The 144,179-nt window shown below is 38.5% G+C and overlaps 3 protein-coding genes across 6 annotated transcripts in view; 2 read left to right on the top strand and 1 right to left on the bottom strand.

Annotated features, from left to right (window-relative positions):
- Positions 1–21,014, top strand: part of ZNF518A (zinc finger protein 518A) — a 22,553-nt gene extending 1,539 nt beyond the window's left edge. For 3 of the 4 annotated variants that reach the window (XM_039871649.1, XM_039871648.1, XM_039871650.1), the window contains exons 2-6: positions 1,425–1,510; positions 11,097–11,245; positions 13,607–13,657; positions 14,187–14,310; positions 14,486–21,014. In XM_039871649.1, the coding sequence (XP_039727583.1) occupies positions 14,617–19,077 (4,461 nt within the window). In that variant the 5' untranslated portion in view covers positions 1,425–1,510; positions 11,097–11,245; positions 13,607–13,657; positions 14,187–14,310; positions 14,486–14,616 and the 3' untranslated portion in view covers positions 19,078–21,014. The remainder of the gene's footprint in view (positions 1–1,424; positions 1,511–11,096; positions 11,246–13,606; positions 13,658–14,186; positions 14,311–14,485) is intronic. The other variant, XM_039871651.1, reaches the window with a different exon arrangement.
- Positions 21,015–33,036: 12,022 nt separating this feature from the next.
- BLNK (B cell linker) lies at positions 33,037–106,552 on the bottom strand. The gene is made up of 17 exons (XM_039871647.1): positions 106,285–106,552; positions 83,436–83,501; positions 79,426–79,475; positions 68,508–68,548; positions 63,907–64,063; positions 61,054–61,214; positions 59,813–59,894; positions 58,505–58,576; positions 51,270–51,339; positions 49,484–49,511; positions 48,676–48,718; positions 46,298–46,382; positions 45,808–45,839; positions 42,763–42,839; positions 41,900–41,983; positions 39,745–39,900; positions 33,037–35,362 (listed from the first exon to the last, which is right to left on the bottom strand). Exons 1-17 carry the CDS (start codon positions 106,329–106,331, stop codon positions 35,243–35,245), a joined length of 1,371 nt encoding a protein of 456 aa, XP_039727581.1. The 5' UTR covers positions 106,332–106,552; the 3' UTR covers positions 33,037–35,242.
- Positions 106,553–139,299: 32,747 nt separating this feature from the next.
- The window catches only part of DNTT (DNA nucleotidylexotransferase), a 24,497-nt gene continuing 19,617 nt past the window's right edge, over positions 139,300–144,179 (top strand). Inside the window, exon 1 of the mRNA XM_039872431.1 lies at positions 139,300–139,570. Within this exon, the coding sequence (XP_039728365.1) occupies positions 139,368–139,570 (203 nt within the window). The 5' untranslated portion in view covers positions 139,300–139,367. The remainder of the gene's footprint in view (positions 139,571–144,179) is intronic.

Below are 144,179 nucleotides of genomic sequence, written 5' to 3'. Positions count from 1 at the left end.
AGGAATGTCATTAACTCGAGCAGCTGTGTTAGGCCCAGTTTACTGTTACTGTTAGATTATTTTTTATGCAGCAAGGGATCTGATTTGAGTGTACTCTGAAGTTAATATCCTCGGATTGAATAGGTAGAAACCATTTAAATTGATTCAGTGAAATAACCTAACATTTTTCAGAGTTTATTGCTAATTAGTAGAAATGGATTCGTTATCTTTCATCAAAACTATTCTTCTGAAATTCATAAAGACATTGCATTGCGTTAACATTTTTAGGATGTTAGCATTCCATAGGGGGGTAAGCATAGTAGACCATGTTAAGTTTTGTTAAAATTCTCATAAATAATATGAAACCTTTATCTAGAAAATTGTTAACCAAAGGAGAGGGAGAGATAAAGTATAAGTATCTAACGACCTGTTTTGCACGTTCAGATTTTTCCTTATTGTTTCCATGAAAGTATAAATGTAAATTCAAAGCATTTATATCTGGTTTTATGGAAGGATAAAAGGACAGTAACCACAATGAATGCCTACTGTGCATATTGATAAGGTGTGAGCTTTTAAATGCTAGCGATTTTTATCATCATCACACTTCAAATCCTATCCTATTCTCCCTGGTAATAGTATACTGTGATCGCAGAAGTTTTTATGTCTTGAAACATTCTAGAGGGGATATATTTTAGCATAAATGTACAGTTTGACTTTAAAATATACTTTAAACATGCCCTTCTAATGTACTTTTATTTACTTTTCTGTTTGGAATTGTCTTTATTGAAGCATTGTGTTCTTTAGATTACTTAATACAACTTTTTTTTTTAATTTTTTTTTTTTTTAATGATGAAAGACTTGAATTTTTCCAGTTTCCTTCAGGTACTCCACTAAAAGGTGTTTTTTTGTTGTTGTTGTTTTTGTTTTTTGGGGTTTTTTTTTGCCAAAACACTATAAATAGAAGAAAAAAGTTTTAATAAAGTTGAAATTTCTATTAATCTATCTGATCCCAGGTATGAAGACTATGAATATTTCAGTTCTGTATGGGGTATTGGCTTCACACAGTGAGCAGTTTTCATGGGATGTTAGCTATCAGAAATGAGTATTCAGAGGTAGCATTGTGGTGGTAGGATAGCTGGATTGGAATCAGATCCAGATATAGTTCTAGCTTTGTGATTTTGGTCAAGACTCATTTTCCCTATCACAAGATACTAAATTAAATTGCTTCTAAGCTCCCTTCTAAGCTTTGAGTTTTGTGACTTTTGTAAATTTATGACATTATTATTGGGTATCAATGATAAAGTATTTACTAGAGTGCATTGAGATTTATCTTCTAAATTTATACATATAAGTTGAATATGAAGCATAATTGAATTGAGAGTATAAAAGCATTCTACTAATAGTTTTTGCAGTCAGAGTTTTAAACTCTTGGTCTTTATTTCCAGATATCATCTCTTCTTTTGATCACTGTTCCTGATTGTGGCTTTGTCCAAACATTAAATTGTGTGCCTTTTGTTCCTTGAAGAAAGAGGTATGGTAAAGATCAAAGTACTGCATTATATATAGTCTATTAAGTAATAAGTTAATATGTTTTAATCTTGGACAAAATATTTATGTATATGTGAGTTTTCATAAGTTATAATTTTATTTTTGACCTAAATAAAATACTTACACATAGATTTTCATTTTAATATAAGCAGAAAAAAGTTTGGTTTCATTGTTTATTATTTAACATTTTGTTAGAGACCTAAAGATGATTTTAACTATATTATCTTTCTGAGTATAAAATGGCATTAAGGGCTTTAGGGTAATAAACAATAGAGATAAATATGGTAGCAAGATGTTTTGAATCTATCCAGTTGGCCGGAAGAATGTGTTTTACTCTAGTAAATACAAAGTAATGCACCAAAAGAAAAATTGTCTAGCATATATTTATATTATGATTAATAGCACCTACATTATAAGTCAGAAAAGGGACTTGGGAATTACTATAGAGTTCTGACTGATTTCTTGGAGATAATCATCTAAATATCCTGGTGTAGACAAAAAGAAGGAAAAAAAATCTGCAAACAAATCCCAATATTTTAAGGAAAGCTTTGCAAACTCAGTGGGAAATATTGTACTCTTATTTAAAACAAAACAAAACAGAACAAAATTTGAAACACTGTCTCGAAACACAAGAGTCTTTTGCTGTTTGTGCTGGATAGGTTCTAGGATACTACATATAATTCCCTTCAACAAATGGAATAAGTAGATCTAAAAGTATAACCCTAAATTAGGAATAAGAATATGTATGTAACTACTAAAATAGATGATACTGACTAAATTATTACTTTAGTTCTATGAACTTTACTAGCAGATGGCTTTCTTTTCAGAGCCATTTTACACAAAGGCATGAATTTTTATTAGAAATTGACGTCTAACTACCATGAGTAAAGAGCAACAAAGCTGAGTTGAGATACCAACTTGTCATTTATGTTCATTTACCTGCGTAATTTTTTTCTTTATAACGTTTATTTGACCTTTTACCACATGAGATTCACATGGGTACTGTGTTGTTCTGGAATAGAGAAAGTAAATGCTGAGCGCTAAGAATTTTTACTGTTTTTGATCCAAACTACTCAGAAAAAATATGATAAAGAATGAAAGATTCAAATATGATGAAGTAAACAGGAGGCTGCTATATGATAATCAAAATGATTTGGATTATTTCATCTTGAAAAACTGTGAGCAAATTCTGATTAAAAACTTTAAATTGTAATTGGTATGACTACATGAAACAAGTGTCAGAATATTGGAATAAAGGTGTGTGACTTGAAGCTTAAGAAAATTAAGGGGCTTCACATTGGTCAAGAAATGGTAATAGCAATAGCTGAAAACAAATATTGACTTTATAGAAAGTCAAATGATTTCAAAATGTAGTAAAATCAATTAAAACTGGGTTGTTGGAGGTTGTGGTTGATAGAAGATACCTATATATAGTTTTTGTCAACTCAGTATCTCTTCATTCGGGGAACTATCCCGTCCATATTGTGAGTGATTGATGGGCTATCAGTCTTCTAACCCAAGCCTAGTCATTCCTATTACAACAGTAATGGTTGCCTTTTACTCAGACAAACTCAGTCAGAATCCGTGGGAATTGATGTGTGAATGCTAGGAGAAAGATGTTCTCTTTTCTCTAAAGTTGTTAATTTGTGGGGGGAGGTGCGCTAGTGACATTCTTTCCCATATGTATGAGAACTTCATCTGTAGTAGGAGAAAGTGAAGCCATACAGAAATGGGAGATGGATGGAAATGGAGCACCAGTTTCAGTCAGGGACTCTGGTATGAGATATCAGTGTTTTTCTTTTGATTCTGCAGCTACCCTGGTGTCCTTCCCAGTCCTTTGAGCTAAAATTCTCTATATAAATTAGTTTGAATTGGATTGCAGAAGAATGAATTTAAAATCTATAACTTCAAGTTGATCATTACATTCATCTACGATTTGCCCTTTTCTTATACTTTATAATAGATGCCCTTTATTCATTCATCACTCATTCATACATGCATGCAGTCCTTCATTCATCCTAACATTTATCAAGTTTCTACTATGTACAAGTGTGTGCAGCTGCCTGGATAGTCAAGGATTATGCATACTAGGCTGAGTGGATGGTGGACTTTCTCTAATATAGCACAGTTTTGTATACTTAGGTTACACAGATCAACTAGCATGTGTAGAGAATAATTAGTGCTGTGCTTAGCATTTTAGTAAGGTGTAAGAATAAGAGGAGTTCTTTATCTTCAAAGTGCTTATAATTTAGTTAAGGTATCCAGATTAATATATGTGAAACACAACATGAACAGCTAAAACAGATAAACGAATGCACAGTTGTATAGTGTGGATTTTAAGTCTGAGTTCTGATAGGAAGAAAGTGAGGGCTAGCCCAGTCTAGGACGGTTTCTTGAAGGAAGTGTAACTTCAAATGGGTTTTGACTTATGAGTCGGGTTTTGATAGGCACAGAGAATAATTAAAGAAAAGATAGAGTTGAAAATGATTAAGTGCAGTGGTCAGTTCTCAGTCCTCATCTTACTTGACAGAGTCGATCAATCCCTGATCTTGGAAACACTTTCTTCACTTTGCATTTAGTATACCGCTCTCCCTGATTTACCTTTAGTCTTACTGGTCATCCCTTTCAGTCTCACTAGCTGGTTCTTTCTCACCTTTTTCTTCTAAATGTTATAGTATCTTGGAGCTCAAGCCTTGGACTTCTCTGTGTACTTACCCCTTGGTGATTTCATTCAGTTCTATATGCATAAATATGAACACACAAAAATGTACACATAACCAATGATTCCCAAAATTTTATCTTATACCTAGATCTCTGTATTCTTTATTCAGCTACACATTCCACATTTCTACTTGGATGTCAACTGGATATCTCAAATTCTACATGGCTAAACTCAACCCTTGATATATTTGCCAAACCTATTATTCCCATACAGGCTTTTCTACCTTAATAGTAAATAGCACTTCATTTCTTCTGTTGCTGAGATTAGAACTTTTAGAGTTATCCTTGACATGTTTCTTTTTCTCATAGACCAAATTTAGTCTGTCAGAAAATCTCATAGCCTCTCTCCAAAATGTGTACGGACCTTGACCATACCTCATTGTCTCCACTAAGACACCACCATCTCTTACCTGAGTAATTGTACTGTAATAATCATCATATTCCCTTCCAAATACTCTGTTCTTAATATAGCAGCCAAAGTAATTTCTTTAAAAAAAAAAAAATCAGCTCATGTTACTTCTTTACCCAAAATGCTCCAGTAGCTTTTCATCTCCTTCATAGTAAAACCAAAGTCCTTACAGTGTCCATCAAGCCTTATTTTAGCCACCTTGTTATTTCCTTGACCTCATCTCCTACCCTTCCCTCTGGTGCTTTCTGTTCCAGTCATGCTGACCTTCTTCCTAGTCTCCAAACATTTTAGGCACACACCATACTCAGTGTTAGCACTTAACTATTTCTTTTCTTGGAATAATGTCTGTTTCAGTTCCTTACGATCTTGGTTCAAATAAGACTTTTTCAAGTGAGGTCTCCCTGATTTTGTATTCAAAATGGCAATTTTTTGGTTCTGCCTATTCTTCCTTGTTTTTTTTTTTCCATAGCACTTGTCACCTTTGAATGTATTATATAATTTACTTAATTTGCTTATTATCTCAGTATCAATAAAATGTTAGCTTGATGAGGGGAGGGATTTTTGTTATGTTCACCGCTATATTTCTAATTCTTAGATCAAAGACTGGCACAATTTGGTGCCAGCTAAAAGCCCAGCATTATGACAGGTGCTGATGATATAGCAAAGAACATAGCAGATGTGGTTCTTATGCTTATACAGCTTTTATTTCAGTAGTAGAGACAGAATATAAATTGGCAAATAAAATATTGCCAGAGGAAAAAAAGTATTACAAAAAGGAGATACAAGGAGCTAAAATAGAGAACAATTTTTTCTTTTGAGGAGGGGATAGTTTATAGTTTGGAGAAGGCCTTTCTGAGGTGGTGACATTTGAGCTGAAATCTAAGAAATGAGAAAGATCTAGCCTTACAAAGAATGGGAGAAAGAATATTTCAAGCAGGGACCAGCAGGTGTAAAGACCTGAGTATAGGAAAGGTGTATTTGAGGAATTAAGAGATCATCTGTGGTAGCTTGCTGAAAGACATTTGCAGGTGGGGAGAATGGTGTGAGATGAGTTTGAAAACCAGTTGAGGACCAGTTGGCATTGTTCCTTGTAGGCCTTGACAAAGAGATTAAATTTTCAGTGCTTTGGGAAGCCATTAAAGAGTCTTAATCAGGGGAAATTGCGACCTATTTTTATTAAGATCACTTTTGCTCCTGTGTAGAGAATGGATTCGGAGGAGGGTGGTGGGCAAGAGGAAAGCATGGAATGCCAGTTAGCAAGAAGCAAGACAATTATTTTAATCCAAGTTAGAGATGACAGTGGGCTAAGATGATAATGGAGATGGAGAGAATTCAAGATGTATTTCAAGATAGACAGGACTTGCTTATGGATTAATGTGGGTAGTAAGGGAAAGAGAAATCAAGAATTATTGCTTAATTTCTGGGTTTAGTAATTAGATGGAATGTGGTGCCATATTTTAAGATAGGGAAGCCTGGGGAGTGGAATTTGTTTTCTGTCCATAGAGAGTAGTGTTTTATATAGCCAGAGAAAAATTGAACAGTTATATTATTTTGGAAAGCTGAGAGGAGATGTATTACATGTTGATATATGTTCTCCCAGTCAAATGGCAGTAAATCTTTTGATTTTCCCTCTCCCCGATGTGTTCCAGAATCTTAAGTAAAATCTGCCTATTCCCCTAAATCACTGCCATAGCAAAATGACAACAAAAGAAAGGAACAAGAGTAAAGAAAATCTTTCTACATCCCATGCTGAATTCAGTGGTCTTTATTTCAGTTTAGACAGATTACTTATGATTTCTCTCCTAATTCCTACGTGTTAAAAATATAATTTCTGACTCTTTGTGTGTGTGTATGTGTGTGTGTGTGTTTTAAATATAATTTCATTACAGCAAGAAAAGTTTACGTGACCTATAGCATTTGCTGTAAAGTGTTTTAATCTGAGGTCACAGGAAGTCAGATATTTAGTTGAAAATAAAAGAGTAAATGAATTAAGAATGTCTTAGGTCCCTGTGTATCCAATCTTCTTGGTTTTTGTGAAGGATAAATGAGAACTATGTCTTTAAGAAGCTTATAAATTATCTTGGAAGGTAAAACAAAAAAGTGAAATGTTGTAACTATAAAACAGTTTGTAATAAAGTGGTGAGCAATGGCTATCCTTTAAATGGATATTCAGAGTGTGTGTTATTACAGAAGGTTTCATATCCCCATAGGAGGTAGAGTTAGAAAGGAAGTTTGACCAGTACTGAATCAAGATAGAAGGTGATGACAAATCTGATGGAAGAAAACAGTATGAACAAAGCTAAATACATGTGTATGAGTTGGGGGGAGCAGAAAGCACCTTATATATTGGGCATAATAGATAGATACAGATATATAGTGAGCAGTCAGAGTTGGGGAGAGTAATGACAAGATTAACTTGAACCAAGAATTGCTTCTGAATTTTAATTTTCCTTCATAATTCATACTTTTTCATAGTTCAACTCCTTCATAATTTTATACCAATGTCACCTGCCTACCTAAATGGTATGTGGCTCACATGTACCCTAGAATTTTGAACATTTCTAGATCTATACTTAATTATATTTGCATACTTAACTCTTCCTTTCTTTTTTCTGTGTTTAAGTTGCTCATTAGGCCACAGTGATATGGAGGGAGCTGGCTTTCATTATATAATGAAATGTATATAAATTCTACAAAATTTATACTTTCACTTGTTTTTAAATATGATAGGTAATAGCCTCTCAGGTAAACTTTTTAAAAACTTAAACAGCTACACACACACATGTACACATCCTAAAAGGTTGTTCCAAGTCATGAATAGATAATAGTTTAAGGGCACTAAAATAGCTTCTGCTTTGAAAATAAGAGTTTTAGGGTTTTTTTGTTGTTGTTGTTTTTTGTTTTTTTTGGTATGTGTGTGTGCGTTCTAGATTCCTTTTAGGCAGAACCTTATGTTTTTCAGTAAGCTCTTCCTGCTGCATGCTGCTTTTGTTCTATATCCATTTATATATTCATTTGACCATTTTACAAATAAATACCTGCAGAAAAAATTAGATGACTCAAGGAATGCAATAGTTATAAAAATAATGACTATATTAGTTTTCCTATCTGGGTATTGTGATTAGTTAAGTTACAGAGCTACATACTGAGTCACAAATAGGGCTAAGCTAAAATCAGAGTTTTTTAGTTCTTTGTTTAATGTTTAAACAACTAGAATGTAGTGAGTAGCACATAGCTTCTTTTTATATCATTTTGCTAAAACTAAAGAGAATAGAACATCTTCGCTTTTTAATCTGTTGTAGATAGCAAACAAAACTCTAAGATATATTTGATATATTCTATACAAGTCTTCCTCATCCTTAGCATTTTACTTTAGAAATTCTTTTTAAAATTTCTCCGTACCTGCCGTGTGATTCCTAACCCTTGCTAACACTGCCAGTTCTCTGTATCCTCACTTTTTATTTTGATTGTCACTTAGTCCTCTGATTCTCTCACTGCTATTTTTACTCTTTTTCTCCACTATATCTTACTGTCTAGTGCCATTCTAGTAATATTTCTAAAATATTATTCTAAAATAGTGCTTTAATAACTTCTCTCTGGTCGTGAACTAACAATGGTTTCTGGTTACCTTTCATTTCAAGTTCAGATCAGTCCTCTGTAGGCCGTTCTCACTCAACCTCTCCATTATACATTCTCTCTTTGATCTAGAGATCGTGCAGTGCTGTAAGAGGAGTCTTCCGTCATTTTTTTAATCTGTTTTTCTGGTCTAGATAGCCTTTGCTCATTCTTGAATGTTTAAATCGCACTACTCTTTAAAGCATCGTGTACTTTTCTATGAAGTAAACACAGTCAACATTGGTCTGTCAACTTAATGTCTTAAACAGGAGCCTTTGGTTACAAGTAATAGAACTAGCTTAAGCTCGTTTAAGCTAGTGTAAATTGAAATGTGGGAATTATTTTAAGGATACAGGATTTCTTAGAATTCAGGGTCAGGAATATGCAGGCAGGCCTCAGTAAAGACTTTGGTAGTGGCATTGCCCTGTTGGTTTCAATCAGGGTATCTGGAAGAGCTGATGATTTTCTCCTTGTTTAGTTTTTTTTTTTTAAATTTTTGTTTGTTTGTTTTGCTATGCCATGGTATCATTCCTTTCAAAAAAATGAACCTGTTTTCAATAGTGGTTTGGAGGATAGCTTTTATAGAGCTGTCGGTGTTTATATAAACATATAGGACCTTTACTCCTGATATAAAAATAAGGATCTTTCCTCTTAATTTAAAAATGTATTGTCTTAATCTGCAATTTCCTTTTTTAAAAACTAAAATCAATAAATATCTTTCTAAGTCAATTCAATAGATATCTCTTTATAATGTTTTCATGTGGATGTTTTATAATTTACTTAATCATTTTCCTGTTCATAGATGTTTAAATGGTATATATCTATATGTTGTGCTTTTATTTTTATGATAGATTGTAAAAAGAGATTAAGAATATACTTAGAAAATGTGAAAGAAATTGTTTATTTTCAAGGAAAATATAAAATGCCAAAAGTGACTCAGGCAAACCTAAAGAGCCCAGAAACCAGGCTCCCTGTGGTGTTGGTGCAGTTTATGAAATTTTAAAAAGTGGGTAATTCTCATGGTTAGTGAACTATTGTTAGGTTTAGTCGACATAAGCTTAACTCTATAAAATTGCTGTAATAGTTTCTAAATGCTTACTCTCAGTTTCTATACATATCTAGTCATGGATTGGTGACAAACAGTTCATGGACCATCAGTAGTCCATACTTTTAGTAGCATAATTTTAGCCTACGAGCCAACCTAGAAGGAGAATTAGGGGATGTGGGGTAAGGTTTGTGTCTCGTATATATATGGTCATTTAATACTCTTGCTTTTGGTGTGGTACCTACTCTCTCAACTGGGTCTGGTATCCCCTATTTCAGAGATCCTGTTTTACTTTCCACAAAGAATAAACCTCCAGACTTCTACTGCAGTGGTGGAACAGTAGTTACCTAGTATTATGGAATAGGGAAGGGAATCAAAACCAAAACTCAAGCACCTTTCTCCAAGTTTTTCTTTATCTTAGTTTCCTCCTCCCCTCCCATTTCAGTTACTTGGTGCTGTCAGTTGCTAATCCTTTTTGAAGATTCAGAGTATAAAATGAGTTAGTTCTTAGCTTTACCCACTGCCTGGGATTGTTTTCTTGGATCTTCAAGGTTATTTATTACTTATATATCTGCTTTCCAGCATCTAGAATTTTGTTACTATTGTCACTTCTCCTGTTTCACATTGTTAATTTTTCTTTAAGTGTTTCTTATATATTTGTCATTTTGCAAATGTTACCCTTTCCAATCTTTTCTGCTTTCTTAACTATATTAACAAAATATTTACATTTATTTCTATTTTGTAGGTTTTATTGCTGATAGATATTTCTTCTATCTCACTTTTTTTGGGGGGGGGTTCTTTTTTTTCCTGATTGAAATTTGATTTTGTTGAAGTATTTACTTAAAATTTTTTTCCAGAAAAAGTATATATGTAATCTATTCTCTGACTCTTTACATATCTAAAATTGCATTTTCCTCTCACATATATGAGTTTTTCTGTGTATAGAGTTAATTCTTGGGTTAATTCTTTTCCTTTACAACTCTATAAATGTTATTTTATTGTCTCTAGCATAGAATTATGAGTAAAATGTCTGATTAGTATTGCTGTCTGATTAAAATTGGTGTTGCTGATGAAAATTTGAATACCTTTTTAGGTAACACTTGTCCATCTTTTTCTTTTTTGGTAGCATTTCATTTTTATCTTTTAAACTAAAAAATTTTACAGATAAGTTACAGATACTGTGTTTTATATCCCCCCACTAATAATCTTGCCAGGCATTTGGGAAGCCTTTAATTTTGAAAAGCCAAGGGTCAACAAAACAAAACCTCAGTGTAATTTTTTTTCTCGTTTTCAAAATCATTATTTCTCCCCCATCTACTTTCTTTTCTCTTTCACGGTAGTTCTTTTTTTTTTCTTTCTCAGTGTATTATCTCAAGTCTTAATGAGATTGCCAATTACTACTCGATTTTTTTTTTTTAAAGCTTTCACCTTTTTCATTGTTACTTTTTTTTTTACTGCTGGCTAGCAGAATAAAAGCAAGATTTCTCTGAGTGTTCAGATTATTTACCTTTTTTTGAGTAACTGCATTCAGTGATGTTTCTGCCTACTTACCTTTTTTGATGGCATTGGTAGTTGAGATGAATTCTTAAAAAATAAACCAAGATTTTGTTTTTTTAGTTAGATGGAAGGGGATAGGAAGTTAATGTAATGATTTTCTGACAGCTAGGAGATAATTCTGTGGAGAAAGGATAGAACTCTTAAACAGAAGAAGGTAGCCAGGGATAAAGGAAGATTTTTCTTTGCTCAAAAATAATTTCTTCTTCACATCTCTCCTGACAGCTGGTGCTAGCAACTCCCAGTTTTCTTTAGCCCGTGGACCCACATCAAAGCTTCGGATTCATCCTCCTCCCCATACCTCAGTTGCACCCTTCTGTCACCCAGAGGGCTCCACACAGTCTTCCTCTCAAGCCCACACTTTCTCTCTCAAGGTATGTTTACAGGAGGGAGTGGGTGGAATTATGTTACCCATTCCTTACTCGGGGCAAAATTGATAGATACTCATTGAATGTTGATTGAATAATAGTTGTCCTCTTTTAAAGTGGTGCTTGACAGTCAGTCAATATTTATTTTCACTCCTCTCTCTGGACTGTTTCCTACCAGATACCTTACAGTATGTGTATGGAATGTTTTTATAGTTTCTAGACATTTTGTAGGATTTTCTTGTGTTTTTTTGGTTTGTGTTTCACTGAGCAGTTGGGAGAGGAAGAAATCAAATGGCTTAAGTTCCCATCTTGATGCAGGAAACTCTCCAGGTTTCTTTAAAGGGCAAGTCATACTTTATACAAATAATATTGTTTCAAGGCTTAATGAGATGTTGGTCAAGTTTTATGAGGAAATAATACATATATAGTAGGCAGTAGTTTAAATAGGTTTAAAATCAGTAATCCTTATTGGCAGGGTAGAAATAAGACTTTAGTGAAAAGATTAGCTAATGGGTTGGAAGATTAAAACTATAATAAAATTTCTCTGTTTTTTTAATGTTATCTGAGATGTTCACAACATGCAATAAAGTTTTCCCCAAAGACCCTAATATAATTTGCTACCAGGTATCATCTTTGATCGCTTCCACATACTACAGGTTGAACATAGTTGAAGACAAAACAGATTCTCCAGATATATAATTTGAGTGCTATAAACCCCAAACTACCTAAATATACAACTCCCCTCATACTGTATTGTATATGCCATACATTAAATATATAAAAAATGTTGACATTTAACATTAATTAGTAGTCATTAACCTTAAGTAAAAGCTAAGTGGATTTCTTAATAAGTTGATTTATTTTATCAGCTTTGTTTTGCCTGTGAGGAGAGAGCATACATTTTAACGGGTAAACTTCGTGGCATCTGGTTTGGCTGCCATGCATCCTACTTAGTTATTTTATATTCTTTATGTACTGGAAGGGTGAGGTCCCTGGAAGGTCAACTCTGAATAAGCAACATGTTAATATATATATGTCTTTCTTCCTCCTTACAATCTAAAATTGTAAGCTGTAGTAGGGGTAGGACCATGTTTTTGAATCTCTCCATGGTACCCATTATAATGCCTCATGTTCATAACACATTTGTTAGTGTCAGTTTATTGAGTTATTTAAAACTGTATTTTTATATTGATTGTCAGACTTTGGGATATGTGCTTTCTTATATGAAAATATTTAAATTGTGTATTTTGAAATGGAATTAATGGTATTTAGAAATACTACCAAATCTGTAATTTTTTAGCATTACACACATGTTTTTGGACACATATAATATTACTGTAAGAAGCAATTTACCTTTTGAAACCCACGATATAGTCTCCTCTTAATTATATGCAATAATAAAAAGCTTGGTGTGTATAATCCAGAATGACCACAACATGGTATTCTGGCAAATGGAGAAAAACCATTACTGTGTGTGCTTAAAAAGTTTCACGTTTGAACCCCACTCTCAGATTTTGGTTATGGTAAAAACTCCATATGTGATTATGATAGTTGTCACTGTTGAGAATGTGACAATCTTTAGGGAATCTTCTTGGTTGATGTGTAGTGCCCACCAGGTATCATTGAATTTTTTTCTCATTATTATTTTTCTTACTTTTGAAGGAAAAGTTTTTACATTTAGTTTTAAATAATATAGTAAAAAAGTTACAGTAAAAACAATATTTTAGTGTATTAGGTATAGTATGTAAAAAAATTCAGAAAACTGATATCTTTCTAATGAATTTTACTGTCAGTTTAGCATATATATATATTTGAAGAATATTGAAGAAAGTGTTCTTTTCGACCCTACCAAAAGTATTAAGCTTGAGAAATACTAAAATGTCCTTTTAATATATAAAGCAATGTGACATTTAATTATATTCTCTCAATAAAGGATTTCTAAAACAGTGAAATTCCTAGTTATTTAGATTAATTGAAATTTAAACCTAAGACCTTAGGGTAGACATAGATGAAGCTTAATGTGATTTGCATTTTATTTCCTTTAGCTTATCTAATTTTATCTTTTTCATATACATATTTGAAACCATGAAAGTGAGAAAATATAATTCTTCTAATATACAATTTGATATTTTTACTATTGTCTCAGCAGTATATTGTCACATCTTATTACTTTACAGTTTTTGATTTCTCTGCAGTTTGAATTGTATTGCCTCATACATGGTAATCACATGTAGTAATGATGGTAGCTGCGATTTATTTAGCAATTTATGTGATATTGTTACATATATTTTTTAATTTAACCTTCACAGCAATCCCATGAGAAAGGTAGGGGAAGTACTAATTTTTTTTTTTTTTTTCATTTTATAGATGAAGAAACTAAGACACAGAGAATGACACTTGTCTAGATAACATAAATCAGTAAGTGTTTGAATTAATGGAGGCAGATAGTATTGGGTACATTCTAATCTGCCAAGGACTTCCATTGCTGCCATCTGCCTGAGTTCTAGGGACAAAAAGCCAAGTAGCCAAAATGGTAGGGAACCAGAAAGGTAGACTTGAGTACCCCAGGAAAATATGCTCTTCCTTTTAATTTCTTCTTTTTTGTTCCCTTTTTTTTTTTCCAGTTAGTAATGAAAAGTTAAGAGAACAGATAATGTCTTTGTCATGTTGTTAAATGAATGAAACTTTTATTTTAAATATAAATTATCCCTGAGACACTAGCAAAGTAGAAAACCTAAAGAGAAGTTTGTTGAAATTTTTACAAGGTAATAGCTATAGGGTCAACTAAGGAAGTGAGAAAGTTAATGGTACATGTGTGTAATTGGAATTTAAGTGTTTAAGGCTGTCTTGTTAAGATTTGAAAAATCCTGTTAAACAACTATAGCATCAACTTAATATAAAAAACCTTAGAGCTTAAGGGTGCTTATCCAGTTGTGATTTTCTTTAGATGAAGAAACTGAGGTGCAGAGCAGTCAAAGCTTGCCCAGTGCCACCAAGCAGAGCTGGAAGTAAAGCTTATATCCTCTGACTTCCAGATTAGGGTTATTTCTTCTTCAAACTATTGCTCCTTGGTAAGCTGTTCTTACAGTACTTAACAAATATTTTATTGTGTCTTTTATTTCTGTACAAATATTTTATTGTGTCTTTTATTTTGAGCAACATTCCTACATTTTGTTAAAATAACTTTAAAAAGTGAAATTTGTGATACTTTTGTGATGAAAATTTCAATTCTTTGTTTGGTTTTAGGTGAGTTAATGTGGGAAAAATCCTGGTATTTTGAAGATGTCTCAGCGCAGTATTGTTTCCTGTTTAAATTACAAGTAATTTCAAGAGTTTTGAGAAAAAAAGGAAATTGGGATTTTTTTTGTTGTTAAATCATGCCATCTGATCAGAAACAGTTATTTTTTCATGAAAAACAAGCTACTTTAAAAAAAGATTATGATATCAAAAATGAGATAGTTGATACTATCAAATCAGTACTTAAACCAAAAATTTCAGAAAGTACTTTTCATTATAAACTGAAAAATGTGAAAATTGATTTGCCGAGGATAAATATTCCAAATGAAGTCCTATCGAAACATGAAGTTGACAAATATAGAAAATTATTTCAGCATAAACCACAGACTGCAAGAAAATCTATCAATATTAAGACTGTAAGCTGCATAGAGAAGTTTACGTTGCTCCATAAGTCTGAGAAAGTTGAAGAAGAGAGTATAAAAATGTCTGCAAAAATACTCAATTTCAACTGTTTAAAATGCCGAGATAGCACTCTGTATAGCCCAAATGATTTGCAGAAACACTTTCAGATGTGGCACCATGGTGAATTACCTTCATATCCTTGTGAAATGTGCAGTTTTTCAGCAAATGATTTCCAGGTATTTAAACAACACAGACGAACCCATAGAAGCACTTTAGTAAAATGTGACATTTGTAACAATGAGAGTGTATATACTTTACTAGACTTGACAAAACATTTTGTATCCACACATTGTGTAAATGGTAGTTTTCAATGTGAAAAGTGCAAATTCTCCACCCTGGATGTTGGCACATTTGTTCAGCACATTCATAGACACAATGAAATCCATTATAAGTGTGGTAAATGCCATCATATATGTTTTACCAAAGGAGAGCTTCAGAAGCACCTTCATGTTCATTCTGGTACATTTCCCTTCACTTGTCAGTATTGTAGCTATGGTGCCACACGGCGAGAGCACCTTGTACGACATGTTATAACTTTACACAAAGAACATTTATATGCAAAAGAGAAACTAGAAAAAGACAAATATGAAAAAAGGATGGCAAAGACTTCAGTAGGACTTAAGCTAATACTGAAAAGATACAAAATGGGTGCATCTAGGAAGACATTCTGGAAACGTAAGAAAATCAACAATGGAAGTGACCGAAGTCTAGAAAAAAACACTGAAGTGCTTAAAAATGTGAACAAAACACAGACAAAATCTGAAGACCAGAGCCATCTCATTCAGGAACATTCAAATGAAGAAAAGGATGAACAGCTACACTGTGAGAATAATGATAAACCTGCTGAGTCAGAGTCAGAAAAGCCAACTCTCCTCTCCACTGGGCAGTGTAGTAGAGCTGAAGAGGGATCACATTCTCCTGCAGCTTTCTTGAAGACTGCTGTACAAGGACCTACAGTGTTAATGGTGAAAAATAATAAAATAACAATTCCAGCTAACTACAGTGCTAAGTTTATGGGCTTCAAGATGATGGATGGAAAACAACATATTGTAATAAAACTGTTGCCTACCAATAAACAGAATTTATATTCACCAGGCTCACAGTCAGATGCTGCAAAGGACAGTACTGGTAATTCGCAGTCCCAGACTTTGGACACGACTGGATTCTTAACAAGAGTAACAACTGTGTTAAGTGACACAGTTTACATGAAAGCAACTACTCCATTTTTATGTTCATCTCCTGTACTTACAGGGAAAGTAACTTCAGAAAAAGAAATGGCTTTGCTATCTCAAACAAGTAATACTCTTCAAACAGTGAATGATGAAAAAAGTGTACCTTCTTTGCCAGCATCATCAGAATTAGTTACAGGATCAGTGAATTTGACCACGAAAGTCGAAACAAGAGATAATGTTGACTTATGGGGAAGTCATATTACTCACAGTCACCCTGAGGTATCAGGTACAGCCATTAAAAGTCCAGATAAAGTCAACTATGCTACCAAACCAAATGCATTCAACAGTGGAGATATGCATAACTATTGCATTAATTATGTGAACTCTGAGTTACCTGTTGAATCTTCCAACCAAGGATCATTACCTTTTCATAATTACTCAAAAGTGAATAATTCTAATAAACGTCGTAGGTTTTCAGGAACAGCAATGTGTGAAAGCCCTCAAAGAGAATCTTCATCAGGTAAGACAGCTATTCAACAACCAATAAGTGAATCAGTTTTATCACTAGTGAGGAAGGAGAGCTCAAACCCAGATAGCCTGTTAGCATCTATTAGCCTTTTAAATACTAAGGATGGAACTTTAAAAACTCAGACTGAAATTGAAGACCAGTGTGTTTCAGAAAAGGGACAAAACATTGATGGACAGAACCTATACACGAATGAAGATCAAAATTTAGAGAGCATGACTGAAAATTCTAAATGGGATGGCATTTCCAATGTTGAGTCACCTCTGATGCCTAGAATCACATCTGTGTTCTCTCTCCAGAGTGAACAGGCATCAGAATTTTTGCCACCTGAAGTAAACCAGTTACTTCAAGATGGATTAAAAGCAAAATCTGATGTGAAACAAGACTCTAGTAACACTCCAGATAAAGGCCTGCCACTTCATTGTGACCAGTCATTTCAGAAACATGAGGGAGAAGACAAAATTGTTGACTCTTCAAAAGACTTCAAAGTACAAGGCATCTTCCCAATTCCGTCTGGTAGTATGGGGATTAACGTGCCTGCAAATGATCTGAATTTAAAATATAGTGGGAAAGAAACACAAATGCCGTCAGTGTCACAGGATATGAGAGATTCAGAGAAGACACCTAGAATTTCAGGGATTGGCACACTACTTAAGACTCAGTCAGATGCGATAATAACACAACAGCTTGTGAAAGACAAACTACGAGCCACTACACAAAATTTAGGTTCTTTATGTATGCAGAGTCCACTTGTAAATTCAGAACCCAAAAAAGCTATATTTGTTCAGACTCCAAAAGGCTTTTTTGTACCATTCCACATTGCTAACAATCCTGGATTACATGTCGTTTCAAGAAGACCATTGGTTAATACTCAAGGTGGACCTGCTTGTCTTCTTTTAAACAAGAAACCTGGGATGATTTTAACATTTAATAATGGGAAATCTGAAAGTGTTAACACTGTCAAAACTGAGAGTGCTCAGGCTTGTGGAACTACAATTAAAGAGCCTTCAAGAACATCTCTTTTAAAGGTAGAGCAAAGCAATAATTGTCTGACACCTGCACTTTGTTCCAGTATTGGCAGTTGTTTGAGCATGAAAAGTAGCTCAGAAAGTACTTTGCCATTAAAAAGCCCTTATATTATTAAAACGTCAGCAAGTTCTTCAGTGAAAGCTGTGCCTACTCCTAATGTATCTGAGCATCAGGGCACTAAGTTAAATACCTTGGATTCAGTAAAACAGCAGAATGAGATTTTTCCAAAACCACCTCTTTATACCCTGTTGCCTGATGGCAAACAAGCTGTTTTTTTAAAGTGTGTGATGCCAAATAAGACTGAGCTGCTTAAGCCTAAATTAGTGCAAAATAGTACTTATTATCAAAATATACAGCCAAAGAAACCTGAAGGAACACCACAAAAAATATTGCTGAAAATTTTTAACCCTGTTTTAAACGTGACTGCTGCTAACATGTCAGTAAGCAACTTTGCAGCCTCATTGCAGAAAAACAATGTACCATCTAATCAGACTGCAGGAGGAGAGCAGAAAGAGCCAGGATCTTCTAGAGATGCCTTACCCTTCTTACTAGATGATATGATGCCAGCAAATGAAATTGTGATAACTTCTTCTGCAACATGCCCAGAATCTTCTGTGGAACCAATACATATCACTGACCGTTCAGAGGCCAGGGTATTGAGATGTAAGACAAATTGTAGAATTGAGAGAAACTTTAATAGAAAAAAGACTTCCAAAAGAAACTTGTCAAGAATAAAAACTCAAGTAAGAAGTAAAGATTCTGAAGCTGCCTTTGTACCTAGAAACAGAAACTGTAAACGAAAGTGTGGGGATAGTTACCAAGAACCTCCAAGAAAAAAAGCAACATTACATAGAAAGTGCAAAGAAAAGGCTAAACCTGAAGATGTCCATGAATCACTTGGATTTAGCAGACCTAGGCTTTCAAAAGATTCTGTCAGAACTTTGCGACTTTTCCCCTTTAGTTCCAAACAGCTTGTGAAATGTCCCAGGAGAAACCAACCAGTTGTAGTGTTGAATCATCCTGATGCAGATGCACCCGAAGTAATAAATGTAATGAAAACTATTTCTAAATTTAATGGACGTGTACTTAAGGTTTCCTTGTCAAAAAGAACTATCAGTGCTTTACTGAAACCAGTTTGTTGTACCCCTTCTAAAACAAATTGTGACTTTTCCAGGAGGCACAAAACATTTAAACCTGTTAGTTCTGTGAAAGAAAGATTTGTGCTAAAATTAACACTCAAAAAGACAAGCAAAAACAATTATCAGATTGTGAAAACTACCTCTGAAAATGTTCTAAAGGCTAAATTTAACTGTTGGTTTTGTGGTAGAGTGTTTGACAATCAGGACGCTTGGGCTGGTCATGGGCAGAGACATTTAATGGAAGCTACTCGTGATTGGAATATGTTAGAATAATTTACTGTAATTACCAAGGAAAAGACAAGTAAAATATTAGAAGAAAACATTGAATTACCTTAATGCAGACATTTTCTACTTCAATATGTTACCTAAAATTAAACATTTAAAAGTTGGCTATATTTCCATAAGAGAAAAAGTTTTGTGTGATATTTGAAAATGCTGTCATTGTACATATAAGTTCTGAAAGAAATTTATCACAGCACAGATAGACCTTGATTTTTTCAAAATGTGTTCTTGGGAAGTTAGGGCAAAAGAAAATTTTGAAAAAAGTTTTCCCGATTTAGTGACTCAGAGGGTAATGGCTGACAGCCCCATTCCTTCTCTTCTTCCACCAGCCTTATGAATCATAAGTATAGCTCCTCTGAAGATGGAGAGCTCTTTCATCATGGAACTGAAGGAGTTTCTCATCATTTATGAAGATATACTAAGCTTAGGTAAAAAACTTATTCTACATTTGCTAAATATAGTTCTTTTGAAGGATATAGGTTCCTTTGAGAGTACATTTAATTCACTACAGCTACACCTCAGATGCTTGAAAAAAGTTTTTGAAAAGTAAATTTTTTTTCCTCATAAGCTATGTCCCACATCAGAGATTGGAACACCCTCCCAAGGTGATTTTGGTTTTCTAAATGGCTATGCCAAGGATTGCAAGAGATGGGCAGCCACAACAGAAGCACTAAACTCTTCATCTAAGTTGAAGTCCAGTTAACCTGACATTTTTGAATTTGGTGACTCTCCAGGGATGCCCTTGCGTAGAACTATGCTTGTTTGGTTTAAATTGTTTGTTCTTCATAAACCAAATAGCCAATTTTTCTTGGTTGCCACCCTTTAAAAAGAGTGGAATGTAGAAGCACTTCCAGGGGAATGGCTTTTCTCAAAAACTAAAAATTATGGAAGCAAGATGAGCAAAGCAAATCATATTTTTGTCTGTGTTTAATTACTGTTAGTGTCTGAACATGTCTACATTGGGATAAAACATTTTTGTTAGCAACTTTACAGTATGACTGACAACCCAAAGTAGATTATTTACTGTTTGTTGGCAGTTGAAAGTAAAGAAACATTAATAGTAGACTCAGTGGCAGCGCATGAAACTTCAGGACAGATTCCTAAGGGACGTTCTCAACAGAGGAATAGTTTTAAAATGGATGTTTTCATGATGACGACAAAATCATTAATGTAAATTTTTCACCTTGTGAGTTTGGATCAAATTTCGTTGGATCATTGGATAATGGATTTCTTATATTGCAAAATTGCATACTATATTTTTTGTCACGTTACTACAAGTGTTAAGATATTTTCATTGAAAACTTCAGGGCTTCTTTTCTGTATATAACAAAGAATTTAAAGCTGTACATATTTTTGTACCTTTTCAGTTATGTAAATTTTGCACAGAAAGTTTTTGACATAAAAAGTTTATTTTTTTTTCAGTTCTGTGCATGCACTAATAAAACTGGTTGTTTAATTTAAAAGGAATATGTACGACTTTACCCACGTTATTTTCCTGGTTTTTATTTCAGATGTAGAATTTTTTTGGAGGGGGTAAATTCATTTTTCAGGGATTGAACACTATTGTTAGCAAAGTGCCTAAAAGATGTGAAACAGTTTACATATGTCAACTGTAACAGTAGGTCCCAAATGGGCCCATTCCCCCAATAGTTTTATTTTAAAGAAAGCCATACATAGATGCTTCAAGCTATCTTGCTATGCACATTATACATGTACTGTTTTTGTGCAGTTTGTCTACTTTCTTAGTGAAGTATTTTTTTGTATAAAACCTTTTAAAATTGTGTTTAAATTGAGCCTAAGAATGGAGTTGATTGGAAATATACAGTATATATTAATAATGTATATTGGTGTTTAAAGAATGGTAAGCATTGTTAATTTCTGTAATGAACATTTTCAATTAAATTTATCTTGTTTGTGTTTACACATAATTTTTTTTTACTGTGGTAAAATCGAATGGGAATTTTATTCTAATGAGAAATATTTAGATTCCAAAGTTCTTTTCTTCTAGTGAACTATGCAAAATAAAGTGTGGGAATTTTTTGCCCCCAAAATCACAGGTGAAATTTTGAAATTTTGTTTGAGAAGAGTAACATTTACTACAATTTTACTATGGTTGTGCTGATAAGGAAACCCATAGAGAGGCTTTTGCTCTTCAGTATCCTAACAACAATAAAATTGAAATGCTCTGTTATGGATAGATCTATTACAGTGCATCACCTTCTATAAATAGAGAAGAGAGAAAGAACCATCTTGCCAGAGTTTGCAGCACTATACAAATACATTTCAAAACAGCAGTACCAGTAAAAAAATATTTTCTGATACATGCCTTTTGTCTTAAAGTTTTAAAAGGCATTTCAATACATCATGCCTCAGATACTCTAGTTAGTACATTTTCTGACTTTGTTAGGTTAACAAAGGAGGCAAACCTGCTTGGAGCTGCTTTATGGCCAGAGCAGAAAATCTGAAAACAAAACCCTTTATCCTTTTTTTTTCTCTCTCAGCTGAAAGTGAGCTAAAGGTTGCTTTCCAAAGTATAGTCAGTAGTTTGAGGCACTTTTTACAACTGGAAGAGTTTTATTTGTACAATTCAACTTCCGGGTCAAGAATTGGTTTCATTTTTCCATTGTCCATCTCCGTTAACATGGGCCTCATTATTTGGTATTCACTTAAAAATTAGTTTAATTGTTAAAGCATTTACCTTTCTATTTTAATAAGCAATAGTACAGGTTGAAATTAAATAGTTTTTATGAAAAGTTTTGTTAAGGGGTCATTGAAGTTTTTAGTAAAGTGTCAGTAAATAACTTAGGCTTTGTAGGCCACTTAAGTCTATCATAACTACTCAACTGTCGTAATGCAGAAATAGCCATAGACAATACACTAATGAATGAGTGGCTGTGTTTTTGAAAAAAACCTTCATTTTTAAAAATAGGCATTGGGCCAAATTTAGCCCACCAAATAGTTGTATCAACCTTTGCTATCAAAATTCTGCTTTTAAAGTGGGAGTTTTATTAACAAGTTTGATAGTTTCTTATGATGTACACCAGCTGTATAAAGTCACAAAGTGTACTTTATAACTAAAATGTATGTATGTAAAGTTACCAAAGTAGTGTTTATTTAAAAGTGAAGAGCATGTAAATTGTAGTGAAAATGATGACTGAGTAAAGTAGATAGGTCATTTGTGTGCCAAGGGTAATGCAGCTTATAGAGGACATTGCTGTGAGAATTTATGTTCAGGTTAGATGAGAAATAGATACTAGTTCTTTTAGTGACTCGAAATAGCTGTTAAGAAAATATAATAGAAATTCTTGGGATGGGAGAGAATGGAGGTGAGCTGAAAACATTCTATTAATTCTATACAACTAATTTTTTTTTTTTTTTAAATAAGCAATTCCTTTTCACCACTGACACCTGCTTACCTGTTAACTTGGGATATGCCCCATTTGTGTTGGGGTATTGGCTTTGTATTTTGCCTTAGCCATTTGTTAGGGTCCTTGTTTTCACAAAGTTCTTGACTGTTGAGGATCTCATCTGGTGAGACATTATTTGTTGCTAGTTAGGAGGGTGGCATTAGCAGAAAACTTTACCTATAATGGAGAGTTGAAATAGGATCAGCTTAGTTGATTTTGGTGTTCATCTATTCAAGTATCCTTCCCTTAATAACTGGACAATTGAGAAGTAGTATCTTGGAAGAGATGTTAGACAGTCTTTGAATTATTTTTTGACTAATTCTGTCTAAAAGTGCTTTTGTTAATAAATACCCCCACTTTAAGAATATTTAAAAAATACATGCCATTATTATGACAGTGTAAACTTGAGTTAATAGTGTAGTGTAGGAAGAATGTAATGTAAATCAATTTAAAAAATCATGATTTTAGTCAATACCAAGAATATACTTAGAGAAAAATACTCATTCTTAGTAAAGACAGTTATAATATGTTAAAAGAAGAATTCTTTTTTAATACTTTTTAGAGTCAACCAAAGTTGAGGTTATGTTCAGGTTGCAACTCGAATTGTTTCTTTCAATTAAGGAGTGAAACATAGATACCTGTTATCAATTATTTCATGATAATATAAAAGGATAGGAAAGCAAAATGAAAAACTTGGAGAGAACAAAATACCATTTGCAAATGACTTGATTTCAATGTTGTAAAAATCTGAAGTGATACACTGAAAATTAGCTTGTCCTGAACACGTAACAGTAATTATTTAGGAAACAAAAAGACCCATTTATAATAAGAGTCAGAATAATAAAAGTTTGAAGATGCCCAAAGCAACCCACAAAACTTAACTGGGAAGTATACAGTATTTCTGGGTGTAAGGTTAAATAAACCCGTTTGGTAGATCTCATTTTCCACACCTGTGTCCCACAGAAGGCATATCAAGTGGGTGGTGGAAGCTGGTTAGTAGTGATCATTCCCTCACTCCCAGCTCCTGCAATATGAAGAGAATCAGGGCAGGGCAGCTACTGAATGGTACAGGCCCCCTTTCCCACACACCTCTGTTGTAAGAGATCTGCCCTGGTGGGTGTGGCAGCAAAGTAGCAGCTTGCATTTCTCCCAGCTTTCTGGGGGCAGAAGTGGTATTCTGTGTGTATTTAGCAGCTGGTGAAACTGGTATATCCATCCTCCCTGGTTCTGGGATATAGATCCATACTGGAAGGTGGCAGGAGATTCTCCCTCGTGCCTACCCCCAACCTCCAACACAGCTGTTCTGCAGGGAGGATCCCAGGATACATTCAGTGAAGTGCTAGTGTCCCAACACCCCACGCTCAACGTACTCCATAGCACAAAGGCATAGCGGTTCTGTTCAGGGGATGGTTGGAGTGAGCTTCAAAGACTTGAAAACACACTGCCTATTACAAGAGGACTGACTATATGGTACAGACTGGAGCAGTTTATATCCCAGGGTATTTTGAAAACAATAGAGCAATCAGCTAAGAATTAGTGGAGGCTAACAGTTGTTGTTGATACCGATACCAGCCACAGAAATCCCTTGAGGTCAGAAAGAATGTGTGCATACTCAAGGCTGCAACCACATAGGAGCAATGAGAGGGGGAACTTCTGAGCTACAAGTCCCTGGCTGAATGTAGGGCAAAACTTGTAAACTGTAGATAGTGAAAACAGTCTCCAAGCCACACATAGATCCAGTGGTAAACGGTATAAATCTCTGATTCAGAGTGCTTAAAGACACCTATGGTGCTGATCACCAAATGGTGCTGACTCAGAAACAACCCCTAGGAAGTCAGATTTAATAATAAAAAAACAATAGGGAAACAAGTTGAACAGTAATATCAGAGGTTGCGCACTGTGAGGGTAGACTTGAAGGATAAGTCCAACCAAGTCACTAAATAAAAAGTCCAGAGTTAGGGAGGAGGGCCAGTATGCAGAGATCCTACAAAATGTTACCTAAAGTGGCCAATTTTCATCACAAAATTATGAGACATTCAAAAAAAAAAGTAAAGTGTGACACTTTACTTTTGCAGGTAATAGGAACTTCCTTTGAGGAGTACTAGATGTAGGCTAAATGTTAAGCAGCTATTATAAATCTGTTTGTTGAAAGACCTAAAGGAAAGTATACTGACGATGTCTCATCATATAGGAAATATAAATTTAAAAAAATTATCAAGAAAGAACTAAAGAAAATTCTGGAGGTGAAATGTACAATAACTGAAGTAAAAATTTACTATAGTGGCTCAACAGTAGATTTAAACTAGTAGAGGAATCAGCAAACCTAAGGATAAGTTGGTAGAGAATATGAAATCTGAAGCACAGACAGACAAAAGAATGAAGAAAAACAGTCTTTCCTTACACTATATACATAAAAAGTTGACTTAAAATGGATCATAAAAAAGTTAGCAAAAACTATGAAATTTGTAGAAGAAACGTGGAAGTAATTAGTTGTGACCTTTCTTTAGGGAAAACCTTAGATATGACACCAAAATTACAAATGAAAAAATTAAAAATAGACAAGAAAGGATACTTAGAATTTTTAGTAGAACAAATTGTAGAGCTAATCTATTTCATCTAGTTTGGATCAATATCAATTTAAATAATAAACAAAAACTTTGCCTTATATAGCTTCATTCCCTCCCCTCCGCTGTTATTGTCATAAATTATATCTTTAAAAATTGTGTGCCCATCAACATAGATTTATAATTATTGCTTTATGTATTTGTTTTTTAAATTATGAGGCGGAAGTTACAGATAAAGAATTCATTTTACTTTGTCTTTTATATTTACCTTTGCTGGAGTTTATATTTACCTTTATTAGTTCTATATTGCTTTGTGTGGATTTTAGTTACTGTCTAGTGTCCTTTGATCCCGAAGCACTCCCTGTAGCTTTTTTTTTTTTTTTTTGGGGTAGGTAGGACAGGTCTGCTAGCGATGAGAATTATCCAGGAATGTCTTCGTCATTTTCCCTTCCTTTTTGAAGGGTAGTTTTCCTGAATATAGAATTCTTGATTGGCTTCTTTTTTTTTTTTTTACCCATTCAGCACTTTGACTGTATCATCTGGCGTCCATGGTTTCTGATGAGAAATCAGCTAGCTGTTAATATTATTGAGGTCCCCTGATATGTAGTGAGTCACTCTCTCGCTACTTTCAGGATTCTCTCTTTGTCTTTCAACTATTTGATTATGATATGTCAGGTGTGCTTATCTTTGATTTTTTCCTACTTGGTAGATACTTCCTAGAGCTTTGTGAGTTGGTAGATAAATGTTTTTCACCAAATTTGGGGAGTTTTTGGTTATTATTTCTTCAAATATTCTTTCCGATGCCTTTTTTTCTTCTCTCCTTCTGGCATTCACATTATGTTTATGCTGTAATGCTTGTCCCACAGGTCTCTGAGTCTCTGTTCATTTCTCTTCATTTTTGTTTTGTTCTGTTTTTCTTTCTTTTTCTCAAACTGGACAATGTCAATTAACCTATCTTTAAGTTTATGGGTTTTTTCTCTTGATTAAATCTGTCGCTGAGCCCCTCTGGGGAATTTTTCACTTCAGTTATTGTACTTTTTAACTGTGTAATAGAAAGTTCTAGAATTAATAGTTCTGTTCACAACTTATATTTATGTACCTTCTGTATTTTGCTGAGACATCATTCTCTTACTTTCCTACCATTTTTTGTTTCGTTTCCTTTAGCTCTTTGACCATATTTAAAATACTAAATTAAAGTCTTTGTTTAGAAAATGTAAAGCTTAGGCTTTCTCAGGATTTCTATTGATTGCTCCCCTTCTGTATATAAGCAATACTTTCCTTTTTCTTTACATGCTTTGTATTTTGTTGTTGTTGTTGTTGTTGTGGAAAAGAGGACATTTAAAATATTATACGATGGCATCTCTGAAAATTAGATTCTCAACCTCTGCCCCACTTCCTCCCCCAGGGTTTGTTGTTGCTCCTTGTTGTACTTGTTTGTTAGTAACCTTTCTGAGTTAATTTTAAGTCTGCATTCTTTGTCAGGTATGACCACCAAAGTCTCTGTTATTTTGGCTTAATGGTTAGCTAATAACTGGACAAAGATTTCCTTAAATACTGCAAATGAAAAAAACTTTAAGTGTTTTCCAAGGGACTCTGTTTGTTTTTGTAGTGTACATTCAACACTCAGCCAGGCAGTTTACAACTCTTCCTTAGCCTTCACATTCTACTTTTGCAGAGCCTCCAGGTCAGAGTAGATGACAGCTTAGAGCCTTCTCATGTCTTTCCACACCGTCCTGGCATGCTTGTAGCTTCTAGATTCCCAGAAATATGTTGGAGCTTTACAAAGCGCCTTTGGGCATCTCATTCCCCAGCCTTTCCTCCATAGCTTTTTGGCTGGTATATGGCTTGCCTCAAATGTTATCTATCACCTCAGGCAGCAGTGACTAAAACATTTGCCTGTTAATGTTTTCAACATTGCCCCTAGGTAGCAGCTTTAGCTCTGGCCCAGCTTCAATTCATAACAAAGCCAGTCTACTAGGAAGTTATCAGACCTGTCAAAACAAATAATTGCAATTCTTTGTGAATAAGTTGTATTCTGTACCCTCTGTTACCAGGAATGGGAGCTTTAATTTTCAGGACTATGGCTAACAACAAACTTAAACGTGAAAAATAGAACTTTTCCTTTAAGATCAGGAACAAGAAAAGATGTCCACTTTTACTGCTTCTATTAAATATTGTACTGGTGATTCTAGTCAGGGCAGTTAGGCAAATTAAAAAGAGGCATTTCGATGAGAAAGAAAGAATTAAAAATATCTCTATTTTTAGATGATATGATCTTATATATAGAAAATTCTAAAGAACCTATGAAAAATACTCAACTAATAAATGAAATCAGCAAGGGTGCAGAATACAAGGTCAATAGAAAAAGTTAATTCTACTGTAATACATTAGCAATGAACAATTCTAAAATGAAGTTAAAAAAATTCTATCTTCAATGGCTTTAAAGGAATAAAGTACTTAGGAATAAATTTAACAAAAGAAATGCAAGAGTTTTACACAGAAACTACGAATCATTGTTGAAAGAAATTAAAGAAGAGACATCCCATGTTCATAGATCAGAAGACTTAATATTGCCAAGGTGGCAATACTCCCCAAATTGAACCACAGATTCAATGCAATTCCTGTCAAAGTCCAGCTACCTTTTTTTTTTTTTGCAGAAACTGACAAGCTGATTCGAAAATTCATATGGAGAGACAAGGGATCCAGAATAGCCAAAACAATTTAGAAAAGAAAGAAGTTGGAAAACTCATACTTCCTCCTTTTAAACATACCACAAATCTACTTCAATCAAGACAGTGTAGTACTGACATAAAAATAGGCATATTGAACAATGGAATAGAATTGAGAATCTAGAAATAAACCAATTGATTTTTGATCAGAATGCCAAGTCAGTTCAGAGTGCAAAGTATACTCTTTTAACAAATGCTGCTGGGACAACTGGATATCCATGTGCAAAAGAATACATTTAGACACATACCTCATGCCATGCATAAAAGTTAATTCAAAATGGATCAAAGACCTAAATGTTAGAGACAAAACTATAAAAATATTAGAAAGAAACATAGGTGTAAATCTTTGTGACCTTGAATTAGAGAACTATTTATTAAGACACCAAGAGCACAAACAATTAAAAAAATACATACACTGGAATTTATTAAAATGAAAAACTTTTGTGTTTTAAAGAACTCAAGAAAGTGAAAAAGACAACCTACAGAATGTGAGAAAATATTTTTAAATCATTTATCTGATATAGGAATTGTACCCAGAATATATAAAAATGATCACAACTCAAAAGTAAAAATACAACTCAATTAAAAATGGTGAAAAGATTTGACTACACATTTCGTCCAAGAAGATATACAAATAGCTAATAACCACATGAAAAGATACTTAATATCTTTAGTTGTTAGGGAAATGCAAAAGAAACCACAATGAGATACCACTTCATATCTTTTAGGATGAGTATAATCAAAAAGACAGAAAATTACGAATGCTGGTGAGTATGTAGAGAAACTAGAACTCTTAAACATTGTAGGTCAGAATGTAAAATGGTTCAGTCACTTTAGGTAACAGTTGGGCATTCCTCAAACTGTTAAACATTGCTACCATATGACAATAATTCCACTTCTAGATATGTACCCAAAAGAAATGAAAAACATGTATCCACTCAAAAACTTGTGCACAAATGTTTATAGCAGTATTATTCATAGTAGCCACATAGTGGAAATAACTCAAATACCCATCAACTGATGAATGGATAAACAAAATATGGAATGTCTATATAATGTATTATTTAGCAATAAGGAGAAATGGAGTACTGATACATGTTATACTATGGGTGAACCTTGAAAATATTAAGCTAAGTGAAAGAAGTCAGTCACAAAGGACCACATATTGTATAATTCCATTCATATGAAGTGTCAAGAGGATGCCAGTCTATAGAGACAAAATAGGTTAGTTGTTGACTATGATGGAAGTTGGTATGGAATGGAGAGTGTCTGGTTATGGGTATGGAGTTACTTCTTGAGGTGAGAATGTTACAAACAGATTGTGGTGATGGTTGCACAATTCTGAATATAGCAAAACTCACCGAATTATATTGTCAAGTGGGGGAATTTTACAGTATGTGAATTACATCAATAATGCCATTAAAATTATCAACTAGTAAAAGTTGGTTAACTATCAGAAGGGGGAAATTAGATGCTAAGGAATACAGGAATAGCAAATGTAGTAATCAGCTACTATTTTAGGATTGAGAGAAACTAAACAAGGAAGAAACTAAGCACTTAGAATAGGACTCCCTAACCCCTAGTCTGAGATTCAGGCCTTATCGAAGAGGTTGTAGCTGCCACAGGTACATTCAAGCTGATGATAGTGAAGAATTTTGCCAGAGGGTGCAGACCTGAGCTAGTCGTTAGGAGTAGTCAATCCAGTGTCTGTAAAACTCATTGGAGGGTGCTGGTTAGCTAGAGCTGGTCTGCTGTATACAAGAAACTCACTGGAAGCTGTGGGCAGCCTTGAACTGGTCCACAAGAAGTTGCACCACTGAGTACCAGAGAAACTCACTGGAAGATGTGGCCAAGCTGGAGCCTACAGGGTGATTTAGATAAATTCACTGGTGAGCACTGGCCTGGAGGGTGGCAGAAAAGCTCAGTGGAGGGTGCTACAGGCCAGAACTGGTCGGCAAAGTGTCTGAGAAACTCACTGGATAGTGATTGTTACTGGGCTTCCCTAATCCACTGATGGGAAAAAAATTTCACTGGAATCAGGAAGGGATATATATATATATATATATATATGTTTAATATATATATATATATATATATTAAACAGCACTCATTGGCTGCCCACATTCTGCCTCAGTGGTTGCCATGTTCTGTTAACCTTATTCAAGGGTGAGTCAAGCACCCTTGACTGTACCCAGATGTTCCAATTGTTATAATTGAGACGCCTGGCTTCTTAAGTGCTGCTATCAATGTGTGAGGGTTTATGAACGTTAGCCCTAGCTACCATTAGACCTGGCTGGCAGAGCAGGGCACTAGTGAACTTCTTAGTTCTCCTCTTACTGGTGTATTTCTGATGGTCTTGGTGAACACACTTGTCCTCTGGAACATACTTGGTGAACACACTTGTCCTCTGGAACACACTTGCCCTTCGGAACTTGTTCTCTGATGAGTCTTCTGCCTATACATAATATATCCATTCCAGCATGCTCACTTCCCGAGGTTTTAAATTTTTTCCTCCACCATAGCAATTCAGGCATCTCAGCCTCAGTCAGTGAAGGTCATCACTTTCTCTAGTCTTCAAGGAGCCTCTCAATGAGTTTGCACCATCTCCTAGGGTCTTTGCTAGGGGTCTTTAATCCTGTATCCTGAGAAGTGCCCTTAAGTTAATAAATTCTTCCTTATTCAGTCTTATATCCTGGTTCCTTTGCTCAAACATTCTCAAAATCCAGTCTGATACTTTCTTAGCTCCTGCCAGTACATGGTACCTAATTCTTCAATCTCCCTCAGGATTTATTTTTTTCCCCTTGGCAGGCCTACCACATGCATAGCTGGTTCATGCTGCAATTTAACTTAGTTGTTGGCCTGACAGCCAGGACAGGCAGTGGGAGCATATCCTAAGAGGGATTTCTGTTGCCTTTCAGGAGAGAGGCCTCTGCAGTATCTTTCCATAAAGGCAGAGTGCTAGTTCTTAATGAGAGGAGGCATCTCTGCAGACTCCGGGGGTTCAGAGGAGTCTCTGAAGCCAAATAGTTGGTGGCTTCCACCACCAATTATAAATGCTGGAATCCACCACCAATGATGGATTCACCACCATTCATTACCAGATATGCTCATCACATCTGTCAGGGCCCCAGGATTTCTGAACTAGGACTCTGATCTTGGCATAACAGATCTGTCTTGGTTTAGCATTAAATTATCTTTGCAGCTCAACAACTGTATTAAATCCTGAGTTTAGTCTTTATCTTTTCCTTCTCTTCCATTGCATGAGATTAGCAATTGAGTTACCACTTTGCACCAAGGATGGCTCATGCCTCAAAGATCCCCAGGATTGGGTCTTCATTGCCAGCTGGGTGGTGAGTAATCTGGTCCAAAGACCCAATCTCACTGCCTACTGTCTTGGACAACTCCTGGCACTAACTTTATCAGTTGGGTTTTCTGGGGAGAAGATGCTGAGATGGAGTTTGGAGTGCAAGAGATTTATTAGGCAGTAAAGTCTTGGAAAGATTAAAGGGGAGGAAGCAAGACTGAATAAGAAAAATCTTCAGATCATCATGCAGATCTGATAATGGTGAAAGAAAAGGATTGATGAGTGGAAGCAGATTTGGGTATAGAGAGCCTCAGACTGCCATGCATCACTGATAAAGTCAGCCAACCCAATGGGTGCTTCAAATCAAAACTGTCCATTAAAGGAGTTCTATGTTGGACAGAAATGACCAGACTGAGGGCTGCTTAGGAAGAGAATAAAGTTGGCTCAGACCTCAGTGTAGATTCTGAAGGCACTAACAGCTAAAAGCTATCTGCTAATTGCCCAACTCAAAGGTGAATGCTAAGATTTTTCTTGATGGGAGATCCAAGCAGTACACCTCCACGACTGCCACAATGTGGGGCAATATCAAGTATTAGGACATTCATGTGACTGGAGTCCCAGAAGGGGAGGAGAAGGATAGAAAATATATTTGAAGGGATAATGATTCAAAATTTTTTTTTAAATGAATGAAAAATATAAGTCCAAAGATTCGAGAAGCAACATGAAACTCTTCCAGTTACCTAGGCTTGAAACAGTGGAGTCAGTATGAACTTACATTTCTCCTCTATCCCCAATATGCAGTCAGTTAATTTTCTGTGTTAATCCTTAGACATTTCCCTGATATCTGTTTCTTTGTAGAGCCCGGTCACTACCATAGTTTAGGCCCGTGTCTTCTCACAACAGATTTATGACAATAATCTTCAAATTGTGTCCTTTGCCTCTAGACTTACAAGTGGGATATTTGAAGCTTCAGCTATGGTGTTTGCCATTTGTTGAGACCTATTATGTCCTAGGTATTTGTATATATTATTCTCATAAAAGCTCTGCAAAGTAAATGAGAAAACAAATTCATTGAGTACTTTGTCCAAGACTATACAGCTAGTAAGGGACAGAGAAAGCATGATTAATATCTAGGCCTAACTGGCCCATTTATAGGTAAGAAAAGGATAAAAGGTAAGACAAAAAAGTTCTATATTTTACTTGAGACAACAGGTAAATGCTTTTGAGTAGGAAATTTTATTCTATATACATTTTATTTTTCTTCAATGGTTATTCTAATGTATGTCATTATTTCCAGTACAATAGTCATCCTGGATAAAAGTTCTGTTTGATATTTTTATAAAATGATAACTCTGATTTAAAAATATATTTGATGAGCTATTTAGATACCTTCAAAGACTTGAGATTATTTAAGCATTTTGTCTGCCTGATGTACAAATTGATAGACATATGACAATATTGGCTGGTTGAATGAAAGAATAATAACACTTTAAATTTTATGATATTTAATGTACTCATTGTACAACCCTGTAAGGTAGGTTGCATTATCATTCTCCATCTTATAAATGAGAAAACCAAGACAAATAACTTGTCCAAGTTCATACAACCTGTTATTAGTGGACTTTGGATTAGAAGCAGAGATTGAGGCAATTCACTCTCAAGCCCTTGCACTAAACCACAGTAGTATCCTGCTTCTCAGCTAATGAAGTTACTTTTAGGGTCATCCTGCTTCTCAGCCAATGAAGTTACTTTAGTAGAATAGTATGTCCATATTGATGCTTTGAAATTTAAGAAGATGTAAGACAAGTGTCCTTAGTCTTGGCCATGGATAGGCCCTAGAGGCCCAGATATCTCATGAAGCTGGATGAGATTTTGTGTGTATGCATAAATGCTTTTGTGTGTATGCATAAATGCATAAATGCTTGGGGCAAAGGCCCATAGCTCTCATCAGATTCTCAGAGAATTTTGTGATGACTAAAAGATTAATAACCATGAATGTAGAGAAATATTTGGGAGTTTCCTGAGATTCAATTAAAATTATTAAATGTTCAAAAATACTTATAGGTGGGCTTATTTGAAGAATCATTCACAGACTACTTATAGTATGAGGTGGTGGGGAAAGACTGCTATCTTGGATTGAGTGTTTCTCCCAGTTTTGGGAAGGAGTGGATCCCTTGGCAGAGACTGACTTAATCACCTAGAAATTCTCCTAACCTCTGTTTCAAGAAATCCAGCCCAGCAGTGCTCAATATCAACTAATTATGGATTAGTATAATCTCATGGCTATGTTCTTTCACCCAGCTGGAGCAGGCCACTTGTGGGAGGAGAGTGGGGATGGGGTGCAAGAGTTTGTTATGGAGCCAGGATCACTGTAGCAAAAAGAATTAGTGAAGATTTACTTAAGTTGAAAATAATTTCATATAACACTGAGGAAAACTGATGAACTAGAAAATTCACATTTCACACTACAAATGAATGTTTTGCTTTATAAAAGATGGACTCATTTTCTTTAAATTGTAAGTTATCTCTTCTAGTACATTATAAATGGTTCTATGGTTTTCCTAGAAGGAAAAAAAAAAAAGATTTCCAAATAAAATTTTCAAAACTCATTTCAATCTGATTTTATTGTCAAAAATGTATGTGGATTATATTAGTTTCCTAGTGCTAACATAATTAAGTACTACTAATGGGATGACTTAAAAACAGAAATTTATGGTCTCCCAGTTCTGGAGACTACAGATCTGAAATCATGGTGTCCACAGGACCATGTTCCCTCTGAAACCTGTAGGGCAGCCCTTCCTTGCCTCTTCCTAGCTTCTGGTGGTTTACTGGCAATCTTAAGCACTCCTAGGCTTATAAATGCATCACTCCAATCCTCTGTCTTTACATAGAATTCTCCCCAGGTACCTCTTCATTTAGTCTTCCCTTTGTTTGTGTCCAAATTCCCTCCTTTTATAAGGACACCAGTCATATTGGATTAGGATCCATCATATAACTTCATCTTAATTTAACTACATCTGTAAATACCCCATAAGGTCACATTCTGATGTACTGTGTGGGTCAAGACTTCAACATGTCTTTTTTGGGGAATACAATTCGGTACAATTTGTATCATAAATAGTAATCATGACAGTATACGACATTTAAAAATACAGTTATCCTTATAAGTGAGTCTGTGAGTTACTCTAAAATCATTACCTTCTAGCTTTTCAAAATTTTTTCAGAGATTGCTGTCTTATTCAGTGATCAAGTACATTCCTCACTTAATTATTAGATTTAATTAGCTGCTTTACCATTTCAATGCTGTCTAAAGTACAAGTAGAATAAAAAGCTTTGATGTAACAATGTATAATATATTCTGGGATGATCTAAGAACTTGGATATGGCTGCTCACATGGTATCTCTTTTATTCCTTAGTGTTTATCAATGTTTGCTTTCCTGCCTTTGTTCTATGGGATGCTGCCCTAGTCTTTTAGTCTCGTTTTGCTGTCATACTACTTTGAACCTCATATCAAGTTTAGGTCCATTGAATAGACATGCAGATCAAAGAGAGCAATTATTTTTAATAAGCAAAGCTAACAACATAATCATGGACAAGAACATCTACAAAGGTCATATCTATATACATCTCCCATCATTGGAAGCACTCATAAGAAGGAACCATACATCCTCCTTATCTGCATTTATAACTATCATACATTATCTATATTTTAATTTCTACAAATAAAAATTTAACCAAGACATAATTGTCAAGCATTGACAGTAGATATCCTAGTTACATTAGTGCACCAGTAACTATTGTGGTGGCCTATACTTCCAGCAGCTTTGTTTTATCTAAGATTATTACTTTCTTATTTTGAAAACAGAGAGTTATTTTCTCACATGACTAAAAATACTTTACACTCATTTCTTTTAAATAAAGACATTTATTTGGAGAATGTTAATAGCATGATAATTCAACCTCACCAGATATTAACAGTTCATCGGTTCATGTGAGCTTCTGATAAATGGATGACCACCTCAATAGCTGCCTCCATCTTCTCTTGTATTACTAGATGATTCATAATCCAAAATATGAAGCTTGGGACTTTTTCTTAAAAGTAGAAATAGGGAAATGTCTGAAGCAATGATGTTGACCTCCTTTTAAAAAAATTATAAAACTTTGACTGCATATTTTAATCTTGTGGAATCTTTTGTGTTATTCTGATTGTCGATAAGAACCAGGGGACTATGTTGATGATTCTTGATAATTTCAGCAACACTTCCAAAGTACTAGAGCAAGAAAACATAGATAAATTATACATTGGCATTTGTGTTAACTTTGAGCTCCACTCCTCCCATCTTCTCTCACTTTCTTAAGTTAGTCAACTCAAACATTCTACCAAATGACATTCTACCGAAAAAATGTCTAATTTAACAAAGACTATAACTTTCGAGGTGGCAGATTTTGGCATTTCAGATATTCAGTAAGACTAAAAAGACAACTGACAGCTTCAATTATTGTAACTATTTAGAGAAATTACTTCATTGAGTATGGTATAATATTTTAATATTTTCTTTTTTATTTAGTGTCAAGTGTAAAACTGTCAAACATCAAATTTCTCTTTATTATTTACTGTTAGGTTGCATAGTATTAGATACAAATACTGATATAATAAATTAACCTTAGAATTTAGTGTTAGGAAAGAGTTGTTTCCAAGATTAATTCATGTTTTTGTTTTTGTTTTCATTTTTGAATAAATAATAACAAATTTATAAACCCTCATATTTCAATTTTTGCTTTGGTACCCAGTAAGTTTAGAGCTAAATGAATGCCTAAATTAATAATGGTATTGCATACTAGGCTCTTGCCATACATATTTATTTTCCATATGTTAATTAATATTCTCTGTAGATTTTAATTTAAGGTTATCATATTTTTTCTGAAAAATGATCAATGTTTTAAATGAAAGATAAAATAAATGTAACAGACCATGAAATCAAATGCATTGATTATGCAAAAGCAATACAAGCTCTCAGTCATCAAATAAATACATTTAGAGACATTTTTTAAAAAGTAGGAATTGTTTTGTAATGGTTCCACAAATTTAGCAATTATCACCAATTTATTTTATTGTCTTTTAATTTTTTAAGTAAAGACAAACATCTGGAATAAAAAAATTTTAAATACCTTTGTTAATTATTTGAATAGCTTCTAAATATCTATATTTCAAATATAGCAAAGTATTCAGAATACTGGTCAACTTTTTCAAATGAAATACCAGTTGTCTTTTAGATAATTGGTTACTGGAATATTAGTCAGGGAGGAGAGGTGAGAGACAGGGACCTTTGAATATCTTTAGTCTTTATTTCTCTTCAATCAGTCAGCTCTTTTGTGATTGCCAATGAAATTCTTTTATGATATTCATAAAGACATTCATTCTGTTTGTTTGGCATAGCATGTTGTTAAACTGATGCAGCTAGAAGTTAATTTATGGACTAAAGAACCAGGAAATGAAATAGCACAACCTTTTTGAAGTGGATTCCAATGGGAAAAGTGTGTTATGAACACAGGAAACATAAGTGAAGGTTGCTATATTAATACAAACAACCATCTCATTCTATCCTTCTAGTCCCTAAATATTTTTGATTATTGCTTTATTATAGTGTTCAGGGTTTAATGTTTGAAGAAGGGAGTTGAAATGTTTGAAGTAGGGGGTGGTGTTGAAGCAAATTTTTTATTTAATTGCATGAAGAATTGAGCATAACTTAGTTTGATTTCCCTTCAGTGCTCTTTTATTCTATCTAGACTAAGATAGTGTATTTGAGATATTCATACATGGACGGAAAAACAACTTGTTTAATAACTCAAAATCTTATGGTCAATAAAATAAAGCAAACAGCTATCAAAACTGTTGAATTACTCAATACTGTATCTATACAATGCCAAAGCAGTTGCATAAAAAAGTTAAACAGTTAATCAACTGGTTACTTTTTCTACCCATATGCACCCAAGCACAAATACAGACTAACAAATTTTTCAAAATATCCGCATAGTTGACATTATATAACTAAAGTTTTCATTTTCCATTTAGATGCTCAGTATATGAGATAAATAATCTTTTTATTATAGACAATTGAAGTAAGAATTTTAATGGACTCTGACAGTACTTCCAGATGCAATTATAATATACTATTTATTTTGATATACATAGGCTGGATATGTGGGGAGTGAGCTAAAGCTCTATCTATTCATTTGGAGGTAAGGATGAAGATTCTTTAGGCCAAGAAGAATCTCTGTTTATGAGTTTCCTAGCAAGACAAGCAAGTTTAGAGGCCTTCTTAGAGCTTGGTATTTATGTGAGAGAATTTCAGGACCTCTAAACAGGACAGCTCCCTCACCCACCCTTAAGCCTCATAGAAGTACTGTACCCCTGGGGAGGCTTTACATTGAAACCATCCATCCAAAGTCACTCTGTCCTACTAGGATCACCACCATCTCCTACCACTGATTATTACTATTAGGAACATTTATTTTAAAAGATTTGTCAGATAAAGGTTTCAGTGAGAATGAAGTTTTTTTTGAGTAGAGAAAAGCAGACAGTTCAGTTAAAGTTTAACTGATGTTAACTGATAATACAATCTATATTTTAAAACTCAAGTTTGATCTTGATCAGGGTTTGTGTTTTCAGATTCAAGAGTTTTGCATTTTCTAACAATCCGAATCTGATAAGGGGTTAATATTCCAGAATAATAAAGAACTCCTACAACTCAACAACAAAAGATCAAATAACCAAATTTAAAAATGCACAAAGGACTTGAATAGACATTTCTTCAAAGGTAATATGCAAATGGCCACCAAACATATGAAAAAATGCTCAACATTACTAACCATCAGATAAATGCAAATCAAAACCATGAGATATCCTCTTGCACCCACTAGGATAGCTAGTGTTGGCAGGTACATGGAAAAGTTGGATCCCTTGTGCATTGCTGGTAAGATTGTAAAATGACATAATTACTATGGAAAACAACATGGTGGTTCCTCAGAAAATTAAAAATAGAACTACCATATAATCCAGCAATTCAACTTCTGGATATATATCCAGAAGAGTTGAAAGCAGTCTCAAAGAGTTATCTACACACCCATGTTCATAGCAGCAGCATTTACAATAGCCAAGAGGTAGAAGCAACCCAAATGTCCATTGGCAGGTGAATTGATAAACAGAATGTGGTATATAATACTATAGCTTCAAAAAAGCAAGAAATCCTGTCACATCTACAACATGGATGAACCTTCAGGATATTATGCTATGTGAAAAAAGCCAGTCACAAAAAGACAAACATTGTATGATTCCACTTCTATGAGGCATCTATAATAGTCAAATTCATAGAAATAGAAAATAAAATGGTGGTGGCCAAGGACTACAGGGAATTGGGAAAAGGAGAGTTGTTGTTCAATGAGTATAGAGTTTAAGATATGCAAGATAGAAAGTTCTGGAGATCTGTTTCACAACATTGTAAATATACTTAACACTACTAAGCTGTACACTTAAAATGCTTAATATGGTAATTTTTATGATTTTTTTACCACAAATTTTTAAAAAGCAAAATAAGAGCACACTCATTGACACAAGACATTATCAGTTTGTTTTACAAATGCTACTCTCCTGCCTGTACTCAATCAACAAATCAATTCATTCATTTAATAAGTACTTATCAAGCATCCACTGAAGCCAGCCATTGTGCTATGGTTCTGGAAATACAGAAATGAACAAGACATAGTCTAGTCCCTGGCTTCATCTACTGGGGAAGACAGCACTTCAGCAACTGACACTTTCTAACAAATCACTTTCCAACAAGTGCTGGGTTTAGAATGGGTATAGTTCTTTCTGAAGGAGTACTGAAAATAAATATTTCTTAACTTGAACTTTTAAAATGCTATTTTCTTTGTTTAGATTGTTTTTTCCACTTTTCTCCTTCTCATCCCCTCCAACTTTCATTCTACCTATTCAAGTTCAAGACCAGAACAAGTATCACTTCCTTATTGAGCATTCATAGATTACTCAAGCCCTTATTTCAGGTATCACTTACAGAAACAAGCTGGCTAAACAAAGATGTGGTAAGCATTGAGTTTGGTCCAGATTAAAGAGGAGTTGAAGTTCATGTTTGATTAGTATTTAAAGCCCACTGTAATGCTTTCTTCTTGTTGCAGGCCTGGAAGCTCATTCTGATCCAAGGGTATAGTCTAACTCAGATTTCTGCATCTCTTCTGATAACTTCCCTGGTCATGTACCTTGGTATTTGAGTTGAGATCCTAGTTTTTGACCTAGATTTTCTGGTCACTGACCTTGATTTTCACAATAGTAATTCTACTTGACATTTCGGTCTTCATTTTTTATGTCTACCTGGACTAAAACATTGAATCTGACTGACTAAGTAATAGAGTAAAAAGACTAAGATGTAGCTTTTACATCAGACCAGTCTTTCCTCTTTTCTGTTCCCTCATAGGATATACTACCCAAACATAGTTCTTTATCTACTTATGACATGTGTGCAAAACTTGGACTACGTACTTTTACATACTTTCTCCTCATCTCTAGCATCTAACAGCGTATGATATCATTGTGTTCAATACATAGTTATAGAGTTGAATTAAAAAAGAAATTACTGACCTCTTCACCATTTTTCTTTCTGCCCAAAGCATACTGTTTTGTTGCTTCAATAAACCGCACGGGGATATTATATACTCGCTTATTAAAAAATACAACTAATGTATATGGCTGTTTGGAATCATGGCCAGAGCTTTTCCGAATAAGGAATGATCCATCCTGTTTATTAAAAGAAAAGAATAATTATGGTTAATATCTTTTATATTTCTACAGGTTAGAAATGAGTTTATGAAAAATATGTATATTATAAAATATACATGAAATATAAAATATATAGCTAAATATACTTATTTATTTATGTTTCTTATTATTGATAAGTTTGCTTTATTATTTTCAAAGAAAATACTTCAGTAAACTATATACTTATGGAAAATATAAACTTATATTTTCATACATTTGTATGTACTTATTTATATAAGTATAAAATGTATACTTATAGAAAATCTTAAATGAGATCAATGTACTTTTTGATGCACTAAATAAGATATGTTCATAGGATTTAAAATGTGTGAAGGACACATTAAGATCAAACCTAGAGGACACTCTTGAACTAGGAATCATGTCCACAAGTTGCCTATGAATAAAAGAAATATCAAACAAGTCCATTCAAAAGTACTATAAGAAGAAAGTAGAAATTGGGAATCAAAATTTGTCAGCTGATGAAAAGTCTCTCCCCAAAAACTTATATTGAAACAGATAATAAACTGTAATACAACATTCCAAATTTAGTTAAATATTTTATAAAATATTCTGGAATCATAACTTTGAAAATTATGAAGAAAAAAAATCAGGAAGAAGAAGCGCAATAACAGTTGATCAAACTCAGGAACGAAAATGAAAAGAAAGACAAACCTGCCTCAGAAATGAAGAAGAAATTATAAGATGACAAAGGGACAGTAGCCTCAAATGAAGATTTAATAAATATCTGAAGGAAGGCACAGAAATAACTAAGATGGACGGTGGGAGGCGGGGAAGAGAGAGAGAGAGAGAGAGAGAGAGAGAGAGTTAGTTTAAAAAAAAGAAGTACAATAGGATCAGAAAGATTGGAATGAAAGAAAGACAAAAAGGTCCAAAATGTATGTAATTTGAGGCCTTGAAGAAGAAAAATAAAACAATGAAACAGAACTACTCTTTAAGACTATAGTTTTAAAAAAATTGGAAATAATAGAAAACTTAAATCTACATGTTGGAAGGGCTTCTATCTACCTGAAAAAGTTGAGCTGGAAATCAACTCAGAGACATATTCTGGTAAAACTATTAGACTTTAAACACAAAAAGTCTGCAAAGCCTTCAGACTAAAATATCAAATTACATATAAGGGCAAGAAAATAACATTGGCATCAGATAGAACAAAGCAATCCAGTGGAGCAACACTTTAAAAAAAAATCAAGCCAAGGATTTTATATCTAGCCAAGATTTCCTCTGGGTATCAGGCTATGAAAAACAGTTTGAATGTGCAAGAACTCTGGGAATAATGTAAACACAGTTCTCCCTGAAAATTTACTATAAGGTGAGCTTCATCAAACAAAAAGAGATAACTGGGGAAGCTAGCAAATGGACTGGTGGAAATCATTTAACATATTTAATTGTAGAGCTAAGACTAAAACAAAAGTGGAAAAAAACTATGTAAATGTTATATATTCTGACAAAGTAGGGTACAAGTGAAAAAAATGGGAGGAGAAAAAAGAAAGAAAGGGGAAAGTGGCACTTTAATCTTGGATTGGCCAAACTGTCCTAGTGTTCTTAATGTGATTGGGCTTGGACTCTCCAAAAATCTCTTTCGAGGTACTTTTTGCCATCATGACCTCAATATTTTATCCCATACTTTTCACTATTGGATGGATCTCATGTAGCATCAGCCTTTCAGAAATCTCCCTCTGGAGCCTTCTTCTCTCCCACTGTTTGGAGAGTAGTGGAGCCTGTGGATCCTCGTGAAGATGAAAGGACAAGTAGAAATGAAATGGAGGAACAAAGAGGGAGACACTTGAAAGAGAGGAGGGGGTGGCAATTCCTTTTAAGTAAAGTAAAAAGATCTCTGCATTTATAATTGTTGCAGTTATTTCATTAGCACATTTTCAGGATGACAACTGTACCTATTATAGGCTGAGGAACAGAATACAGGTTAAAGGCAGAATATGAGATTTAAAAATGGTCAGACCTTGTTTGATCTATGTAATGCCTCTTCGGCTGACTTTCGATCGCAGGCACCAGCGTACCATGGCTTACAGTGAACGTCAGCTTCCTGAGAAATAGAGGGCACTGGTAAGCATGAGATAGTCTTTCAATGACACTGTACCTTCTATGCATTAAAAACAGAGTCCCATTTTGCATTACCAAGATAAGCCTAACTACATGCGGACCAGTAATTTGAAAATGAGTTTTATGCTTCCTTTGATCAATCACAGGATTATATAATTGACTTTTTTCCCCATTTAGCCTTGGCTGCTAACCTTAATAACTGAACATAAGAACTAAATCCTGCTAGATTCTAGAACCATTTCTTCTCTTCCTCTAAATAAGTTATAATCTCCCTTTTCATTGTAATATTGTTGTTGCTTTGTGGAGTGCTTTATAATTTCCAAACTGGTTTTACAAATGTTATCTTATTTGATTCTTGTAACTATTTTGAAGCCAAGAAGGATAAGTGCTATCATCCCAATTTTATATTTGAGAAAGCTTAGAGACTTGCCCAAAGGCACACAGAGTCCTTTCTTTTTTTGAAAACTGTGCTTTAATATATGCCTCCATAGATCGACTCTGAGAAGATTATGTAGTCTTAATAGAATCTATGTGAGAGAAAGAACGATACATTTCTTTGCTAGTTTTGAAGATATTTAGGGCACTTAGAATACAAATTGGAGTAAATGGAGCAAGGTCTTAATAATTGAAAAAAAATGTATTCTGTATCAGTGAATAACAACTCACAAGCTGGCTTAAAATATAGTCTGCTTCACTCTAAACTCTCTCTCATAGAAGACATACCCTTTCCTGCAGGTAATAAACAATAAGTTCATTCCATACCTGTTCTGACAAATTGGAATTAGATGGAAAGCTGGGTAGTGGTCCATTCACAGTTGGGCTTCCCCCTTCTGGAAACCCTGAAAGGGATTTGAAAAATCAATGGATTGTTATTTTATCTTGCGTAGTTATTATGCCTATACCTCAACAATGTGCTAGGGGACACACACACTGAAAAATCACACCCATAGCAAAAAGTCCTTAATTGCAGTGGTTTTCAAATCATGGTCTGAGGATGTCAGGAGTCCCTAAGATCCTTTCAGGGGGTTTGCGAGCTCTTTTCCAAATACATTATCTCTGTGAAGCCCAATTCTCTTCATATGCTTCAACTAGAAAAACGTATTGCAACAGATTAAATGTAGAAGCAGATACAAGAATCTAGTTGTCTTCGTTATACCAGGCATTAAAGAAATTAAAAAATATAAATTAATTTGACTCTTCCCACTAACTGTTTTTGTTTGGAAAATAGTTATTTTTCACAAAAATATGTTATTTATGTTAACATGTAATGAGTTTACTATTTTAAAAATGGATTAATAAGTATGTTTTAAATGTTTTTTTAAAATTAACACATTAAATATCAATAGAAAGAAACATATAAACCAAAGTTCTTTGGGTCTACAATGATTTTGAGTGTTAAAATGGTCCAAAGACCAAAATTCTCAAGAATTGCTACTGTAAGGCATAAACTCAGTCTGAGTGTGAAGACAGATGAAACAGAAAATACTTAGCTTCATTCATTCATTCATTCATTCATTCATTCACTCATTGTGTGCCTGCCATGAATCAAGGCATTGGAGATATACTGCAGTTGACAAAACAGCAAAATGCTCGGCCCTCCTGAAGCTTAAATTTTAATGGAATGAGATAAGCAATAATGACATAAGTAAAGTCATCAGTGCTATGGATTAAAATAAGCAGGGAAGGGGGTTGGGGATAGCCTCGGACAAGAAGTATGTTTAAATAGGCTGGTCAGGGAAAGTCTCATTGAGATAAGATCTTACTTGGGTAAAATCTGCAAGTGGACGGGAAGGAAGCATGTGGATATCTCAGGAAAGAATGTTCTAGGTAAAGGGAATAGTGAATGCAAGGCCCGGCATATTTGAGGAATAGAGAGGGGGCCACTGTGCCTGGAGTGCAGAAAGGAATAGGGATGAAGTCAGACAGGATTTGTAGGACCTGGTGGACCCCTCGACATGACTTGACCTTTAACAAGCAGGCTATGGGAAGCTTTTGGAGGTTTTTGAACAGAGTAGTAATGTGTTCTGCCTGTCTTTTTACAAGGTCACTCTAGCTGCAGGGCTGGAAATAGATAGAAGTGGGCAAGAGCAAAGGGAAGAGGCCATCAGTGATCTTGCATGCCTGGGCAGGAGACGATGGTGGCTTGGAACAAATGGCGTCAATGGAAGTGGTGAGAGTTGCTGGATTCCAGATATATTTTGAAGAAATAGCTGGATGATGTTTGAAGAAAGCAAGTGAGAAATTAAGGGTGACTCTAAGGTTTTGCCAGAGCAACCAGAGTTGTCCTTTATTAAAAGGGGAAGTCTGTAGGAAAAACGGGTGTAGATGAACTAAATGCTCTAGATGAAAGTCTCCTGAATGTTCACAGGAGACAGCAGGATGTTCAGAGTAACAGGAGGGAGCACTGAGAGCTTGGCAGGCTCAGCAAAGTTGGGTCTGAAGCAAGGGCGTGTTCTAAGGGTAGGGGGTGGTACTCCCAGGTGGGAGCATCAGAAGAAGGTATGTGGTCTCTCCCAAGGCACATAGTACAAGGTGGTTGGTGGTTTCTACAGTTTGGGCAGTTGGGGGATTTCAAGGCTGACACTTTCTAAACTATTAATATGTGCCAGTCCTGTTCTGTTTTCCACATGTGAACTCATATTGTCCTCCCATCTGCCCTTTGTGGGAGGAGCTATTAGACACCATTTACAGATGAGCCCTTCCCTGACCTCCCTATCTAACACAGTAGCCCTTACTGCCTCCAGTCACTCTCTGCGACCCCACCTTCTGCCACCTTGCTTTGTTTTCCTTTATAGCACTTTTAGAATTTACTTGATTCATCTGGTTGTTTATTTTCCCTGCCTGCCTGTTGCAGTAGAAGAGAAGCTTCGTAAGGACAGGGACTCTGTTTTATTCGCTGCTGTTATTCCCCATGTCCAGAACGGCACCTGGCACATGGCAGATGGTCAATAGATATTTATCAGTTGGAAGAATGACTTGGGTTGAAAATCAATAAAAGGTTTAATAAAGCTTTACATAGTGAAAAACAGAATTTATATAGACAAGCCACTTTCACTGTGCTGAGAATTTTTAAAAAAATGGATTTAGTGTAAGTTTCATTTATTTAAGATGAATGAAAAATCTAATTAAAACCTAAAAAACTGATTTATGTTTAGAATAAATGCAAATAATTTTTTTTCTGTATAACAATTATTCTCTGTATTTAAATTTATCAAACCTTGATTATTTTGGAATATTTTCCAAATTACCCATGTAAGGTAGGGTTTATTTTGTTTCATTTTTTCCCTACATTAAGTGGCTAGCAAATCAAGGTTTGGGGAGTTATGTTCTGTGAGCCTGAACTATCACTTTTAGGCTGATGTAGTGTCAACCTTTTGTAGATCTAATTTATGGTCGTCAACATGTATTTTAGATTTAATTTAAATAGCTATCATTTATTGAGGAACTTCTATGTACCAAGCACTATACCATGTAATTCCTATATGTTGTTTTAATGAATCTTTTTATTTTGAAAACAGTTGTATTGTTTTTTTTTAATATAATAAAATATAAGATAACCAGTATGACCGATAAACTAATCAATCAATATTAAAAAGAAGTAAAAATTATTTCAAATCTATCTACTTTTCAAAGCAATTCTATGAAAAATATTCTTGGCCCCATTTTACAAATGAAACAAGGTAGAGAAGATACTGAGATCCCCCAGCTGGAAGTGGTAACGTTGCATTAGAACCCAGGTGCCTCAGAAATGAAGATCCAGCCTTAACTACTACCTGGTATTACTCTTCATGACTTCATTTTACTTACTTGGCAGAGGGATGGGTTTTTGATGGACTTTTCTGAAAGGAAGAATTTCAGATTAATTAAAGGGTGAAGAAGCACAAGGTGAATAAGTTTGACTTTTTGTTTACACTGAAGATGCTCTGAACACACACATCACAAAAGAATCAACACAAATAGCCAACAAAACCTATCTAAAGATAGGAGAGGCACCAAAGCCTTCAAGATAAGAAAGATAGTCCCCTTTACTTTTGAAAAGAGAGGAGCCTTGGCTAAGTTGTTACATTTTAGTTAAGTCCAATAGTTAGCCTAAATATTAAGTCTCTAACATTCTAAGCAGTTCTTTTTAAAGTTGTCACCTCTTAAAATTTTAACACCTTTTAAAATTTAAGTACAAAGCAATAACATATCAGATCTTTACCAAGCACCACAAGCCATGTCACTGTGCAGCGTAACAATGCACATGTTAATCGCAACAATAAGAGGAAACTTATTTTTAAAGGAAAAGGATTCTCACTTCTGGGCAGGAGGAAACACTGGTGATTGCACAGCTTCTTGTCTGTGACTAGACCCTCGGTGACGTTCAGCAGGTATAGGTTTTTCTGCATTAAGAAAATTCTTATATCAGGATTAGAGTGAAAATGTCTGTCCCCAGGCCAAAACCTAGCAACATAAATTGAGAAGCACTGGATTTCGTCAGGTGTCTTCCATGAACGTATCTTCACCAGGATGTCACCCGTTTGTATGCCTGTCGGTCTGGTGATGTGTTTGTGCTATTAGGACCAGGACTTTCCAGCCCCCAGTGTTACAGGCACACACTACCACCACTGCCTTCATCCCTTGACAATGTACATGGGGACCAAACCTGTGGGATCTGGCCCTTTAATTGTACGAGTGCAGGTATGAGCCAGAAGATGAGTAAGTTTTAGCATCCCCTGCTTTCTATGTGGCCTCCACATGGGTGTAATCACACCCTGAGTGTGTTCATTAGTCATAAGACATGATATAAGTAATTTCTTACTGATAAGTGGTAAAATATGAGATTTTGTGAATGATCTACTCTTTTTGAAAAATTAATTGAGCATATTCAAGGTTATCTTTATAATAATGTTCATCTCACTTTATTTCACTGTGTTTTCCTGAGGGGGGGGAGGAAAAGCAGAGTTATAACCAGTACATAGGGAAATGGGCATAACTTGAAATGTAAGGAATTTATGTTGAAGCGCATAGTGAACTTTACTGCTGAATCATTAATAGATGCGATTATAAATTATCGTAATACTTTATTTTCCTTCAAATTTGGTCTAGGGTGCATTCAAATCTCAGTATATCCATAGTGTGTCTCCTGCATGGAAGACAGGTTGAGAATTCTTGATATCCTGTCATAGGAACCCAAAAGGAATAAATGTAGTAAGAACACAAAGACTTAAGTAAATAGTAAGATAGACTTCAGGGATTTTTGTGGTGCACCAAAATTCGGAAGCCTTGAACCTCTGGTGATTGTGTTTCAAGTTCATGGCAAGTTACTTTGAGCTGCCATGTCGATTTTTGTTCACAAGTTTACAACTTGGTAGTTTCAGAAGAGAAACAATGAACACATTAGGTCCCCACAGCCACCGAGCCTTGACCACACCTGCTTGGCCCTGCCATCCTGGAGGCTTCCTTCCTAGACAGGAAAAGGCCGCTCCCCACTTTGGGTTTGGATGGCCATTGCCTCTACTCTTGAAGTAAGTCACAAAGGAGATGGCATGCCAAGCTCCTTCACTTAGAAGCCCTTTGGGAATGAGGACACCTGAGTCACATGAGACATGCCATGAGTCCCTTCTCTGCTGGTTTTTGGAGGCTCCTGGAGCCATGAAATTTGCACAGAGTTGCACTTACTTCCTGCAGGGGCCTACCCTATGAATCCACTATCACTCCGAGCTCCCTGCTCAACGGGCATGTTGGGCTATAAAGAATGGAAGGACAGCAAGGCAAAAGTATCGAAGGAAAGGCAGAAGAAAGCAAGACAGGAGAAATGGAGTGATACTCTGAAACAGCCCAGGGTTGGGGAAGATATGAAAATTGGTGTAAAACCTATTGAAGCAATGAATCATTAGAGCAATTAAAGCAGAAAGGTGAGTTATAATGGACTTTCAGGAAATGTCCACCATCCATCATCAGAGAAACCAGAACACCTCATGTAGATCTGCCCATATTAACTCAGGAAATGGTGAGGAAAGTACTCACTAAGCTTTCAATATCAAGTTAAAAATGTGGAATCAGATGGATGCAGAAATTTAACTTTTATGTCTTCTATGTAGTATTTTAAGTGTCAAAATTATGAATGATTCTTACTTCTTTCTGTTATTTTCCCACAGTATTTTTTAAATACAAATATTTTTTAAAATGGGTAAGTTCTAATGAAATATATCTGTAAATGTTTAGCATTATGATAAAACAAAGGAAGGAAAATATTTGCAGATGTACTAAGATAGACATTTTGAAAACTTAGAAAAAGAACTGGTTCAATTAAACAGATTTTTAAAAGTTTCATCACCTTAATTAAACCATTAGAACTAATCTAAGATACATGAATAGCTCTAAATTAGTCTCACACCAATGTAAGGCCATCACACTGTGTCTGGTAAGGCATACATGTCTGCAAACAGATAAGTTTTGGGCATGTAGACTGTAACCTACCCCAAAGATGCTGCCCACGCAAGCTCAGATCTTAACCAGCTTTGCTACTCACTAGTCGTCGTAAAAGAAATGCTGTTTTGTTTAGAAAACTGAGTTTCATACTTACAATTACCTTATAATAATGGGAGAATTTAGAAAGACATTTATATATACATCCTTAATTAAAATAACTTTCAGAGGACATGCTCATCACTTAAAATAATATATATTTACCTTCACAAACGCTTGAGGCATTTTGTAGAGAGGCAAGTGGAGTCTATTTAAAAAAAGAAAAAGATATTCAATACAAAGCAATATTATTAAAATAAATATTTGGGGGAGAACATTTCTTTAAAGCCTAGTTATTTTTTCAATCACAAGAACAAAAATTAAAAACATGCAGTCCCCAGTTCAAACCTTTGCATTAAGTGACAACTGACTGGAATTGTCTCATGAAGGAACAGTGTCTTTTTGGTGTTGGGACCTCCCTGCTCTGTCGGTAGCACTTGTGCAGTGGGAACCCGGCATCTGGCTTTGGTCTCAGGGCCCCACCATCTCAGCGTTTGCTGGGTGATTGTAAATGTCAGGCTACAGAGTAGGTACCAGCTCAGGTGGGCTTCCTTGAACAGTAGGCTGGTTCAGGTTCTCTTCCTGGTCAGAATTTGAGTTGAGTCAGGTCTATGTGTCCCTGATACACAACTGTCAGCCATTAGTTCCCCAGCCAGAGGGTTGGGAAGTGGACTCAAGGGCTCCTCGTGGGGAAGACAGATGTCATAGGAGGCAGAGAGCCTGGCCACTGCCTCTGATCTGCTGCTGAAACTCAGCGAAGCCGCCATGGTCCAATGAGGATGAACTCCTCCCAGGCCTCGTCTTCCCAGGCTAACTGAGGAGTCCAAGTTTCTCTTGGACTGTCTAGGCAGCAACTTCAGTTGCTAAGATTGCTGTGTTCACCTTAGCTCGAGGCATTGTCAACTTTAAATAAATGGATAAAAATAAACATTTTGGGAAATATGAAGCATGTTTAAATGCAAAATTAACTTACTATCTTCAGTGGGGTAGCTGGCTTTTTCCTGGGGGATAAAAAAAGATTGGCTTTTGTTAAAACACAACAAAGATAAAGTGGAGCCGTCTACTTATCATTTTACTTTCAAATTTAAACTAGAATAATGAAAGTGATACGAGTGTGTAGGAAGACTATCCTTGAAGGGCAGAAAGAGATAGAAGCAGGATTTAGCTGTGATCCCCCTACCTCAGATAGGGTTCACTGACAGTTGGCAAAGGGGTTAGTCTCGGGTAAGATGGGGCACCAGGTGCCAGGGAATTGGCATAACTGAGCTCTTGTTCCAGTTCTGCTACTAATTACTCTGTGACTCAAGCCTCTTTTGGCTGTGAGGCTAGTCAGGACTTTAGTTTCTTCATCTGTAAAATGAGGACCAGAATTAGTGTTTTCAAAGTGTGTGTACAGACCCCTCCCTTCCTCCAGCAGCAGCCCCGAGCTACTGCCTGGAGATGGAGAGTGGAGATATGAGGGTGGTCATACAGGTGAGGTTGCAGCTGGCACCTCCTCATGCCAACTTCTGGCCTACTTCTAGGTGACTATTCTCTACTAGACATCTGCCTAGGATTTCATTCCGAACAGAGAACTCTAAAACCAGCCCAAGTTTGAAAACCACTGTGATCTGTGGTCCTGAACGTACTTGCCTAAGTTAACATTCTGGTTTTATTTCTAGTAGAGATTGGAATCTATTACTGCTAAGATTTAATGCTTCTCTTCTATATTTATTTTATATACTGCCTGCCTGTCTGTCTGTCTCTTTCTCATTTTGTTTTTGTCTGAGAGTTGGAAGTATGGGGGAAGAATACTAACAATTCTCAAGTGCCTCTAAGATGACTGGCACTGGGTTAGGCTCTTTGCATGTTATTAAACTTCACAGTAACCTTTTAAACTGGATATAATTATCACATTTTAGAGATTAGTATGCCGAGGCTCAAAAAGACTCAGTAACTTGCCCAAAGTGATAAAACTGAGCCAAGACAGAAGTGTGCAGTGTTTTGGTTAATAAGCCTCTGAAATTAAGAATTTCTTTGCTTTACACAGAGGCAGAATTAAGATTATAACCATGCAGAGCAGCCGAGTAATATTTAAATGTGATTTTACAATAACCTATTGAGCCAATATAAAATTATGGGGTCACTATAATATCAGCACATCACAATCTTCATCAGACAGTTTACAAAAAGCCCTTTGAAGTGCAAGAAGAATGATTGTTTTCGTCTCACTTTTGAGAGGAGCCTTGGCAGTGCTGCTTTGATTGAACACTCCGGTGTATGCTGCGTGGAGTATACGTTTGTTGAGAGATCAGTAACTAATTGAAAGAGAAGACAAGGAGTAGAAAGTAAAGATGAAACCTGCTAGTGGGCCTCAAAATTATTCAGGTGCTGGAACTTCTGTCCTGTGGAACATTGCAGGTCAATGCACTCAGAATTTAAGTAAAAGTGTAGGGGAGGAAAGACGACTCGTCTTCAGTTTCAGCAGAGGCTTGGCTGAAACTTGCCATGGGGTGGAGAAAAGAACAGGGCAGTAGGGTTTCATTTCCACACTCTTCAAGGACACACCTAGTGTAATGTGAAGTGTACCTGTATCTGAGCTGGAGCGGGTGTGCTCTTCTGGATGAAAACAGTAGAAAAGCAACCTCCCACACACACCCCACCCAGCCAGATTCTCAGGCAGAACTCCTTTGTGGATTCCACGTGGGCCCTGCTCACAGCAGAGGTGGAGACCATCTACTCAAATCTCACAGAGCTGCTTCTTGGCATCAGGTACTCACCCGGCCCTAGGCAGTGGGGATGGCAGAGCAGGTAAAGATGATTTAGAGTCCCAGACCCCGCTGTTTCGACCTGCACAAACATACACACTGGTCAGTGTCTAAGTCCTGAATCTGGGGCTGATGGTCATTGTGAGGCTGGCCTTTTGGGGAGGCTCAGAAACACATGCACATTTTTTGTTACTTTCAGTTAAGCATGTATAAGTAGTTACACTGAAGCTGTGGGGGAGGACCTGTAGACAAAGGTGACGAAACATTTAAAAAAATGTCCATTTATCAGCTCAGAACTAGGATGTGAATTAGGGACTCCATCTTAACATTTCTAAGTGACCTTTTCCTTTCCCCCAAGGGACAAGCCCAGAGCCCCTGATTCTATTAGCTCAGTGAGAGTCCCACAAGGGTTCCTATGGGAGGGAGCCAAGAACTCACACTTGCACATATGTGCACACCAGAGGTGCCTAGAGATGGAGGCACACACTCACCACTCCTGATACATGCCTATAGATATTGCTTGTTCAAAACCATACTTAAACACTGTACCTACACTTCATTTCACATTCGGAGGATACTTATTCATTCATTTCTGAGTTCTCAGGGCCTTTGCCCAATGCACAAACAGACAAATTGTGGTGAGTGGCAAGCTATTGGCCAGATCTCATCTTCTGAAGTCACAGAAGGGACCCAGAGGACTTTGTCCACTGCACCTAATTCCCTCTCCCCACACCTGAAGATAGAAGCCAGATAATCATTATGAAGGAGGAAGATGACAGACAGGCAGAGCTTTACCAGTGAGATAGAGAGCAAGCCTGGGGGGAAAGGCCAGATGCTAAGCAAGCTTCTCTCAGTATTACATCCTGGCTGCCTCTTCTTAGTCTGATCCTCACCCACCTGGATGTGAGCATCATCAGTCTAAGAGAAGGCAAACAGGATATAACACGGGGGATTGCTCAGTGAGACAAAGCCTATTATTGAATTAAATAAAATGTAATAAATATTTTATTAAGAAGCTACTACATTTATAAGTCCACAATTTCTAATAGACCTAAAGGGGATACTCTGTCAATATAGGTTGGAACTGTCCTCAGTATATATCATTTTAGTTTGTGAGATAAAGCACACATAAGTAAACATTGAAGTAATCATCAATTACCAGTAATTATGGAGAATCTGGTATGTGTGAAGCTAGTGAAAGCACTATGTTTGGGGTTGTGGAAGAGATAAAGAAGTAGAGATAGGCCTCTGCCCTCTCAGAATTTATAACAGGAGAAGACAAGTGTACCCCATGCCACCTCATCTGACAGGACAACCTATTCCAAACAGAAAAGAAGGCCTCGAAAGTATGAAAAATACTTTTTAAAATTTTTATTATTATTATTTAAGCCTAAGGCACCTAGTCTTCCTAGGTGGTCTCCCATCCAACTACTAACCAGGCCTGACCCTGCTTAGCTTCCGAGATCAGACACGGGGCTTGTTCAGGGTAGCATGGCTGTAGACCATGGACTATGGCTCCACTTGGGATGCAAACCCAGGACCTTCTGCGTGTAAAGCTGACATGCTAACTGCTACACTACAGAACCACGTCCTGAAAAATAGACATCTTAAGGTTTATTCTTATGTACTTTAGTTGAGAGAGGCTTTCAGGCTTTCTCTCAGAGCCCATTTGCTCTTTTTCTACAAATGATTCTCATGCAGGGCTAGTTTCCATAAACACTCATGAGTAGAGCAGGAGCAAGGAGAGGGTGGTATTGAGTCCATGAGCAGCCTTCCCCACGCCTGTAAAGGAATGCCCCCTCTGATGTGTCACCTGACCTAGATGCGATTTAAAAAAAGCGTTCTGAAAAAGACACTACATTTGGAATTTGTAACATTTCATGTGTCAAAAAATTGAAATGTCATTTGAATATGTAGTATGAGTCCCATTGTTTTCTTAGCTACTGTACCAAATTGATATTGTTCTTCAGATTCTTAATACCTAAGATTGACCCTTAAAATATACTTGGCTACTCATGAATTTTGATGGAAGATTTCAGGGAAGGGGGCAGGGGGAAACTTGTCTGAAAAATAAGGAAGTAGAAAGGAGGTCTAAATCAGAATTTCCTCCCCGGAGTTTTCCCTTTTCTTAAATGCGAAGGGCTCGATTGGCCCGCATTCATTATCGTCGTCACATCTACTGCCTGGCCTTGTGCAAAGCTTCCCTTTCCTTCATATCTCCAAACAGTCTGCCAGCGTCTTCCTTCCCCTTTCCTCCTTAAAAATAACTTCTGCCACCAGATCAGAAGGCATGCCTGTTCCTTGGTGCGGGGGAAGTACAAGCGCTGGGACAACCTATGGTCTTGCATAAGAAGGACAGGGTTCTAGTTATTTCTCTGCCAAAACACTGGCTGGGTGACCTCTTACAAACCATTGTGCCTCAGGTTCCCCCTCTGTGAAACAGGGACACCAGTACCTACCTTACCTAACTCAGAGTTATTGCAGTAAGATAATAGGGCAACTTAAAAAATGTAAAGAATTAGACACATTAAAGTAATATCGCTGGAAAGGGATTAAAAGTATTTGAAGTTCAGTGAAAGGAGCCAGATGGAAAAGACTGCGTATTGTATGACTCTATTTATATGAAATGTCCAGAAAAGGCAAATCTATAGCAACAGAAAGCAGGCTGGTGGTTGCCTGGGGCTGGGTATGAGAATAGCATTGACCACAAATGGATATAAGGGATCTTTTGGAGTTGGGGTGGGCATGAAAATTTTCTAAAACTAGATTGCAGTGATGGTTACAAAACTCTGTAAATGTAGTGATTTATAAAAATCATTAAATTGTACATGAGAAATGAGTGAAAAATTATAGGTCATAAAAGATCTCAGTAAATACGATTATTGCTGTTTTTGCTTTATCATCTTGTTATCAACCACCACAGTTATTTAGGTGCCAAGCACTTTGCCAGATACTTTAAATGTGCCATATCTAAACCTCACATCAAGTGGACCAAATGGAGGCTCAGAGGGGTTAAGTGGAAGGGCTGGGGTTGAAACCAAGGCCATTTGAGTTTAAAGCCCAGACAGCCCTTTCCTTCTCCAGTCAATACCTCATGACGTTACCATGGGGCACGATTTGGCGTGTCAGATTCACTTGCTGCTGCTTCTTCATGTGGGGAAAGATTAGTGAAACAGAGAGATGCAGGATGGAGGATGACTTCTATTTCATGGGCCACGGGCCCTCTATGCTGCTCTGGGCCTGAAGTCAGACCCAGGACCGTGGCTGAGCAGGACAACCTCGCACCCTCCTCACTACCAAGATCCATGCTTTCTGCCAAAGCTGAGTTCTTGGGTGGAATACTCCAAGGGAGAAACTGGGAATGGGACAGAGGGAGATATGTCCAAAAGTATAATAATAAAAGAGAAAAATCAGCTTTTAAAAATTGTATTAAGAGATGAAATACTGTCATCTGCAACAACATAGATGGACCTCGAGATAATCATGCTAAGCGAAATAAGCCAGACAGAAAAAGTTAAAAATCACATGATATCACTTATATATGGGATATAAACCTAAAAGCAACAAATGAACAAGACAAACAAACAGAGAGACTCATGGACATGGACAATGGACTAGTGGTTACCAGAAGGGAGCGGGGAGGGGGAGGTAGATGGGGTAAAGGGGGTCAAATATGTGGTGACAGAAAGAAACCTAACTATGGAAGGTGAACACACAGTGTAAATATATTTATGCCTTACTGTTAAAGTGTACAGCTGAAATTTATTGGATTTTGTTAATCAATGTCACCATAAAAAATAAATGAAATAAATTAAAATAAAATAAAATTGTATTGAAAAAAATTACATTAATGTTTGATTTAGCAATGTAGGCCTTGCACAAGCTGGTAGCTACCGAAGTCTCTCGACTAGGAAAGCAGTTTGTCCTCAGGTTTGCCTTCTACCACATACATTTTCTGTATCACCTTCTTTTCAGTTTTACATACAATGTTGGTAAGTTTCCATCTTATTCTTTTTTTTTAGTTCAAACTTTTTTTCTAAATATTTATTCTCACTTAGAGTTCTTTAACCAAATATCTTAAAAATTATTATTATTAAAAATTATTGGGGTGACATCCTTATTCTTAATGACTCCAGTGTGGACATTCAAAGCATATATATATTTACACTGTGTGTTCCCCTTCCATAGTTAACTCTCTTTTAGCTGCCATAGGAACCCTATTATCTATCATTAGTGGGGCTTGCACACTAGCTGAGCAGTCCTTACTTTCAGGCTCTGCATGAATTCTTACAAAATAAAGGGATCTAATTTAACAACTTCAGAACATTTGGGGCTATAGGTAAAATTCACGTTGTATATTGGCAGAGAATTGTAAATTTCCAAACTCCTCCTGAATTTTAGGAAATAAGGAGATAGTATGCTTTTTAAATGCTAGTTGCTTAGAGGAAGTTCAGAAATACATGCCCTGTCTACCCTCTCTGACAAAAGCTGCAAATCAGCCAGATGTTGCACCACCTTCTTCTGGATGCTCATTCAGAGGTAAATCACAATGAGCTTGAGTTTTTCAGTTTGTTTAGACTAATAGTTCTTAACTGAGAGTGATTTTGCCCCTCGGGGACATTTGCAGAGTCTGAAGATATGAGCTTATCAGTATGGGGGAAGGGGTGCTAACGGCATTTAGTGGGCACTAGGCCTTTCTGCACACTAAGTGCCAGGGGGGTGCTACTAAACATCCTATGATGCACAGGACACCCCTACAAAAAAGAATTATCTAGCCTAAAATCCCAATAGTACTGAGATTGAGAAATCCTGATTTAGAGTAAGACTTTATATGAAAAGGAAGAAACACAATTGTTTCCTGAGATGTATATAGGATGCTCTGCCAGACTTGAATCTAGGCAGGTTAAACTAGGTATTCTGAAAATAACAATAATAAATAACAAAGAGTTATCATTTTATGAGTGTGATTCATATGTATTTACTCATTTAATTCTCATAATACCCTAGGTGTAGGTGCCACTTTTCCCTCCATTTTTCAGAGGAAGAAACTAAGAAAGGGAGAGATTACTTAGCTTGTTAGAAATCCAGCACCTAGCAAGTGTCAGAGCCAGGACTTGAACCCTCTGGTTTTGAAGTCTGTCCTAAGTCCTGCTACAGGGGTTCTCAATCTGGAACGGGAAGGAGGAGAGAGCCTGCCATGGCACCTAAGTCATTACATAATCCTCGGCAAGCATCTTATTAGCCATCAAAGAACCAAAAGCAACATTAACCAGAGGCAAGCGACATGGTGTGATATTTTGACAGAAACATCAACCTGCAATGTAGTTAGAGAGATCAGACTGAGGCACACAGTAATGAGGGAACAGGTATGGGCTACATGTAAGTGGGATGAGATTTATGGCAAAAGAAAGCTCCAAGGCTACAAAAACTATAGGAGACTTCCTGGAGGGGGAGACCTCAAGCTGGGCCTTGAAGAATGGGTAAGATTGGATGTCAAAAAGTGAGAACACAAAGACCAAAGGGCAGGAAATATAGAATGATTGAAGTATTGGGTGTGTTTTAGGAAGAAGTCCTTGTTAGGTAAGAAGTCCTTGTTAGGTAAGAAGAGCATTTTAAGATGCAAACACCAGAGATCATTAAACTATTCTTCTAAAGGAGGGTTTTTAGGCCTTCGTTTATGTGTTTCAATGAAAGATTTTTCTGTTCCAGTAATAAGAGCCCTTTTCCTGAGTTATGAGTCAGGAGTCTCCATTTCAGCTGAGACCAAAGCAACCATGACGTATCGAGTTGGTATGTTGACATTTGTTCTCAGAAGTTAAGATGAGCTGGATAAGATGGCTCTGACTGCTATTCCCCAAATATAAAGAGTCTGTGGGTTCCAAGGGAGAGAATAAATAAGATAAGAACTTGTAAAGCGAGTGAACAATTGCACAAGAAATGAGGCTAGGATAAGATGAAAAAAAAAATACTCCTTTTTTCATATTCTCTCAAGGATCACGTGCCTGGAAGCAGAGCTCAAGTCTCTTGTGTTCAGCCTTCAGCTCTGGGAGAGGGAGATTGACTGAGCGCGAAGGACGGAGGGAAGAGAGAAAAGTTGCTGAGGCTGGAGAGGAGGCTCCTGCACATCTCTGTGCTATAATAGGGTGGGAATGTGGGCGCCATTTGGCATTGTGGGCCTCATTTTTGAGGTTGCCAAACCCTACAGGAGACAATTAGGAACCACTGGGAGTTCATGGTGACATAGTAAAAACTAGCTTTGTAATGGGATGAAAATGGCAACATTTGGAGGCCTTCAGAAGCTCAGTCTGGTGACTGAAGAGAGAGCCTAGAGGCAGGGATGTGGAAAGGTAAGGTAATACAATAAAGAAAGCCTGGACTAGGGTGGTGACAACTAAAATAGAAAGGCAAATTCACAAAAAAGAAATAGCAGCCTTTGGAAAGAACACAGGCACTTTGAGATACGGAGCTTAGGGGCAGATATGCAAAGAGGAATAGGGGTTCCCAAAGGGAACAGTGGGGATGGGTGCATTGAGTTTGAAGCAGTGTTTATGTCAAGGGGGTGAGAAGGGAAGTCAGGTCAGCGTTGGACACGCCAGAGAGCTATCAGCTTAGACAAGAGAAGTGAAGCCAGAAGAATGGATGAACCCCAAAGAAGCAAAAAATAATACTCTTTACCAAGCACCTACTGGATGCCAGACACTACATTAAGAGTTTCCCATTCATATTTCAGTATTCTCCTGTCCATGGTGCATTATCTCCATTTACGGATGAGAAAATATGATGCTTGGAGAGGTGAAGTACAGGGCCAAAGTGGTACAGCTGGTAACTGGGAGCACTGGGATTCCAACCCAGGTTTTCTGGCTCAAAACCCCAACTCTTAATCACTACAGTATTCTGAAAGAAGAGCAAAGGGCTGAAGGCTGAAGGATACAGACATCCTCAGTCAGGAAGAAGAGAAGGAGGAGAAGCCAGCAAAGTGTCCAGCCAGGTAGGATAAAAAGTAGGTCTAGAGGTCCAGGGGCATGGTGAGGGAGGGTCCTATCAACACTGGTGCCACCAGACAGTAGATGAGGATGAGGATAAGACCTTCTATCACCATTTAGTAAAAAATTTGAAAATACAGGTGATTATTTCCTAATATTCGATCTTAGTTATTTATCTTATTTGGAATAGATTAAAAACCAAACCCCCAAATGTAATCATTTCATCATTTAAAAGAACCCCACCAGATTATGCATATATGTTACCTGAAGCTGTCACTGGAGGAGGGGCTGGCTTGGAGGAGTTATTTGGCTTCGTTGATCTATTTACCATGGGAGCTTAAAGACACAAATATATATATATAATGATTATTGATATGATCTACTGAAGGAGATTCACACTATGAGAAAATACATCATGGAAATGACAGGTCAGGCCAGAGAATTTGCAAAGTATGGGAAACATACTTATTAAACACATAAGCCATTAAAAGAAGCCTTCTCAAAAGAAACAGTTTTAGAATGAATATATTAATGATTAAAGGAATAATCAAATTATTTTATGATTTCATTAAAGTGAATACTGGCTTAGAATTTCCTTTGCCAAACCGGAGGTCTAGGAGATGAAAGAGGTTTGTTTGTTTGTCTGTTTGGTTATTTATTCATTTATTTAATCAGGAGACGTTTATTGAACCTAATAGTGGTTCAATATTAACAGCCACGTTAACAGCCCCACCTCCCTGGCTTCATGCAACACCTACCATTTCTTTCGGATTTCACGGGGGTTTGTTTGGGAGAAGGTGTTTATTATGTATTTATTGTTTCATGGTGATGGGTGGCTCAGGGATTCGGGTGGGTCTTGACGTTTTTGGTGATATTCAGGGAATGCAAGAGACAGTTGCGACATAATAGCAGAGTAAAAACTCAATACTGCTACTCTAGAGTGGAATTTATTAGAGGAGTAATGTTACCTGAAGAGGCATTGCTTACACAGGATTTCATTCTTCACAGGGACTATATCCAGAGTAAACAGGCACTGTTCCAATGAAGGTATGTGGCACTGGCTTTTTAAGATAAATTTGTTTGTCATTTGTTATTCTGTGAAGGATTTAAAAACAAAATATTTCTCATGGGCCTGAACTAGCACTGAATTTAAAGAATCAGGACACAGAGCATATTTCACTCTTTCATTTTTTCAGTCCTCTGCAGAAATTGTTCCTGGTGCAATATTTGCATGGCCAACATGGTGGCTTGTGACTTTATGACTATTAGGTGTTATGAAAAAGCCGTTCTAAATAAGGATAGCTAATGATGAGCACCTACTTGCTTTCATAATTCGAAAGGGGAGTATTAATCATGGAAAAGGATGAAAGAAGAAGGCGAAGGCTATGAAACACAGAGATGGGTCACTCGCTGACGCCTCTGCTCAGCTTGCCAAAGAAGGCCAATGCTGTGGCCACAGAGGAGGTCTGGGCACCATCATTTCTAAGTTCCTTGGTGCTTGCTACCAAATAGTCTCGTATGATTCCATCAACTGCTAGAAGTTTACAGGTGCTTAAAACTACAAACTCTTGCCTTTTTCAGATGGAAGTGAACTGTTTTCTGTGGGATGAATGTAGTTTTCATCTTCATCTTCCACAGGGACCACATAATCAGCCTAAAAGAAATGCAGAAATGAATAAAAAGGATGCCGTACATGCATAGTTTACTGTATGAGGAGTGATTTTTAAAACTATTTATTGAGATATAATTCACATAGCATTAAATTCTCCTATTCAAAGTGTATAGTTTGGTGGTTTTTAGTATAATCACGGAGTGCGTAACCATTATCAAAATCTAATTTTAGAACATTTTCATCACCCTGTACCCATTAGTTACTCCCCACCTTCCCCTTCCCCTCACCTAGTCAACCACTAATCTATTTTCTGTCTTTAATATTTGGCCATTCTGGACATTGCGTATAAATGGAATCGTACAATATGTAGTCTTTTGTGACTTCTTTCACTTAGCATGATAATTTCAAGGTTCAACGATGTCATAGCACTGAATTGTCTTGGCACCTTCGTCAATAATATAGGGAGGGACTGATTTTATAATGATATGAGGCGAATGAAGTAGTCAGATCTCAAGTAGTTTTACAACCTGCCTTGGTGGGTAGCCAAGATGGGTACTGGGAGAACCAAAAAGCAAACATTTATTGAGCACTTACCGCCAAGTGTTCATCTGAGTACTTTATATGTGTTATCTCACTTAATCCTTATAACAACTCAATAAGGTAGATACTACTATCGACTCTCCCTCCAGACTAAGTGCCTCCTTTATAAGTCCCATCACATCCCTCTGCATCTTAGAGGAGGACCATGGAGGAGCAGAGAAAAAAAGAAGGCGGAGGAAAGAAAGCCGGGTGGGACAGGGCAGGGAAGCAAAGGAAAATAAAGATAGGGGACTATCTCATGGAAGAAAGAGAAGGGAAGAGAAAACCAAGGGAAGAGAAAAGAAACCAAGGGAAAGAGAAAGAGGAGGTAATATGAGGGGCACAAACCCAGTTCTGATATTATATCACAGACCTCTAGTAAACGAAAGCTTACAATAAGGTCATATATATGCCATTTTTAGAGAAAAAAACACCTTTTCAGCATAATTCTGGAGAGTTAGAGGCAGGCAATGAAGAGGCAAGGTGGTTAGTGCTGGCTGGAGAGCAAGGATCGGGGAAGGAAGACATGCCTGAGTCCAGACGGTCCTGGCGCCTTCCTCCCACCCCCACCCTGCATCCTCTCACGTGGTTTAGGAAGCCTTCGGGGACAGGTTTACTTTACCTCATCCTCAAGATCTTTGGGTTTGGGCGGGACTTGAGGTTTCGGCAGAGAAGTTGAGGTCGGCATTGTGGAGGCCAGCCTAGCCTTAGCCGAAGGCCAGCTGGGCTTACAGGGGAGGGTCTTGCTGAAGGGCGGAGACTGCCTCTGGCTTGATCTATTGTCTTGAAAAGAACAAGACAACAAAGTATAAGATGAAAGGGCTCTGGATCATTCATTCCCTAGAGGAAAATAATTGAGATCTAGAAAGTATGAAACCTCCTGCATTTCTGTAGCCACAAATGATTAATGGGGCATTCCTTAAAAGTAAAATAACTTGTTAGGCAAAAAATTTCAACTGCCCGTTGATTTACATTATAAAAACAAGAAGACCGTCCTCAACGAAAACATCTTCTCAGAGTGAGATGGAAACCCACAGACTCAGGAGAGCTGACAGCCCAGCACTCTGCAAAACAGCATGGGGGTCTCAGAGGAGGTACTCCTTCATGGTTCACTTGCTCTGTGAACCCTTAAGAGCAGCGATTCTCAGTCCTGCTTACATATAAGAACTACCTGAGACCTTTAAAAAACACCGAGGCCTAGACACCCCCAACCCAGATATAATTGGTTCGAACTTCTGGGGAGGGACCTGGGATAATAGATTTTAAAAGTTCCCCAGGTTATTCTTAGGTGTATTCAGGGTCATGACTACTCATCTGAATGAACCTACATGTTCTTCCCTCAATGATTTTCCTCAAATGGAGAGAGAATTCATGGAGGACCCGTGAGTTCTTCCCATCCAAGACTGTCCTCAGAAGCTATCAGGCTCTGAAGCCAAATGGCCCTGAGCTCGGTCCCCTGCTCTGCCACCCACCAGCTGTGCTTCTTTGGATTAGTTATTCATTATTCAACCTCTCTGGGACTCATATTCCTTATTTTATTTATTTATTAATTATTATTATTATTATTATTATTATTAATGCTTACAGCACTTGGTCTTCCTAGAAGGTCTCCCATCCAAGTACTAACCAGGCCTGACCCTGCTTAGCTTCCGAGATCAGACATCAGGCTTGTTCAGGGTGGCATAGCTGTAGACCATGGACCATGTCTTTGCTGGGGCGTCACATTCCTTATTTTTAAAATGAAGATCATCATATCCACTGCAGAGAGTTGTTATAAGGATCAGGAAGGAAGCAGTGACAGCAGTGTGTCTGGCAGGGTCGACACCTAACTAATAGAACTAATATTACCCAGTTAATGTGGTGGAGGACTTAGGCAACATGGCATCTACCCAGTTCATTCTGTGAGCACAGACTTGGACTGATTCACTGTAGGAAAATCTTAGCATAGGAATAACCTGGTGTGCTCCTATCCTGGGAACAGCACAGGCACTTACAGTGGCTTCCTGCTGCTTCCTCCTGCCACAGCCCACCCCCAGCTTGATGCATTCACCTCCTTTGCCTGTCATGTCAGCTCTGCTCTCGTGGCGCCTGCTCCTGCCCTCAGCCTACGCGTCGTCTGCCTCGTTGAAGGTATGTGGTTAACTGCATATTTTGATGCCTCCTCAGAAGCCTCTTTCTAGGTGGTATATCCGTGCTCAGGCACGAGGGCATCCACTTTGCTATGCCTAGAACTCTGTCAGTTTTATTTGCAGCTCTTGGAGTGTACTTAGTTTTCTTCATGTAAGATTTAAGCTCATCAGAAGTAGTAAAACACAAGAGAGGCTTTGAAGAATGTGCCCTTGAATGAGACACTTAACCATCCTGAATTGTGGTTTCCTGGTCTGTAAATGGGCCTAGCACAGACCCTTCTCTCCCAGGGTTGTTGAGATGATTGAACAAGGTCACTTAAAAATTTGGTGGGTGGTGTGTAGAGCAGAATGATGAAGAGAGTGGATTTGGAGGCTGGGCTGACTGGCTCGCATCCCAGCTCCACCACTTATAAAACTCTGGATCGTTAGTTCACTCCTCTGAGCCTCACTGTCTTTCTTTGTAGGGTAGGGCTGAATACTTCTCTCATAAGATTATTGAGAGGGTGCACTAGGCCATGACCGGAAAGCACCAAATTGTAAACTATCAAAAGTCTGAGAGTATGTCCGTTTTGCTTACTGGTGAATGCTCGGTGCTTAGCATAGCTCTGGCACATAGTAGGTGCTCAATAGATTAATCGTGGCATGAAGCACCAGTGCCCGGTGGCTTTAAGGAGGCAGCTAATGACAGTGATAATGGACACAGAGCCCTTTACAGGTAGGGGCACTCTGTACATATGTAAGCATCACTGTGGTTATCACCGACACATCCCCTCCAAAGACTGGAACACAGACTTCTTGTGGGACATTAAAAGCCACTCGCAGGCCTAGAGACCAGACTTGAGCTGTGTCCACTTAACCTATGAGGCTAATTCCAGGCTTAGAGTTGCTCACCGCTACCCTCGCCCCCAGTTAAAAGTCCACAGTCTAGATTCAGTGTGTGGCAGCCGGCCAATGTGGGGCAACCGTGGAGGAAGGAGGGGTATTAGCAGACACTGGGGCCCTTGACGGTCATCCTTGCCCTGTACAGATGTCTCAGGAGAAATTCCAGAACCTTGAGCTTTGGAAGCCGAAAGAGAAGTAGGGACTAATTTCAGGGTTGATTTGTCAAGGGACTGTCCGGAGTTGGGAGCAACCATCCAGCTGTGCTCATTTATCTTTCACCTGTTTTCAATGTTCCCAATTTAGGAAGGATACCTTTCCTCAAATGGGCAAGCTTGCCAGCTGGGGCTCCATTACCTGTGAGTGACCAGATGACCCACTTGGAGGAGGTGAGTGGGAGGTGCCCACCAACCTCGGCCTGCCCCCGCCTCCCCGCTGCCCAGAGGGCTGAGCACCCAGGGCCTCACCTACGTACTCGCCCCTGGCGAAGGGCAGGGCTGGGTGAACTGTCCTTGTCTCCTGCTCAACAGGTGGTGGCTCGTAACTGTCATCCCCTGTCTCCTCGGCGGGCAGCACATACATCTCCGAGTCAGAGTGCTCGTCTGGGTTTTCATAATCGCTGTCCTGCAATTACAGACACCTTGCTCAGTGCCCCTCTGTGCTTAGTTGTCAGGATGGCTCCTGCCTTAGGGGACCAGAGCTACTCCCCCAAAGTCAGGAGGGGGAAGCAGGGCTTGGAGAGGCTGGCTCACCCAGGTTAGGCAGCCAGTAGAGGCAAAGCCCACACACAGAGTTGCAGCACCCCTGCTGGTTAAATGGTCCACCTGTCGCAGAGTTTATCACCTCAACCACTATCTTGCAGGGGGGAGGGGGGGCCGACAGGTGGACCATTTAACCGGCAGGGTGGCTGCAACTCTGTGTGTGGGCAAAGAAGAACAGTCGGAGAGAAAATATATTTTAAGAAGACAGAAAAAGGGCCTAATAAAATAGAATAAGCAACAGGTTTTATTTATTATAAAAGCAGACAGTTGAGGAAAAAGTAAGTTTAATAAGGAGAGGATAAGGAGATACACAGAAATACATAGATACCTCTGAGGAGATGAGGTTTAAAAAAAAGTTTTGTTTTTTTAAACAGAGCTGGGAAGCCGTAGGGACTAGGATTCAAACTGACTCAGAGTCTACTCTCTTCCTTTTTTCTTTTAAATATAAAAGAAATTTTATTTAAGTTAATATGAAAAATACATTGATATGGTCTAAAGTTCAAACAGTTCAGAAGGATATAGTGACGTCTTCTTCCCAGCCGCTCAGTTCCTCTCCCCAGAGGCAGAGTTACTAGCTTCTTGTGCATTTTGTTCAGAGATAGTTTATGTATATGGCATGCATATGTATATTGTATATTCATGTGGAAGAAATATTTGGTTCGGGACTTAAGAGGTCCTCTGACCTCTGTGTCCACTGCCCCCACGGACTGCCTGACACAATGCATGATCCTTACATGATTTTCCAATGAATGGAAGATATACCTGCCCTTCGGCTTGTCTCCTTTACTTGCCACTGTATGACACTGATGCAGGTATACGTGCTGCGAGTGTGGCGCTTCCTTCCCTGCTGTAGCCTCAGGACCTGTGACAGGGCCGGCACGTGATAGGAGCTCGGTATGTTTGGAATGAATGAATGAATGAATGAATGAATGAATACACGAGTGAGGACTGTGCTTTCCTCCTCAGTCTGTAGGGAGACGAGGAGAGAAGAATAAGGTGAAGAGCGAGATAGGAATGAGAAAGGAAGCTGAAAAGAGAGTGTTCCCTGAGGTGTTTGGAGGAGTGCTGGGAAAGGGAATAAAAGGATGATAATAATAATAATAAATATTTATTATTATTATTATTATTATAGCAACATTTCTCCATACTGCATACTTCATTTACTCCTCACCACAATCACATGAGATTGTTTTTTAGAACCCTCATTTTATAGTCGAGGAAACTGAGGCACAGAGGAGTTGAGTAATGTGAGTCTGCCATCTGGGTTCTGGAGAAGACGATGACTATTTTCAGGCAGAAGGCTGAGGAGCTAGAGTGGGAGTGAAGGGTGGTCCAGCGGGAGGCTTGACAGGGCCGGGGCCTGGCTTCCCAAGGCTAATCTCGTCTGGCATGAGGTGGTGGAAGGCCTCCTCATCCAGGCCATGGACCTGATCGCTGCTGTGGCGGCCTCCTAGGCAGTCATCAGTACAAGTGCTGAGGAGCAGTGTTTTAATAAACATCTGGAAAGTGAAGGAATCAGCGGGTACCCAGACACACGTGCCAGAGTGGGAGACCATTTGGGGGCCCCACTTTGTGTCAGTTTTCATGGATGAGGAAAGGAGCTTCTGAGACTTAATTACCTGGCAGCTGAGGCACAGTGTGGACACGGGGGAGGACACTGGAGTCCTTGAAGCTCCTCAGGCAGAGCAGCCTGACTGAGAGGATCTCAGTGGCAGAGGTGGCAGAGGGGTTGAAGAAGAGAGACTCCACGTCAGCTGTTCCTGGCACCTGTTCCTCTGACACTGGGCTGCCTACCGATGGTAACCCCCATGAGGACACAGCATAGGACCTCCTCCAGGGTTGGTGCCTACTAAACAGCTGTGGAGTGAATGAATGAACTGAGCTCCTGTCTTGAGCTCTGAAGGGACTGAGGAGGAGGAAATAGGTGCTCAAGAGAAGTGCTGGGCTGGCCCTTCATTTGGATAATCTTTTCTATGGGAGATGTACCGTGAGCACCTCCTCCTTCAAACACAGTGGAATGTGTTGAATGCCTTTTTTTATCAGGAGAATAAAAAAGGAATCTGTTCAAACTTCTGAGACAGTTAAAGAAAAGTCCCCTTTTCCTCCAATTATTCTCAATTCTGGAAACAAAATTCATGTATTCATTCAATACTTGAACAAGTGCAATACATTAGATGATCTGATGGAAACTTTGAAGAAGCGAATGTGTAATCAGACACAATTGTCCATTCATTCATTTAATTTATTAATATTTGTTGAGTAACTACTATGTGCTAAGCATCGTGCTTGACTCTGAGCATAGTCCCTGACCTCATAGAACTTATATTCTAGCAGGGAAGACCAATGACAAACAAATAGTGAGTAGTAAATAATTAAATCATCAAACAGATAAGAAGTTATCACTAGTGACAGATGCACTTAAGGGTGCTGAACAGGGTCCTGAGGCAGACAGCAGCGGGAGGAGTGATTCTATCTTGGATGGGGATACCCGAAAGCCTTCCTGAGAAGGAGACATTTAAACCAAGCCTGAAGGACAAGAAGGAGCCAACCAAGTAAGGAAGAATGGGGACTCTCTTTGCTTTCTTCTCTTTGCTCCTTCTTCCTTCTCCTGTTCAAGGACCATGAGTCCGAAATGGCTGAGGAAGACAGGACCGCTCTCTGTTGTAGGAACTGAGGGCAGACCTGTGTATCTGGGATGATGAACAAGGTCTTGCTGAGGGGGCTCAAGGAAGGCTGGACAGGTCCACAGGGGCCAGATTTCATCAGGCCTGGAGGTGTTAGCAACAAGCTTGGGTTTCATTCTATGTGTAATGGGAATCCAATAACATAAAAGTAATCGTGAGTGAATGTTTACTCAGTCCTCATTATAGCTGGTACCTTGATTTTGGTGGTCAGACTTTGAGAGTCATTCCCTCCTCTTCAGGCTGATTTTATTTTGTGCTTTCTAAGTCCCCACTGTGTGCTCTTTTTATCCAGACAGTAAGCTGTTTTCTGGGCTTAGCTCAAGGTGAAGACCAGCTTCTTAACTTTGATTCAGATATAGCTTCATGCGTGCTGCCAGCAGGGGGCGCAGTTGCCGTGCTCTGGAGGGATCAGGGACTGCTGGGCTCTGGAAAATAACTCCATGCCCAAGTGACCCTTAGAGAGGCCATCTTGTCCCCTCTTAAAAAATCTTTTTTTTCTGCAGGAAGGAACTCCTGTCTCTTGTTTCTCTGAATAAACTCCAGATGGTGTACACAACATGGAACTGGGCTCAGGCTCATTTCTGGGTACTGGACAGGGGTCCTGGGTTCTCATTCTGGGCCACTGAGTGAGTGACGATGGGCAAGTCATTTTTATTCTCTTGGCCTCAGTTTCCTTATATGGTGTGTTGTTGAGTGGAGACCCTCTCAGATCCCTTCCAGATATATAATTTACAGATTGGAGCAGGCTGATATTCTGTATGAATTTGATATGTAAGGAATAATTGTTGTAAAGAAAAGTTTTCAGGATGTCTTATGCCTATAAGACTCAGTCTAAGACAAAAGTGGCTGCTGGGGCCCCGTGGGTTGCAGAGGCACCTTAAAGAGGATTATAGTTAATTCTGATATACCACCCTCATATCCAGGTCCCCTCTCTCACTTTGTGGTCCCCGATGCTCTGCTAATGTCTACTTGGTCACAGCAAACAACTTGGAGTTTAATAGCCTGGGTCTATGAGATCTGAGGGCCTGGGTGTGAATTTTGGAAATGCAAGTTACTTAAAGTCTCCATGCCTTGATGCCTTGGTTTCTTCACCTGTAAAATGGCAGGGCTGATATTCAAAATGTTTAACAACTAATACAGCCCAGGTTCTGACCATGGCCCTACAGAGTGTCCTAGAGGTCCCTTGATGTGCCAGACGTTGACTCTTTAGTTATTGATTTGTTTGGGGTTCCTGGACAGGGGCCAGGAGGTGATGGGTACTGGGAAATTCAGGACAGAGGCATTTGCCAAATGATATGGACATTTTTAAACATTTTAACATCTCTTTTGGCCATGCTAGTGAATAAGCTGAATACCAGCAGAAAATGGGGATAAGAATGCCTACTCAGAGGGCTGTGGTGAAGATTAGATGAGGCTTGGCCTGGCACATAGTGGTGCTAGCTCAAGTCAGCCTTTATGAGGTTATTGCTGTCTTGTCTGTAGGTGGCCCTTCCAGCTCAGCCATCTCCTTTCTGTGATGTGCAGCTGACTACCAGCGTGTAACTTGGAAGCAAGCTCTTACAAAGGCCTCCCACGGACCCTGGTGGAAATGGTACCCTCCTATTCCCAGGAGCAAATACTTACGAAGTCATCTGACCACTGCTCCTCTTCATCAGCAGGGCTCTCTGAAATGGCATGGGGGAAGCAGAATGCACAAGCGTAAATCTCAGTTGGCCAGTTCCATCCTGTCTACAAGCACCCCAGACCTGCCTTCCCTGCCTTGGGCTTCCTAGTCCCCTTTACTTGGCCTTGAGTGATTATTACAGTCATGCTCATTCACTTTTGAATCCTTTTTTTTTTTTTTTTTTTTTTTAAGTCAAAGCATTAAGAGAAGTCTTACTGGGAAAGAGAAGTGGTACATCTGACCCATGTCTATCTTTGTCAAGGGACATTATGAGGACCTTAGAGTAACCCAGTAGGAAACTGCAATCCATATTGTGTTGCTTCCAAGGATTTTTTTGAATCAATATGTGGATGGTATAGTAGGAACATTGGCCAGGAAGTCAAATAGACCTAAATTCTCATCCAGGCTCTGTTCCTAACTAGTTGGAGAGTGGGCAAGAACAACTAACATCTCTGGGCCTCAGTTTCTAGATCTATAAAATGAGGGGATAACTTCAAAGATTCTCTCTGGCTATAACTTTGACCTTTTTATTAAGAAATTTTTCATCCAGTGCTTTATTACATGCCAGGTAATATTATCAGAGCTAGCCCTCAAAAACCTTATGAGGAAACTGGGACCTAGAGAAAATAAGTCATTTTCTCAAGGTCAGATAATAAATGGTTGAGCCAAAGCCATCCTGATAAAAAAGAATGAGGCTGGAGGCATCACTCTGCCCGACTTCAAATTATATTACAAAGTGACAGTAATCAAAACAGCATAGTATTGGCAGCAAAACAGATGCACGGACCAGTGGAACAGAATCGAGAGTCCAGAAGTAAACCCATATTTGTAGGGGCAAATAATTTTCGAAAAAAAAGCCAAAAACATACAGTGGAGAAAGGAAAGCCTCTTTGATATATAGTGCTGGGAAAACTGGAAAGCCACCTGCAAAAGAATGAAACTAGACTGTTGTCTATCACCACATACCAAAAATAACTCAAAATGGATTAAGGACCTGAATATAAGACCTGAAACAATAAAATGCATAGAAGAACACAGGAACTAAACTCAAGGACCTTTGACTTAAAAGAGGATTTTTATGAATTTGACCTCAAAGGCAAGCAAGGGAAGTAAAAGCAAAAATAAATGAATGGGACTACATCAAACTTAAAAGCTTTTGCTCAGCAAAAGAAACCGTCAACAAGGGTAAAGAGACAACCATCTGAATGGGAAAATATATTTGCAAGCAACGCCTCCAATAAGGGCCTCAAATCCAAAATTTACAAAGAACTCATACAACTCAATAATAACAGAAAAACAAACAATCAAATAAAAAAATGGGCAGAGGACCTGAACAGACACTTCTCCCTAGAGGACATACAAATGGCCAACAAATATTTGAAAAGATGCTCTACATCGCTAGCTATTAGGGAAATGTAAATCAAAACCACAATGAGATACCATCTCACACCTTTTAGAATAGCTATAATCAACAGGACAAGTAATAACAGATGTTGGAGAAGATATGGAGAAATAGGAACCTTCATATACTGCTGGTGGGACTGCAAATTGGTACAGCCACTATAGAAAACAGTATGGAGTTTCCTCAAAAAACTGAGAATTGATCTACCGTATGATCCAGCAATCCCTCTACTGGTCATTTACCCCAAAGACTTGAAAACTCCAATCCGAAAAGATAATGGCACATCGATGCTCATAGCAGCATTATTCACGGTGGCCAGGACATGGAAGCAAATGAAATGTCCTACAATAGGTGATTGGCTAAAGAAGCTGTGGTACATATATACAATGGAATATTACTCAGTCATAAGAGATGAAATACTGCCCTTTGCAACAACATGGATGGACCTCGAAATAATCATACTAAGTGAAATAAGCCAGACAGAAAAGGTTGAAAATCACATGATATCACTTATATGAGGGATATAAACTTAAAAGCAACAAATGAACAGGACAAACAGAGACTCATAGACATGGACAATAGACTAGTGGTTACTAGAGGGGAGGAGGGAGAGGGAAAATAAATAAAATGTTATAAATAAATAAATAAATAAATAAATAAATAAATAAATAAATAAATAAAAGAATATAAAATAAAATAAAAATAAATAAATGGTTGAGCCAGGAGGTGAACCTTGCAGGCTGACTTCCAAATGCATGCTCCGAACCCCAATGCCATGATGCCTCCTGTCTTTGAGCTCCAGGGTGCAGGCACCATTCTAGGCTCTGCAAGGTGTAGTATAAAATGGATATGACAGGTCTTACGTAGTTTATGATCTTGAAGAATAAAATAGGTCTGAATTATGACAGCCAAGGAGAATATGTTACCCCTTTTTCTCCAAAACACATTTAGAGTCTGAGAAGCTTAGCATCTATCTCATCACATAAATTGACCTTTGAGATTAAATACAATTCACTCTGCTCTGTAGGAGATCAACCAGACACAGTCCAGATGGCAGAGTGGCTCCAATGACTGTACCGCAGGGTCCCAGCTCCCCTTCCACTTCACTGAGAAGACACTACTAGAGGGCCCAGAGGATAGCCCCTCAATCAACCAGAACCTCAACAGAACCTTTTGGGGTGGTTCTATCCCCTGCCACAGTAAACCACTGACTCCAGCTCTAGTTGGCTACCACTGAGGCACAGGGAAAGGAATTGAGGAAATGAAATGGGAGCAGGAAGGAGGTTTTGGATCAGAGTGGCCAGATTTTAAGCAATGGCATCCCTTGGGATAAACACGATAGGCGCTAAGAAGGAGCTTCGTTCTACAAGCCAAATAATGGGTCTGACTTTGACATTAACAGAAAAATAATTCTTATTAAATTATTTTTTGAGTTGACTTATACAAAATTATGGTATACTGCAACAATTTGGGTGTACCAAGAAACTGTAGAAGAATAGGCAAATAAGTCCTCTTCCCAATATACCAATAGCTGGCACAGAGGGGGAATACATTTTTAGTACCTTAAGTTTAGGGATAATTGAAAATCAACACTTAAGGTGACAAGATCTTTTTGTTTCAACCTTTAAAATAGAAACCTTTGTAAAATGGCTTTATGAAACACACTGCCCTGCCTTAGCCAACTCTAGCTGCTGAACCTTCTCAGTGAGTCGGGGTCCACTTTATGATCAGTTACAGCAGCCATCTAACTAGTTTTCCTGTCTCCGCTCTTTCCTCTCCAATCGTCCTTCCTCCTGTTTCTAGTTATTTTCTTAATGGTTGGATCATGATGTTTCTTTCCTCAAGAATCGTCAGTGGTTCCCTATGGAATAGAGTCAAGGCTCTGTGTTAACACATTCATATGCCTTTACCTCCTGTCCCTCCGTTGAATTCTCTTGCTGTAGTTTCCCGTGTTCACTTTCCTGAAGGCTTGTTCTCCCATCCTGCACATTTGATAGTTCTCTGCTCTGCTCATGCTGTTCCCCTAGCCCGTGTTCCTCCTTTTATGGAAATCCCTGTTATACTTCCTCCGTAAAGTCTTCCCCTGTCCCTCTGGTCTTAACCCATTACTCCTTCCTCTGGGCCCCCTTAGATGCTGCCGGCACCTTGATGTCAGATGTGCTTCATTCTGCCCTGTGCTCCAGTTAATTTGTTTGTGTTACTCTGTATTGAAAAGCAAGGCCTATTTAATCGACCTTTGTATCTGGATGGCATTCTGCATTTGTAATTCCTGCACTAATAAAGGGACGAACCAATAAATGAGTCGAATGAATAAAAATTAAGATAATAAAAATAGGTGCTATTTATTGAACACTTCCTATATGCTGGGTACTAGCTTAAGTGTTATAAATGTATTTCTTCATCTATCTTCAAAATAGTACTACGCAGTAGGTGCCATTATCATTTCTATTTTACGGTCAAGGAAACTGGGGCTAAGAGAAGTTGCAAAATCTGTCTGAGGCCACTTGGTTAGCTAGTATGAGGGCTGGATTGGAGGTCTGGCTATCTGTTGGCTCCTGCAGCTGAAATTTATGAACCACCTGGCCCTCCACTGAGCATTCGGATAAAACTTTAGAGAAACAAGAATGACCCAATTCAGGTGTTGTGGCACATTGAGGAGGTAAAGAGACAAAAATATCGTGTGATAAAGATTATTTGATGGTGCCCCATCCTCCTCCAGCTACCCATCTTCTAGTCCCACAGACAACTCACAACATCATATTTATAAAGTCACAACCTTGCAGGCCATTGTCCAGACTGAAAAGCACAATATCCACAGTAGTGGGTGGTTTTCCAGCATCTCAGGGAGATAGTGTGCGATAGTGGTTTTAGAGCCAAGTTTCCAGGTTCAAATTCTGACTCTGCTCTTTACTACCTGCTTGGCAATAAACCAGAACTTTAACTGTTTAAAGCTTAATTTGTAAAACAAGGATACAAATAGTGCCTGCCTCATGTTTTTATGAGAATCAAGCAATATAATAAAACATGTGAAGTACTTTGCAAAGCCTGGCATGCAGTAAATGCTGTATGAATGTTACTTATTTTTATCTTGGGCATTAACAATTCTTAATAAATTCTCAAAATAAAATCAATTCTATTTTACTCTAATGGCTACCATGTAGTATGGCTACCACAAACACATGAATCCAAGAAAGCCTCTAGTGTAGTGGGTACAATTTTCGAGAGGGTAAGTTCAAGGTTAATAAGGGCTGGGTAGTTTAATTTTGGGTGTGGGATTGCACACTCCTGCCAGGAAGCTGAGATGCTGGTTGGACCTCCTTGTCAGGGAAAACTTTTCCTATTGTGTCATGTACCTGGTTTGGGGCTAATGCTCCACTGACTGTGTCATAATCGCACGCCACACAATAGAGGTACTCCTCCTTTTGCCTGGCCCTGGTTTTATGATTCATGTGGCCCTCCCAGGCCTGTGGGCACAGCGCCTGGTAGTTTGAGACATGTGAGAATGGCCACGATGGCTCCATCTCAGTGTCTGCTCTAGGCCGAGAGATACAGGGTTTTGAGCTTGGGACCCGGGGTCAGACTTCCTTATTTAAAATCCCAGTTCTGCCACTTGCTAGCAGTGTGACTTTAGGAAAATTGCTTAACCTCTTGTTCTCAACTTTCTCATCACTAAAATGGATGTTAGTAGTAGTACCTATATCATAGGGTTTTGAGAAAATGAAAATAAAATAACATATGGAAAATGTTTAGAGGAGTACCTGACATATAGTAAAGACTCAGCAAACAATAGTTATTACTTTTCATTTACTTTCTCTTTAATTCTCATAATAACCTGAAAGATAGGGTAATCTAATCTCCAGATCAGGAATCTGCGGCTTTAGGAAGTTACAAAACTTTTCTAGGTTTACACAGTGCTTAAAAGAGGTAAAGCTGGAAAGGGATGCACCCCAGGCCAAAAGGACCCCAAAGTCCAAGGTCTTCTCTCCAATCCACTTGTACAACAGTAGTAAAAGACCTAGAGTCTAGAACAGTCATATTTCAGACTGAAGACACACCAGGGCAATGTAAAATTTCCTGATAAGTGTCCCAGCACCTGGAATCATGGCCAGGTACTGGGAAGGTTCGAGAAGGATGCGTTCAGTGACAGCTGAGAGGTTACATGAGGCTGTGTGTCAGAAGTGGGATTAATTGGGCCTTGACGGATAAGCAGGACTTGGGTGAGAGGATGATGATGAAGGAGGGTGTCTTCCTTCCATCTGCTGAGAAAGGGGCTTGTGTGTCAGTCCCAGAAGCAGGGCTTAGCTGAGGGATGGAAGGGGGCATCCTTCAGGCACAGATGGTGAGCAGAATGAATGAGCTGTACTGGAGAGTCATAGGAGAATATGCTGAGAGGGAAAACAAAGCTAGATTCATGGCCAGCCATGTGGTACCACTGACAAGATAAAGATGAGGAGACTGGCAAGGATGGTGTTCGAGTAACTTAGCCATGAAGAGATAAAGGCTGAACCAGATTGGGGGTCTTGGGAAGGGGAGGGTATGGCTGGAAGGACAGTGTAAGGCTCTGTGGCAAGAGTTTGAGTGAAGAGGTGAAGGTGAGGGTGTGAATTTAGCCTCTTAGTTCTGGGTCATCTGGAGCACCAGAGACTGTGGGTCAGTGCTGGCGGCATTCCAGCCATGGGCTTTGAGGGGTGTACTCCACAGCAGCATGTCTGACATACAGCCTCGATTGCGGCCCTGATTCTGCTCTGGCTGTGCTCTGGGCCACTGGGTCATCGCATTTCTCCTCTTCCAGGGCTGGTGGTGGGATGCAGGGAATGATGGGACTTCAGTGGGTGCAGGGAGGAAAGCAGGAAGGAAGGTGGGCTTGCTGCAATGGTGGAGACAGACGCGGGGAAAGAACAGACAGCAGAACTACAGAGGCTGCAGGGGAGGTGGTAAGTGGACAGGCCCACTGGGTATGCCCTGAGAGGAGAAAAGGATGTGACTTAGTGTGGGGAGCTGAGGCCAAGGCACGAGCCAGGCTGGCTGGGAGAGGTGGTTTGAGTCTAAATACTTCTTAGAATTCCCTTTGTCGATAGGTTTATTTATCCCTACCCAGAGCCCTGTGAACAAGGGGGCCCTCCTATTCAGGAGGGCAGGAATGGGCAACATAGTCCTGGCTTAGTCATCACCTACCTAACTGGGTGACGTTGGGCAGTCACTTTACCTCTCTGGTCTCCTATTATTCCTAACATGAAAAGCTTGGATGGGGTGATCTTTTGGGACTTTTTAGGCTTTAAAATACCTTTGAGTCCAAGTTTCATTCCTCTAGTCTTAGTTCCATGAAGTAGGACTGATGTGGAATCAGCTCTCCCCATGTCAGCTTTGCTGGTCCCACCAGTTAAGCGTATAGACGAGGAGACAGAAAACCAAGTGAACGCTGGCTTCACTAAAGACACCAGGGCAGGGGGCAAAAGCAGTGTTACGTTTCACTCCTTTCGAGGACAAAGGGGTGTTGTACGTATCCTATAATTCTGTGGTGTTTACCGAAGAATCCCTGTGCAAGTATCATCCTCTCCCCACCCCGTTCCATTGCTCCGTTCTCCTCCCTGCATGACATCAGTGGTGGGAGAAGGTGGACCTCCTGGGGACATCACAACAGCCCTTGGATATCAGATCCCAGGCCTTATTCGGTTCTGACCTCTCAGCGGTCAGACTTAGTGTGGGGAGCTGAGTATGGTGTGTAGTGAGTATGGAGCTGAGTATGGAGTACAGTGTGGAGTGACCAGTATAGCTTCGGCAACGACTCCAGCAGACTCTGGGGGCACTACGGCTGGTCTCCCCTTTCCTCCCTAGTGAGCCAGACCTTAGACTTCAAAGGTACAGGAGGCTGTTCAAACTGAAAAGCAGGTTCTCGTGTTAATGGCAGAGGCTCTGGGCCTTCAGAAAAATAAGAAATGCCCCAGAAAAGTGTAACCATTTCAGCTTGCGTCAAAAGGAGGAACAGTGGAATGGAGTCTGGGTGGATTTCTTTTAGTGGCTGCAGTAAACTTGGGCAGGTTACTTAACGTTCCTGAGGTGCATTTTTCCTCATTCGGGAAACTGGGATAGTCATTTCCACATAATGGTGCTAATGAGAGAGTAAATGAGCTAATCTCTGCAAAGAGCTCAGATTAACGCCCGGTCCAGAGTAAATACAACATGTTTTAGATATCTTCCCTTCCCGAATGCCAGCTGCTGGTGTTTAATACATTTTGTTCAGTGGACCATGAGGTCCCTGCAGGCAGTGGTCCCTCCTCAGAGACAAAGCAGGGTTGCTGGGTCTGAACTGAAAGCTGCAGATTTCACCCTGGCCTGATCTGCATCTGTAGGAGATCCAGGCTTCCGTTCTTTGTATAGTTCAAGCCTTTTCCTTCTGTAGTCGAACTAGAGGAGGGACTGTGGTGATTCTTCTGCTGACCTCTGGGGGGTGCTCGCCATTTCCATCCTTTGTGCTCTGAAGGTCAACGTACTCGCAGGGCTTAGAGGGTGGGGAAACCATTTGCTTCCGGGACTGGAAAAAGGACATAATCTCAGCATCTGGGGGATAAAGGTCGGGCCGTTCCAGGAGCCTTGGGTGGACCAAGTCTGCACAGGCCTCCAAGGGGCACTTGACTGGCTCTGGGGCTGCGGAGGTCTGGTGGACTAAGGTCTCCAGGCACTGGGACCCCTGAGGTCCTTGAAGACTCCTGGGTTTAGGAAGAGCTGACAGGGATGGTTTCTGAGGCCCTGGGCTTGTAACTGCTCAGGGTCTCCGAGGCTCAGGGGAAGCAGCTGGAAATGCTCCTGGGACATGAGTTGGTGGTGAGGAGGGAAATGGTAAAGGCGGTACTAACTGCAGGTGGTGATGGTGGTTTTGCCAAAAGGACCTTTTCCGGGCACTGAGTGTAAGAGTGGAGGAGACTAGACAAGTCCCTTTTGGTTTGTGAAACAGTAGGATGAATTTCTAAGATCCTGAAACTTCAATGGATTTGTCTTTTGATTCGGGAGAAGCAGTAAGGACAGAGTTAGTGGTTTATAGCAGGGTTTCTCAAATTTAATATACATTCAAAACTCTAAAGCTCTTGTTAAAATGCAAAATTCTGATTCCGCAGTTGTAGGGTGGGGCAGAGTTTCTGCATTTCTGATAAGCGCCCAGGTAATGCTGATGCTGCAGACTAAAGACAGCACTTGAAGTAGCAAAGGCCGAGAAGACTCTGCTGAGATCCAAGAGAGATTAAGTACAAACTGAAAGATGCAACTTCCTAAAGCCAGGGAAGTTTAGGATAAGCTTGTTTCATCATTGGGCCCTGGGCTCTAATGATTTGTGTGAGCGTAGAGTATTAGCATTGTTGGGAACCTGACAGATATTCTAGTTCAGTCCCTGCATGATACAGAGAAGGAGAGGAGAGTGAGTTGTCCAAAGTTGCACAGCCAGTTTGTGGCAAGATACTGAAGGACATTGTATGCAGGCTCAGTGGTTCGCAGTTCCTCTCCTTGATGATGTAGAGCTATGAGAATATTTAAGCAAAGCTGTTTCAGAACAATTCTCTGGTGGGGATTGGGAGGACCACAAGGATTAGGAATTAAAGAGATTACTTAAAGGTTTTCCTATTAGGACAAGCAAGAGACGACAAGGTTCTGAGCTGTAGCCATGTGATTAGAGAGACAAAAATATCTGAGAGATACTTAAAAGCCAGAATTAATAGGATTTAGAGGTTAATTTTTTTAACAGAGGGAGAAAGAAGAGGAGGAATCGAGTATGACCCCCAGTGTGGGGTGGGTTAGGCAAAAAGATGAATAAATGAATGCTACCTGTCTTTTGCCCAAGAAAAACACAGGAAAAGGAGGGGGCTGGGTAAGGGGATGAGTGAGAACACAGTTAATATGAGGGGATCATCAGGAGATATCTGTCTGGAAAGGAGATATATCATATACATAGGTTCCTGAGAATTGTCTCTGAGCTCCTAACATCTGTGTCCAGCATCTACAAAGTGCAAAAGTTCCAGCTCATCCCCCAGGCCAGGAAATTCAATGTCACTGCCTTAGAGAGACCTTCCTGACTACTTACTTAAGTTGTTCCCCACCCCACAGTGCGCCTGTCACTGTGCCTGCTATTTTCCTTCAGAGTAGTTACCATGTTTACTAATTTATATTTACCTGTTGTCATTCTCATTTTTTATTTGACTCCCCACTAGTCATTAAGCACCTTAAGGTCAGGGACTATAATTTTTTCCCTACTTCATCTCTAGCACACTGAGTATCATACAGGACACATTCGTGTAATGTTTGTTGAGTTAATCACAATATGTGTGGAACAGCTGAAGGTCATTCAAATGACCTAACTTCTTAATTATATCGTTGAAGTTGGATAGAACGACTCTTTTTTCACTTTCTTTAAAGACTTGTATTGTGTGGCCATCAAGACAGACTATGGAAGCCACAGGAAATTAATCACATCTATATCCTGCAAGGGCTGTCTGTCCTTGACTGGACTTGGGAGGTCATCACAGGAAATGTCCAAACAGAAAGTGGGCTTTGTTTGTGGTATAGCGGTGGGCTAGGCTTAAGCATTGGACTGGATGTTAGATAGTATGACGTCTGAGACTTTAAATCTGAGACTCCACGACTCCATAATTTTCCCATCAAAGCTTTGGGTACTTAACAGTACCTTTTCTTTCTTTCTTTTTTTTTTTTTTTTTAGCTCGAGAGAAAGTTTTTTTTTTCCCTCTGTCTGTGTCCAGGAAATCTTTACATTTAAGCCAGTAGAGAAAGATTTTAGACCTATCCTCCCAAGGCATCTGTTCTAGAAAAGGAAAGTATGTTGAATAATTTACTTAGCTCACCACTGCCATAAATGCTATCAATTTCAAGACTAGCTCCTCTTCCTTGACAAAGTTGATCCTAACTGGAGTGGAGCTGCAGCATTAAACTCAGAAGGGGTTGAGTAACCATGTGCCATCAATAATTTATTCCCATGTCCTCCCCCACTCAAGTATCTTTTTGTCCAAGAAGTCTTCTCTTCCCCATTTCTCCACATCCACCACTTCAGATTAGATTAGCTACTGCTGCTGGGTACGTCCACAGACTTTTGTGCTTTCTGATGACACCGAATTGTAATTGCTTTTAATATCATCTATCTTCCCTCTTTGACTATAAATTCTGTGAGTGAGGAGTTAGAGCTATCTTGTTGAGCACTGTATTTCTACCTAAGACCTTGTATGTACCTGGCACATGGAAGATGCTTAATAAATATTTGATAAATAGATGAATGGATGGATGGATGGATGGATGAATAGATGGATGGATAATGGACTACTACATCACCACTATAGTCAAATGACCAATAGATCTGGTCATTCTTAAAATTAGGGTGGGCACCTTTTGTTTTCATATGAGTAGAACATAGTTCCCTTTTCAAGAAGTAAATATAAACATTAAATCAATCAAAAGTCCAAGTATTTTAGAAATAGTCTTACCAGAGGCATAGTCTCTTCGAGGAACATTTGGAGGTGCTTTGACTTTCAACCTGTAGATGACAACCATTAGACAAATGGTCAGTGGGTAGGACAACTGTTGTCGCGGCCCATAATATAAGTAGATATAGAGATAATAGGTAACTAATAGAATAATGGCTCCTTTTGGACCTATCACATTGAAAAACTTAATATATTGAAAATGTAGCAAAGCCGTTAATCAGAGGTTTCCCACCTCTCCCCATCTCACCAGTGCACAGTGTGGCTGTGACTTGGAAAAGGTAAAGTCAAATTGAGAAAGGGCTCTGAGAGGTCAGAATACTAGTAAGCACTGCGTTCAGAGGTTCAAGGAAGATAAATGTTGATTGGTCAATAGGACGGTAAGAGAAGATGAATTCTCTTTTAATAAATAACTTAATAAATGCTTTAAATGATAGGAAAAAATAGCTATAATGAGAACTTCAGTTGTAGGTTGGACTCAAATTATTTCTGCACTTTTAACCCATTTCCCGTTTAGAAAAAAAGTGCAGCTCTCTGTCAGCCTTAATTTAATTATACATAAACAAGTTTTTTTGAGGCTGAAGCAAATCTGACTGGGTTTCAATGTAAAAATAAAATATAAAAATTGTTCTTGGAGTTATTTCTAAACAGAACTTGTCTCTAATCCTAATGTAACAGAAATATGCACATAAATCGGGTTCATCAAATGAATCTTCGGCTAATAATTGTTCGAGAACAATGTTAACATTGCAAGTAGGAATGCTACATTTTCTAGGATTTGACATTTTCAGCAATCGAGAATTATTATATTTTGTAAATGGGATACCACTATACTACTAAAAACAGAAAGCTATGAATCGAATGATGTCATTTGTTTTCAAAAACTATCGCTATGCTAGTGCGATGTGAAAAAAATAATAAAGGCGAGATATTTTGTGGCAAACTTTTAGTTAAGACTGTAATCCGCCAGTTACGTCAGAGTAGATGCTGCAGCTCCAAGTGCCGTTGGTGAATATTCTCGCGGCAAATGGGAAATGGTTTAAAAAATGCTAAATAAGTGAGCAATAAATGTCTCCAGGTTGGGGATTGTGATATTTAGCTTATTCAGAAGTTGAATTGTTTCAAGCACTTTCAAAACTACTTTAGTATCTTCATGCACATATAAAATGTTCTGAATATTCACAATCCTTCCTCACTTATTTAAAAAGATAATTAAAATTACGTTTTAAAAATGTATCCCAAATTTTAGGCTTTTTATAAGTACTGACAACGCCTCCCCCTCCATTATTTGAGATAGGTAAGGTTTATAGTAAATTGTTATTTTAAAAATAGCTACCCATTTTATTTAAGAATGATTTACTTAATTAAAAATTTAAAAATATATAAATAAAGCCTATATCTAGTAGCCTTTATTTACTAAAATATCACATCCTTTAGAAGGAGTATATGAGGTAATCATTTCATACAAACCATATTTCTTGGGGGAAAAATCAGTTCAGAAATTCGTGTTTGATTACAAAAAACAAGACTTATAAACCAGTATTTATAACAGTATTTATATTTGCATAGAAACTTTGCTTTTTGTTTTCCCAAAGGCTCTGTTATTTCCTTCAATTCTCATAGCAAGCCAGAGAGTGTGCCGGGAAGATATTACCATTAGAGCTATGATGAGGTCCAGAGAGATGACCAAAGGAGTTGTAGGGAAGAACAGCAAAAACAAAACTGGGTGTGGTGCCAGGTCTATAGATGGACAGGTGAAATTTCAAAAAGCACAAACCAACTATTACTCAATATTGTCATCATTTCATAAAAGAAAAGAAAGGATATTTTAATACTCCAAAAGGTATGAAGCTCATCATCTCAGAATAAACGACAGACATAAGAAATGACTGTTGGTCACTGAACACAAACTAGAAATTAAAGGTGTGGTTTGCGCCACACTAGGCAGCCAGCAGCTGCACACCAACCCCCAACACTTCAAGGTCCTTATTTTCTCATTTTGCCATGAACCAGTGACAACTCTGTCACGGTCTTGTGTTAGGAAACCAGTGTGTTCAACCGTGCTTCCTCCTTTCAAAGTGGCACCTGTTGCCTGACTATGAATGAGAGCTAAGAAATGCATGTCACTTAGAACCAAAGGGCATTGACTTCACCCAGGGTAATGACTGTGGAATCCATATTTTCCAAGTTGAGAAGAAACATGGTTTGCCAAATAAAAGTGTTTTTGGGGACCATGGGTATAATACAACAGAAACTACCTGGAAAAAATTGAGCTCCATGGCTGCTGTAAGTATGATTGACCGCAGAATAGACATTTTATACAGTGGATTCATAATATTGAGAAAACTAATGTATTGTAAAACTGTGAGCTAATTGATCTAGAATTGCTAGTGGTTAAAACAGTGACTAGCAAGGTTCTTTCATTTCAATGAAATTCTATATGTATCAGAAATAGTAAATGAAAATGATCACACACCTCTCCCAATCACAGGGTAGAACATGAAAACAAATTCTCCTCCTCTATGAGATGACCATGGTCTCACGAGTGGAAGATTGTTTTAACTGTTTCATGATGATCACTTATACATATTGAGACTCACATTTTATAGTCTAAAAACACCACAAAAAGTGATTTCTTACTTTTAAGTTTAGAAAAAAACAAAAAGAATGAAGATACTCTGTTCTGAAGAGGTAGGAAATTAACTTTTATACACTATTGGTGGTACAAAATTTTTGGAAAACAATTTACTAACATTAATAAAATATTTTGAGGGCACGAATCCTTCCACCCAGAAGTTTCATTTCAGGAATTTAACTTTCTCGTATACTCAAAATCTGGAAAAGTATTTATTAAAATATTATTTATGACAATTAAGCTGAAAGAAATGGCGACAAATTTTTGATGTAATCAAAATTTAATTATCAAATTGCCCTCCAAAAATGTCATGCCAGTGTAAACTCCCACACCCCATTTAAAAAATGTCCAACAATATATAGCTGGTTACATGAATAATAATACATGTATAGTAGACTATTAATTAGCTGTTTAAAAAGGAATATGGTTTATTTTCACATCCCAACAAAGAAAGATGTCCATGATATGGCATTAAGTAAAACCACCAAACAGAGCAAATTGATAGAATGGTTTATGTAGCATGATGCCATTCATGATGAAAGTGTATGCATATATAGGTATGTATTATGGCATATCAGTGTATGTATGCATGTGTGTAAACATATATACATAGATCGATATACCAAACTCACTCATGACAATGTCCATTTCTGGGGAGCGAGTTAAACTGGGGATATGAAGAAGTGGGAGATTTTGACTTTATACAATTCTGAACTCTTCGATTTTTTTTTTCCTGTTGTGTATTACTCTCTTAAAAAAATGCTTAAATAAAAACTTAACAGGATAACATTTCCTCTTTCCTCTTGACTTAGATTTTGAATGTCAAATGCAGGTATGTACAATTTCTATTCTCCTAAAAAAATCTTAAGAGTTTTTGGTATGCAGGAAGATTTAGAATTCTAGCCTACCAAGTGCCAACTGAAATCGCCATTTAAGGCAAAAAATTGAAAGCAGAAATCAAAATATAGGAAGCAAGTATGGCATGCTAAAGAAGCTAGTGTTGTGTTCTTGTAATGTCTCCTCTGGATTTCTCCAACCATATCCTTGTGGCCGTTGGCGAAATGGTTTTGGAAGCTGATTTTCCTGCTTCTATAAATGTCATTTTGATGTTTTCCAGGCACCTTGAATGGCATAGCTCACCCTTCCTGCTGTGGGGGGAAAAAGCAAAGTTCCCTAAGCACCACCCCGGTCACTCACCATGTTTCCTGAATGTGGATCTGACCACTATGGACTTTAGTAAGAAAGGGTTCCATGCTAAAGAGATTGCAACTGCTCACTAGGATAACAGAGAACTTTGTTTTCTTTCACTTAGCACAGACTGACATCGATATTATTTATATGAATAAGTGCTCATCTAGTGCTATAGAGTCTAACTTACTTTTTGATTTTGTTCATTATTCCACCTTCATTGTTCTTAATGTCATGGACCATCTTTTGAAGCTGCCTGTAAGAGTGAAATTAAATAAAATATTAATAACTAGATTGGTTTAAAAAGGGGGAGCACTACAATAAAACCCCAAACAGCGTGGCTTGTATTGCATTTAATTAAGTTGACCATCTGCTACTGGAGTAAAGGGAGAGTGTGACTGATTCTGTAAAGAATGTGGTTATTGGGACATGTCAGGGCCACTCTCAGGCTGGAAAGAGGAATTCTGATTCCCAGATCTGTTTGTCTGAGGAGACATGTGATGAAAAATCCTGTGATCCTACCATAAGCCTCACTATTCATCACTTACTGTTCTTTGAGCATCCACATTGTAAGGATGGGGTTACTTTGAAGGACATGTTATGGGCTGATATCAGGCCCAAGATTCTTTTTGCTAACTTTACTAAGTAGAATCTGGAATTATTGTCATTTAAAAATTGCACATACAGAGAAGCCATAGAAAAAATGATTAGTGGATGTGACCACATAGATATTTGAAACTTTTGTAGAATATGCACAAAATCAAAAGAGAAATGACATGTTGGAAGAAATATCTGTAACACATAATAATAATAATCAGGACTACATGTTCTGATTTACAAAGAAATCTTACAACTCAGTAAAAAAAAGATTAACAGTTCAGTAGGAAAATGAGCAAAGGATGTGAACACACAGCTAACAAAAAAAAAAAATTACGAATGGGCAACAGACCAATGCAAAGATATTTAATATCACTTATATTGAAATAAATCCAAGATGAACTAATAGTGAGATACGTTCTGCTTATCAGACTGGCAAAACTTAACACATGTGCTAAGACCCAGGGTTAATGAGAGTACGAGAATACAGATATTCTTGGGAATGCAAATTGTTACAATCAATATCTATCAAAATTTAAAACCTTCATGCTTTTTTGACCCAGAAATCCACTGCTAGGAATTTGTCTTATGAACATGGTCATAAAACTATACCATTACATAGCTATCCATTTATATACATGTAAGCGTTATTTGTAATAACCCTAATCCTTCCTGCCTCCCCCCTAAAAAAATCTGGAAACAACCTAAACACCCATGAATCACTAAAAGGGAACTAGTTAAATAAACTTTGATAAAGCTATATGATGGAATACCACAGACCCTGTAAAAAAAAAAATACATCTGTATTACTGATATATAAAAATCCCCAAGAGATATTGGTAAACAAAAATGCAAAAGGAGGAGAAAAGCAAAGTAGGAAGGACAGTTAAGAATAGTGTATAGCATATTTTTTTGGTGGCAAAAAAGGACTTATGCATACATATGTGCTGGTATGTGCATACCTTTTTAGAAAGATATGCAAGAAGTCATTAAAAGGTTGTTTTCCAAGCCAATGAAGTGCCTTCACACAAATTAGAAAATGGTACCCCTTTTTTCCTGGATGGACACTGCCCAATGACAGGGTGCACGGCTTGGCAAACAGACAAGGATGGAATCCAGCCGCTACCAGTCCTTATGGCTGGGCACCTTGCACAGGGCACAGATCAATCAACTGTAGGGTGAGGATCTGGTGGCTCAGGATGGGGGTGGCACTACTGCTTTATAAAAAGGAGACTTTTACTTTACAACGAAGACTTTTCTATATTATTTGAATTTTCATAGCATGGTATATCACCTTTATTATTGGTTTTATGTATGTATATAGAGAAAAATATTAACAGGAATGGAGTATTGGATCATGTTTTGTTTTTTTCTTAATAACCTGACTTAAAATTATATATGTGTGTGTATATATATATTTGTGTGTGTATATATGTGTGTATATACCTATGTGTGTGTGTATGTGTGCATGTGTGTGTGTAATTTCACATGATTCTGTCCTGAAAGAGTAGGATATTTGAATTCACCTTTCAGGCAAGCTTTTCCTTTGTTCTGAGAAAACTGTTTGATCAGGCCCTTTAGTTAACAAAATGTAAAGCTTGTACACAGCCATTGTTCTCGGAGAAAATTGTGATTTCCCATCAACCTGAATGCAGATACCTGACTCTGGAAGCTAGGCCTTCTATTAGGTAATATAAATAGTGGTACAAAATTAAGCTATGCATAGGCCTGTAAAATCCTGCTGATCATGAAGAATCTGGAAGAAATGTCCTCTGGCTCTGTAAGGATCTAGAATGCACATGCTGCAAAACTTTTCATTGTGGATGGAGCAGTTTAGAGGATGAAAGGACAACTTGTCAGAGAAACTCCATGTGGCCCGGCCAGTTGGCATCCTCCACGAAGAGTTAATTTAAGGCCGATAACCCACCTATGCTGATGTTCTGCTGTAGTTGTTTATTGACTGCCATTGGGCACCAAGGATGTGGGGTAGATTTACTGGGTAGGGGGTAGACATTCCTATTCTTCATTATTCTGGAAAAAGGGAGAGTCTCAAATAAGGAATGGAAGTTAGGGATTTTAGGGAGCTCTTTCTCTTTCTCGGTCTAATGACTGTTAGGAGCTAGTGTCCTGAAGAATATAAACACACTTGAGAAATATTCAATGGTGGAGAGATGGGGAGGGATGTAGGGATGATGGGGTGGCCCTGAAGCTGAGGCTGGGTCTGGTCCTCACCTCTGAGAGGAGCCATAACCAGGGTCATTGCTAACCATTTTCAATGACATAATTCCTCTCCACTGTCCCTGAATCTTTGGTAATGTACTGTCAGTAGTTGCAGGCTGGCCTCAGCTGGGCCCTGGGGGTGGAGTATTTTCATTGGCATGGAGGAGTGGAGCAGAGAAAGGACAGGCTGGAGGGCAGAGCAGAAGGATAAGGGAAACTTCTTTCGGGACCTCCTTAAGGCTGCATCTTGGGGAATTATCTACATAACTGGGGGCCCTACTGAGGGGCCCAAGTTTAGATCTGGGCAGGGGTCAATGCCAAGTTGTAATTTAGGTTTACAACAAAAGAAATGAGACCACATTTTATATCCCCAGTTAGGGAGGCTGGCCATACTGATTCCATTTGTGTGAACTCAGCAAAGCACCAGGCTCAGCAACAGAGAAAAAGGTAGATGAGAAAAAAGAGGGACCACCTGGCCCAGCAGAGACATACAGAGGGTCCCCCAAGTAGCTTCAGAACTCTACAGAGTTCTAGAATTTGTTCACATCTATCCTCCATCAAACTCCTTCTACTCTTCCTGAAGAAACTATAGAGACTATCTGAGATAGAGGAATGAGAGAAAACAAAAGATAAGAAATCTGGGAGACAATCATCCGAATGGGAAAATATATTTGCAAGCAACGCCTCCAAAAGGGCCTAATATCCAAAATATACAAAAAAACTCATACGATTCAATAACAACAACAAAACAAAAAATTCAATTAAAAAAAGAGCAGAGGTCTTAAACAGACACTTTTCCCAAGAAGACATACAAATGGTCAACAAACATATGAAAGAATACTCAGCATTATGAGCTATTAGGGAAATGCAAATCAAAACCACAATGAGATAACATCTCACACCTGTTAGAATAGCTGTTATCAACAGGACCAGTAATAACACTTGTTGGGGAGGATGTGTATAAAAAGGAACCCTCTTACACTGCTGGTGGGATTACAAACTGGTATAGCCACTATGGAAAACAGTATGGAGGTTCCTCAAAAAACTAAGAATTGGTCTAACATATGATCCAGCAATCTTCTACTGGGTATTTACCTCAAAGATTTGAAAACATATATCCGAAAAGATATTTGCACACCGATGTTCATAGCGGCTTTATTCACGGTGGCCAGGACATGGAAGCAACCAAAGTGTCCTACGATAGATGATTGGCTAAAGAAGCTATGGTACATATATACAATGGAATATTACTCAGCCATGAGAAAAGATGAAATACTGCCATTTGTGACAACATGGGTGGACCTTGAGATAATCATTGCTAAGTGAAATAAACCAGACCGAAAAAGTTGAAAACCACATCATATCACTTATATGTGGGATAAAAACCTGAAAGCAACAAACAGAGACTCATGGACATGGACAATAGACTAGTGTTTATCAGAGGATGGGGGGAGGGTGAAGGTAGACGGGGTAAAAGGGGTCAAATCTGTGGCGACAAAAAGAAATCTAACTATGGGCGGTGAATACACAATACAATAGGTATATGCCTTACTGTTGAATTGTACACCTGAAACTTACTGGATTTCGTTAATCAATGTCACCATAATAATAATTTTAAAAAAAGTGAAATTTTTTAATTTTCAAAATGTCTATAATAGTGTTGCTAAAAAATTTTTAATTTTTATTAAAATAATGAACACTTATAATAAAATTTCTGAGAAAAAAATTTTAAAAAAGGAAATCTGGGAGTGGAGAGAAAGAGAGATTGAAAGAGATTGAAATGAATTGATTGAGAGGAAATTTAATAATTTCAAACGGAGAGCAGAAGGTAACTGTGGTTGTAAGCTTACTGTAATTGAATGACGTGTCTTTAGTCTAAATTAATGTTTAACCAGGTTGAAAGGTAGAATGAGCCAGATCCTATCAGAAGATTATTAAGAGTGGGGCACAGGCAATGCAATAACAATCCAGGGACTGATGTGTATAAGCGACTTTGCTGTAGGTGTAGATAAACAGATGTAAATTGTTGCAAAAGAGTTTGATGTAATTTTGTCATTTGTTCAATTTGGTATCTGATGCTTCTTCGCAATTCCTATTTGCTTTTATTATATTATTAAACATATAATTATAATATGTAAATGATAGTAAATGTTAAAGTGTTTCATAACCTATATTTGTATTTAATTTTTTTCCTTCTCTTTCTGCATCTCATTCACACAAATGCTGATGTCCACTGGGTGCTCAGTTATAGCTGCCAAACATGTTACCTGGTAAAGTGCAGTGTCCCCCAAACCAAGATGTGACGTTCTCTGCTCATTTGATCAACTATTCACACACTGTGTGATGCACAGCTTTGCTGCTTTCTAGTACCATCTGCTCCATTTTAGAGTACTTTTTTTCTCTACTATGTGCAATAACAGAGGAATGTGCAATTGAATCTTCTGGGAGAGGTTGCTTTCAATTTAAACATCAGTCGTTTTACTGTGATGAGTCGTGTGGAGGTGAAAATAGGTAAGACATAAAACAGCTTCACTTTGATTAATCCTTTCAAAGATGTCCTTCTATGGATGGGATAAGAATAATAGGATGACAATGTTCTAATTATTTAAAGTTGTGAAGAGACAATCATGTTAATGTAACAAAATAAATAACAAAGCTTATTTAATGTATATTTTAAAACAATTTTTAGCAGGATAGCATGTAGGCATTTAAAAATGATGAACAGACCATATAAGTAATTATAATTATTATTACTTATACAAATCAAATCAAATTTCATATTCTCTTCTTGGCTGCTGTTTTTAAAAAAATCTTTCAAGCTTTTGAATTAATGTCAACAAACTTAGTTATTTAACAACATTCTGGATCTCAAGAAATTTAGGTCCCAGGATGTACTGAGAGAGGAAAAATCATCCTTTGAAAGTTACAAGTCTGTTCTCTGCCTTCAAAGAAGTTGCTTAGTTTAGAACCTGATAGACCAGTGGTTCTCACTCTAAACTGCCTCAGAATCACCTGGGCTATTGCAATGCAGAGTTTCAATATACCCCTGGAGTTTCTGATTGGGCAGCGGTGTGGTGGGGCCAAAGAATTTGCATTCCTAAGCTTCCAGGTGGTGCAAGAGCCAGTGTGGTGCTTGTGGGGTATGTAAACAGCCCAGGGACTCCCAGATTCCCCGGGGCAAGAAATCTGTAAGAGTGGGATGGGGTACTGTAATTTGAATGGCAAAAGATGACCTGACCTTTTTTCTTTTCTTGTTTTCTTTTTTTTAGAGTCACAGGTAAGTAGTGGCTGGTGGCATAGGCTGTATAGTTTTGAATTTTATAACTTTATTTCTGATTAAAAATGTCATGTATGCTAAGTGAAAAACCAATCTGAAAAGGCTACATACTGTATGATTCCAACTGGAATCTGGAAAAGGCAAAACTATAGAGCAAGTAAACAGATCAGTGGTTGTCAGGAGTTTGGGAGGAGGGAGGGAAGAATGACGAGGTGAAATGGGATTTTTAGAGCAGTGAAACTATTTTGTACGATAGTGTAATGGTGGCTACATGTAAGAGATGTTCATTGTATCAAAATTTGGAAATAATACTTAAAATGTCATTCTTAATTCTAACCTTCACTATTAATATTTAATTGAACAGCCTTTCTATTTTTTACTATATATGTACATATTTTACATGATTAAGATCATACTTGACATTTTGTTATCTGCATTTCCCACTTATAATGTGAACATTTTCATTAAAAAAAAAACCCCATTTTGAAAGGCCTTTTATTTTTAGGTTAATAGTGGAAAGAATTTAAATTTTTTTTTTAAATTCATTTTTCAGTTATAGTTGATGTACAATGCGGTGTTAGTTTCAGGTGTACAACATAGTTATTAGACATTTATATACCCGATGAGTCTAGTACCTATGTGGCACCATACATTGTTATTACAATATTATAGCCATCTAGTCTTTATCCACATTTTTCTTCTCCTGCGAACTGAAGAGCCTTTCACTAGCTGAAACTCTGATCCAGGTGGGTTTGAAAGAAAGTGATGAAATATCAGGACCCTGTGATTGAGGGAAGGGAGAGAAGACCAGACCAGACTTGGGAAGACTAACTGCTGCTGAGAATAAGGGCTAAATGCCTTGCTTCTGGGAGCCTTGGCTCTGGGGGTTAGGCCTGAAGGACGGGAATGACCAGACAATCTCAGTTTCCCTTCCGTGCTTTCAAAGCCAGACCACTCTCTGAAACAACGTTTTCTAGAGCATGGTATGAAGACTGCCTAACTTTCGTATCTGTAAAGTAATGATAGTAATATATACCTTGTAAGGCTGGTGTGGAAATGACAGATAATGGATGTAAATTGCCTGTCCACACCGGCATTTTCAGTTGGGGTAATGGCTCTTTTAAGACCCCGGGGACTGGATTTGACCAGGAACAAAACTCGAGCCAGTGCTGCCTGCTGGAGATGTGAAAGGGGAAGATTTCCACTGAGGGAAATTTCCTCCAAGCCAGAAGTTACTCCAGAATTGGGTTTGGTTGTGGTTTTATTGTTCTTGTTATTAGGTGGGTGTTTTTTTTGTTGTTCTTTTTTGTTTTTTTTGGTGGCAAGGTGGAGGGGGATGGCTGGTGGCAGAGAGAGTTGGCTGAGAACACTCTCCAACCCAGCATGGCTGATTGGCACCAACCTGTGGGAATGGTCTGATGACCTCAGTTCTGCATAAAACTGTGGGTATTTATGTGCCCTGACATTTGCTCTGTAACCTGCAATAATACCGTTTACAAATACATGAATTATTTTGGGTGCACTAAATATTAGTGCTAACAAATGCTTCCCTATAATCATCTGTATCCAAGTGTAAGAAGAGAATGTTTTAATCAACACTAAGTTTAGTACAAGTAAAAACAATGTGCTTGCCAAAAAATGAAATTAAGTTAAAAAATAAAAAATTCAGATTATTGGGCCCTAAATCATACCAATGGTATAAAAATACTAGGTGGGGCCCAGCGATATGCATTTTAACAAACTTCCTGAGACTGGTGACTCTTATACACACAGAAGACTCAGAACCTTTTCTAAGAGAGCAGAGCAGGTTTATCTCTTCGGCAAGGCTTCATTGCAAAGAGCCAGAGATAAGGCTTGCCAACCTCCAGAGCATCTTCCCACCTGCCCTTTATTTCCGGAAATATCTTTAGTAGCAAATCTTACTGTTTACACCATGATCAGTTGCCAAAAGCTTACCGAGACACTGTCCCCAGGAAAGGAATACACTAACAAACAGGAGTTTTTGTCAGTGGTGTGATGTCTGCTTTCAGCAGAGGAAAAGAGCAGAAAGAATCAGTTGTGGGTGCTGACCAACTTTTACCTTCCCCTGTGCTCAGATCCATATAAGTCGGGCACATAGATACTCCGTCTGCCTACCTTCTGTTCTTAAGTCTGGTACCAGACCAGGGATTCGGACCCCAGGAGCCTAGCCTCCTTCAACGAGTATTTCCTGAATTGAAGTTGGGAGATTACATCAGTGGACAGTCTCTGTACATCTTCTCCTTTTTGGAAGAAAAGTTAGGCTTGAGAAGTGGTCTTGACTTTGGCTAAACATTAGAATTACTTAGGGAGCTTTTAATAATCCTCATACCCTGGCCTTCCCCCAAGATCATTGGCTCCCAGGTGATTCCAGTGTGTGGCCAAGGTTGGGAATCGTTGGCAGCGTTACCTGAATAGATCTTTGTAAATTCCCCGGGGAAGATGCAGTGGCTAAGAGCACACAAGTTGGAGAGGAACCCATAGATGCTGACTGCTCTTCAGAAGGAGTTCGCAGGCAGAGAACTGCCCCCAGGTATGTGGAGGGACAGAACAAATCCAGGAAAGATGGACTGGTGGGACACAGAGCTCTACCGGGACCCTGGGGGCACTTGGAAGGCAACTGCTCATGGATATTTCAGCCAGATCACCAAAGAGTCAACCCAGAAAATTCATAGTATTTTATAAAATACCTTCCCAATAATTTTTATTAAATAAAGAAGATGATTTAAAGCGTAGCATCATTGAGTTTAGTAGAAAAAAAAAAATAAAAGGATCAGAAAACACCTTGCTTTCTTTTGAGCTTCTTAGTACATTCACAAAGGATTGTGAAAAGGCAGGTTTTGGTTTATTTATTTATTTATTTTTTACTCTGCCTTTCCAGAAAAAGTGGAATGCAAAGTAATGTTAATCAGAGAAAACCCCTGTTTAATCTGGATTTAGGAATGGACTAAAGAGGGTCTTTTATTAAAGCGACTCTTTGCAAACAAAAGGAGCAGGCAAATCTTTCCTCCTTCATCCCCACATCTTAACCTTGGGCCCAGTTCTGGACTTGCATCCTTTCGGTATCCATAGGGCTGGCCCTCCACTCGGCCAAGATCTATGCCTGCACCTATATATATATATATATATATATATATATATATATAGAGAGAGAGAGAGAGAGAGAGAGAGAGAGAGAACATCCAGTCTTTTAACTACTTTGTACAATGAGTAGATTTTTTTTTTAATGTAATGATTACCACTAGGTCAGTTTATTCTTAGCTGACATAGTCCTTTTTCAAATGTTTAAGTGATCTCACATTATGACTCCAGATTTCTTAAGATACTACTCATCATTTTATAGTATATTTTATTTTTGTTATTAAATTTTAATACAAGGATATTTCATAAAATTTAAAACTCCTGATAAGAAAAAGAAGAAAATGGAGCTAGTAATCTGATATTTCTGGATCTTCAGGCTTGAGACTTCTGAGCTTACTTTGACATTTTCTCTCTCTTTGACTCTTCTCTCCCACCTCTAGTTATGTCAATTCACCTTTAAATGAATCTTATCTGCCTCTGTCCCCTCCTGTCCATTCCTTCAGCGATAGCCATTGTGATCTCATGGACAAAGAATTATGCCAATGGTCTCCTATCTTATCTCTCGACCTTCAGTCTCTACCCTTCCCTAAATATATTTTCTTAAATTTCCCCTGCTCGTGAATAGTCTTTGATGTCTTCTTGTTCCTTGCAGGATAAAGTACAAACTCATTAGCTTGGTATTGAAAGGCCTTCACAATCTGGACCCAACCAAACATTTTAGACATAATTCACCCACAATTGTTACTAGTCTATCCCCTGAGCCCAAGGCCCAGCTAAGTCATTCCTTCCCCCTTTCAGATCATTTCTTGGGCACAGGAAGGGAGTCCACTTTAGGGAAAGACACTGAAATGAGAGTGCAGAGGTTCTACTCTAATCTTTGCTGCTTCCTGGCTATGCAGAGCTGAGCAATTCTCACCATCACTCAATGCTTCATTTTCTCCTATAAAATGAGAAGATTGGATTACATGGACACTCAGGTCTTTTGTAGCTCTAAATTCTCTTTTTATATATCCCGAATTTATAGCACTTTAAGTAGTATGACTTATCAGTCATTTAATCTCTAAACTATTATTTGGTTTGAGTAACATCTTTTATATCTTATTTTATTGGGTCCTAAACTGAAAGTAGTTTTGTTTTTCCAGTTCGTGAAAGTAATAGAAGCTGATTTTTAAAAATTCATATGATACAGATAGGTAACAAGTGAAAATTACTCATAATTCTTTTCTGGAAACAGGGACAATCAGAGGGCTGTGAGGACCCTAAGAAGCGGGTGATTGATTTAAGGTTTTAATATAAAGAGACAGGGGAGCTGGAGCCTCATGGGAAAATTAAAATTCACAAGGCAAATGAGTGAAGAACAGCATCCAGGTAGTGGAACAGCAATTGCAAAGGCTCAGAGGTGAATTTATCTTGGATGTTGGGAGTCTAGTGAGAAGCTGAAAATGGCAAAAATTTGGGGTATTGAAGTGAGGGGTATAGTCACAGATGAAGTTGGGCATGAGACAGGAGTCAAAGGCTATGTTAGTTAGGCTAAAGAAATGAAGTTTATAGGCAATGGGAAGCCCTAAGAAACCTTTACTCAGGGATGTGTCCTGATTAGTGGGGAAGAATTGAGGAGGGCCTGGGCCTGGGGACACTGCCGGCTGGGAGACCAGGATGAAGGCAACTCTTTTGGGCCTCAGCCCAAACCCATGGCAATAGGATATTAAAAGCACTGAGATAATGTTAGGAGTGTCCTTTAAAACCTCAGATGGGCAGGAGGAAGAAATGATGGCTGCAAGGTCAACAGCTCTCAGAGGACTTTGCTGAGACACAGTGCTCTTCTTGTCATATAGGGGCCTGAGTCAAAATAAATCAGCAATATTGGTCCTGTCTTCATATAAAATGTCAACATTTTGTTCATCTGGGATTTTTTTTTGCATTAATTTTGATTTTAAAATATTATATTAAATACTTTTAATCTTGATTTACTGATTTGGGGGGGCGCCCCTTTAAAGTTTAATGTTTTTGTTTTATACAAGATGTATATTTGTCTTACTTATTCCACCAATATTCAGTGAATACGCACTGAGCAAGGCACTTGCGGGACACAGAGCTAACCTCAATGCAAATTATGCCTTCTGGCAATGCAGAAAAGAGATCTTTTCTGCCCACTTACGGCGTGACAAAAACTTTCTGACCTATGTGAATCCAGAGGACAGATATAGACAGAGACTGGGTGAATCATACAAAATAGCTCCCTTTTGGATAATTTCTGTCTCAAAGTTGAAGTCTCTGGCTACCAACCACCATTTTGAGACAGAATGCCAATTTTAGTGACTAGTCTGTTATTTGCATGCCGCTGAACTCATCCTATCACCAGCTTCCCTCCTCTGCCCTTTCCATGGCCTCTTCTAGTCCTAGACCAGCTTCCTCATGCCCCACTTCCTCCATCCTGGCCTTCCTGTGACATTATTGATGTTATACTCAGATTTGCAAATTCAACAGCAGAAGGCTGAATCTTCCCAGAGAGTGCGTCTGTGGTGGAACTGGCACAGAAGTTGTGACAGTCACACCCTTCCATGGTGTGATAATCTGAGGCAGCCTCCTGGCTGAGTTAGCACTCTCAACCCTGCATTCACAGATGCAGGTGCCCAGGCCCAGAGAGGCCATGATGCTTGTCTCAGACCCCACAGCTTTGAAATCCTGACTCTGAATTTTGCCTGCCATTAAGGTAGTCATAGAAATTTGGCAGTGCGACAGACTTAAAGAATATCCTGGGTGAACCTCCTCTTGTAAGGGAGGAAATTGCATTCCAGGGAAATTTTTCTACTGCTCCCAGCTCTTTCCATCATACCTTGTTTTTCTCCCTTTCCACACATGATCCGAGACTCTGGCCAGAGAATCAGCTTTTCCACGGCAGGGATTTTGTTTTCCATCTTCTTATGCCATGGCCCAGAGCCACAATTTTAGTTTAAGCCCAATAAGTCACGCCAGTGGTCAGACGCAGATAATCAACGGCAACAACAGTGAATGCCGGCATCTATTGAGCGTGTATTATATGCCAGGTACTTTGCAGGCATTCTCTCATTTAACCCTCACAACTCTATGATATAGTTCCTATTATTGTCCCCATTTTTAAAATGGTGATTAAAAAATATCTAACATTAAATTTACCACCTTAGCTATTTTTAAGAGTACAGTTCAGTAGTGTATTCACATACACATTGTATATTCACATTGTTGTGATTATCTCAATTTTCTAGATCAGAAAAGTTTGCTCAGGGAAGTTGAATAATTTGCCCCAAGTCCTACAACTAGAAAATGATAGAGATGGGACTTGAAATTGGGCCATCTGACTCCAGAACCCAGGCTCTCAGTCACTCCTAGGTGATACCTGCTAACTTGTTTCAGCCTGGCCCCTCACCAGGGTAGGTGACCAGCTCTACCATATGCCTTTTTGGCATCTTCTTTTCTGTCCCTAGAGAAGGCATCCAGTCCCTCTACCAGCCAAGTAGTTTAGACTAGGGGCACGTGGTACCCCACGACTGCCTTGTTACTGGTCCCCAATGTCAGACTTACTGTTAGAGGGACGCTTGGGCTTTAGAGGCCTGCTGTAGTCTTTAAAGAGGGGGAAAGAAAAATAGAGGAAGGTACTGATGGCAGGAAGAGGGAGAAAGAGAGAGGGTAGTGCTGGCAGGTGACTGGAGGGAATATGGCAGGGGCTCTCTAAGGTCAAGAACATGCTCAGAAGTAGAGTGACTGAACTCATCTGGAAGGGGGCCTGAGCACCACATCCTCGTGTGTCCTTCCTCGACATACTGGCTAGAAAGACAACCTAGGAGTCCTGGAGTAGAGGGAACGTATGTACTTTACATGTGAGCATCTCACAGCTTGGCTTGTCTTCTTACTAACCACCTATTAACCAGAAAAAGTAATTTGCAAGTTTCTCCAGACACTCTACCATTTCTTTCTTTCCTCCCCTCTCGCCCCCACTGAGATCTGCAAGTATTTTGTGGTAGTCTGAACTGCTGATCTGGGTTATAAGCAGACAGAAACTGGGCTGACTTGGCACAACCAGGGTTACGGATGATCCTACTAAAACCCTGAATCCTTAAAAAAAAAAAAAATCCTGACACACTTTATCCTATCAGAGTCAGCTAGGCACGGGATACGTCTCCCTGAGACTGATGAGATGACAAGGAAGCTGTGCTATATTAGCTTTAAAAAGTTCTTAGAAGATTTGCCACTTGATGTGACAGCAGAAATTGTCATGGCTCTCCCCATCTCTGATTTAGGGGCAGGAGCCCTTGGGGACTAAAAGGCTGCAGCACCTCCCTTCCTCTTTGCACTGAGAAAACCTTTCGGGTTCTTGCTCACACCCACCCACATAGCAAGGGGGTTTGGGGGAAGGGAGTACATTACATGTGAAGCTGTTGATTCCCAAATTTGTAAAACCAAATGACAAATAATTCTAATCATGTTTCAGAAAATTCCGAAAATGTAATCCTAAATACTTCTAGAAAATGAACATGTTTTAAGAATTTGAGCATGTTCTGTTAAAAATTAACCTTAAAAGGAGAAAATGAGTCTTAGCTGTGTCTACATGGTATACCATAATACTGTCACCCACTTGCCTGGGCATCCATTTGCACAGCTGAAATATTTTCAGGAAGTAAAGAGTGGTTTTGAGGAATGGTATTTTCCATATACTGAAAAAAAAATCTGACTCAGTTAAGCTCATTTCACTGGGCTCTGAGTAAAAGGATATTGGAGAGTACCATGTGTAGGGATTGAAGTGGAGGCAAGCATTGCAATTCTTAAAAACCATCCAGAAATGTTTATCAATAATGCATTTTTAAAAACTTTGAAAAAAATATCCAATTGGTCAAACAAAAATATGACCACAGGTCCCTAAAATACACTATTTTATGGCAAGTATGGAAAATAACTTCATTATCAAATTTTTTATTGTGGTAAAATACACATAATGTGAAATTTATCATTTCACTTATTTCGAAGGGTACAATTCAGTGGCATTTAGTAAAGTCACAATGCTGTGCAACCACCTCCACTATCTGGCTGCAGAATATTTTCATCATCCCCAGAGGAAACCTCATACCCATAAAGCAGTCATTAGCAATTTTGAAGCAGATTTTTTTTAAATTGGCTTTTGAGGTATTTACATGCATAGCTTTTGTTTTAATCAAGTTAAGCACTGTTGTCAGCATTCATCAGCTATATTAGGCCCAAACATCAAGGATCGGTTTGGCAACTGTGATGATCTTTGAATGTAGGAATGATATGAAATCAAAAGTCTTTCCACTGTAAAAAGAGGGCTTTGGCCCTGAACAGGTTATAGAGACCATTTAAAAGGCACAACAGTCACATATATATGTAGAGGGTCCAGTTTTCCAGTGATTTAGTATTATTACATTTTCCATTTTCCTTTTTGGAAGTGTATTGCTTGTGTTTGTGTTTAATTCTCTGGTAATTATTTGCACTAAAATAAAATTGCTATTTCTTTCCTGTCCAGTATTGAATATAGACATTAATATGGCTTATGTGCTGAAAAGATTATTCTTCCTCCTACAATTTTTACAGTTTGGACCAAATAAAGTTATAAAGTAAACAACAACAACAAAAATTGAAAGGGGAGAAAACATTTCCTTGTTTCTCTAAGCTCACCTCTCTAACCTTCTAGCCCAAATACCCTTAGCCATAGCCTCCCCCTGGGAATTCCTTTACCTAGGTGTGGCCTCCCTCCTCTGACTTTTCCCTTTTTCTTATCATCATTTTTCCCAAACAATTTTCCATTCTTTCAGCTAACAACTGTTGATTGAGCCACCTCTGTGTGTGGGAGATAGAAGAACACAGCTCTCTTCCCCCTCAGTGTTAGTGACAGAAAATGACTTAATGTCTGAACCTATTACACTTAGTGGTGTTTAATTTTGAACCAAGACTGGAAGACACTGCCCTATCCCACATGAATGCCTTTCTAATGACACAATTTGGGGCATCAGGAAAGCCCAGGCCTGGTGGATTTTTTGGGGAGGCAACATTCACTGAGACCTTACTCTCTATTCAGTGTAGTTACTGTTACAACACCCCTATTATGGTACATATTAGTATTCTCATTTTCTAGATGATAAAGCTGAGGTTAAAAAAGATTAAATGACCTTCTCAAAGACCATGAGCTAGTAAGTGTAGAGCAAGTATTCAAACCTAGGTCTGCCTGATTCCAAAGTTCATATTCTTCCCAGTGCAGCAAAAAATATCTTTCTGAGCACTTCTTAAATTATACCACATTGATCCTTTATGCTCAGTCTACACTTAAGACTGACTCCGCTCTTTATAATTATAACTCACTCTTGGATTACATGAACTATTGTGGGAGCATACTTTGAAAAACACGAGTCTGATATCAAACATGCCTGAGTCAGCAGGGAATTCAGTTGTGGACCAGAAAACATGTACTAGCCTGAAATACTGACAGTGTGAGTCTGTAGGGCTTCACTGGGGTTTCTGACTAGTAAATTAGTTGCCTTTCAGTTAAAAAAAAAAAATGTCTAGGAAAAATTTAGAACACAGACTAAGCTAGAATGCTTTATTGGCCAGTAAATGACACACAAATAAAGAGGGTGTGGCCTACTCTTCTTGGCAGGCAAACATTGAGGTATATAGTTCTAGAACAGGCTCTGCTAGTGTGAGCTTGAATAGTTAACTTTACCTCTCTGGGGCTTGGCTTTCCTGAGAAATAAAGGGGCTGAAGAGATGGCTTCTCAGGTCCCTGCCATGTAAATCTCTATGATCTGGGTGGGGGCATTGCCGTCCATGTCCCTCTACATTGCAGGGAGAGTAGGCTCAGCCTTCTGGCTCGTGGAACCTGTGGCTACACTGGCCACAGGATTTCTGGGGCTCACTATAAAATGAAAATGTAGGGCCCCTTGTTGAAAATAATTCAGAATTTCAAGACCGCAATAGCAGAGCATTAAACCAAGCTTGGGGGAGGAAGCTCAGTGGCCTCTGCTGCATGTTCCCTATACTGTGGGAAGGGATGAAATCTGGAGTAGGTCTGGGGCCCCAGCTAGCCTGGGGGGAGGCAGGGATGCCCCTGGGATAATGAGTTCCTTTCTCAGGAAACCAGCCAGCAGAGAAGCATGACTCATCAAGGAGACACAATGCATTCCTTAAGCTGGCTTCCTTGCCTTTCTTTTAGAAACAGCCATGCTGGACTGAGGGAAAAGGGCATGTTTGGCAGCCTAGACCATAATGCTGTAAAAAGGTTATAAAAACATCCAAGGAAAAAATAGCTGCCGATGAATCTCCTTTCAGAAGGGAGGTGAGGAGGGACAGGTAGGAGAAGGTGGGCCAGACCAGGAGGAGCAGGGGCCTGCAGGAGGAGTTCTTAGGGAGCAGACAGCCATCAGCTGTCTGACTAAGTGGACTTAAAAAGTTTTCTTGGCAAGGCCATTTCTGTAGTTGGTGAGAGCACTGCAGCCCCTTTAGCTCGAAGACAGAATCTGGGATCACCCACGAGCCTTGAGCATCTGACATTAGAACAGACAGCAGCCCCATGCCAGGCTGGATCCCTCATATATATATCCTTTCACTGTTCCCAACAACGTAAAAATAATCAAGCAAACTGTTTCCTGGCATCCGGATAAGATCAATAACAATTTAAAAGTCATGGGAGCTGGGTAGGGTGGAGGAAGACATAGTATTGCTTTATTATAATGCTGGAATAAACATTAAAAAAAAAAAGGTTGCACCCTCAAAATCCATCCATCATTTTCATAAAATATACATCAGTGGTCACAGGGAGACCGGGCAAGAGAGGATGAATACTGCAGCAGGAACTATCCCAGGTGATGGAGGAGTTATTCCAAATCCGTGCCTCACAGACACAGCTGCAGAATCTTCATATGAGCAGACGTGAAAGGATGGACAAACAAATGCATATCATCTTCCCTCCACCCTTCGATTTGTCTTTTATCAGGCAGCATCCCACCCACAGACCTCGGGGCAATACATGCTGCTCCAGGACAAATGGCATGTCCACCTCTGTCCAGAATTTGGTCATTGGGGCAGATCCATAAGCCCGTGGACTTCTTAACAGCTATGTTACCACTTCATTTGCTTTTTATCCCAACTCTAAGGGTTTCTACTCAAGGTTGGCCCTGTCTACTCAGGGAAGTAGAAACAGACTATTCCAAGATCATCTTATATATGGAAATCTTTTTCTGCTCTCATTTCTCTACCTAGGAGAGAACAACATATACTTCAATGGTGCATGTGTTTCATAGAATCTAGTCTTGTTGAATACTAAGCATTTTTTTACAAAAATGACTCATTGAAATGTATGACCAAGCACCTTTAGCCCTTCCCTTCGGCAGTCTCTGACCCAAACCATCCCAGAGGACTATCAGTTCAGTGAGTAGAGGCCACGTCAATTGCAAAGATATATGTTACATATACTAAACTTTAAATACATGCAGTCACTATAAAAATATACAATTGAATATGTGCTTTTTGGTCTGAGTCAGAGTTTCTCAACAGCACTATTGACATTTTGGGCCAGATAATTCTTTGCTGTGAGGACTGCTCTGTGCAACATAGGATGTTTAGCAGCATCCTTAGTGTCTACTACTAGGTGCCAGAAGCATCCTCATCCCCAACTGTGACAATCAAATGTCCCCTGGTGGGCAAAATTATCCTTAATGAGGAACCAGTGATCTAAATGATGCAGCTATGTCTTGGAGGCTGTCAGAGGAAGGATGCTTCTGGGGATTTACTAAAAAGCCAAAGAAAGCCATCTGGTGTTTCAATTTCCCTATAACAAACTGTCATTTAATGTCTCCTTTTTCTCAATCATATTCTTTAACAAGCCTAGATTTCTTGATGTCATTGCATAAGGGCAATAGTAAGATCCTCTTTGAAAATGAACTAAATTAGTAAGTTCTAAACAGAACAGATAAAGTTAGTCTTCTGTGGGGGAAAACCAAGTGGTTGTCTATAAATGAATGCCTGAAGTATTTGGTACCAGCCCAATCCAGTGATGTAGGAGGCAGGGCTGGAATGTAATTGTGCTTCAATTCTTGAAACCTAATTAATTATATCAAAGCCCATATAGAGACTGGTTGTGTGAAGAGAAAGGAGTTGTTCAGACATGGCACACAGGCAATCGTTAGATCTAGGAGAGAGTATGCCTTGGATATGTGGACTCTGATTTAGGGTTTTGCTGGCATAGCCATGCCCAGAGTGGGTGAGAAAGAGTGCCTAGAGGTTTTTTAGCTAATGATCCTGAAATCCACACATACTAAGCCAGTTTCTAATGACGTAGCTCCATGTAGCTTGTCCACAAGGAGAAAGAAGCTTTATCTGAGTATTCCATCCATTGATGTAACATAAGATGGCTCAGTTGAGTGGATTCTCAGATGATATAATGCAGGTAGGCAGTGTGAAGAGAATGGGAAAACATTCTTCCTGGGAAGTCTATCTTATCTCTACAATTAGATGTTGTGCCTCCTTTTTGCCCTCCCACATCAGTACTGGCCTCCGACCTTAGTTTATAAAGAATGAGAAGAGAATTGTCCCCAGACACATGTGTATTCAAAAGTTGCTCCATTGACTGCAAGTCCCTTGACAGCTTCCTGCTCTGGTTGCCACTCCAGTTAAAGGGAGTTGGATCTATTACCATGAGTAGGAAGAGAGGCAGCAAATGGTCACTCATGATGGGTGAGTTGAAGTACCAGTCTTTGTGTTTAGTTTTTGCTTACTTGTTATAATGACCATGTGACAAATATCATCCTGGGCACTTCGGCCCATGTTATCTTGGTCTTTACAAGTCTGTGAGAAAGGCATCTCTAGTTTTATTTGACAGTTGAAGAAACTAAGGCTTAGAGAAGTTGAGTGACTTCCTCAGGACCCATATCTGGTAACTGGCCATTGGAGTCTAGGCCTTTTGGGCTCCAAATGCATTGTCCTTCTAAATACATCATATCTGTCTTCTAGATAATCTCATCTGGATGTTGTCCAGATGTATTCTCTGACCCCAGTGTTCAGAGATAGGCAGCTTTCAAAGCAATAAGAAAAGAGTCTAAAAATATTTTGAAAACAGTTTGTCTCAAATAAGTTGATAATTCAATCAGGAAATATTTCCTGAGGGTCATGGAATAAAATAATAGCCTTAGAGGATATAACATATGTCAAGATTGGTCTCCACAGTATCAGAGCTGAGAGGGACTTTGGGGGTTATCTGGTCCAAACTCCTCATTTTTGTAGATGGGGAACATGGTAGAGATGAGAACCAACCAAGGATACTGTGGTAGAAAAGGAGAGAAAAGGGCATATATGGAAGCATCATAAAAGATGTCATCATAATGTCAGTTGAGGACTCTAAGACGTGAGAAGTCATGTCCCAGAGTCTGTTAAATAAGATCTCTATGTGAGAGTGCTAGCAGTGAGGTTCAAACATCCATGCCAGGGCTCTGTCATGCTCAATAGTTTTATTAGCCACTTAGATGAAGGCAGAGAAGGGATTTTTTTTTTTTACATTTACAGTACATGCAAAGCTAAATGGCACAGATGTCAGAATCAACAGGTAAAACAGCCAAAATAATTGGAAGGAAGAACTGAAACTAACATGAAATTTATCAAGGATCAATGTAAGTCCTATGTTTATGTTCAGAAAATCAATTGTGCACCTATGATTTAATAAGAATAATAGTATTGATATTAATAACTACCATTTTTAAATTCAATGATTACTATGTGCCAGGATCACTGTGTCAACACTTCACAAAATAATTTATTTGATCCTTACAATGGCCCTATGAGATTGGCATTGTTATTATCTTTATTTTACCAGCTAAGGAAACTAGGACCAGGGAGACTAAGTAAACTTTCCTAGCATTATACATATATTAGTTTGACTGAAAGATACCATATTCTTTAATGAATAAGATAAGGATTAGAGAGACTTGGCTTAATTACACTCATGTCAAAGACCCTTTGCATTTGTAAAAATAAGTGAGTGTGTGTTTGTGGGTGCTACACAAGCATAGATAACAAATTAATTGTGAGATTATTAAAAATATAAAAATATTAAAAAATCCAACTAGTTTCACTAACTTGAAAGGAATATAGTCAATATGACTCGGGATTGTAAATTTTGAAATGTTTACTTAGAAGCACAAAATTTTTATGATCATGAGACTATTGACCGTGGAAGGATTAAGAATCCAGGTTTTAGCTGGCTTTCTGATGCTATTATTATCTTATAAAATCCAGGGACAATCATGGCTAAGAATCAACTAAAAGACCTTGAGAGTTTGTGGATTCCCACTAATGGAGAAATCTACTTTAGGTAGTACCTCAATGGGAGAAAAAAAGCAAGAATTTGTACTCACTTATTTCTGTGGTCACATGTGACTTAGCCACCTTGCCTTTGTCAATTTTTCCACAGAAGAAACTCTCAGGGTGAATTCTTATCTCCAACTGTGTCCATTTGAGAACTTTCTCTTTCTCCTTCATTTTGAGATCCATTGTTCCTTCCAACCTGCCTGCCCCGCTTTCTTTAGTTGATTCTGCTTTTTCTCCACTCCTGGTCAATCCTGCCATCTGGTTTCTTTTCAGCCCCTAGGTCAGGGTCATCCCTTTTAGCCCCCTTGATGGACACTCATTATCGCTCTATTTTTGTGGCTAACAATTTAAGCAAATTCTCATATAAACTTTGATAAACCTAAGAGGATAAACACAGCTCTTCACTTATATTGTCATCTAGCGCCGAATAATCACACAGTTAGGCAACCTTTTGAATTGATGTTACCCAGTCAGGACAGAAGATATAAACCACTATCCCATCTAATTACAGAAAAGATTTAAGATGGTGCTTCAAATCCATTGTGTTTACAATTTTATTTCTTTGAAAAGTTCCACGTTGACAGGCCAATTCTGTAAAGACGACTGAGTAACCAAGTGGGAAAAAAAGGGGCAGATGAGCAGAGTGTATGACTATCCACAATGTACTTTTGGTTTTCTTCCCTATAATCTATGGTTATGTAATGCCTATCAACTGCTCTGTGATCGAGTAGGACTTTGTCCCAGAGGGAGGGATCATAAAGTGATTTAGGTTTTATTGCTTTTCTTTATTTAAATTCCCATCTGGATTTCCTGAGAGAGGTTCTAAGGCTTAGGATAGCTCCAGGTTATGGACTATATCTGAAGAGGATCTTTAAAAACCTTCCTGATCATTTGAGAGAAGCCCTAATATCTATTTCTTGTTAGTTTCTTTGGCACTTTTTCCCTACCTCTCCTTCCCTTTCCCTTTTCACTGCTGCGCCCCAAGACCAAGGCCACAATGCTAGATTTGGGGTAACTTAACTGCCACCTACCTATTGAGTATCCCTGCCTCCAGTTCTCCTGCCCCTTCAGTCCATTCTTCCAACCTCCCATAAGCTTTCTGGTATGACATCTCAAACAGTGTAAATCATTCTCCAACTCTCTGTGGTTAGAGCTCTCAGTCTTTGTAATCTGCCTCCACCCTATGTACCCAATTTTATCAGGAATTTCTGGTCCCACATGCTCTACACTATAGTCTCTGTTGGACAGAAAACTCTCCTCAATATCCAGCTCCAAGTATCAGCCTCTGTATTTCCTCCCTTCCAGCACATAATGTTCTTCCTCCAATTTTCCAGCTACATCTTTTTCTTACCTGCTTCTCAAAGCCTAGTTCTTGAAGCATCTTCTCCCTGAAAACTTCTCTAGTTACTCCAATTCCTTTCTTATATTCCTTTAGTTACTTACTACTTTCATTGTTTTACCTACCCACTCCTGTGAGGGTGTACCAACTTGGGACCAAGGAAAAGACTATGATACCTTCTTGTCCTCTGTCAGTGCAGATCACTTGGCAGCACTCAACAACATGCCCTCAAAATGGCTGACTGCGGCTGATGCTGCCTACTGATTCCAGGTCAGCCTTTCATTTCAAACTATCATTTAACGGCACTGACCACGTATGAGACCCATATTCTAACTGTGAAGGGCTCACCTTCTGCCAATTCCAGACTAATTTCTCTTACATTTTATCTCAAAATCTCTAATTCTCTAGTGCCTTAATATTTGTGATAACTTGCTACATATGTCACATCACCCCATGAAAAATTAAAGTTCAAATGGTAGTTGAAATATAAAATAGTCATTGAACATTTAAAAGTTCCAATGTCCAAAAACCATAGTGCCATTACAATGAGACAAAAAGAAGCTTTCATAATCAAAATTTGGGAAGTCATCTTTTCCACAGATCAGAGAAGTTTCTTGATTCTTGCTGCTGGAGTCATTTCTGGTTTATTCTTTCTAAGTGGATTTTTATAGATAGTTGTTACATTGACATGAGGACATGAGAAAAACAGATCTAATCTCTCCCAAACACTTATGATATATACGCACAAAATAAATAAGAACAGTAAAACCATAATGAATATAAATGATTACAACAGTCCTTAACATTACATAGCAATCCACAATGAAACGGTCGAGGACTCAGATTAGGCGAACTCTTAGAAAAATGTGTTGTATTTAGACTCTGAAAGCTGACCTTCGTTTAAATCTAAGCCCTTGGCTTTTCTTTTTCCTTGTCTCTCCAGAGCTTCACGCTTTATCACTGGAAAAGCAAGCTAGAAGAAACTCACTTGTTCCTACACATTTCTCTAAAAATGCTGCCCAGTTCCCTATAGCGGTTGCCACTCATTCCCTTAGCATTAGCAAAATATTCCAGGATTTCAGTATTTCTGTAAGATCATTGGGAAAAAGCAGAAGAAGAAGAAGAAGAAGAAGAAGAAGAAGTATTAGATGGGGGAAATCTTACCTCAACTTCTGACTGGCAGGGACAGTTATTTTATTAAGCTTGTCCATTCTTTTTGGTAATGATAAGAGCCGCAAATAATCGTCCAGTGGTAACGTCAGCAGTCCCTGGCCCTCCTAGGGAGTAGCATGGTAAGGCTTTGATCTTAAGGATCCCAATTACTTGAGTCTGATTTCCGAGAGTGCAAGCTGCTGGCAAACACCCTTGCACCAGGGAGAAGTAAAACTTGCTTGAGCACATAGTCAAGTTTCATGTTTCTATATAATCATGTGATCTGGGTAGCCAGCCAACTTGGTCGATTACTCCACATTGTGTAAACTTTAATAGCGAAACTATTGGACATGCAAATTTCTTTCCAGCTGCTTTCTTTTATAACCAGATTTGTAACCAGGTCAGAGCAAGCTCTGGCTAGTCACTACTTCCTGTTGTCTCGAACACACATTGTCCTGTTTTCAGCAGGTGTCCTGCTGTCCCCAGTAGCTTCCTGGGCTCAAGGAAAAGCAGAATAGTCAATTCTCTATGAAGATTTCTTGGAAACTTTATGCTCATTTGCATAAAGTTATGGACAAAGTTTTCCACTTGAAGAACCATGGAATGAAAATGGCATTTTATATGGTTCTGCTCATCCTTTTCATCCCTCTCCACCAAATGTTTTTAAATAAATATCAGGTGGCAATGACACAGCAGTAACAGTCTACTCAGAGAATTAGAGTTGCTTTTTCCTGAAGATCTTTCTAAAATGGATGGACAATTCTCTAGGCAAGGTAGAGACAGATGGGTGATCTGGAAAAGGGGAGAGGATCACCTTCATGAGATGTGTGTCCTCCTTATCAGGTCCAAAGAGTGAGGAATTATGCTGAGAACCGGATGCTTTCAAACAAAGCCAGGATGTACCCAAATGTCAGCTGAGAACATATCTATCTCCCAACATTGCAATTTTGACACCAGGCTATTAGGAAGTCTCTGAAAAAGCAGGGTGCCACTCTCCTTACTGCCGTTGTCCCCTTCTGCCCTCGCCCACTGCTCATTTTCATCCCTTCACTAGACCCAGTGGCATGCAAACCTGGGAGCACTAAGGGTATCCCAAGCACAGCAGGTGGGGCGAGGAGCAGGGAGAAGGGAAGCACACTTGCGAGGGGCTGACCCATCTAGAGAGGTCCACTTCCCTCCAGAAAGACTTGATTGTTCCTTTGACCTATTCTGAAAACCTCTGATTTGTCTGTCATTTAGAGAGCAGATGGCAGTTTAGGGTAAGGGAAGAAGGAAATAAGAGGGACTGTCCCATTTATACCTGGGCATACTTCCCTGTAGCCAGCAGGAATGCCCTGCTCACCTTTGCGAAGTAGGTGCACATTTCCCACATTTATCCTGCTGACCAGTCCATTCCAGAGTCTGAAAAATAAAAAAATAAAAAAATAGAAAGGACAACATGGAGGGCTCACAGGTACCTCTCCTGTTATGGACTCAAGGTCTGGCTGAAGATAGAAGGGGAAGAGAGAGAAGAGACAAAGGAGAAGAGTTAAAGGACAAGGAGGAGGGCGAGGGGAGGAGAGATGAGGGAGGCTGCAGCAGCAATGGCAGAGATGGAAGCAGTAAATGGGTTTCTTCCCTCCTGTGCTTCTCCTCTGTACCAACAGAGGTTCTGTGTTTCCCCAGGTAAATCTTGGTTGTTCACATTCATGTGCTGCCTCTGAATTTCTAGTTCGACCAGATGATCAGGAGCAGAATCTTCAGAGCTACTGAAGGGCGGGGCCCTTCTACTTGGCCAAGCCACTGAATTGGCCAGGCTAGCAAGAGAACAGATGGTTTTCATGAAAAAAGTGCAAGCACTAATCTGCAATCGTTTATTTTCCCCAAACAAGCAGCTCAGTTTTCTTGCAATGTATTCTGAAGGAGCTTTAGACCTCCGCCCATCCTCTTCCCATAGTTCTTTAAAAAAAATTATTAAAATATAACTAACATACATAGTTATATTCTATGTATAGAGAAAGTAATACTCTATTACTTTCAGGTGTACACCATAGTTATTCAATATTTATGTACCTAAAGAAGTGATCACCATAATATGTCCAGCAAACATCTGACATGATACAATGTTATTACAATATTATTGACTGTATTCCCTACGCTCTACATTACATCTCCACTACTCATTTATTTTAAAACTGGAAATTTGAGCCTCTTATTTCCATTCACCTTTTTTTTCTCTTCCCATAGTTACTAACAGAAATTAGTAGTCCAGGATGATGAAGGCATATACAAGGGTCAGGAAAATCAAGCTTTACGGAATGGAGTGATGATAATCAGCTTGTGCTTTCTAAATTATTGTAAAGTACGCCCCATTGGCCACTTGACTTTTCTCTCAACCAACAATTCTGCTCAGCACCTGGGCTGGCAACTTCTTATTTCCCCAGAGAAAAAGAACAGCAGCAAGAGTTACACTTCTGCTTTTTCTTTTTACAGCCCCCTGTCTTTCTTTTTTTTACTATATTTAGTCTGACATCATAAAAATGAGAGTCTGCTTTTCCAGACTGGACATTTTGCCCCACATTGTGTGTAGCATGACAGCTATAATGTTCCAGGCTTCCATGTCTGCTCTGCAAGTGTAACCAGCTTCTCAGAAAGGTCAATGTAAGCATGGAAACTGAGGACACTGAGCCTTAGCTGATACTTATAAAAGGAATGAGACCACACAACATGGTTTCTACAGCACATGAAAAATAATGTACCATGAAGAAACAACTCATCCTCTCTACACAGCAAAGTGGGCATAATTAATCACTAGATTGATGAATCAAAATGGATAATCCCAACCTAAAGAAAATTTAGAACTCCTATACACTGCTGATAAAAATATAAGTATGTGCAACGATCTACATACCAGCATGGGTCATAGATGTAACATAACAGCATGAAGAATATACCATGTACACCAAGGTTATGTGCAAGAATTGTCATTGAAGCACCATTTCTAATAGAAAATAAAACAACACTAGAAAAAAACAATTTTCCATCAAGAAGAGAATGAATAAATTAGTTGTGGTATATTCAATGTAGTACTATTCAACAGTGAAAATGAGTGAACTACAATTGCATCAGTATGGAGAATAACACAAATAATTTCAGCAATGAAGACAAGTTAAAGAAGATCATACAGCATGATTCCAGTTGTATTAAGGTTAAAGACATATAAAACTAACTAATATATCATTTAGGACATACACATGTATGGTCAAACCAAGGGAAGGAACAATGTAAAATTCAGGAGCATGGTCACCAGGGAGTGGGATCAGAGTGAAGAGACACACAGAGCTTTAAAGGCAATGGTAGTGTCCTATTTCTTAAGTTGAGTGATAGGTATATAGGTACCTATTGTAAGTATTAAATATTTAACAAAAATATATAAAAGAAGATCTGGTCTAGAATTATGATATGAAGGCAGGACAGCCTGCTTATGTCTCAGCTCTGTGAGATGATAAGTCTTGAGAACAAGAAGACAGATTATATTGGAGCTTGGGGATGAGACCCAACCAGCATTGATTTTTCTTGGGCTCTTTTCCTTATATCTATTAATGACAACAAACAACAAGCTTATAAATGCTTTCCATGTCCTCTGATGACATTCATTTTACATGTGAAGAAACTGATTCATAGGGAGGTTAAGTAACTGACCCAAAGTTAGGCCACTCATCAGTGGAAGAGCTGGGATTCAAACTCCAGCCTGTTTCCATAGTCTAAGCTCTAATCACAGCTCTTTACCATTAAAAGAGAGATCTGTGATTCAGCAGAGGGTCCTGTCCTGGAATCAAGGCACCAACTTAACCATGACCTTGGAGGAATTACGTAGACTCCCTGACCTCAATTTCTCTCCTTAAGAGGACAGGAAACAGGATTCAAGGAAGGCTCAGGCTCCTCCTGATTTGGCATCTGGACACTGGCCTATGTGCACAGAAATTGGATTCCACCAGTGGAAACACTCTCACAGTTTTCAGAAGAGAAATCTCTGATTGTCTGTACTAAATTGCTTCCCCAAGGAGGGCCTAGGTGGTTGTAGCAGTTACAGAGCCTTGAAAGTAGTCCAAGTCCTCACTGGAGATCATCCATGGTTCACCTTCTTTGCTCTGCCATCCACTTGCTAATGGCTTTCCCCTTTCCAGGTCTTGTTTAGGCAAACTGCCAAAGAAAGTAGGCAAAAGGTAGTGTTGGCACTATGTAGTATGGTTCTAACCATAACCTACTCCCATAATGACCAGCCTCACAACAACTCTATGAGGGGGTAATATTATCATTCTCATTTTATGATGTGACACCTGAACCTCAGAAAGGTGACATAACTTACCTGAGGCCATCCAGTCTTCCTGACTCATGAGCCAGGGTCCTTAACTCCCAAACCATTCACTCTCTTTTCGTTTCTTGTGCTGGCCCTCTTTCTTGGGGTAGGGGTGGGATGTTTGTCCTGCAGGTACAGTGGCCCCAGCAGCTTTCTAACACATGCAGGCCAAAATAACAAGGTGCCTTGATTCCAGGACAGGACCCTCTGCTTGCATGGTCAGACCCATGCCTGGTTAATTTGCCAGTGCCAGTTAAGGGCCCAGATGGAGAAAGGTTTGGGAGGAAGCCAAGAAACCTGGGTAACCCAGTGGAAAAAAAAAAAAAGGGAGAGGAAAGAGATGACCAAGGGAGAGGTAGAGAGAAAAGGAAGTACAGCAGATGCTGGTAGTGGTCTGTCTGTTCTTTGTGGGGATGTGGCGGGGCGGGGTGGGGGGTGTAGGAAAGGAGAAAGAAGGAAGAAGAAAACACATTTGTGACTTGAGCAAATGGGAAAAAGCTCTTTAAAGCTCAAGGCTTCACTTTCTGTGAGACAAATCAGTTCTCTATTTTATCTATTCAGTAAACTCAATATTCTATGTATCACAATGGCCCAGAGTGCAATATCTGTATTACTAGAACAGCTTAGAAGAAAATGGCCCTTGCTCATCATATCAGTCTAAATCCCTGGGCAGCAAGAACATTATGATAGCTTATTGTTGGGATGGACAACTCCTGGCCTATGTGTCATTATCACCTCCTCCCTTCTCTGTAGCCCTCAGAGCCAATCTACCAACGAGATTCTCATTTGTAATATTTTCACCTTTGCCCTGCTCTCGCTCCAGCCTTTGCTGTCATCCAGTTTACCACTCAGTTTCTTGCTACTTTTCTGTAGCTAGATCCACCCCAATTCTCATTTCCAGGCCATATTCCCCACTACTGACTCTTCTTACGGATTACAGAGGCTTTTTTTCCTTCTAGAAGCAAGTACAAATGTCATTCATTTCCCTCTGTGACTGAGTCTGACCTTGAGGATCCATCTTATTTCTCACTAATTTCCATCATATGACCATCCCATTGGTCGTCCAGAAACAGTGAGGAAGGCAGAGACATGGGATCCTAGATAGTAGGAGGCCTGTTTGTCCCCATAAGTCAGAGCCATGATGAAGCCAGGAGCATGTAAGAGCAGAGAGACAGAGTTCTCTGTCCAAGGAATGAGAGGGTCAGAGATATGGATAGCTGAGATTAGGCTCACAGCTTCTAGGGGTCAAAGTTCTGGAGGCTGGCAAAGTCCTCAACAGCAGATGCTATGGCTGTGGATTATAATTTTTTGTTATCATTTATCTGGTGAAGCTTGACTAGTTTCCTAGTCTTCCTATCCAGGCAGTCCATCTGGACTTAAAGGGCCCCAAAATGAAAGCATATTTGAGCAAATGGGGAAATGTTTCATGTCCTTGGCTATAATATTACTCAGTATTATGAAGTTGTCCATTATCTCCAATTTAATGTATAAGTTTAATGTGACGCCAATAAAAATAGCAATAAGAACCTCCCCTCCTCCCATGCCAGAGACAAGCTGATTCTAAAAATCTTTTGTAAAAAGAAATGACACCTCTGAAAAAGAAGATCAAAGAGTGGAAAGAGGCCAGCCCTCTCAAATTTAAAGCACCCTATGAAACATCTCTAATAAAAACAGCATGGTATTTCTGAATGAGCAATGAAACTAAAGAGAAAGTACAGAAAGAAACAGAAGAATATAAGGAAATTAAATGTTATGAATGTAGCATATCTAATAAGTTAAAGATGAATTTTTCAATAAATAGGGGAGTTGCAAATTCATTGGGAAAAAGAAAAAAGTTAGATTTATACCTCAAATCATTAACCAGAAAATACTCCCCATGGATCAGAGATCTAGATGTGAAAATGAAGCCAAACATGTACCAGAAGAAAACAGTTAAATTTCTTTATAACCTTGTCTATGACTTAAAATCCAGAAGTAATCAAAGAAAAGTGATAAATTTAACTAGAAAAACATAAAGAACTTTTTGTGGCAAAAAAAAAAAACAACAACACAAAAAAACCCCACACATTATAAACATCAAAAGACAAAGGACAAATTGAGAATAAAGAGTTACATCATGTAGAGACAACATTTTGAGAGTTGCCAGATGGGAGGGGACTTGGGGGTGGGTAAAAAAAAAGGAGATTAAGAAGTACTAATTGGTAGTTACAAAATAGTCACAGAAATATAAAGTACAGCATAAAGAATATAGTCAATAATATTGTAATAACTATGTATGGTGTCAGATGGGTACTAGATTGATCAGGGTAATCACTTCATGAGTTATATAAATGTCTAAAAACTATGTTGTATACCTGAAACTAATATAATATCATATGCCAACTGTAATTGAAAAATAAAAAAATTTTTTTACAAGTTACATCATGTATCACAGATATAACACTAATTTCCATAGTAGATAAAGAGCTCCTAAAAATTAAGATTGGAAAAAAAAAAACCTGGATGAAAAGTGGGCAAAAGCTATGATCGTGAAAGACAAGAATATTTTCTGCTACCTTCTTATCTAAATCACTGATTCGATCTTTTCTTTCATCTAATCTACTATTGATTCCCTCTAATGTATTCTTTATTTCAGTTATTGTATTTTTCATTTCTGACTGATTCCTTTTTATGTTTTCTATCTCCATTTTTATGTTTTCTATCTCTTTGTTAAAGTTTTCTCTGGTTTCATCTATTCTTCCCCTAAGTTCATCGAGCATCCTTATAACCAGTGTTTTGAACTCTATAGCTGGTAGATTGCTTGTCTCCATTTTATTTATTTCTTTTTCTGGAACTTTGTTCTGTTCTTTCATTTGGGACATGTTTTTTTGTTTCCCCATTTTGGCTGCCTCCCTGTGTTAGTTTCTATGTATTACTAACTATGTGTTACTATTATGTGTCCCAGCCTTAGTAGAATGGCCTTATGTAGTAGGTGTCCTGTGGAGCCCAGTGATGCAGTCTTCCTTGGTCACCTAAACAAGGCACTCCAGGTGTGTCCTTTATATGGGTTGTGTGAGCCCTCCTATTGTACTTTACCCTTGGTTGCTGTTTGCACAATGGGAGGGATTGACCCATGGGCTGATTGGTTGTAAGGACTGGCCAGTGACTACAATGGAGAAGCTATTGTGCAGGGGCTGACCCTATGGAGCAGGATTCGCTTTAGCAGGGATCTGGTGTCTGTCCGGTCTCCCCTTTGGGTATGTTGTCTTTGGATGCAGTTTTGGGTGGTACTCTGGCTTAGTCTGAAGGTGGTCACTGGGCATGCTAGTCCCAGGGCCTCCTATGAGGGGCTCTGCAACAGACCAATTTTAGCCACAGCCTGCGCCCTGCCCAGAGTCACCAAGCAATCCACAGATGTCTTCCACACACACTGAGCTTGGAGTTATCTTGAGAGGCCAAACCATGAACCAAGATTGGCTGCTGCTAGTACCTGGCTTAGGGCTGCTCAGCAAGGGATACAGGGCACGGTGAGGCCAGATGCTGTTTGTTTGGGTTTTGCAAACCTTTGAGAGATTTTAGAAAAATTGGCAGCATGAGCCAAGACAGGCAGTTTGTATGAAAAAGCCACTGGAAGTGGCTTGGGTGGGCCCCCAAATTAGGTGGGGCAGGGTCTCTGGGAATCACCTGGGCAGGATGAACTGTGTTAGCCAGGTTGATGGAGACTCAGATATGATGGCCTCCTATATCCACATACTGGATGGGGGAGGTCTCAACAAAGAAACAATGGCTTCCACCAGCACTTCTGTCTGGGAGAAAACTGCTGTCGCCCTGAAGCCTGACCAGTTTCTCTTCTAAGTTTCTGGCACCTTTCAAGCTGATGCCCCAGCACTCGAGCTTAGAGCGAGTGTGTCTATCAGCAATTAAGTCCACGTGTGGGCACCTTAAAAAAAATGTCTGCAACTTGAGCCACCCTCCATTTCACTCAGCCACAATCTCTGCTGGATTTCATAGCCAGGAGTTGTAGGGACTTCTCTTCTTGGCATTGGAGCCCTGGGCTAGGGAACCCAGTGTGGGACCTGGACTCCTTGTTCTTAGGACAGGACCTCTGCAACGGAGATATCTTTTCCATTCTCATCAGCCACACGTGGGTGTGGGTCCAGCCCATCTGCATCTTCACCCCTCCTACCAGTCTGAAGGTGGCCTCTTCTGTATGTCCCAAGAGGTCTTTAAATGGATGAAAAGATGCTCAATCCCACTCCTATTAAGAGAAAGATTATAACCATGCCAAAGAACATATATATCTCACATATCAGATTAGCAAAAATCCAAGTGTGATGATAGAGTGCAGTTACGAAATAAGCACTCTTTGCTTACAACATGTGACAATCTTTGTAGAGGGGAATTGACAATATCTAACAAAATACATGAATTTACCTTGTAACCCAGTAATCTCACTTCTAAGACCCTATCCTGAAGATACACTTTCACATACACACACATGCAACATCTGTACAGAGTTACTTACTGTAGTTTTATTTGTAATAGCAAAAGATTGGAAAAACCTCAGTGCCTAAGAGTGGGAGAATGGTTGAGAACATTTTGGTCAATTTTTGTAGCCGAGTTCTGTGCAGCCATGAAAAAGGTGTGATTTCTAGGACGTGTTAAGTGGAATAGACAAGGCCAGGACAATATAAGCTACTTTTTTAAACACAAGAAGATAGAGGAAGTTTAAACACATACACACACATTTATCATTGCAAAAATAAACATCAACACTAGAAAAATAAATAAGAAATTAATAAAAATAGTCATATGGGGAGGCAGAAATGAGCTGGAAATAGAGCAGAAGTAATCTATCTTTTCATGAAGTTTTGACTTTTAAACTAGGTAATAGTTTGACATAGCCTAAAAACAAAATTAAGGCAAAAATTTTTAAAAGGCAAACTTTAGAATAAAGATAAACAGAAACAAATAAATGTAAATGATAACATATCCTGGAAAAGATGATCATTTAGACTTTTGAGCAGTTCACAGTGCATCCTCAGTGAGATATATTCTGAGAATGAAAATAACTGCAAAGAAATCTCAACTCCACTCAGAATTTTTATTTTTAGTAATAAAATATGTATTATGACTCGAAGTGATTTTTATGTTATAAAGCCAATAAATGTGTTAATATCAGTAGAAATTAAGATTTTTAGTACAAGAGAAAAAAATACAAGTATAAAACAAAGAAACAAACTTGGTACTGTTAAATTTAATTGGAAATATCAATCTAAACTCATGATTTCCTAGCACTAAATATTGAAAGGACTTAGAAAAATGACATTCCAGATTTTAAACACATGAAAAAGATGCTCAGCCACAATTATATCAACAAAAATACAGATGTCGCACTGGCAAGAGCTAAAGGCTCAATGAAGAAAGGTTTGAGTTCAGGTTTTGTGGCATGGAAAATAGAAGGTGAACTGGAACATCTTGTGCCAGAAAGCAAGGAGACACTCAAAGGATATTGGATTGGTTGTGGGGGAGGGTGTCAAAAAGACAATGGAGCAGATCTTTGAAGGAGACAATCTGAGCATCAAAAAGAATAATGACTGAAATTTATTTTAAAACACTAAACAAATAAAAATTCACCCCAATAAAACCACAAACCAAAGTCATTTCTCACAATTGGAGGTAATTATTTCATCAACTCTTTACTTTTGATAATAAATTTTTTAAAAAAGAAGTATTTATCCTAACATTTTTAAAAGAGGAATGCTAGGTAACAAACGTAGAATGAATGATAAAATGATAGGTAATGTAGAGAATAAAAAAATCACCATTTTGTAATCCCAAATAAGGAATTAAGGTAAGGATAATTAATTAATGCTAAAACTGGTAGGCGAAGTGTTGGGAAACAGGATATTCTCAAGGTATCAAAGACTCATACCATAAGCTTCTGGCTGATTGCAAAAGGAAAATTTGACCTTTATAGAGATGAAATCTGGCTGTCACTACCTTAAATGATCAAACTCAACATTATCTATATTTCCTCCTGATGTGATATAAAACTAAGTACATTTCTCCTATGTAGTATTCTTGTCACAAATGTTTAATCTCAATAGAATCAATTTTTAAACCTAACTTCCAGTTTTCAGAGAGTGAACAGATAGTAATCATCCAAATTTTTGAAAGTGATAGGGGACTCAATTAACAATTAACAATAGGTGGGACATTCCTAGATAAACTGAAATGTGAGATCCCACTATGCTTATAGGAAATAAAAGGGCTAGAGAAACAAATTGGACCTATTTTTAAGAAGAAACAATGAAATTTTAAAAATTCAGATTTAGGAAATTCTATAAGACAACAACCGGGTCTTCTAAAAAAAGGAAGAAAAGAAAAAAGTGCAGGAGACATTCAAAATTAAACCAGACTCAAGATGCATAACAACCAAATGCAATGCATGAACGCAAATAAGATACTGGTTGAAAGAAATCAACTATAGAAGATGTTTGGAGACAACAGGGAAATTTTAATATAGTCTGGATATTAGACAGCATTATGAAATTCTTAATATTCTTAAGTATGATTATACTATTGTGATATTATAGAAGAATATCCTAATTAGAAAATTTCGAGGAGGTACATGCTAATGAATTTAAGGTTTAAGTATAGTGATGTCTACAACTTACTTTCAAATAGCTCAGAAAAAAAATGTTAGCAATAATTAAAGTCGGGTGATGGGTATGTGGATGTTTATTATACCATTCTTTAAACTTCTGTATACATTTAAAATTTTCATTGTAAATAATGGGAGGTCTCTGTCAGGGTCAGGGGTATTGCTGACCTGACCGAGAAGGTTCGATGGTGTGAGGCCCAGTTGGACGAATGCACGAGGAGTTGACATGAGAGTGAAACGTCAGGCATCAACTTTATTGTGCGGAGTGCACTTCTTTTGTTGGGAAGTGCAGTTCTATTGAGGAGTGCAGTTCTATTGGGGAGTGCAGTTCTATTGGGGAGTGCAGTCTATTTATTGCATGGGGCACCCAGTCTTGCACGCACTTCTCCTGCTCCCCTTTCTTGTCTCCCCTTCTGCTCTCCCCTTCTGCTCTCTCTTTCTCTCCTCTCTCCAGGGGACTGCATGGCTTCTCACATAGCAGAGTATAAAAGTGGTATTCAGCCACACATGCGTGATACAATAATCTGAATTATATTGACATATTTTCTAAGTCTGGGGTCCTATTCCTAGCCATGGGCCTAGATCACAGCCAGACTTTGGACCAGCCAGACCTTGGGCCAGTCAGGCCTGGTGCCCATAGTCTCTAAATGTCAGTCACCCTTAAACTCCTCTAATCAGCCATCAGGGGTATTGAAACTGCCTGGTGCCCCAGAGCTCCTCATCAATGCTGTCTCCATCAAGGGAGAATCCTGCTCAGGAGTCCCTGGCAAGTCTTCTTATCTCCCACATATTGCCCCAATCTTGACCATTTTCTAATTCCTTGTGGCCTTTCCAAATCACACTCACCTGCAAGGCCCGCTTCCTCTTGGAAGCTTGTCCTGTTTTATTCTGGTCCACTGACCTTTTTAATCTCTTGGTACTTGAACCACAATTTTGGCTTTTAGCCATATATATACTAACTCTTTACTATTTTTCCTAGTGTATATCCTATTACCTTGAGGAGATCATTAACATTTCAGCAAAAAGACTATATTCTATTTCTTTGATCTTTCTCTAGAGCCAGCACAAAACTAGAATATTATTTATATATAATAAATGCTTTCTGAATTAAATATGGCAGTTATTAAAAGACATTTGCAAGTAAATAAAATAAAAATTATGAGATGTAACTACTGTTCAAACTCAAGAACTGAGTCAATGTTAAAAATCATTGAAATTGTTGGTTTCACATGTGCAAGGAGCTTAGAAGTTGCCACTCCATCCGAATACAAGTAAAAGCTGAACAGACTGAAAAATCAACAATTCTTCTTTGATCTGTAAGAGAGGAGAAGACACACTGCAAACTGCTGTCCCCAAGACTGGAGAGACAGGTGAATATAGGTCATCAAGGCTTACTGGAGCAGAGACTCAGGAGGAAACCGCTACAAGAATGAGTGAGAATGAAGAAAAACCTGAATTGGAATTGACAAACTGCTGGAGGCTTGGTTGAAACTACTCTGAGTGTTAAAAAAGACATAAGGGAGTCTCAACCGTATTGTGAGATTCACCTCTAGGAGCCTGATCAGGTTTCCACAGTAAACATCAGAGAAAAATCCCTTGAACTTCCAACAGAGGAGGAGAAAAGAAACCATTTTGAAATAAATCAGAGTACTCTGTTTATTCTTAAGAAAACCTTTCCGCTGGGGAAACTAGTTAATCAGAACCTAAACTGCGGAGGTTTTCTCAGAGCCTAACTGACCTAGGAAAGGGAAATACTCACTCTAGCCCACTCTAGCCATCCTATCCCACCTAAGGGGTAAGAATAAAAGAGAAACATTTGTAAGTTCACGGTCCAGAGGCATAGGCTCACTGAAAGACTGAGACAAATCATGGAACTATAGAATTCCACACCACACCACCACATTACAAAAGGCCTACTTACAGCAGTTCCTTTTACCCAGCCCATCATGCCTATCAAGAAAAAATTACGAGGTGTACCAAAAGGCAAATAACACAATTTGAAGAGCAAGCAAACATCAGAACCATACATGACGGTGATGTTGGAATTATCAAACTCGGAATTTAATTTAATCTATGATTAATATGCTAAGGGCTCAAATGGATAAAGGAGACAACATGAAAGAACAGAGAACAGATAAGCAATGGAAACAGAGAGATGGAAATCCTAAGAAAGAACCAAAAAAACAAAAAAAGCCATGAATTAAAAAATGACAATACTATAACAGCAATGAAGAATGCCTTTAATGGGCTTATTAGTAGATTGGACATGGCTGAGGAAAATTATCTTAAAGCTAGAGGACATAGCAATAGAATCCTTAAAAACCAAAAAGAAAAGTGAGTAAAGACTGAAAAAAATCCCAGAATAAAGTATACTGGACTGTGAGACAGCTAAAAATTTGTAACATACACATAATGGGAATACCAGAAGGAGAAGAGAGAAAGGACAGAAGAAATACAAAACAATAATGACTGAGAATTTCCCTCAATTAATGTCAAGACACTAAACCATACATGTGAGAAGCTCAGAGAAGACCAAGCAGAATAAATGCCAAACAAACAAAAAACAACTATACCTAGTCATATCTTTCAAGCTATAGAATATCAAAGATAGAGAAAAAAATTTGAATCTGGAAGGAAAAGAACATCTTATCTACACACACACACAAAAGATAAGAACCCCATCTGACTTCTCAGAAAGCATGCAGCGAGAAGAGAGTGTAGTGAAATATTTAGTCTTGGGAGAAAAATATCACCAATCTTGAATTCTGTACTCTATGAAATTATTCTTCAAAAGTGGAGAAAGAAAGATTTTATCAGACAAAAATTGAAGGCATTTGTTGCCAGTAGACTTGCCTTGCAAAAAATGTTAAAATAAGTTCTTTAGAGAAAAGGAAAATAATATAGGTCAGAAACTTAGATCTATGTAAAGCAAAGAGGACCACTGAAGAAATAATAAATGAAGGTAAAATAAAACTTTTATTTTTTAAATTTTTAATTGGTCTAACATATAATAATTTGTTCAAAATAATATAACAATATATATATGCTTATGTACGTATTTTATGTGTGTACATATATGCTTATGTAAGCTTATATATAAGTAAAATAAATGACAACAATGGTAGTAGAGATGAGAGGAAAGAATTAGAACTGTTTTGTTATTATAAGGTGCTGACACTGTGAAGTGGTATAGTGTTATTTGAAAGTGGACTTGGCTTAGCTGTAAATGAATATTGCAAACACTAAAAAAAAAGTGTAGAAAGTATAACCAATATGTTAAGAAAGGAGAGAAAATGGAATCATAGTTCCATTAAAACTACAAAGAGCCCTCTGGGACTGCCACTAAGCAGATTGGACTCACTCGTGCTAGTGCCTCGCTCAGCTTCCTCTTCATCCATGTCTGACAAACTCGGTATGGCTGATATTGAGAATTCAATAAGTCAAAATCGAAGAAGACAGAAATGCAAGAGAAAAATCCACTGCCTTCAAAAGAAACGATTGAACAGGAGAAGCAAGCAGGTGAAGCATAATGAGGCACTCGCCGCCAGTGTGCACTATACAAGCATTGCTTTCTTGTTTTACTTCGTTTAGCTGTTTAACTCTGTAAGATGCAAAGAGGTTGGATCAAGTTTAAATGACGATGCTACCCCCTTTTCACATCCAAGAACTACTGACCATAAAGGTCACACCTGCCTCTCTCACCTGCCTGTCTTGCTGTCAAGGAAGGAAAAGAACTTGCATGGTGAAGGCAGATGTTGGGTGGGACAACAGTGAAATCTAGAGTAAAAACCAAGTTGGTCAAAGGTGTCTTGCAGGCTGTAAAATGCAGTCTAATCAGAGTGCCATTTTTTTGTTGTTGTTCAAATGATTTTATTTTTTGGAATGCACAATTTTTTTAATATATAAATAAAAAGTTTTAAAACCTGGGGGAAAAAACTACAAAAGGCAGAAAAAGTGCAGACAAAAAAAAAAAAAAAAAAAAGGAATAAGGGCAACAAATAGAAAACAGTAACAAATATAGTTGATATTAATCCAATCATAACTGGAGACTTCAACACATCTCTATCAAGAATGGACAGATCCAGTAAATCCAGAAAATCAATAAAGTCATAGTTGAACTCGACAACAATATCAATCAACTGGATATAATTGACATCTACAGACTACTTCATCCAACAACAGTAGGATACGTATTCATCTCAGGCTCATATGGAACATTCACCAAGACAGACAACATTATGAATCATAAAACACAACTTAGCAAAATTTAAAAAAATAGAAACCATACAATGTCTGCTTTCAGACCACATGGAATTAAACTAGAAATCAATAACAGAAAGATAACTGGAAAATCCCAAAACATGTGGAAATTAAATGACATACTTCTAAATAACACATGGGTTAAAGAAGAAATCTCAAGAGATTTAAAAAAATATTTTGAACTAAATAAAATTGAAAACGCAACATATTAAAATTTGTGGGATGCAGTGAAAGCAGTACTGAGAGAGAAGTTAAAAACATTGAATACATATATTAGAAAATAAGAAACATCTAAAATTAATCATCTAAGTTTCCATCTTAGGAAACTAGAAAAAGAAGAGCAAAGAAAATCGAAAGTAAGCATAAGAAAAGAAATAATAAGAATTAGCAGAATTCAATGAAATTGAAAATAGGAAATCAATAGAGAAAAATCTCTGAAACCAAAAGCCGGCTCTTTGAAAAGATCAATAAAATCAATAAGCTCCTAGCCAGGCTAACTAAGAAAAAAAGAAAGGATACAAATTACTAATATCACTACTGGTCATATGGGCAATTAAAAGGTTAATAAAGAAATCCTATGAATAACTATGCCCACAAATTTGATAATCTATATAAAATGGACCAATTCCTTGAAAGGCACATTTGCCAAAATGAATACAAGAAGAAATAGACAATCAATTAATGTAATCCAACACATCAATAGTATTAAAGAGAAAAATCACATGATCATATCAATAGATGAATAAAAAGCATTTGACAAGATCCAACACCCACTCATGATAAATACTCTCAGTAAACTAGGAATAAAAGGGAATTTCCTCACCTTGATAAAGAATATTTTTAAAAATCTATGGCTAATATCATACTTAATGGTGAGAAACTTGAAGCTTTCCCACTAAGATCAGATGCCAGACAAAGATGTTACCTCTCACCATTGCTTTTCAAGATCACGATGAAAGTCTGTGCTAATTTAGTATGGAAAGAAAAGAAATAAAAGGTATGAAGATTGGGAAGAAAGAAATAAAACTGTCTTTGTTCATAAACAATATGATCATCTATTTGGAAATTCTAAAAAGTTAATAAAAAAAACTCCCAGAACCAATAAATGATAATAGCAAGTTTGCAGGATATAAGATTAATATACTGCAATGAACATATACCCACAGTGAACATATACCCACAATGAACAAGGGTAATTTGAAATTAAAAACACAATACCATTTACATTAGCACCCCCCAAAATGAAATACTTAGGTATAAATCTAACAAAATATGTATAATATCTATATGTGGAAAACTACAGAACTCTGATGAATGAAATTTAAAAAATGAAGAGGTATTCCATATTCACGTATAGGAAAACAAGCCACACACTGCGAGGAAGTATTTCAAAAGACACATCTAATATAACACTATTATCCAGAAAAGAACTCTTAAAAGTCAACAGATGTCAAAGAGGCATATGAAAAGATGTTCCACATCATAGGTCATCAGAGAAAGGCAAATTGAAACAACAATGAGACACTACTACATACCTATTAGAATGGCCCAAATCCAGAACACCGATACCACCAAATGCTGATGAGGAGGTAGAGCAATAAGAACTTTTATTCATTGCCAGTGGGAATGGAAAATGGTACAGCCACTTTGGAAGACCGTTTGGTAGTTTCTTATGAAACTAAACATACTTTTACATTATGATCTAGCAATAGTGTTCCTTGGTATTTATCCAAAGGATAAACTTATGTCCATAGTATAACCTGCACATGGATGCTTATAGCATCTTTGTTCATAATCGCCCAATCTCAGAAACAACTAAGATGTGCTTTGATAGGTGAGTGGATAAATAAACGGTGGTACATCCAGACAGTGGAGTATTATTCAGCAGTAAAAAAAAAAAAAGAGCTATCAAACCATGAAAAGACATGGAGGAAACTTAAATGCATATTACTAAGTGAAAGAAGTTAATCTAAAAAGGCTATATACTGTACTATTCCAACTATTCTGGAAAAGGCAAAACCATGGAGTCAATAAAAAGATCAGTGGTCACCAATCCTAGTCTCTTTCATACTGTCGCACTTCATGTCTTCCGTATCTACAAACAAATCCCTGCCCCCCCCAGGTTTCACCAACATTTCCTTTACTGCCGTCCCTAGAGCCGTTTCCTCTGGACAGTGGTGTCCCACTGCAGTGTGGGACCCAGAGTACCCAGACTGCAAGTGCCTTGAGATTGGATTGCATTTCATGGGCCTATATTCAATTACAATTTTTCAGGTCTGGAATGGGCCTTAGAGAGAGATTTACCAGATTTAGCAAAGAAAAATACAGGATGCGCTGTTAAATTTTAGATAAACAATGGATACTTTCTTAGTAAAAGCATGTCCCAAATATTGCTTCAAGTCTTGTATTTTATCTAGCAACCCTAAGATGAGGAAATCAAGGCCCAAAGAGTGAACTGACTTGCAAAAGTCCATTTTAGAGAAAGATCCCAAGCCAGAAGGAAGCAGTAGGAAAAAAGAGCTAAGATCTTACTCCCAATCCAGGTACGATGTTCTTTTTTGTGAAGACAACAATGTCTGCAGCCAAGACATGTTGATTCAGAAAAAGAAAACAGATCGCTTATGGGAAAAAAAATTGGCACGTGCCTTTTTTATATCAATTATTCAGCCAAAGTCATTTGGGCCTCTAAAGTGAAATGGCTTAAAGAAGTCCTCGCCTCTTCAACCTCACGTTATCTGAATGGAAGAATTCTAATTCCTTTTTAAGAAACGGCAAATCAAGGATTGACTGACTGGAACATCCAAGAATGCATGGGGCAGCCTTGGAGTTGGAACGAGAGAGTGGAGTGGATCACTGCCATCATCCCAGAGCACAACTGCCTTTCCCATGTGATTCCAACATTCTATTCATAAATGGGAGGACCCTTATGTAAAATGTAACAGATATTTATAAAAAGGCACGCTATATAAACAATTCTTTATAAAAGTTCTATAATATTACTACATAAAGAGATCTTTCAAACCAATAAGCAATGGCTAATCCCCCAACAGAAAAGTAAGCAAAGAGCACAACAGATGAACACACAAAAGGGGTACAAATGGCTGACACAGAAGCTCACCATCTCACCAAAACGAAGAAACAAATGAAAGCAAGTAAAGATATCATTTTTTTAAACTATCGAATTGGCTCAACTTTTAAAAAGTGACCATATTTGAGTATATCAAAGGCATTGTTAAATGGGTACTCTTGTTGCTGAAAGGACTACAAATAGATAGAAACTTCCCAGAAAGCAATTTGGTAAAGCGTATCAGGATTCTTAAAATGTTAATATGCTCAAAAGAAAAACGTAAAATTTTAGAACTTTTTCAGGGTGGTGTTATTTATAATAGTGCAGAATTAGAAATTATAGAAACATCCAACAATAATATTTCTTCATAAATTATGATAAATCCACAAAATGGAATTCTCTGCAGCCACTAAAAATGGTATTTTCAAATAATCTATAATGATATGAGAAAAATCTTCAAAATATATTGGCAAAAAAAAAATAAGTAGGATCTGAAACTGTCCATATAGTAGGATTCAGGTTTGCTAATTACACACATTCAAGAAAACAGACTGACATAAGAGTGTTTGTCTGGATGATTATCATGTCCACTTTAAAAATGTTCCTAAATTCTATAATGGATCTTTTGTTTGCTTTTAAACTTAGGGTAAAAACATAAAAGATACTTGTCATGCAGGTAAAAAACATAAAAGATACTTGTCGTGCAGGTAAAATATTACTGCCTTGTATTAGTTTCCTAGGGCTGTCATAACAAATTATCACAAATTTGGTGGCTTAAAACAACAGAAACTTATCTTCTCAGTTCTAGAGGCCAAAGTTCAAAGATCCAGATTTCAGCAGGGTGATGCTCCCTCCCAAGTCTCTAGGGAAGTTTCATTTTTGTTTTTTGTTTTTTTGGTTTTTTTTTTTTTTTTGCCTCTGCCAGCCCCTTGTGGTTCCAGGCGTTCATTGGCTGGTGGTTGCATGACGCATATCGCTGCCTCTTGTCTTCACATGGCCTTTTTCTCTTCATGTCTCTCGTCTGTGGGTCTCTCATAAGAACACCTGCCATGGGATTTGGGGCCCACTCGATTCATTCAGGATGATCTCCTCTCATGATCCTTAATTCCATCTGCAAAGACCTAAAAAGGTCTTTCACAGGTTCCGAAAGTTAGAGCATAGACATATATATCTTTTTCAAGGGCTACTATTTAACCCATTGTATATCCTAAGTCAGTCTCACTCGACTTATAAATGCAAGTATACACACATATATATAAAATTTGTGTTTCATTTAGAACTGTTCCAATTGCTCATAATAGAAAACCCAGCTGAGGCCGAATTGAGTAAGAAAGGGAATTGTTGATTTATCCAACTGTCCTGAGCTGAACAGCCTATGGATTTCTGGGCCCAAACACTATGTTAGGACTGTTTTTCACACTCTCTGGGCCTCTTGGCTAATTCTTTCTTTCGAGGTGACCAGATGGCTCTGGCTCAGTGGGTAGCTGGATCTAGTTTATATCAGCTTTTGAGAGATAATTGTTAAATTTTTAAGAATTTTATGAGCCTGTTGTTAACATACCATTATTTGAAAAAAAATTATTTAAGCCTACAATTAAATAACTTACATTTAAAACAAAGATAATAGATACTCAAAATTCATCTCTTCCTAGTTACATTATTACATTTGCTATTTCTATGCTCTTGAGCTACATCTATTGTATCTACCTCTATAACGGTGTGCTACTGCACCTCTCTTCCCGACTCTGTGTTTAGCGATGTTATGTTGGAGCTTGAAATCAGCCATGGTGAAAGTATTTACACCACAGAAACTGGAAAATACTATAAATCGGGTTTTGGGGGTTTTTTTGAGAGCCAATTTTAAATATTCACCGACATACCACCACTCTGTCGGCTCCAGCCTCAGGTTTAAGTACAACAGGATGGTGACAGCACTCTCAAAGTAGTGAGATCCATCAAGAACAGATATTTTGGTTACTTCTCCATCCCTGACCCAAACACCAGGGCCAAGGGGAAAATGATGCCCTGTCCTCCATCTTGGAGCTGGAGTAGAGGTCCACCCAAGCCTATGTATAAGGGGTGATCCCCACATGAAAATCAGGGTTGTCACTGGAAGCAGGGAGAATAGCTACTGGAGAAATCTCAAAATATAATCACCATAGCTTGTAAAGCAGTAGCTTATGCTTAGCCTTAATCTCGCCTAACTCACTTCAAGTTTCCTCCTTCCATTCAACTCGGGCAGAGACCAGTGGTTCTAGACCAGTTCAGCTCCTGGTAAATAGGGAGAGATATGTAGCTCTGGTCTGAGACCTCTTCCCGACAGTCTCTAATCTTCCCCTTTGGTGAGATGATGTCCCCACTATCTTCCTCCAGTCCTGTTTTTCACTGCTCACAGCTTGCTTCCAACTTAGACAAATGAAACATGCATGCCTGTGCTGTAGAGATTCCTGAGATTTTTTTTTAATTAATTTAAATTATTTCTTCCTGTGATGGGTCCTAGTCAGGTGGAGGAGACATATAAACAAATAATTACAAAACGATGTGAAATGCACTTCCGTAGAGAGATATTTAAGCTGTACTGGGAGCTAGTGGGGGAGTTAGGAATGGAGACAGCTCCCCAGAGAAGAGGACTCCTGTGAGCTGGAGCTTAACATACAAATAATAAGCTCCCTCTGTGGCCAGAGGAGCACAGAAGGGACTTTCTATTCCAAGGGAACAACATGAACTGTGGTACCACAAGGACACCCAGCTTCATTTACTCCTTCTCTCTCTTTTCCCCAAAACTCTAGACACTTCAGGAAAATTCCCTTCTTCTCTTGCTCTCATCTTCATTCCAAGCCAACAGTAGAACTCAAACTCCGCATCAAAGCAGAGTATGGTTTACCCTAGCATGGGGGCGAAGAGCATCTAGGCTTTATTAAAGAGCCTGGGCCATGAAATGACCCACAGCACCCCAGAAATCTCCAGCTCCCTCTACCAGCTCCTCAGATAAAATCCATTCCTCTTTAAGCGTTAAGCATTCAAAGCAAACAAGTTCTTACTTTGTTAGCTTTTCTCTTTGGCTCAATTACTGTATCACCACTGAATCGTTTTCTATTTTCATCACCAGAGCAGACGTTTCTGTAACAGTCTTTTGAGCCTGGGGACCAAAGCACCATTTATAGTTTTGCTTCTATGGGAAAAAATGCTTTTAAGTTCCAAACAACCAACTTACAAATAAATGATTGAACTCAACTGCTTTTAAGCAATGAGCTTCCTATAATGTTTTGCACACTTCATTGCTATAGGCTGGTGTGTGTGTGTGTGTGTGTGTGTGTGTGTGTGTGTGTGTGTGTGTTTAAAATTTCTAAATATGGATGCCAGGTGTTACATTTTCAGACTGACCAAGTGTAACATTTTTTCTCTCTTAAAGCAACAGAATCATTTCTTTAATGAACACATCTGTTTAAGAGAAACCTTGGTGAAAGAAATGTCTGGGGCCAAAAAAGGAAATAGCAATGCTGAAAATTTAAGGAGAAAAGATATATATTTGTACAGTATAAGAAAGGAGGTTAACTTATTTTTTAACTTTATCGTTATAGGTTTAGACGAAACAGTAAAATGCCTCCAAGTAGAGAGAGAGATAAGAGATCAAAGCCACCTGAACAACTTGTTGTTACTTTGAGCTCAGTCACCCAAAGAGATTGCCAAGATGTTTCATGTCTGTTGCAAAGCAAGCCAGACATAGAAAATTTTAAAAACCATACAGTGAAGAGAACACACAATCTGTTTCCCTAATAAGTCAATATCATCAGATAATGCACACATCAGAAGGGGTGACCATGTGAATTGGTTTTTTTTTGGCATCAGAAGAAGACTATTGGGCTCAATACTTGATTGATTTCACTTTCCCACCCTCGATTCTGCTCTCTTTCTTTTCTACATCCTTGACTGATCTTCTCTAGTTAGTCTCTTTATTTCTCTCTCACTTCCTCTAACTATGGGGGATGACGTGGTTATAATTAATGCTCCTGAACCCAATAAATTAATTCAACTATAGTTTTTTTTTCTTTCAAAACCATTAATTGACTGCTCTTTATTAATAATTCAGACTCTTTGTAGATACATTAGCATAAAATATACACATTTTCCCTTTAAGCATTGGCATATAATTTTCTATGTACCTGAATAGCAGGATTTAAAAAAAAAAATAAACTAGTGATAACTAGCAAACATTTTTTTAAAAGCTTGTTTTCTCTTCTGAACAAAGCCCATTATTTTACAGTGTGTAGGACAGGCTACATGTTTCATGGGTCCAAATGTAAAATGAAAATGTGAGGACCTTTGTTCAAAAATTAAGAATTTCAAGATGGTGACATCAGAGCACTAAACCAAATGTGGGGCTCTTCTGAGTGTGGGGCTGTTTGACTGCACAGGCCACATGCCTGTGGAGTTTTTATTAATGAGAACATATGCATGTATAGACACAAGCACAATTCTCTAGGCTGGTATAGAACTTACCAGGAACTCACACTGAAAATTTAATAATGTGACCTCACAAAGACTGCAAATATCGTGTGGTGGTTTCCAATACACTTCCTGAGAATTCGCTTGTTTATAATAACTGACGTGGAGAAAATATTGTAACTCATAACAGCACCTGGGCCACCTAATGAATAGGGTTGTTTGGGGTGACCTGATTTCAAACTTTTAGAACTTGTTCAGAATGTGCTAAACATAGAAGGAATTTGAAGTCACCTTTCCCTTGGGGCTAGAAGCATTTGTAATAATGTATATGGAAGCGCTCTATGTTTTGGGAACCATGATCAACCTTAGCCACTCTTTAACAGATTAACAGAATGGCTGATAAAGCCAGATTTACAGCTGGGAGAGTTATGAACAGGTTTCTCTGGTTCCAACAAATTAAATCATAGTCATATTTTTCTTCATCAAGTGTCCCTTATCTGCATCCTAAACGGTGGTTTTATAGTCTCTTAGTACTTCTGCTGGTCTCATAACCGCCACCCCTTCACCCCAAGTCCCTATCCAGTGTCTGCAACTTTTGTCCTCCTGGACACTTAATCTTCTCCTTTGATAATAGAGTCATCATCCCATGTCTTTTATTGCAAACTTGGCAAGGCGTCAGTGACATCTTCCTCTGCCCAGACTTCCGCTGGCTTCAAAGGGGAGGAGGAACATTTGTCTGCGGGATGGGGAAGGGTGATTGCCTGGACTCCAGTTGCACCTGTCTCTAGCAGGATCAGTTGCAGATTCTACTGCATTTCCCAAGGGCAAATACAAGCCACCATCATGAGATTTACACTTTTTCCTCAATCGCCCACTCCAATCTCCGATCTAGTTTCACATGAGCATGAGGCGTGCATATACGTATCACTGCTTCAGAGACAGGAAAACCGGATCTACTTAAAAGAGGAGGGACTCTGATTCAACTCCTGTACCACCTGACCTTTAGTCTTTATTCTGTACTACCCACAAAACTGGTGTACATTAAATTATAAACTAGCAAATTTTAACATTTTCTAGAAAATAATTATATTTACAAGATTGCAGATAAGCTCATTCACTCTCCCTCTGGTTTTTCCTGTTCCCTATTCCTCCACCAGAATCACTCCCCTTCCCCCATGCTGATTCAGCTCCCTCTTCTCAAAACCAAATGGATGATTCTAGCTTCCTAGTCTTCCCTTCTCTTCTTATCACCATGTCCCTGACTCAGATGCTGTCAGAAAACAGACAAATAAACAAAGTCAGCAAACCCACAATACTCACCATCATGAAGGAAGAAGCTAACCACCTCCAAAGAAATTGGAAGGATTTCAAGAAAGCTGATGAACTTAAAAATCTAGAATTGTGTTGCCTAAGTTAACTGGCAATGCTGTGTTAACTTATAAAAATTCAAATAACTAATGTGTCAATTATAACAATAGTTTATAAAATTCTTTCACATGTATTAATGCACTTGAACTTCACAATACAGTACGACATAGATGCTATTATTAGGCCCATTTTACAGAAGAGAAAACTGAGATACAGCAGTTAAGTGACTTGCCCACAATTACTCAACAGGAGAAGTGAGGTCAGGTTTTCTTACTTGGGAGCCCACGTTCTTTCCATTCTCCCACACAGCTAGTTGTTGAACTAAATTTTCAGATCAGTGCACATGTATTTCTTCTTTTTCCAAATGACAAGAGACACAATTCAGAAAGCTAAGAGCCTAAAGTTCCGCAGCTTAGACATTCACATGCTGCCGAATTTAGAAATCACTGACCTTCTTTCAAAACTGAAGTAGGTTTCAAATCTGTGGAGAAAACATGGATTATTTAATAAAAGGATCTAGGACAACTGGGAAGCTACTCGGGGGGAAAGAAGCTTGGATCCAATATCTCACTTTGTCACAAAAAATAAATTCCAAGCAGATTAAAGATTTAAACATAAAAATAAAACCATTAAAAAACAACCTGAAAGAGAACATGGATTCCCCCCACACACATCCTGTTTTAGAATCTTAGAGTAGGAAAGAGCTTTCTAAGTATGACATAAAACATAGAAATCATAAAAGATAAGATTGATTTATTGACTACATTGAAACAAAAAAAATCTGTTTAAAAAACACTACGACCTACCAAATCAAAAGTCAGAGGAAAAACTGGGCCAAGTATTTGCAACCTATGTGCAGGAAAAGGGTTATTTTGTAATAGGTAAACAAATTCTACAAATCGATAAGAAAAACACAAAACACCCAATAGAAAGATAGGCAAAAGATATAAATGGGATGGTATATAAAAATAGACATAGCTCTTAAATAGATGAAAAAGATGCACAAACTTGCTCATATTAAAGAAAATGAAAATGAAAACTCCACTGAGATACCTTTTCCAATACCATGTTGGCAGAGATCCCATAGTTCGTAACGTACTGTGTGTTAAGAGTGTGAAGAAATGGGTCCATTCCTACCTCTCTGAAGTGTAATCTGAGTGTATATTAGTACATCTTCAATGGAGAGCAATTTGCAGGTGGGCAACATCTATAAAAATTTAAATGCACATAAAGAGGATTTAAGCCAATCGCCTTGTCATCAAGTGTAAATGATAGAACCTAGACTTGACTTCAAACACCATGCTACTGCCCAGCACCAGAGCTGGAGGACCATGAGGCCAGAGCAGCCCCTACCTACATGTTAAACAGACATTCGATAACACCTTTAATTTTCGCTATAAACTGAAAGAGAACTTTATTGTGCATGAGGAGACTGGCTCAGAGAGGTTAAGTTTCTTGCCCAAGGTCACACAGCTGCTAAATTGCAAAGCCAGACTCGAAGCCAGAACCAGCCTCTTCTTACAAACTGCTTCCTCCAGTGTCTGCCTCTGCCCTGTTTATGCTGATATCTGGAACTCAAAAAACTCTGTGGGAAGAGGGCCATGTGTTACACAATGCTGATCTTCAAAATTTGTTGATAGAATGAATGAATGGTGCGATCCCATGCCGGTCTTCACAGATAAAGAGGATGCTGCCCCTTTTCTGCACTAGGGAAAAAATACAAAGCGGAAAATAAAGGCGTAAAGGCTAAACGGAAGAATATTAAAATCTAATTAAATAAAATTACTTATTCATAATCAAATGTTCTAGACTTTCTCCAATAGGAATTTTACTTTACAACCCAGAGACCTTTTAAGATAGAAAATACTGACACCAAATGGTGACAATGAGAACTTCCATGTGTGCATAGGGCGACAAAATCATTGGAAATAGATCGTGACTGTGTCTGGCCAGCTCACTGAATGATCACAATAGTTCAGGCAAATCGGCTTGTGAATGGCACCACTGGCAGGTTTCATTCTGCAGCATTTCCCACGTGTGTATGTCAGGATTTGCCCAGAGTTGGCATTCCTTCTTCGTCACCAGAATCCCAGAGCCTGCTAGGAGTGCTGCTCACTGAGGATCTATATTTCTAAGGTCTTGTTTACACTGCCTTGGTCTACAGTATGTGGCTATGTATATATATGCAAATGAATTTATAAGTTCATGTGTCAAGGTGCAAGACCACTTACTTTACCTTTTGTGTGCAGAGAATATATGAGCTTCGTTATTTTTTCTGTAAAAGAGCTGATGGTCTTTCTTGCTGGACTGTGGGGGGAAAATTAAAATTTAATTTCATCTGGCCATTTCAGTCTAATTCAATAATTTAAATTGTCCCATTAGGTAATCAGTGTCTTCTTAGATAATTCCAGGAAGATTCCTACAAGATAGCACCTGGCTAAATGGGAGAAGCACATGGCCATGTGTCCTTGCAGCACTGAGGAACATGGGGTGGCGATGAAGTGGAACTGGTGCTAAAGGGGGGTTGATCCTTTCTCTCAATGCCCTGCTTGGTGCCACCTGGCAAATGCTTGGTGGTGCAAATTTGAGTTGTTCAGAATGTTCAGGAAAATGCTCCATCAATTAGAAGTAGTGATTTCATTTAGCAAATCCAAATATCAAAAAGAAGTAGAGGAGTCTATGTTTCCATATCTTTTTAGCTTTATATAAAGAAAGACAAATATATATATAAAGAAAGGCAATGGCAGCCATCTGCAGCAAATATTCTAAACCAGTGGTTTCTCAACCTTGGCAGCACAACCTTGGAGGATAACTGGGGAGCCTGTAATAAACACAGATTCCCAGCCTCATCCTTACCCTCTGAGATTCAGATTCCATTAGTCTTGGATGGAGTGTGGTCCCTGATATTTTAAAAGCTCAGTTAGGGCTATTGTGTAGCCAGGGTTGTGAACTGAAGTTCTTAGTAGAGAACAAGTGTTTATATAACAGTGTACACAAACAAATAGTGATTTCATTTGTTGATTTTTACCCATTATTATGGGCTGAATGTTTGTGTCTCTCAAAACTCACATGTTGAAGCCCCAGCCCCCAGTGCAATGATATTTGGAGGTGAGGCCTCTGAGAGGTTATTAGGTCATGAGGGTGGAAATCAGTGCCCTTATATGGAAAGACATGAGAGAGATGATCTCTCCTCTCTGTCATGTGAGGACACAGCAAGAAGGTGGCCGTCCAAACCAGTATGAGGGCCTTCAACAGGAACCGAAATGGCTGGCACCCTAATCTTGGACTTTCCAGCATCCAGAACTGTGAGAAAGAAATTTCTGTTATTTAAGCCACCCAGGCTATGGTGTTTTTGTTATAGCTGCCCCAATTGACATCCACTATGCCCCAGGAGACTCTAATATTTAGAATTTACTGAATCCTCCTCTTAGAGTCACCAGCCTCCTCTTGAATGTTCCTTGAACTCTCCCCTGTTCCTCCCATGTTCTCCTCCCAGGCTGGTTTTGCTCTTTGAAGCAAACTTCTTCCTTCAGCAGAAGTTCTTTCTGCTAGAGCTCAGACTCATTAGTAGTACTTGGGTTTATTTCCTGTGAGACTAAGTAACCTGTTACCTCAGAAAACTTCTGAAAGGAGCCGGGTTCTTTTACACCACAGTAGCATATAGTTTATACACGTTAAAACATTTGGTTAAATATAATCAAACTATTTAGCAAAGATAAGCTAAACTATTGTCTCCGAATTTTTAAAACCTTGACTATGAAATTTTCTTATATTTTTAAAAAAATAAACAACTGCTCACAAGCCTTTGTGAAAAAAGAGATTACTGTGTCTTAAGTCCCTGCTTACCCCTACCTAAATTATTCTCTTTGAGAAACAAAGAGAAACACATTCAAAATAAATATCTCAAGGTTGTTGAATCCAGAACTGTTTCATACCATACTCATGAATATGTGATTGTTTCTACCAGGCTAGGCGGTTGAACCCCTTTTTCCTCTCAGGTGGTGATAAAAGACTTTCACTTCCTGGCAGGGAATAAGAGAGGGTTTGGGTTGCATCCTCACTAAAATCAGCTTTAGAGAAATGGTTTGGCACAAACACTTGTGGGCCTGAGCTCTCCTTTGCTCTGCACCAGGGGTGTGTCACGCACAGAATTCTTATTGGTCTCTCTGTATGGAAGCAGAAAGAGTTTTCTGAAGCCTGTAGTGAGGGGCTATGACCTAGGTACAAGGACGCATCCTAGGCCCTCTAGGGCACACGAAGTGATCAAGGACAGTCTCCTGGCCCTCAAGAAGGTCATGACCTAGGTGGAAAGACAACATAGGTAGGGGCAAAAGACAATCCAAATAGGGTAAGTATCAAAGGTGTGTTATAAGGGCCAGGCCCTGAAAAACTGGCCCTGAAAAGGGGGTTTGTGTGCCAGAAGTCCACTGAAGATGCTCTTGGTATCCACATCCATGGCAGAGTGAAGGAGGTGGGCTTGGGAGAGGGAACAGTTGATCCACAGTGCAGTCACAAAACAGGCCTCAGCCAATCCCACAGGATATTCCAGAGCGAGAAGAGCCCTTCAGAGCTGTCACCCCTGGTAACAAGGTGGTTCCCCACCCCCACCAGTTATTGGATGCAGGCTGTTCCCAGAAAGGGGTCTGACCTTCGGCCAGGTGGCTCCCTTTGGCCGGGAGCCATCAGCTCACAACAGTCCCAGCAGCAGAGGAAGTGAGTGCCTCTGTCCTGAAGGGGGTCTCTAGGCAGCACATGATAACACCTGCTAATATCAATGCTCAGGGATCTACTGTGGGGGAATAGCAGTGACCTTGACAGTGAATGTTTACAGCAGGAGGGGAAAAGAGGCCCCCTGCTAAGGGACTAAGAGCAATCAGAGGGTTTGAAGCATATTATTTTCATCAGGCTCTGTTTGCTATTCATTTCACTCTGACCTTAGACCATCTCAAATCCTGAGAGTTACAAATACTACTATCACATAAACTTTCCCCCATAAAACCTAGTAAAGAATAACTGAAAAATTCAACCAACTCTTTTCAAAGCAGAAAGGTCAAATGCATTTCAAGTTTCGATTAATTCTGTATATTTTACAATCTTGGTTAGGATCCTACTGTTTTCTAATTCATTGTCTAAATGGTTGTGAATTTAGAGGTTCTCTCTTTGGAATGTTGTTTCTTTATGATTTGCCCCCTTGATCTGTCACATTTACCCCAGCCTCTATTCCTACTGAAATTAGCTTTTTTCAGGTCTTTGTTCAATCATCTCTTCAGTGAGGCCTTATGACATCTTAGTTCCAATTGCCACCTCAACCCCACCCTATCCACTTTATTTCTTCCCATAGAACTTGACACCATCTGGCCTAGTCTATTTATTAATGGTACTTATTGTCTGTTTCCCTCTAATAGGATGTAAATCCCATGAGGGCAGCGATTGTGTTCTCACTCTGTATTCTTATTTTGTAGAATAGTGCCTAGAACATAGTAGCCATGCAATAAATATTTGTAAATGAAAGAATGGATGAGTGAGTGAATGAATGAATGAATGAATAGCCCCAGTTTAGGCTTCCATCAGCTCTTGCCTGGCTGATTCCAACAGCCTCCCAGCTGGAGTCAACTTCAGATGACACATCTCTGAGGTGTCCCCTTTCTAGATTATTGTACACATCACTGCTAGACTGACTTTCTCTGGCAGGTGTCCTACTCAGAAGCTCTCCAGGGCCAACTCAGGCTTTTTCGGTGCTCTCAGAGACCCGGCCCATCCCTCCTGATCCTAGACAGGCTCTCTTCTCTGTGAGCACCATTCCTGCCTCTCCCTTTCTCCCCTCTCTCCTCTGAATTCCCTCAGCAGGGACTAGTTAAATGTCCTCCAGGATGCTCTGAAGGCCGGGTGTGAGAGTAAATGTTAAAGCACTTCGTGAAGCCTAACATCTTTGCAGGTGACCATTATTGCTATTTCATCATCATGATATGATTGTATCATAAACTTTTCAATTAAATTTTATGTGTCTCGAAGGTAGGAGTAAAGAATTTAGCCAAATTCGCCAATAATGACACTGAGCTAGTCACCCAGATTGCAGTGGTGTGTTGGAGCCAGCTAGCTCCAGCTAACAAAAACCGGAGGTTAAATGTTCTGCCACCTATCTGACTCCCATACTTATTTCTGCTTTTTGTAATTTAGAGGGGACTGAGATGTTCCTGGTTACCTCAGAAACACCATCCAGTGGAAACGAAAAGGATCAGAGAGAGAGTTGAAAGAGCAGTGTTGGGAGTGAGGAGGAATGGTTCTGTTTTAGGCGTTTTGAGTAAGATTCCTAAGTGGAACCTAAATAGGTCTGGCCCTTGAGAGCAATGGGCTGGCAATAAAAATTTAAAAATCACCTGGGAACTGGTACTACTGGAGGACTTCCCCCCAGGCATCCGGGAGCCATCGCTGACCCCAGGCACATCACTCTCCCCCGCTCCAACCGATGGCCAACAGCACAGCCATCAGGGCCTGTCGCTGTCACTTCAGGCTCTGTTCAGATTCTCTTCAGCTGTCCTAGTTCAGTCTTTGATAATGGCATGCTTAGATTGTTACAGTTTTCTCCTATTTCTTCTCCTCTCACTCTCTTTTCTCTGATTTATCTCATTTGTTATTGCCTGATTAACTTTCCTAAGGTACCATTTTATCACATCCTGCCTTTGCTCAAACACCTTCAATAGCTCCCAATTCCTTGCAAATAAAATCCCAACTCTTCTATTCAAGCTCTTCCTTGAGGCAAATACTTTCTTACCTGCAAGGCTAATATTCTCACCTACCATTTTGTGCACAGTTGTTATTTAATAAATACTTTTGAGTAAAGACGAAAGTCACAAATAAGCTGCTGCTTCCCTCAGTTCACTCGTTCTTGCCATCATCTCTCACTTTGTGGATGAAGGTGAAACCCCAAGTTATTACTACAATACAAAATTTTCTTGTGTTTCTTAGCATCGAGGATCAATAGCTACAGAATGCTTCTCAATGGCAAGAAGTAATTTTCCAAGATTTTAGTCATTCGAGAAACTACCAGTTTTCCCAAGGAGGCAGTTCTAAGCACCAGAAGACACTCATTGCCAAGAACAAACACAGCTGTTCAGGCAGCAGAGGAAGCTGGTGTTTGCCAAAAAAACCAAAAATACTCTGCCTGCACGTTCAAGGATGGCAAAGTTCCCAGATCCACAGCTTGAAATGAATAGATGATACAAGATATTTTATATATATATAAAAAAAAAAAACTGCCGGAAGCAGAAGTTTTCTCTCTCAAACGAACTTCTCATGCACATAAACAGAACAAGACTCCTAGGGAGAAGAATAATGTTTGGGGAGGTGAGGGGAGAGGCTCACTTCTCCACTGAACCAGGGGAAACCTGTACCCCTCTCCCTTCTTTTTCACCCATACACTTGCACTCAACAAAAGTCTCTAAGAACCATCGTGTGGGTACCAATTATTACCCCAAATGGGAAAACAGATCGATATTAAACTCAGAAGAGCAGCAGTAGCACAGGAGAGTTAGAGCAGCAGCCAGTACCAGGTGTGCTCTCGGTTCCCTCACAGCCATCATCACCTACTCAACCCAGGAGCTCTGGTCTTGTCTAACAGCACGTAGGAATGGCAGAGTGCGGGAGCGGGTAAAATAGGGGCCAGAAACACAGAGTGGGCCAAGCAGATATGTTCATGTTATATGTGTCATCACTTACAGTGCAATGAATTTGGCCATGATTACCATTTTACAACTTGGAAGCTGAGAATCCCAGATGAAGTTACTGACCCAAGATCGTACACTTGGTGGGTGACGGGTTTACCAGGCCCACCTAATTCCAGATTCCCAGGCTTAGTGCATATGTAGCCATGAAAGTTTATTGCGTTCAACAAGATGCTCTAAGTGTTCTAGAAAACAAACAAACAACAATGCAAGCAGGTTAGGAATACACCAGGCTAAACAAAATTAAACAGGTTTCCTTAGTGTTCAAACACAAATTGTGCCAAGTTCGTCTGGCTTCCCTAAACTTAATTTACTTTTGTTGTGCCTGGGACACCTCGTGAGACTGGCGTTCCCTAGATCCCGTGTGGGAATCATTGCAGAACACCTCTCTGACCTCACCGAGATCCTGAGTGGGCGCGACGCCATTTTTGGAAGAGTCTAGGGAAAGCAAAAGGTCAGTGGGAAGTATTCTCACAGAAACCTCTCAAGTGTGTGGGGACACGGGTAGGGACAGGGGAGGGAAGGGGACAAGAAGACTGCGCTATTATAATAACAAGGAACACTTCTGAGCAATTGTTGCAGGCCAGTACTCTTCGAAGTGCTTGTAACCCCCATTGCACACATGACAGAATGACAGAGTGGAGTGGTGATTTACCCAAGGTGACACAGCTCATAAATGTCTGGGTGTCGAATTCAGATAGTCTGGCTCCTTAACATCTTTGTTACACTTGCTCGTATTGAAGAAATATTTAGTTGGGAATTTGTTGGGGGGGAAGGCCATCATGGCAGAAGATTCATATCATGGTTATCCAAACTGCATAAAAGTTTAGTAACAGTAATAATAACATCAACTTAAATGTGACTTCTAGTTTATTCTATATTTACTTGTGCCTACGGTATAAGCTACTGTGTTAGGTGCTGGGGGTTAAGATGTGAATACAACCTACAGAATTCTCTCCCCAAGAGGATGTACAATTTCATGCAAGGTACACACAGAGATTAGCAAAAGTTAATTTACTGTTTCCATTATAATATCCATATGGACAAATGAGCTGAACAATGATAGAATTTCCCCATCATTCTTCAGTAGAAAGCTGTCTCCAGGGCAGGGCCCAGGAAGCCTTGCCCTGGATTCAGAGTCTGCTGGTGAGATGACATCAGAGCTCTTCATGAAAAAGGGGCAGACTCTCCCTCACTCCTGGAGATACCACTTGATGGCACAGCCAGAAGCAGCAGCAGCCTCTTTCTATGGATCTACTGCACATGGCCTACTCGGGCCCTCGGAAGAAAAAACCCAGGCAGATGGGTGCCTCCATGGCCTCCTCTCCTCATGATGTCAAGTTCCAAGACTTGGTCCTCTTCATTTTAGAGAAGAAAATGGGAACCACCCGCAGAGCCTTCCTCATGGAGTTGGCCCGAAGGAAAGGATTCAGGGTTGAGAACGAGCTCAGGTAGGATACCACTGATTTCATTTGCATCAATTTTGTGAACAGCTTCTTTGAAACCCAAGGAACCTGTGTTTTCTTCCACATAGGGAAAAGGTGATGTTCCCACTGGGAGAACAGGTTTGAAACCAAAGAACAAATTTGAACCAATCAGTTATGGGAAATAAAATGAATAGGGGCTGAAAAATTATACTGAAACTAGTTGGCTCCAAAAGTCAACAACCTGTCAAAAGTCAACAACAGGTTATGATCATTTTCATAAGACCCACATTCATATGAAAAGGCAATGTCACAGAAATACTTAATTTTTTTTTTCTTTTTACTAAAATGCCCCATTCAGAAATTCCTGAGTCTCTCATGGCCTCTTTCCCATCTGATTTCTTTTTATATGGTCACCTTTGCCTTCTCTCTGCCTCTTTTCTTCTTTCTAACTCCTTATCTCATTCGGAATGCTATTTCATACTTTCCATGAAATCTTAGATTTCATCTAATTCTTAAGTCTGCTTAATTTTACAGACTTACGTCAAGTGTTGGCATTGGCGGGGAATGGGGAGATGATGGAGGCAAAGAGGCCAAAAATCAGAAATTAAAAAAAAAGAAATTCAAAAAACAGAAATTAAAAGCCTTAGCAAATACAGAACTGCTTTTTGTGATAAAGAAGTTTGGCAAGAGCCAGGCAGGAAGGCGAGAGCCAGATGGTCAAGGTACCACTTACACAGAAAGCTCTCTTGAATTGTTCACACTTCCAGCAAGGGCTGACTCGTTTCATTATAGGCGCAGCTACAGATACATACATGGTGGCTGAGGCAGGAACTTGGGGAGATAGTGAGAGGCAAGTTTCTTCTTTTGGCAAGAGAGCCCAAGAGGCAATTCTGTGCCCCAGATGCCTGCTGCCAGGAACCAAACCCAGCTGCTCAAGCAACAGAGGAAACTGGTACGTGGTGAGCAAACTGCTGCTGTGCATGTGATGGTGGCAAAGTTCCCAGGCTAGCAGCTCGGTAGACACAGTAAATACAAATGTGTTCTACGGCACAAAAATAAATCACAGGAAACAGAAGTCCCAGCTCTCAAACAGAATTTCTGTAGATAGACATATAGGCTTTAATTGGAAAGAACAATAGAAATCATTGTAGAGGGAATCTCTAGATAAGAAATCTAGAGACTTTAAATTTGTGGGGCCAGACCCCCCTTCTCCTCTCTAAACTTAGTGTCCAGGTAAATAGTCTAGTCTGCCTGATGTAATCACCAAATGTAATGATGCATTTCAATGTACTCTGATAAATTAAAACAGTTATAAAAGTGTAAAGTGTGATTGGTTTCTTGTCATTTAGCTGGATCCACTGACCTTTATAGCAGAACCCTAAGGAGAGGGTTCTCTCTCCACAGCATGAACTAGGTCAAATGATACAAATGAATAGAACAAAGACAGGAAGGAAACTCATCAGAATGTTATAAGTGGTTAGTTTGGGAAGGAACGGGGTAGTAGGGATGGATTATGACAACTTTTATTCTCTGTGTTTTCCAATTTTTTATAAGCATATATTTTTTAAATGGAAATAAAGAAAGCTGATTTTTGAAAGAAAGGATGTGTCTCAATAGTGAAGTGTAGCTATACCTCTTCTTTCCAGTATATAAGATTCAGAGAAAGAGGAGCTAAGAAAAAAAGTTCTGAAAATAGGCAACAATCTCCATAGTTCCTAGCATGTTCTTTGGCTGCCAGAAGGATTAAATTTGAAGAAAAATCAGATTCTTACTTTACCTGGGCCTGAACACACAGCTTAGAAGTGGCATACCTGAATGCATTGAACTGTTTGGAGCTATTTCATTCTCTAGAATATGTGCACTATATCCTTACATGTGTATTGGGCTTCATTAATATTTATGTTATGTGGCAAAAGACATGTTATTCAACATGCCATCGGAAGCTGGTTCTTAAACTATAAATCGGGGGAGGGGGGCGGGTATTAAGTCATTTGAGACATTTTTGCACATTCAGGAAAAGGATACTAAATTTTATTCCATGACCAACATCCTAAATTTTAGAGCAACTTTATCACCTTTGAGTTATCTAAGACAAGCTAGAGAAGGATTAGAATCTAGTGCTTGTCACCTTCTTATTTCATCCTTGGTTCCAGTACATTGGGCTATTTTAAACTTTATCTGTCATAAACCCTCCTCTTTGAACACATCAGCTAAGCTTACTAACTATGTCTTGACCTAAATCACTGATGTTGAAGAAAAAAGAGCCGTGGCTAGGAAGGGTGGCTCTCCAGGGTTATGTCACCTAGCAGTGTAACACTTGCTGAGTTCTATCATTCAGGCAGTAGAAACCCACCAGATGACACTTTTGTCCTGCCTAGACCTCTGTAATTTGTCTACAAGAGTACCTTTGGAAGGCGTTGTCTTTGATGAAAACAAGGTATACCACTGCGGCATCACCAATAGGGGTTCTGTTAGTACCCATTCTGCACAGTATTTGTCTGGTTCTGGAGATACAAAATGGTAGAAGACATGAGCCCTGCAGGCAAGGACTTTACAAGTGGACAGAGGAGTCAGAAATTGTACCTTTGTTGTCCCCTAGAATTAAAACAGACCATAATGTATTTTCCAAGTATGTACCAAGTATCTTTTTTTTTTTTAATTAGCATTTTCCTACCCAACCCTTTACTTTCCACCTTTTTATATTATGTTAGATTAGTTATATATAACCGGCCTGTCTATACTTTCCATTCATTCTCTATGTAATATTTGAAATGTGGCTTTTGCCTCACTCATTATCCCAAAACTATTGTCCCCAACATCCCAAAGAATCTCATGGTAGTAAAATCCTTGATTTTTTCACTTGAATGTGGTTAAAAACTCTCTCCTTGACCAAACTATAGCATGGCATCTAGCAGCTTAGGCTATGCTCCTAGGATGACCCTCCCCATTAAAATGCCTGCCTGAGAAAGCTCAAGACTGCCAGGAGAATGTACTGTTTGTTCCAGCCAAAACCTGGCAATAGGCAGATGGTCCCTTGAACCCCTCTTAGAGCTGATACTTTAGAAACTTTGCAATTATAAATCCTTTCTCTGCTCCTTTGAGATGTAAGTCTTCCAACCACCTAGAACTTTCTTCTCAGGAACCAGAGAGTTGTCTCTTTGAAAGGCAAATGTCTAAGGAGAGAACTATCGAGAGTGTTTTCTTTGGGAAGGTAAAGGCCTGATTTTAGTGGGCACCTTGCTCTAACTTGCACCACTGCTTCTTGTCATAAAGATTCAAGAAATTTGTTTCTCCTCTGAATAAGCACCAATTAGCAAATCCTGGTGGCCAGCCTCGCTTAATGTCCCTCGGGGCCTTTCCCTTAGCACACACAGCCTTTGAAAGGTCTCCTGCATTCTGCTTCTTTGCAGTTGAGCTCTAATCATGCTGGACCCCCCTATCCTATTGCGATATTTATTGCTAAATAAAATCTATCCTTACTGCTTTAACTGGTGTCAGCTTTGTTTCTCTTTGACAATGTTTTATCACTTCAAATTTGTGGTGTCTGAAATCAAAATATTAAGAGTAGTTGTTTGCAAAAGAAACTGAACACCAGATGAAAAAGAAGTTACCTGCTCTAGAAAATATATTGTTGAACTAGCACACCTTTAGGCCCCTTCCAGGTCCAATGTCCAAACACACCTTCACTGGTTTCTCTTTATGTTTTTTTCTTACTATTTCCCCTGACCTTGAACCCCTCTTCCCTACACCTCTCTATACTCTAAGATCTAAGACCGGTGGAAACCCTCCAAGAGGCAAGGATTCCTCCCCTAGGTCAGGGGTGCGATCCACAGCCTGGGATTGACCCCTAGCGCTACCATTTGACTTTCTCCCTGTCTCATCCAATTACCTTTCCGTGACTCCACAAGGGCAAGGGCGTCATCTTGTAGAACTCAGTCTCAGACCTTTGATAATTTTCTTACACATAGTAGGCTTCAGGAAATATTTTCTCAAAAGAATGATTTATCTGGTGAATACGAAACCAGCCAGAGAAACTTGGGATTACCAAGATTAATTTTTGTAATTTTAATTTTTTTCCACAATGCACCAGTATTACTTTTGTAAATAACAAAATAATAAAGATTTTAATTTTAAAAATTCAAGAGAAGGCAATGTAAACTTTAGTTCTTCGCTGGTTCGAATCGCTTTATGTTTCAAAACTTGTGGAATTTAAATTAATGAAAATGTTCATAATACCATTTAAGGTAGCCAAAAAATCAAAGCAAGACCCTCTCAGTTTTCAGTCTATCAGGGCTGGAGATAGAAACCTGTCTTTACTGATGCTAGTAAGAGTGTGAGATAAAACTGCTTCAATTTTTTTTGTTTCAGGAATTCTGAAAGAGATCTGTTGCTAAGGGAAATCAGGTAGTTTTTGTTTTGTTTTGTTTTTTTAACTATAAACAGCTCAGCTTAACTGTAATTTACTATTTAAAGTTATTATTTACAAAATAAGTCCCACTTCAGATGGGAAGACTCAGGATGACCTCTCCAGAGAAAGAGAACAGATAAAGACAAAGATAAGAGCAGGTGACCATCTGAGAGCACTGTGGAAGTCAGATTCAGGGCCAGTCTGTCTCCAGGCAAAAAAGATGGC

Source organism: Pteropus medius, unplaced genomic scaffold (assembly GCF_902729225.1).
Source record: "Pteropus medius unplaced genomic scaffold, Ma_sr-lr_union100, whole genome shotgun sequence".
Classification (NCBI taxonomy): domain Eukaryota; kingdom Metazoa; phylum Chordata; class Mammalia; order Chiroptera; family Pteropodidae; genus Pteropus; species Pteropus medius.
Note: the sequence above shows the minus strand (reverse complement) of the source record. Positions and strands in the feature narration are given on the sequence as shown.

Bases quoted from the DNA above. Each gene is read 5' to 3' on its own strand.
- BLNK (XM_039871647.1), bottom strand. From the start codon at position 106,331: ATGGACAAGCTTAATAAAATAACTGTCCCTGCCAGTCAGAAGTTGAG. The intron at 49,512-51,269 runs GTGAGTACCTGA...TTTATCCCCCAG, and splicing joins TCCCCACTGCCTAGGGCCGG to GAAAAAGCCAGCTACCCCAC. The intron at 45,840-46,297 runs GTGAGAATCCTT...TCTTCCTTTCAG, and splicing joins GTGTTTCCTCCTGCCCAGAA to AAAAGTCCATCAAAAACCCA.